The 144,179-nt window shown below is 40.1% G+C and overlaps 1 protein-coding gene and 2 non-coding genes across 3 annotated transcripts; all 3 read left to right on the top strand.

Annotated features, from left to right (window-relative positions):
• Window positions 1-25,422: 25,422 nt before the first annotated feature.
• Window positions 25,423-25,529, top strand: LOC131234181 (small nucleolar RNA R71). Its single transcript, XR_009165589.1, has one exon. It is a non-coding gene; the product is annotated as a small nucleolar RNA R71 (small nucleolar RNA).
• Window positions 25,530-37,037: 11,508 nt separating this feature from the next.
• On the top strand, window positions 37,038-101,205 carry LOC131232349 (magnesium transporter MRS2-I-like). Its single transcript, XM_058228582.1, has 11 exons — window positions 37,038-37,408; window positions 37,516-37,545; window positions 62,531-62,684; window positions 63,319-63,440; window positions 73,997-74,071; window positions 77,069-77,296; window positions 77,626-77,670; window positions 78,609-78,653; window positions 78,804-78,833; window positions 100,675-100,794; window positions 100,898-101,205. The coding sequence occupies exons 1-11, from the start codon at window positions 37,145-37,147 to the stop codon at window positions 100,982-100,984; spliced, it is 1,200 nt and encodes a 399-aa protein (XP_058084565.1). The 5' UTR covers window positions 37,038-37,144; the 3' UTR covers window positions 100,985-101,205.
• On the top strand, window positions 54,058-54,164 carry LOC131234257 (small nucleolar RNA R71). Its single transcript, XR_009165660.1, has one exon. It is a non-coding gene; the product is annotated as a small nucleolar RNA R71 (small nucleolar RNA).
• Window positions 101,206-144,179: the final 42,974 nt, after the last annotated feature.

Raw genomic sequence — 144,179 nt, 5'->3', positions numbered from 1 at the left:
CGACGAAATCTGTCATCGGAAAGATTGTCGCAATAAGACTTTGGCTAAAGGCTCGACCAAAATTGTTGGCAAAATATGTTACTTTTGATAGAAAAAAACAATATATTTCGTCGGTAAACACGGCTTATACCGACGAATATCTTTGTCGGTAAAATTGTGGATTAATGACATTACCAACGAGTACGTTCGACGGTAAAATAATAATACCGACGAGTACATTCATCGTTATATCTCATATAGATCATTGGTATAAATTTTTGTATTAATTTTTACCTATGAAAGATTTCGTCGGTATAAGTTTTGGACCTATGAAAGATTTCGTCAGTAATAGTCTTTTTCTTCCCGGTTTCATTTATTTTCAAAATTTAGGAAAAAATTCCTGATATATACATGTAAATACACCTGTTACAATACATTTTCATCATATTCACATCTACATCCATCCAAACACAAACTACATCCATCCAAACACAAACCACATCCATTCATACACAAACAATCCTATCCACATCCACATACAACCTACATTCATCTACGCACAAATACATATAAGTTTAACATTCGTATAGAAAATAAATCATAAATAAAATAAACAAAATCACGAATATGAAAGCGGAGGTGGTGGGACATCAGTGACAAAGCGTGCAGTGAGAGCCTGAAACATCTCCTACATCCGTCGCTCATGCTCCACCCGCATCTCCTCGATCCTCCTCTCCTGCTCCTCCGGTCGTCTCTCCTCCTCTCTTCGCCTCTGCTCCTCCTCCTCCCTACGCCTCTGCTCCTCCTCCCTCTGCCTCTCCAGCTGCTCTTTGATCTCATCGACGATGACCCGGAGCTGCTGAACCTCTCTCTACGATATCAGCTCGATATAGAGTGCTCTCCCCAACAACGGATCGGCTGGAGGCAGCTCTAGCGGGTGCCATAAGCTTGGCACCATGGCCAAGCCCATGCACATATCCAGAACGGGTGCCAAGTACCTCGCTCAGGATATCTGGCTTACTCTGTTGACTGCCATCGGCAATGGGCTGACTGCGTATGGTGTCCATCCCCGCATGTAATGAAAACATATAAATTTTCATAACGAATGATATTATTATAATTTAATGTAATTAAATTTTACAACGTAAGAATTTTATCCAATTCTCGCTGGCTCTAAGATGAACCCAAGATCCCATCGCTTATCGACAGTGAGTCCCTCTGTAGAGGTTTACTGGTTTAGGCTCCTGGCCGATGATGGAATCTTATTGTGCAATTGAAAGGATAGTAGAGTTAATATAAATGCATGAAAAGAATATATTAACTTAATAATCACCAGTAATTTCTTACCATGTTATAATGATGTCATACAAATGACTTTGAACCAGCTACGTGGTTCACTTGTAACTTTTTCCTGTTCGTAGAATTTATTCTGCTCCTTTTCTGAACACATTATTCATAATACATTGTTATTAATTATGAATTTAATTGTTACCTTAAGATATCGTAAATTTGTAAATATTACCTGAAAAGCCTCAGACGAAAATCTCTCGCAGAGTATCCGTCAGTCGTCTATAGTCATGTGCGGCGATGCGAACAGTACGGCCTCATCGTGGGTCCTGCACCGCTTGTACCGCTGGTGTAACTCTTCGCGGTACTCCTTGAACCACTCCCTAACAATGTCGTCGACAGCATGTGAAATGTAAGGAACACTCAGATCTAAGACAAATCTATCCTGCAGTTTTGTAAATAATAGATTAAGTCAATAAACTTATTAAGAAAATAACTTAACTGTAAATGAACTTTCACAAAAGAAAATTTAATTTACTAAAATTTACCTGAAGGCGTTGATGGATGAGCTGCCACACATCATCTGTCATGTTTGCCCAACAGGGGTGGTGGCAGGGATCAGAGATTGACATATGACACTGACTTCCAACGTAAACAACCTGACATTGTCCTGAACAAGTCTAAGGCAGTCTTGTGGGAACTTTACCATCACCCTACCCTCACGTGTAAGTCGCTTTAAAACTAACCCACGCGTGGGTCCACGTCCTCGTCGGCTGATCGACGATGCTATCGTAAAAGAAATATGTGAGTCTAAAAATAAACAGAAGTCACTAAATAAATATATGTCTAGACTTACATGCAGTGTCCGGTGTATACTCAACCGAGGGCTCAGACACCTGTGATACAACATGCGACGTCGATGCTGTCTCCGTTGCATCACGGGTGGAAGGGGTAGATCCAATGCACGAACGACCTGATTTCCCACCTGGTGCCATGACTGAATATGTGCAAACTACGAACTTATAAATTTAAACAATGTCAGTACAAGTGTATGAACATCAATATAATAAATACATTAAACTTTACAATGCAAGTGGAATATACTAAAACATTATACAAGCAGTGTTGATGGTAGGATGAATTTGTGTTTATGATTAGAGAGATGATTAAAATATGATTAGACCATTACACTATAATGCAATCAAAATGTAATAAAACTATAAACATTTTAGTAAAATTTAAAAATTTCATTACACATTGTCATTCTATATTAAATATATATATTTCATTGTAATATGAAACAACTTCAGATCAACTAACAGAAATACTCCCTTCGCAAGTTATTGTACACTGCAGAAGTATATGTCAAGCTGTGTGAAACACTCGACATTGTTACATCCAACATGTCAGTCACAATAGGAGAAATATAGTCTCTCAGGACTCCATTCAGATGTGTAAGTGACAAAATCGCATCTTGCATACGAAGTTTCCCTCGGTTATATTCCTTCATCAGGTCCAAAATTTCTTTGAGATCTTATAATTTTTCTTCTGAGTCATCATCGATATATTCCTCCTTACACTCATTGACCAGACCAAGTATCGCTTTGGCCCTACCAGAAGAAGATAGGGCCGGAAAGTCCATCCGTAACAGCTGATGAAGTATGCTACGTTTTCCGCTACGCTCCGATTTGAGGAGGACATGATCAGAAATTGACTCAACTGAAAATGTGGATTATAAACAAGTCAATTAAAAGAATAAATCATGACTTGTAAAGCAAGTATACATGTAATAATCAAATTATTTGAATTGAAAAGTGACACGTAAATCATGTGTACATTTAATAATCGTCGTCTGTATCTCACTTCGGACTATTTCTTCTTCACCATCACTATCGCTGATCAATATTTCCTCTTCATCGTCTGTAACATTGTCATCAATAAAACCGCTATCATTTCTAACAATGTCATGTATTATTGAGGCATCAACATGATCAGGTGACACATCATCTCTGTCCAATTGCACCACATCAATATCAATAATTGGATCAATCCCTCTATTCCCAGATGACATGTCTTCTTGATATGCTAGTTCAACCCTAGACTTTTCATTTCTCCCGTCATCGCTATCTTCAACGTCTGGTTCGGGAATGTCAAATACGTTCCTGGGTTTTATTTTCTGCACCACGTGCTAAGAGCCGTCTAACTTGGTGTCAGCGAGGTAAAATACTTGTTCGGCTTGGCTGGCGATGACAAATGGGTCATCCTTAAACCACTTTCGAGATAAATTTACGCTCGTAAAGTAGTCATCAATCTGTATTCCCAACTTCTTATTTTCAATATCCCACCAATCACATTTAAATAAGTACACCCGCTTTATTATACAATAACTCAGCTCAATAATATCCGTCAAAACGCCATAAAAGTCAATTTCTACCTCCTCATGCGTTCCTTTCACAATCACCCTAATTTTTGTGTGGTCTTATACTTCTCATGCTCTTCAGTGTGGAACTGAATCCCGTTTACAATACAACTTGTATATCTAGGTACACGTTTATCAAGGCTACACGCCAGTGAGTAAAATGCATCAGACGCATCCTAGAGTTGCTAGCGCATAACGTCTTCATCTATTATCATGTACAGAATGTAATTGTTTAGAAATTTATTAGGTTCAAATATTATGCAAAATAAAAAAAATTTAAGTGTAGTGAGATACAAGGTGAAATCTTACATGTTTTACGAACCATTCTGGAAACTGATCCTAATGCATTCGATCATTTTGTTGGGTATTGGGACTTCATCTCCTCGATGTGTTCGCTACACGTAATTGACACGTCATCAGCAAGAAACATTAAGATCATCATATACAAAGATACAATTATCGAGGGAAGACTTACTCTAAGTACAACTCTATTTCTTCACAATTATGCAATACATACCACCGCGCCTTTGCTTGATCCCCAAGGTCCATATCCTGAAATATCAGAGATCCTAAAGGACGGACATTATGTGCGAATACAGATATGAGTCCTTATTCATGCTCATGCCCTTCGTCAGCATTCCGATCTTCTCGGTTGAATCTAGTCTTTATGCCACGAAGATACATAGAGCAAAATGTCAGGCACTCATTATCAATGTACGCTTCAACAATGGATCCCTCTGGACGTGCTTTATTCATCACAAATCATTTTAGTGTGTGAATGTATCTGTACACAAAACTACTATGTTATACGTATGAAAACATGGATATATATAGTTTATAGAATGAATAAATATTTTAATAGGTTCTACTATCTTTCAATCGGATACATCCAACGATATTGTACTGGGCCTGCAAGTTTCGCTTCGTGTGGTAAGTGAATCGCTAAGTGTCCCATGACATCGAAAAATGCAGGTGGAAATATTCTTTTAAGTTTGCAAAGGATTACGATAATATCCTTCTCCAATCGTTTAATAACCTCTACATTAAATGATTTCGAACACAAATCCTTAAAGAACATCCCCAACTCAATCAACACCGCACTGATATCCTTGCTCAGGAATCCACGAATCGTAATTGGTAGTAGACGTTGCAAAAGGACGTGATAATCATGACTTTTTATTCATGTTACCTTACAGTCCGTAATGTTTATGCACCGAGATATATTTGATGCATACCCATCGGAAAACTTCACTAATCTCCCATTCACATAAATCTTTTTCTCTAGTTTTAATAATATATAACAGGCTGCTGGTATAGTATATGAATTTCTATGTGGTTGCAAGTGCAACTCTTTCCTTAAACCTATTGCTTGAAGATCTAATCAAGCCTTAAAACTGTCTTTTATTTTTTTCTATATGTTCATCAATGTTTCGAAGACATTATCACATATATTCTTCTCAATATGCATAACATCCAAGTTGTGTTGCAATTTCAGATCACTCTAATAGGACAACTAAAAAAATGCTCTTCTTCCTCCAGTTATACTCCAATACTGTACCTTTCCTCTTCTTCAAGTGTGATGTCTTACTAAATCTAACTTCTCTAATGTTACTCAGTTGTTGTATCACATCTTCTCCAGATAGCACTTTCGGTGGTAGCCTATGATCTTATTTGCCATCAAAGATCATCGTCTTCCTGCGTCAACTATGATCGCTCGGAAGGAAGCGACAATGGCCTATATAACAAGTTTTTTTTACCATACTTCAATGACAATGAACACGTCTCAATACTACATGTAGGACAAGCCAACTTTCCCTTCGTGCTCCACTCAGACAAATTTTCATACGCGGGGAAGTTATTTATTGTCCACAAGACCGTTGTATGAAATCGAAATATCTGTCCTGCAAATGTGTCATACGTCTGTACACCTTGACTCCATAACTCGTTTAACTCATTTACTAATGGTCGCAAATACACATCAATGTCATTCCCGGGTGACCTGGGTTCAGGAATAAGCAATGACATCATGAAAAATGACTCATTCATACACAACTAAGGAGGTAAATTGTAGGGCATAAGTACCACTGGCCACATACTGTACGAGTTACTCATATTACCAAATGGATTAAAACCATCACTTATAAGACCTAGTTGAACATTGCAAGAATCCTCTGCAAACTAGTCACATTGCTTGTCCAAATTTTGCCAGACTTCAGAGTCCAAAGGGTGCTTCAGTGTACTATCATCGTGAATATGTTTCTCCTTATGCTACCTCATATCTTCAGCCGTCTTGCGAAACGTAAACAATCTTTGCAATCTGGGTTTCAATGGAAAGTACCTTAACACCTTTTGTGGAATTTTCTTACGCTTGGCTTTGTCATACTTGCACCATACTCTCCACATTATGGACACTATTCAACATTTTCATGCTCTTTCCAATACAATACACAATAATTTATATACGCATGTATGGGGATGTAACTAAGACCCAATTCTCGCATTAAGGATTTTACCTCATAAGAAGACTTAGGTAATGTCTCACCGTCCGGTAATGCTTCTTTCAATAAGTTAAGCAACATATCGAACGATTTTTTATTCCAATGATTTATTGTCTTCAAATAAAGTAACCTTGTAAGAAAATTCAACTTGGAGAAGTTTTCACACCTCAGATAAAGTGGACATTGTGCATCCCTTAACAACCTACTAAACTTTTCTTATTCGACATCACCCATAGGAGGAATATCTTGGCTACTACTTGTCGCTGCAAAATCAGTATCCACAATTGTTCCCCTGAACACATCCCCTATGATATCTTGCATTTCGTCAACGTCTTCATCCTCGTCATCCGACACAATTGGGTCAGTAAGGACTTCAGTGGCCTCAACTCTTTGGTGGAACCCTTCACCATGATGGATCCACCAAGTGTAACCCTGGTCAATCCCAACTATGAACAAATCGTCTTCTACTTTGTCTAAAGTCTTATGAACCATGTTCTTGCATTTTCGACATGGACACCTAATCCTATTGACAGAATTTGCCCGATATCGCGTAAATTTCATGAACTCTTGAACCCTTTATTTATACTCTGGGCCAAACCTGTTCTTAGCTCACATTCAACTCTTATCCATCTCTACAATGAAAAGATTAGAGTCAGTTTATAGAAATAAGTTTAAAATTAGGTTAGGGTTACAGGTTTAGGATTAGGTGTATGTTTATGTTTAGGTTTAAGTTTAGGTTTAGGAATTCAAGTTCGGTTTCGAGTTCGGGAGTAGGTTTAGGAATAGGTTAATTTTCAAGTTTAGGTTTAGGTTAGGGTTATAGGTTTAGGATTAGGTGTAGGTTTAGGCTTAGAGATTTGACTTTAGGTTTCAGTTTAAGTTTAAGTTTAGGAATTCGGGTTCGGTTTCGAGTTCGGAATCGAGTTTAGGTTTAGGTTTAGGTTTAGGTTAGGGTTATAGGTTTGGATTTAGGTGTAGGTTTAAGTTAAGTGAATTAAGTTTAGGTTTAGGTTTAGGTGTAGGTTTAGGTTCAGGGATTTAAGAATAGGTTTAGGTTTAGGGTTTAGGGATTTGGATTCGCGTTCGGGTTCGAGATCGGGTTTAGGTTTAGATTTTCGAGTTTAGGTTAGGGTTATAAGTTTAGGTTTAGGTGAAGGGATTTGAGAATAGGTTTAGGTTTAGGTTTAGGCTTAGGGTTTAGGGATTCCGATTCGGGTTCAGGTTCGGGATCGGGTTTAGGTTTAGGTTTAGGTTTAGGAATTCGGGTTCAGGATCGGGTTTAGGTTTAGGTTTTCGAGTTTAGGTTTAGGTTGAGGTTAGGATTATAGGTCTAGGTTAAGGTGTAGGTTTAGGTTTAAGGATTTGAGAATAGGTTTAGGTTTAGGCTTAGGGTTTAGGAATTCGAGTTCAGGTTGGGGTTCAGAATTGGGTTTAGGTTTAGGTTTTTGAGTTTAGATTTAGGAATTCGGGTTCGGGTTCGGGTTCAGGACCGGGTTTAGGTTTAGGTTTTCGAGTTTAGGTTTAGGTTTAGTTTAGGGTTATAGGTTTAGGGATTTGAGAATAGGTTTAGGGTTAGGTTTAGGCTTAGGGTTTAGGGCTTCGGATTCGGGTTTAGGATCGGGTATAGGTTTAGGTTTTCAAGTTTAGGTTTAGTTTAGGTTAGGGTTATAGGTTTAGGTTTAGGTGTAGGTTTAGGTTTAGGGATTAAAGATTAGGTTTAGGTTTAGGTCTAGGTTTAGGAATTTGGGTTCGGGTTTGAGATCGGGTTTAGGTTTAGGTTTTCGAGTTTAGGTTTAGGTTTAGGTTAAGGTGTAGGTTTATGTTTAAGGATTTGAGAATAGGGTTAAAGGTTAAGGTTAAGGTGTAGGTTTAGGGTTAGGTTAAAGTGTAGGTTTAGGGTTAGGTTAAGGTGTAGGTTTAGGGTTAGGTTAAGGTGTAGGTCAGGGTCGCAACTGGTTGTATCCGGACGCAGATTAGCTACTGAAAAGTTGAGTGGGTATTGGCTATTGATGTGACGTCACCAATTAATGCAGGCCCCACCGTGATGTATGTGTTGTATCCACACCATCCATCCATTTGGAGAGATCATTTTAAGGCATGAGCTAAAGAATGAAATAGATCTAAAGCTCAAGTGGACTTCACCAAAGAAAATAGTGAGGATTGATCTCCTACCATTAAACACTTCTTAGGGTCACAAAAGTTTTCGATCAATCAGATATTTGTGTTTTCCCTTCTTAGGTTTAGGATATGTTTGACCTTATCAACATGTTTGATGCCAAATAAACATTATAGTGGGCCTTACGAAGTTTTTAACGTTGGGCATTCAATCACCATTGTTTTCCTGTGGTGTGATCATACTTGATCTTTGGATGTGCCTCAATTTGGGACGTCCTCTAAAATGAGCTGCTGCAAATGCAGATGGAGACATAGATGTACAACACATAGATCGAGTTGGGTCCCACAGTCAAGGCCTAACCCATAAGCTAGTTACGCTTGAAATCGGATTGCGTCCTAAGTTACTCAGTATGTTTAGTTGGGCCCACTGTAAATATATGTAGTTTATCTACACCTTCCATCTGCTTTTCCAGATCATTTTAGGGGTTGAAACCAAAATTGAATCATATCCAAAAATCAGGTGGACCATACCACAAGAAACACTGGGTATAATGATTTCCATCATTGAAGCCTTTCTAGGGCCTATAGTGATGTTTATTTATCATCCAACCTATTCACAAGATCACACAAACATTGATGAAGGGAAAATATAAATATCAGCTTGATCTAAAACTTCCGCGGCCCCCCATGAATTTTTGAACGAAACAAGTTCAATTCACATTCTTTCCTGTACGTATGGTTCATTTAAGATTTATATATATACTTCATTTATTGTCTCAAGGCATAAAATTATCTATTAAAATGGATGAACAGAGTGGATGAAATACATATATCACAATGGACCATTGCTTACTGTATTATGGTCCACCTGAGATTTGGATGCCACTATGATGTATATGTTGTATCCCCATTTGGAGAGATCATTTTAGGGCACAAGCTGAAGAATGAGGTAGATCTAAAGCTCAAGTGGACCTCGAAACTAATTGGGGCCACAAAAGTTTTCGATCAAGCTGATATTTGTGTTATCCCTTCTTCCGATCTAGGTCTGTGTGAACTTACCAACAGGTTGGATCTCAAATAACCATCATGGTGGGTCCCAGGAAGGAATCAACAGTTGGGGGCACTGTCCCCACCATGATGTTTAGTTTTAGGTTTAGGGTTTAGGGTTTAGGGTTTAGGTCTTGGAGACTTAACCAACTCACGGATAGCTCCGACGCATATCCGGGTCTGCTCCACACAAACACGGGCTTGTCTAAATGGCCAGGCCACCCATATTGTTGTCCATAGGAAATGGACAGCTTCATCATGGTCGGGATTGGGTTTAGGTTTAGGTTTAGGGATTTGAGAATAGGTTTAGGTTTACATTAATTAGCATGTAATGGAAGCATTTACATTAATTAGGAAGAAAGTTTTCATTAAATGCACAGCTAGTTGTACGAAAATGTAATGTCCAACTAGTTGCGTGTGAGCATTACTCATATGTGTGTGTGTGTGTGTGTGTGTGTGTGTGTGTGTGTGTCATAGGCCCAAAATCTAGTCCGTGTGATGTGGCACCCATGAAAACCTTGAGACCCAACTTTCAACTTGATTCGAAACTTTAGTAGGCCATTGTAGAAAGAGAGGCAAATTAAGGGAGAAAATTGCTTCCTTTAGCCATTCATCCACGCACAAATGCATATAGGTTTAGGTTAGGGTTATCGGTTTGGGTTTAGGTGTAGGTTTAAGTTAAGTGAATTAAGTTTAGGTTTAGGTTAAGGTTAAGGTTAGAATAGGTTTAGGTTTAGGGTTTAGGGATTCGAATTCAGGTTCGGGTTCGGGATCAGGTTTCGGCTTAGGTTTTCGAGTTTAGGTTTAGGTTTAGGTTTAGGTGTAGGTTTAGGTTTAGGGATTTGAGAATAGGTTTAGGTGTAGGTTTAGGTTTTGGGTTATACTAGGGTCTGCTCCATTAATTTCGAGCTAATACATAAACACGGGCCTGTCCAAATGGCCAGGCCACCCATATTGTTGTCCATAGGAAATGGACAGCTTCATCATGGTCATAACAACAGTTCCCACCTTCCAGGGACCCCCGCTTAACATCTGGATAGCTCCGACGCACATCCGGGTCTGCTCCATCAATTCTAAGCTAAAACATAAACACGGGCCTATCCAAATGGCCTGACCACCCATATTGTTGTTCATAGAAAATGGACAGCTTCATCATGGTCATAACAGTGGTTCCCACCTTCCAGGGACTCCCGCTCAACATCTGGATAGCTCCGACGCATATCCCGGTCTGCTCTAACAATTCCAAATACACAAGCACATGAAAATGGAAGAATCAGCAAGATCATGAATCAAGTCTAATCACTTACCTAATTAGATGTTTGCAAACTTGAGAGACTATATTGTAAACAATTAATTGTCGGGCCCACCATGATGTATTTTCCTTAAATCCACGCCCGTTTCAATAGCTCATTGTTTGTCATGGTCTTTAAAAAAATGAAGCATATCTAAATCTTAGGTGGGCCACACCACAGGAACTAGTGGTGATTGAAAACTCACCATTAAAAACTCCTTGGGGTCCACAGGAATGTTTATTTACCATTTAACCTGTTGATACCTAGATGAAGGGACCAAACAAATATCATCTTGATCCAAAACTTTGGTGGCCCACAAGAAGTTTTTAATGGTCAATAACCTCTATTTTTTGTGGTATGGTACACTACCTAAGATGTGGATCTACTTAAGTTTTGGGACCATGACCTAAAATGATCTGTCAAAATGGATGGACAAATTCGGGTTGTTTTGTGCACCCCATCATGGCTCATGCCCTGTAATGAGATGGTAAAGTGGATGGAAGGTGTACAACACATACATACATCATTGTACGACCCACAAATTAACTAAAATTGGGGGCCCCACCAAACAGTGGACATCGACGGTGGACCCCACAAGCAGTGAACATCGGTGGGCCCCACATGCAGTGGACAGTGACGATGGCCTCACAATTAGTGATTTTAATTGAAAATCTGAAATTAGGGAATTTAATTTCAAAAAATTGGAAACCATTAATTAGGGATTTTCAAAACAATGGGCCCTACTAAACATTAGACAGTGATGGGAGGCCTCACAAGCAGTGTACATCAACGGTGGGCCCTGCAATTAAAGATTTTATGGATTTTAATTGAAAATCCCAAATTACGGATTTTAATTTCTAAAAATTTGAAACCCCTAATTAGGGATTTACAAAATAGTGGGCCCCACCAAACAGTGGACAGCGACGGTAGGCCCCACAAGTAGTGGACATCAACAGTGGGCCCCATAGGCAGTGGACAGTGATGGTGGGCCTCATAATTAGGTATTTTAGCCCTTTAAACTAAAAATCTCAAATTAGGGATTTCAAAATTAAAATCCCTAATTAAGGATTTTAATTTCAAAATCTCTAATTAGTGATTTACTAAATCAGTGGGCCCCACCAAACAGTGGATAGCTACGGTAGGTCCCACTAGCACTGTGTATCGACAGTGGGCCCCACAAGCACTAGACATCGACAGTGGGCCCCACAAGCAATGGACAACGACGGTGGGACACACAAGTAATGGATTTCGGCGGTGGGCCCCACAAGCAATGGACAACGAGAGAGAGAGAGAGAGAAGGAAGGAGAGAGAAAAGGGGGTTACCGGAGGTGATGACAGCCGGATGTGCGGTGTACGGTGTTCAGCATAAGGCAGTGATGGTTGGATTTGACTTAGGTGGCGGCCGAATGGCGTAAGGCAATGACGGCAGGAGAGAGAGAGAGAGTGACAATGAGAGAGATGGATGGGCGCTGGAGTCATTTTAACTTAAAACATAACGTTATTACCGATGAAAATTTTCGTCGGTGATAGTTCTAACAACTCATCGGTAAAACGATTCAAAAATATTTGGACCCACCCGTGCTCTATCAGCCCCATCTGCTTCGTACATATGTTTTTAAATATACTTATTAGCTACACCAAAAATAAAAATTACAAATCAACATCCATGATCAACCACACAAAGTGAGATAATATATTCACCATTTATTTTGTCCGACGATGTGTCTATTTCGTCGGTAAAAAGTTCCTTTACTGACAATATTTTATGACGTCAGTAAAAATAGCCTCTCTGTCATCGGAAAGGATACCGAGGGATCTTTTGTCGACGAACTATTTGGTTCGTTGGGAAAAATTACATTTACCGACAACATAATCATCGGGAAAATAGTTTTCACTGATGATACATAATGTCATCAAGAAAAGTTCTCAGGCCGTCGTTGTAAATGGTGGCGGGAATATATTTGGTCGTGGTAGAAATCTTTTGCCGACGAAATATGATTTTGTTAGGAAAATTCATGTGTATTGACGAAATTTATTTTGTAGGCAATAGTTCATCGGCAAAAGGCCAATTTCTTGTGGTGGTCTAAGTAGTGTGGGTAGGTTTTAGGTGAAAAATTTTACGTACCTTCCAATGTAGATGAGACTTTTATTTATAGTGAAGATAGGACAGCGTGGTTCATAATTCTAGGCACAATTTCAGCCATTACATGAGATGTTAGGGAGTGATGGATGCCAACAGTTATGTAAGAATCACGTCGTGGGCGATTACTCCTATCGTGTGTTACTGAGAAAGAATCTCGTACTTAACTGATCTGGTCGAGTCTTCATGGTCGAGAAAAGACGTCCAGAGCCGAGCTTATCTCAGTCGAGTTCATCTCAATCAAGCTCTGTCAAACGATCGAGGACTACTTGGACTGGGCTCACCATAACTGAGCTTTATTACTCGGTCATGGACGACTCTAATTGACCCAAGCACAACTAAATCGCTCTGAGCTATGGCTTATTGAAGCCAATCTGAGCTGTCGAGGCTGAGCTAACCTGTTGAGGCCGAGCTGAGCTGCCGAGGTCAAGCTAACCTGTCGAGGCCGAAGCCAATCAGACCTGTTAAGGCCAAGCTGAGCTGTTAAGGCTGACTTAAGCTGCTAAGGCCAAGCGAGCCTATTGAGGCCGAGTTAACCTTTTGACGTCAAGATGCTCTGCCGAGGCCGAGCGGGCCTATTGAGGCCAAGCTGACCTGCCGAGGTCGAGTTGACTTGTTGAGGCTGAGCTAACCTGCTGAGGCCGAGCTGAGCTGTCGAGGCCGGGCGGACCTGTTGAGGCCAAGTTGAGCTGTCGAGGCCTAGTTAAGCTATCGATGCCAAGCGGGCCTATTGAGGCCGAGCTGACTTGCCGAGGTCGAGTGGGCCTGTCGAGGCAGAGTTGAGTTGCTGAGGTCGAGCTGACCTGTTGAGGCTAAGCTGCTCTACCGTGGCTGAGGTGTTTTGGCCGACATCTCTTCCTTGGCCATTGAGAAGCTAACTGGTCATGACCGGTGTTGGCCGACCTCATGTCTCGCTGAGATGTATGAGCAGACCTCTTCTCTTTAGTTAGTCCATTTTTACCTATAACAGTAAGCCCCCTACTTTCGAGCTCGTGTAACAGGCTTGGAAAGTAAGTTGGTTTTGTTGAGTTTGGACATTTTAGCCGAGTAGGAGCGTTGGAGTGAGTTCTTCCTTTTATTAGGGGAACTTTTGCTTTTATCAAATAGATGGGTTGGCTGCAATGACCCCTTCATGAGGAGTCAAGTAGTTTACTTAGGAGGATTATTTTCCCTTGCACTAAGAGATCCTCATTGTAGATCACGCGATTCGAGTAGCGTTACCAATTAGTGGTCCGACCTCTTCTTTAAGGGTCGGACGATTGGTGAGGACTGTTTTTGCCTTTCACTAAGAGATGTCCTCAGTAGTTCGTGTAGATTGGATTGTAGAAAAAGAAATTTTCTTCCTGATGTGGGGAAACTCTTTTATGGTAGAATTCATGGTATAAGACTTTTTTTCCCTCGCACTAATGGAAGTCCTTATAGTCGATTTTTCAGCTCGAATAGTCGAAATTTTAAAAGAAGTTCTATTACCCTGAATTAGGGAAGTTCTTTTATTGTAGAAATCGTCGAACAGTAGAAAGCACAGCGGTAGTGTCAGAAGCTGACCTGACAAGACCAAGCTGACCTATCGAGGTCGAGCTGACCTAATGAGGGCAAGCTGACCTGCCGAGGTCGAGCTGACCTGGGGGTAGTAGATCTTCAAGCGTTCAGCATCCCATGAGCGAGGTAAGAGCCCCCCATGTCTTCTAGTTGATACGTCCCGTAGTATTTGATGTCGAGGTCAAAGTTGGCCGATAAGCCTTATTGCCGAGCTGCCAAGGCTGAGCTAACTGCCGAGGCCAAGCAGTACTTGGGGTTACCCCCACTGCTGTCGAAGCCGATAGAAGGAGAATCATTACTGCTCTACTTGATAGTATCCACTTCAGTTGTGAGCTCGGCTCTAGTCCGAGAATCCAAAGGAAAGCAGTACCTTGTGTATTATGTAAGCAAAGCGCTGGTCCCGCCGAAACTTACTATCCGAGCTGAGCTGTCAAGGTCGAGCGGGCCTACCGAGGCCTAGCTGAGGTGTCGAGGCTGAGTAGACCTGTTGAGGACGAGTTGACTACTGAGGCCGAGCAGTAGTTAGGGTTGCCCCCGCTATTGTTGAAGCTGAGGGAACCATTACTGCTCTACTCGATGGTATCCACCTCAGCCGTGAGCTCAACTCTAGTCCGAGAATCTGAATGAAAGCAGTACCCTATGTACTAGTCAACAAAGTGCTGGTCCCCACTGAAACCCACTATTCGAATTGAACTGTCGAGGCCGAGCAGGCCTGTGGAGGCTGAGCGGACCTGTTTAGGATGAGCTGACTGCTGAGGCCAAGCAGTACTTAGGGTTACCCCCTGTAAAGGCCAACCCCAATAGTATAATATTGTCCGCTTTGCCAGAGGGTATATAGCTTTGTTCTCGTGGTTGCCCTCAAAACGCGTTATACTATTGAAGGCTAAATCCCCACATATAACCACCATTACTTCAGACAGCGCTTCCGATGTGGGACAAGGCTCTGCCTCTCACTGGGTACACAGTAGTTTGCCAGCCACTAGTAGCTCGCCCAGGAACCAGGCCCCGCCCACATTAGCGCCTGCCCACATGTGACCACAGTGATGGGGCATCAAACCCCCGTTGTTGTTAAAACCAATAGAAAGGGAACCATTATTACTCTACTTGGCGGTATCCACCTCAGTCATGAGCTCGACTCTAGTTCGAGAATCTGAAGGAAAGCAGTATCCTGTGTACTACGTCACCAAAGCGCTAGTCCTTGTTGAAACCCGCTATCCGAGCTGAGTTACCGAGGTGGAAGCTGAGCAGACCTATTGAGGTTAAGCTAAGCTGTTGAGGCCGAGCTGAGTTGTCGAGGCCAAGATGACCTTTTGAAGCCGAGCTAACCTTTTGAGGCCAAGCTGACTACCGAAGAAGAGCTAACCTGTTTCTTTATGCTGCTCTGCAGTTTATGCAAAGGGACTGCCCGAACTCTCCCCCTTCCTCCGAGCCCAAGTCGATAAGGCTAGAGTATTGAAGGAGTTTCGCCTTTGGTACAAGCTCATCACTACGGATCTTCTTCATCGATCCGGGTTCTGCAAATTCATTCCTTCCCTTTCTTCTCTTGATAAATGCTTGTTTACCGCCTTGAACTTTAATGCTGGAGCCTCCCTAATCTAATCGTATTACATAGGTATGGCCCAGGTCGAGCTGACCTGTTGAGGCCAAGCTGCTCTACTAAAGCCGAGGTGGTTTTGGCTGACATCTCTTCCTTGGCCATTGAGGAGCTCATTGGTCATGACCGGCGTTGGCCGACTTCATGTCCCGCCGAGATGTCCGAGCCAACCTCTTCTCTTTTGCCAGTGTAGTTTTTTAGTAAAGCAGGAATGACTTTCAAGTCGGTTCCCACGGATGATGCCAAAATATTGATGCAAAAATCTGATTCACTCTCGCTGAGTTCCGAGCACTCATTTCGAGCTCTATAAGCCTGCACAGGAGAAGGACAAAGGAGACCCTAGCTAGAGCAGGGGACCCTCCAATGCTAAAGTCAGGCTAGGAATCTGGGTCTAAGTAGTGTGGGTAGGTTTTGGGTGAGAGATTTTGTGTACCTTCTAATGTAGATGAGACTCTTATTTATAGTAAAGATAGGACATGTGGTCTGTAATTCTAGGCACAATTTCAACTATTATACGAGATGTTAGGGAGTGATAGATGTCGAAAATTATGTAAGAATCACGTCGTGAGAGGTTACTCCTATCGTGTGTGACTGAGAGAGAATCTCGTACCTAATTGATCTGGATGAGCCTTCATGGTTGAGCAAAGATGTCCAGAGCCGAACTTATCTCAGTCGAGCTCATCTCAGACGAGCTCTGTCAAATGACCGATGACTACTTGGACCGGGTTCACCATAATTGAGCTCTATTACTCGATCATGAATGACTCAAATTGACCGAAGCACGACTAAATCGCTCCGACCTATGGCCTATTGAGGCCGAGCTGACCTGCCAAGGCCGAGCTAACCTGTTGAGGCCGATCTGAGCTACTGAGGCTAAGCTAACCTGTCGAGGCTGATCTGAGCTATTAAGGCTAAGCTAACCTACCGAGGCCAAGCTGGCCTGCCGAGGCAGAAGCCAAGTAGACCTGTTGAGGCCGAGCGAGCCTATTGAGGCCGAGCTAACCTTTTGAAGCCGAGCAGGCCTGTTGTGGCTGAGTTGACCTGTCGAAACTGAGTTGACTGTTCACTCCCCAAGTATAGGGTTGTGATGTAGTAATAAACTCGGTAAGACCGAGGTCCAATCCCAAGGGACTGATACCTGTACGTTATCTGAAACCAAGTAGAACTAGAACTAGACTAAGATGAAATCTAAATAGAATGACCTTTTAGGGAATAATTGTGAAATAATTATTTAAAACTTAAGAAAATCAGAATTAAGAAACTAGGGATTCAGAGGATCCACTTGTAGAGATCAGGGAGATCTTATGCCTGCATCAAGAATTATTGAAATTAAACTGAACTTACTTGATCTAGTTTTCATGAGATCAGACGGGTGTAAATTAGAGTGGATTCCATCACAAAACCATGCCCATGAGACAAAGCAAACAACAAAATCAAACCAATTCACAACCAATCTGAGTGATGTATGAATGTTAGGAAGAGTACCATCATCCTACCATGCCCAGGAGACGATGGTGAACAATAGGGCTTCCTGACGTCATAACATCAAAAGGGGAAAGAAGTACTCAAAGCCATTGCAGATCTATTGTAATTCAGTCACAACAAACCATTAAAGACTAAAAACATTCCTTCCATAATCAACTAAAAATAAATTCAGTTCATGAATTTACATTAAAAGCATAAAATAGAATCTCCCCTCTCGCTACAGGCTTCACCTCTTAGCCCTAACTAAGAGGTTTAGCCAATCACGGGCATGATTAGGAAATTCACAATAGACAAAAGAAGAAGAAAAGAAAGAGGAAAACCAGGTCTAGCCCAAGCCAGCACACCTTCTCTGGCTCTGCTCACATTCATCGCCTTCGTCAAGCCAAACCGTCCTCTCCCCCTTGGATTCCCTGGCCTCCTCACGTGCTTCTCCTCTTATACTCTGCTGTAGGTCGGCTCGAGTCCAAGAACTTCATGCGAAAGTTCCCTTACGCAGCCCAGCAATGTGCGAAAGAGCCATGCGAAACTACTCACCTTCTAGAGAAGAATTCCGGCACGAAATCAATTCATCTCTTGATTCTGATATCTTGGCTAGGGTTATGGCCACCTGTTGTAACATGTGTATGGTCCAGATCATAGATCCGACCATCAATACGATCGCACAACGGCCCACGAAAGTCGTTTGCGTCTAGACGTGCGTAATGCGTAAACCTTACGCTGTTGAAGTCAGTGGGCCCAGGATTGATGTCAGTCGAGAAATCCGACCTGTCCATTGAATTCCTCTCTGAATTTCAGTCGAGAAGGAGTATTTTTTTCTCAGGTTTAGTGCAGCCCATCAAATGAAACAGTTCCTCCGTCTATCTTCCGTTCGGACGATCAAAAACTGATCTTCGATGTATTCTGAAATCTATCCACCTAGGCCTGAGTGAGAGGAGCGGTTTGAGTCTCATAAACGGTTCGGATCTGACCGTTGATGCACGGTGTTGGCCCAAAGAGATCCGCCGCAAGTCCCTGTTCAAGCTTCCGCAGCAGAGACCGAAACGGAAGGCTCTGTTGAGAGTTGGTGGGGTCCACGTACTTGGTATTTTCGAAATCCACTGCGTCCATTAGTTTCTCCTCAGAAAACCGTTTTGAGATGGTCGGTTTTGGATTGGGTTGAGTGTGGCTCATTGAGTTTTTAAACCGGCCGTCCGTCCTGCATTTGGACTGTCAAAATTTGATCCACTCTTTTTCCAAGAAAAACTCCACCTAGGTGAGGGTCACGCCCTCCCTCTGAACTCAATGGTCGGTTCAGATGGACGATCTGGATGAAAGGTGGACCCCACTACGTGAGATCAGCGGACGCTGGTGCGTCCGCTGGTTGTGCATGCTCGAGAAGGAGAAGGAGACGGGTCTCCCTTGTTGACCGGGAGACCCTGGTCCAGTGTATAACAGGCGCACGTATGCTGTGTACACACACCACTTAAGGTGGGTCCCACCTTGAGGTATATGAAATATCCGCTTCGACCATCTGTTATGCCATCTAATTTAAACGGTTGAGACCAGAATTGAAGCATGTCCAGATATCAGGTGGGTCCCAGATCGATGTTTTATAGGCTGATTTGACCGTTGGGACGTTTCCACAAGGATCCAATGGCTGAATTTCGATGTGTATGGTTAATTTATGGTCCTCAGTCCATGTATGAATTTTCGAGCCGAACGGATGGTGGAAACCTTGTGATCTTGCATTCGGGCTGTCTTTCGGGCCACTTGAGCTTCGGTTTCTCGAATTTCTTGCATCCCTGGCGTGCACATCCGTCGCTCTTGGTCTCCTAGGGTCCGTCGCTTGCCTTGGTGACTTCAGACCGTTAAATCCATGCTCTTAGTACCTTTTCCCAGTCCAGGCTCGTAAATACGCCCTGCAACACAAACACGATTTAAATTGGGCTGTTTAAACAGTATCATGTTTGAAAAACCAGGCAATAACAGGGTTTAATATGCAATATTTGACCCTCAACACAACCCCCAACCAGCATCTTGCTAGTCCCGAGCAAGGTATGCGAAAAATAAATTAAGAATTACAGGACAATTTCTACAAACTCAAGAGATTTATGAAAAACAATTCAGATACTCGAATTCTAAGATTCATGAATGTTGGCATTACTTTCTCCTGAAATCAAGCTCACGGTAAACTTCATAATCAAGCTCAAATATTAATCCAATAATTAGAACGATTCTAAATATTGAGTTCCATGGGTGTATCGTGTAATCTCGGCTTATCATTAAGGTTCACTTCTTAATTTCATGATATTATCGGTAAACACAAAGATAATTCATAATAACTAAAATTTTCCTCACGAATCATCTCTTCATTAATCGACCTTTGATATATATATATATATATATTATTCTTTTAAATACCGCCAAGGGGAGGAATCAAATCTTCACTATAGGGAGCAAACCTATGATGAAGACCATTGCCCACCCCTTTCCGCCGGCTACTTTGGGAAATTGAACCTTCACCTATAGGGAGCAAACCTATGGTGAAGATTATTCACCCAATCCTTTCAATTTTCTCAGGCCGGTTCCTTTCATGCTTAGTGAGTACCAAGTAAATCCTTCAATATCAAACTGAAACCTTAATGTGAAGGCGAGATGTGACATGTGAGATCATAACTCAATCAATGTTTACAACTTCTAATTCTGGATTAACAATTCAATCTTAATTATGCAATCCAATAGATACTGAATCCAAGCGTCTTAAATTTCCAACATCATGTATCTTGAAATTCCAAGTGCCCTAGATGGCTGTCAAAGTCCCTTCGAATTCACAAGAAAGTCCAGAAAAATTAAAAATTTTCATAATTTTTGTTCAAGACCAAGAAAATGCTGATTAGGTCACCTAATCTCCCACCCCCAACCTAAAATCTACATTATCCTCAATGTAAAAGATATGAGCGTGCAATGCACATGAGACAACGAAAATATAAGAGGAGTGATGGAAAGATAGTACCTAGACGAAAGAATCAAGAGGCTTTCCAAAGATATCTACGTAAGAGCGGGTCAGCACAAGAGAGAAACCAACATAAGTAAAATAAAATAACAAAAATAAAATCCTACCTACACCACTTTCACAGGTGCTCTCGATTGCATTTAGCGTATGCAACAAGCCTTTAAACCCCTAGGTTGCCCCTAGTGGACGAGTTGTAGTCTCGTGAGGGTTTGCAGTAATGTTACCCACAAACATTAAACTAACTAATGATAAAAACGAAATGAAATGAAGAGCTGGGTTGCCTCCCAGGAGCGCTAAGTTTACCGTCTTCAGCCAGACAAATAAAGCAACTACCCTAGTCCTAAGAAAACAGGAACCTACCTATACCTCCATCAGACTAGGAGATTAATCCTAGTAAACAGGATCAGTCAGAGGCATGGACATGTCCTCTGAATCAAATTTCTCGACAAATGGTTTCAATCGATGTCCATTGACTTTAAACTCCTTGCCATTGTTGGGATCTCTTATCTCAACGGCCCCATAAGGAAAAACAGTAATAACAATACAAGGGCCGGTCCAACGAGATCGAAGCTTACTCGGAAAGAGATGTAATCGAGAATTGTACAAAAGGACCTTTTGACCTGGTGTGAATGATTTTCATAAAATTTGTTGGTCATGAAATGCTTTCATCTTGTCCTTGTAAATTCTCGAATTATCATACGCGTCATTCCGGATTTCCTCAAGTTCATTCAATTAAAGTTTGCGTAGCGAGCCAGCGTTGTCCAGATTGAAATTAAGATTTTTGATCGCCCAGTATGCTTTATGTTCTAGCTCCACAGGCAAGTGACAAGCTTTCCCATAGACAAGTCTAAAGAGAGACATTCTAATAGGGGTTTTAAAGGCAGTACGGTATGCCCATAAGGCATCGGTCAATCGGATTGACCAATCCTTACGATCAGGGTTAACCGTTTTCTCCAAAATGTGTTTAATTTTCCTATTAGAAATCTCAGCTTGCCCACTTGTCTGTGGGTGGTATGGGGTGCCACCCTATGAGAGATACCATATTTCTTCATTAAGCTCTCTAATGGTTTATTACAAAAATGTGAGCCCCCATCACTAATGATGGCTCGAGGCGTTCCGAATCGAGAAAGAATATTTTCTTTTAGGAATTTAATGACTGTGCGATGGTCATTAGTTCGACACGGAATCGCTTCGACCCATTTAGTGACACAATCCACGGCGAGCAAAATATACAGATTTCCAAACGATTGGGGGAATGGTCCCATGAAATCGATGCCCCAGCAATCAAATGCTTCAATGATAAGGATGAGATTCAAAGGCATCATATTTCGATGGGACAATGCTCCCAATTTCTGACAACGCTCACAAGCTTTGCAAAACTCATGAGTGTCCCTAAACATAGTGGGCCAGTAAAAGCCACACTACAGAATCTTGGCCGTGGTCTTTTTAGCAGAAAAGTGACCACTGCAGGCCTGTGAGTGACAGAAGGAGATGACGCTCTGATGCTCATCATCTGGTATACATCTCCTTAGGATTTGGTCTGGGCAATATTTAAATAAATAAGGATCATCCCAGAAAAAGTTACGCACCTCGGTGAAAAATTTCTTCTTATCTTGCGCAGTCCACTGTGTCAGTATGGCTCCTGTAGCAAGATAATTAGCAATATCAGCAAACCAAGGTGAATGGGAGACTCTGAACAATTGTTCATCAGGGAACATGTCGTTGATATGGGTCGTCTCAAGGGAATTAGAGGTATTAAGGCGAGAAAGGTGATCGGCCACAACGTTTTCTACTCCCTTTTTATCTTTAATTTCTAAATCAAATTCTTGGAGTAGAAGGATCCATCGTATCAAACGGGGCTTAGAATCATTCTTAGAAAGAAGATACTTAAGTGCCGCATGATCTGTGTAGATAATAATCTTGGATTCGATCAAGTAGGACCTGGGTAGAATTTAAAGTTTTACTTGCGTAATGAATGACGTAGGGCCTCTTATCTTTTCTCTGGCCTAGGACCGCCCCAAGAGCATAATCAGAAGCGTCGCACATAAACTAAAAAAGAAGGCTCCAGTCGGGTGGCTGCATGATAGGTGCAGTGGTTAACGTGCCCTTAAGCTTAGTGAAAGCTTCTTGGCATTGCTCAGTCCACTCGTACGGAGCATCCTTTTGAAGAAGATTACATAAAGGACGAGAGAGGAGACTAAAGTCCTTTATGAATCGCCTGTAAAATCCTGCGTGTCCTAAGAAGGATTGCATGTCTCTGATGTTCTTGGGTGGAGGTAGGTTAGAGATAAGATCGATTTTTGCATTATCTACCTCGATTCCCTTGGACGAGATGATATGCCCAAGGACAATTCCCTTCTGAACCATAAAATGACACTTCTCTCAATTAAGTACCAAGTTCTTTTCTTCACATCTTTTTAGCACACATTTAAGACTTTCCAAGCACTTGCTGAAAGATGGACCGTAAACTGAGAAATCATCCATAAAGACCTCTAGATATTGCCCCACCATATCAGAAAAGATACTCAGCATACATCGCTGAAAGGTGGCAGGGGCATTACATAGTCCGAATGGCATTCTTCGGTAGGCAAAGGTGCTGTAGGGACATGTAAGTGTGGTCTTTTCCTGGTCTTCAGGGGCTATCTCTATCTGGTTGTAGCCCGAATACCCGTCAAGGAAACTGTAATAGGAATGACCAGCTAACCTTTCCAGGATCTGATCAATGAATGGTAAAGGAAAGTGGTCTTTCCTCGTGACGGTATTCAACTTCCTGTAGTCAATGCACATTCTCCAACCAATAGTGACTCTAATTGGCACGAGTTCATTATTGGCATTGACTACGATGGTGATTCCGGACTTCTTAGGGACCACTTGAGTTGGACTCACCCACTGACTATCAGATATAGGGTATATGATACCCACGTCCAATAGTTTAAGAACCTCGGCCTTAACCACTTCCTTCATGTTTGGATTTAATCTACGTTGTGGTTGCCGAGTGGTTTTTGCATTATCCTCAAGATATATGCGGTGAGTACAAATCGAGGGATCGATTCCCTTGAGGTCCGCTATCGTCCATCCCAGGACTCCTTTATGCTCCATGAGAGTAGATATGAGTATACTTTCCTGTTCTTTCTCCAGGTGGGCAGAGATCACTACCGGGTATGTCTCATCTTGACCTAAATAGGCATATTTCAAATCAAAGGGCAAAGGTTTTAGGTCAAGCTTCGGCGGCTTGAGGTTAGACGGTAGAGGCACTACATCGGTTTGTGGCAATTCTTCAAATTGTGGCCTCCACCGGTTAACTTCAAGTACCGGCGCAGTATCAAGCAAGGCGCACGTCTCCCTAATCATGTCATCATCAAAATCATGGGAGTGGGCCAGGCACGTCTCTAGATAGTCAGAAGATAAGGTTAGAGGTGTCGTATCTTCCACTAAAGAGTCAATCATGTTAATGTCGTGAAAATCGTCATCCTCCTCTAAGTTTCTGCCGTTATTGAAAAAGATGTTTGACTCCAATGTCATATTCTCAAAAGATATAGTCATGACACCATTCCTGCAATTGATAATTGCATTTGAAGTGGCAAGGAATGGGCGGCCAAGAATGACGGGGATCTGAGTGCTTATGTTATTGATGGGTTCGGTGTCCAGGATGATAAAATCTACAGGGTAGTAAAATCTATCAACTTGGACCAACACATCCTCAATTATCCCTCTTGGTACACGAACAGAGCGATCAGCAAGTTGTAGTGTGGTTAGGGTGGGTTTTAATTCACCCAAACCTAACTGTTTGTATACCGCGTAGGGAATCAGATTGACGCTCGCTCCTAAGTCAAGAAGTGCATGATCAATTCGATGGTCCCCGATTACACATGATATGGTTAGGCTACTGGGATCCTTGAATTTCTGTGGCACGTCTTGCTTTAGGATGGCACTCACTTTCTCGGTCAAGAAGATCTTCTTTTGAATACTCTGCCGTCGTTTGGTTGTGCATAAGTCTTTTAGGAATTTGGCATATGAAGGTATCTGTTTCACGACATCAAGTAGAGGAATGTTGACTTTCACTTGTTTCAACACCTCTAGGATATCCTGAGAGTTAGAGAGCGGTTTTGGTGAAACCAACTGTTGGGGGAACGGAGCAACTGGCTTCTCTAGAAGTTCCGGTTCTAATTTTTGTGGGGCATCACTAGCTCCATCATTGTTGTCATCTTCTGGTTCTTGAGGTTTTTCGGGTTTAACCGGAAGAGTTTTATCAATGATCTTCCCACTCCTAAGAGTGGTGATGGATTTAGCGTGCCCCATCTGATTTGAAGAGCTGGGATCATTAATCTCGTACTGCGGTTTAGGATTGGGGAGAGGTTGTGCAGGAAGCATCCCCTTTTCTATAACCGTCATACGAGAATGTATCTTTTGCATAAAATTTGTAATTCCCCGCATTGCCTGAGCCAGCTCTTGTATGGAATTTTGAACCGGTTCCTCTTGAGGTTTCACTTGATTTGGATTTTGATTGAAGAAACCTTGAGGAGTAGCCGTTTGTCCATTCCTCCAACTAAAGTTTGGATGATTTTTCCAACTAGGATTGTACGTATTGGAGTTAGGTCCAGTAAAAGGACTTTAATAGTTGTTTACGGCATTGGCTTGTTCATTCAACACTCCTCGAAAGGCGGGTATTGTAGGACAATTTTCAGTTGTATGAATATTGCAATCACAGATGCCGTAAACAATTTCATTAACCTTATCCTTCTTTTCTTCCATGGCCTCAACTTTCCTTATGAGCGTAGTCACTTTACACTTGAGATCATCCTCTTCTTTCAAGAGATATAATCCACCTTTCTCCTTTAATTGAGTCGGCCTAGACGTGGTGTTCGACTTTGGGTAATAGTCCCATGATTGTGTTTTTTCAGCAAGACTATCGAGGTAATCCCATACCTCGTCAACATCTTTATTAATGAACTCTCCATTACACATTGTCTCGACCATTTGGCGCATAGAAGATGTCAGTCCATCATAGAAAAAATTTGTAATGCGCCACGTTTCAAATCCATGTTGTGGGCATGAACTGACTAAATCTTTGAACCTTTCCCAACATTGGAAGAATGTTTCATCTTCCTTTTGGGCAAAGTTCATAATTGCTTTTCTGAGGGTAATCGTTTTATGATGTGGGAAGATTTTTTTTAATGAATTCCCTCTGCATGTCGTTCCATGTGCCAATGGATCTAGGACGCAGTGAATAAAACCACGTCTTAGCCTTCTCTTTTAAGGAAAAAGGAAAGAGTTTCAGCCTGATTGTATCCTCAGATACATTAGGAAAACATAATGTAGCTATAATCTCAACGAACTCTTTCAAATGTAAATATGGACTTTCTGATTCAAGTCTATGGAATTTGGGAAGGAGTTGGATAACTCCTGGCTTGATGTCCATTGGTCCTGTGTTTTTAGGAAAAATCATGCATGGGGGCGTACTCACTCCCACCGGTTGTAGATAATCTCGTAAAGTACGAGGCGGGGTGCCTGATGCACCTCATTCTCATCTTGAGTATCCTCCACCCTGGGTGGAAGTAGAGGAGGTTGGTCTTCAGCCATAACTCCAGTTAACTCAGGGGATTTCAAGCGGTGTCTAGTCCTGCGATGGATAGTCAACCCCTCAACCAATCCTCCTTTAGTCAAGAGACGTCGAGTGTTGTCACGGGCCCACTTGGGCATGAAACACTCACAGCCCTCAATCAAATTCAAAGCCTAATCCTAAGAAAGGGAAAGAAAATCTAGAAAGAGAGAGAGAGAGTTGGAGAGAAATTACCAAATTGGAGTCCCTAAGTTAAAAACCTGCAAAATAAAATAAAATAAGTTAGAAAAAAAAAGAAGAAGAACACTCCTTTAAAAGAAAGATAGCAGTAAACTGATTTCTAAAAGAAGGAATTCCTAAAAGAAAGTGGAAATTTCTAAAATAAATTAGGAAAGTCCTAAATTAGAAAGTAAATTACTAAAAGAGAACTGAAAAACAGAAAGTAGGGAAGGAGCTTACCGAATTAGAAATTTCTATCTTAAAGGCCTACAAAATAGGAAGGTTAGTTTCTAAACAAAAATTCTAAAAATAAATTAGGAAACAAAATTAGGTTCTAAAAGAGTTAAAGTTAGAAAGATACTAAAAATAAAATAGAAAGTTAATTTCTAAAAAGGGAAATAACTAACCTAAGTTCTAAAAACAAAAGAGGAAAGTTCTAAAAATAAACTATTTCCTACAAATAGGAGGATACGAGAATTAGAAAATTTCTAAAATTTAAGCCCTAATTTTAAGAGTAAAAAAAGTAGAGAAATTAGGAAGGAATTACCAATTTAAAAACTCATGCTAGGGACCTACAAAATCAAGAAAATAGGTTAGTTTCTAAAAACAAAATAATAGTTCCTAAAAATAAAATAAAAACCTTTAACCTAAAGGTAGTAAAATCCTAATCCTAACCTAATTCTAAAACTAATTAATTTCAGAAAAACGTAACCGTCAGTCCCCGGCAACGGCGCCAAAAACTTGTTCACTCCCCAAGTATAGGGTTGTGATATAGTAATAAACTCGGTAAGACCGAGGTCGAATCCCAAGGGACTGATACCTGTACGTTATCTGAAACCAAGTAGAACTAGAACTAGACTAAGATGAAATCTAAATAGAATGACCTTTTAGGGAATAATTGTGAAATAATTATTTAAAACATAAGAAAATCAGAATTAAGAAACTAGGGATTCAGAGGATCCACTTGTAGAGATCAAGGAGATCTTATGCCTGCATCAAGAATTATTGAAATTAAACTGAACTTACTTGATCTAGTTTTCATGAGATCAGACGGGTGTAAATTAGAGTGGATTCCATCAAAAAACCATGCCCATGAGACAAAGCAAACAACAAAATCAAACCAATTCACAACCAATCTGAGTGATGTATGAATGTCAGGAAGAGTACCATCATCCTACCATGCCTAGGAGACGATGGTGAACAACAGGGCTTCCTAACGTCATAACATCAAAAGGGGAAAGAAGTACTCAAAGCCATTGCAAATCTATTGTAATTCAGTCACAACAAACCATTAAAGACTAAAAACATTCCTTCCATAATCAACTAAAAACAAATTCAGTTCATGAATTTACATTAAAAGCATAAAATAGAATCTCCCCTCTCGCTACAGGCTTCACCTCTTAGCCCTAGCTAAGAGGTTTAGCTAATCACGGGCATGATTAGGAAATTCACAATAGACAAAAGAAGAAGAAAAGAAAGAGGAAAACCAGGTCTAGCCCAAGCCAACCCACCTTCTCTGCCTCTGCTCACGTTCACCGCCTTCATCAAGCCAAACCGTCCTCTCCCCCTTCGATTCCCTGGCCTCCTCACGTGCTTCTCCTCTTATACTCTGCTGTAGGTTGGCTCGAGTCCAAGAACTTCATGCGAAAGTTCCCTTATGCACCCTAGCAATGTGCGAAAGAGCCATGCGAAACTACTCACCTTCTGGAGAAGAATTCCGGCACGAAATCAATTCATCTCTTGATTCTGATATCTTGGCTAGGGTTATGGCCACCTGTTGTAACATGTGTATGGTCCAGATCATAGATCCGACCATCAATACGATCGCACAACGGCCCACGAAAGTCGTTTGCGTCTGGACGTGCGTAATGCGTAAACCTTACGCTGTTGAAGTCAGTGGGCCCAGGATTGATGTCAGACGAGAAATCCGACCCGTCCATTGAATTCCTCTCAGAATTTCAATCGAGAAGGAGTATTTTTTCTCAGGTTTAGTGCAGCCCATCAAATGAAACAGTTCCTCCGTCTATCTTCCGTTCGGACGATCAAGAATCGATCTCCGATGTATTCTGAAATCTATCCACCTAGGCCTAAGTGAGAGGAGCGGTTTGAGTCTCATAAACGGTTCGGATCTGACCGTTGATGCACGGTGTTGGCCCAAAGAGATCCGCCGCAAGTCCCTATTCAAGCTTCCGCAGCAGAGATCGAAACGGAAGGCTCTGTTGAGAGTTGGTGGGGTCCACGTACTTGGTATCTTCGAAATCCACTGCGTCCATTAGTTTCTCCTCAGAAAACCGTTTTGAGATGGTCGGTTTTGGATTGGGTTGAGTGTGGCCCATTGAGTTTTTAAACCGGCCGTTCGTCCTGCGTTTGGACTGTCAAAATTCGATCCACGCTTTTTCCAGGAAAAACTCCACCTAGGTGAGGGTCACGCCCTCCCTCTGGACTCAATGGTCAGTTCAGATGGACGATCTGGATGAAAGGTGGACCCCACTACGTGAGATCAGCGGACGCTGGTGCGTCCGCTGGTTGCCTGTGCTCGAGAAGGAGAAGGAGACGGGTCTCCTTTGTTGACCGGGAGACCCTGGTTCAGTGCGCAGCGGGCGCACGTATGCTGTGTACACACACCACTTAAGGTGGGTCCCACCTTGAGGTATATGAAATATCTGCTCCGACCATCTGTTATGCCATCTAATTTAAACGGTTGAGACCAGAATTGAAGCATGTCCAGATATCAGGTGGGTCCCAGATCAATGTTTTGTGGGCTGATTTGACCGTTGGGACGTTTCCACAAGGATCCAATGGCTAAATTTTGATGTGTACGGTTAATTTATGGTCCTCAGTCCATGTATGAATTTTCGAGCCAAACAGATGGTGAAAACCTTGTGATCTTGCATTTGGGCTGTCTTTCGGGCCACTTGAGCTTCAATTTCTCGAATTTCTTGCATCCCTGGCTTGCACATCCATCGCTCTTGGTCTCCTAGGGTCCGTCGCTTGCCTTGGTGACTTCAGACCATTAAATCCATGCTCTTAGTACCTTTTCCCAGTCCAGGCTCGTTAATACGCCCTGCAACACAAACACGATTTAAATCGGGCTGTTTAAACAGTATCATGTTTGAAAAACCAGGCAATAACAGGGTCTAATATGCGATATTTAACCCTCAACATTGACCTGTTAAGGACGAGCTAACTTGCCAAGGCCGAACTAACCTGTCGAGGCTGAGATGAGCTGTTGAGGCGGGGCAAACCTGTTGAGACCAAGCTGATCTGTCGACGCCGAGCTAAGCTGCTGACGCTAAGCGGGCCTGTTGAGGCCGAACTGAGCTGTCGAGGCCGAGCTGAGCTGTTGAGGCCGAGTTGCTCTACTAAGGCCGAGGCGGTTTTGGCCGATAGCTCTTCCTTGGCCATTGAGGAGCTCATTGGTCATGACCGGCACTGGCCAACCTTATGTCCTGCTGAGATGTCCGAGCCGACCTTTTCTCTTTAGTTAGTCCATTTTTACCCATAACAACCATTATTGCATAAGATTGCATGTTTAGAAATAAAACAATATTTGAAAAAAAAAAATTCTTGTTATTGGAAAAACACTAGATTAAATAAAATTTCATTTGGTGGACCTTAGAATTGTAATCAATGAAACAAATTTATAACAGATGCCAGTCACTTGTACACATGTATGGCTAGAATGTCTCGTGTCAAGGACACATGGATGAACAACATGGATAAAACACATGCATCAATGTGGAGCCCAAATGTGCAGTGGATTTTAAAAACCATCGAAAATCCAGCATGAGACCAAATGTAATTCCATCTCACCTAATTCCAACCCTTCCCGTTCTCTCCAACTCTCCAACGCCTAATGAAATTTGCACGGGACTAAATGAAATTCTATGCCACTTAATCCCATCAAAACCCATTAAAATATCTGAAAGGCTATAATAGTTTTGGATCTAAGATGATATTTGTATTTATGCTGTGTGAACATATGAATGCGTTGGATGAAAAATAAGCATCATTGTGGGCTATAGGAAAGTTTCATTGTCATTATCTCCACCGTTTCTCGTAAAGTAGTGCACTTGAACTTTGATATGCTTTAATTCCATGCTCACACCGATGGTGTAGATAAGACAGATACAACACAGTGGGCCCCACGGAGTTTATTCAGTTTGCTACTCAATTCATGCTTGCAACTAGCCTCTTTACGAGACCGATTCCTCTCTCATTTGTCGATTTCTATCTCCTCGATTGTGAAAATGCTTGCATGACTTTTACATGAACAGTAGACATTATTTCAACCAATGGGTGCAGATTCAGCTAGGTTGAGAGCTGCTAGTCCCATCATGTCTTGACTGTAGAGCCCACCTTGACGTATATGTTGCATATTTATGTTGTTAATCTATTTTTTCAGCTCATTTCAAGGCATATGCCTAAAAAATGAAGTAGATCCAAAAATCAGGTAGACCGCACCATAGGAAACAGTGGTGATTGATCATTTAAAACTTATCTTAGCCACAAAAACTTTTGATCAAGCTAATATTTGTGTTTTCCTTTCATTCAGGTATGTGTGACCTCATCAGGTGAATAAACATTACAGCGGACCTTAAAAAGGTTTTAACGGTGAGCCCTCCATGATCCTTGTTTCCTGTGGTGTGGTCCACCCAAGATGTGGATCTACTTCATTTTTGAGCCAAGTTCATGAGGTGGGCCCCACAGTCAAGACCTGACTAAATCCACACCCTTAACTAATCATAGACAGACTTCACCTGGATGAGATCCAATCCATAGGTTTGCCACCTTTTGTTTAGATTGGGGCAAAAAATTTGAGCCTATTCAACGTAAGGTAAGGTGGGCTATAATATGGGAAGCATTTGAGATGGGAGATTAAAATTATTTAAGTTGTAGGATTTTAAAAATATCAGGATATTTCGTGGATCATGTCAGCCAAACCATGTAAATTTAAAGGTTCTATATATATATATATATATATATATATATGTTTGTTGTTCCTATCTAGGTCTTGGACTTTAAGGATTTTAGGTGAAAATGTGACCGTCCATGTGGACAAAGTGGATGTAAAGCATGCAGGTCCCACGTACGTCAGAGTACCAACGCCTTGTTTTCTTTATTCCTTCCTCTCTCATCCATCTACGCTGTTGCAAGTGGCACATCTCGTGATCTACGTAATTCTCTTCTCTCCTGTTAAGGTATCCAACGGCTAGAAAATGCTGTGTACCACACCGAGGGTGAGGCGTGCACGTACTATAGCTGGAATCATGCAAAGCTCTTTCATCGCGTTACACTGCAATAATCACCGGCTGACAGTCTGGATTCAAAGTTCAAGTCTGGCCCACATGATGAGTGGACCAAGATAATTCTCACTGCAGGGTTACTTTCCGACCCCGATTCCCTCCAGCACTGACATGGCATTGGTTGGTGCCCTATGGCCTCACTATGATGTATGTCTTTTGTCCACGCAGTCTCTCTAAATTTTCAGCTCATTTAAGGTATGAGCAAGATGAGAAAGATCCAAATCTCAAGTGGATCACGCCACAGGAAACCTATTGAACGCCTGGTGTGAGAGTGAGTTGGGTACCACGGTGATGTTTGTGAGAAATCTACCCGGTCCATCCGTTTTGTGTGCTCATTGTAAGACATGAGGCCAAAAATGAGCCGGATCCGAGTGGGTTGAAAACGTGAGAATTGAACGTACACAGTTGAAATATTCGTGGGGCCACAGAACTTTTAAATCAAGCTAATAACTGTGTTTTCAGTTCATCCCAGTAAAAATGACGTTATGAACAGTATGGATGGCATTTAAATATCACTGTTCACCCCAGGGAGGTTTCAACGGTAGGAATTTCCTTGTCCACCTTTTCCTTTAGTGCGGCCCACTTGTGCCTCGTATACTCCTCACTTTTGGTCTTAGGTACTAAAATGAGGTAAAAACGGATGGACGGAGTGGATTTCTCACAAACATCACGGTGGGCCCCACCTAGGCGCTTTCAAAGGTATATGGAGCTGTTCAGTTAGGTGAATGTAGATATGGATTTGCAAATAACAATCCTTATGATGGGGGCTCACCATTCAGTGGTTTAAGCCATCAAAAATATCTGTCCCACTGTAGGTGGCCCATACACCAAAAATAAGTGGAAACTTTTCCAGCTCCCTCAATAGGTGGCCACCAACTAAACAACTAAGGAAAGAAAACATAGCCAGGTTCATACTCAACCATAAAAGGCTAAAATTTCTGCAGCCCAAATCCAATGATATGGTGGATCTGTGAAGCCCATTATATGAATGGTCGACCCGTTTACACAAATTGAAGACTCCAAAATATCCATGACTATTTAAGCAAGTTTGGACAACTTGTGCGCACTACCTGAAATATAGTAGGTGGGGCAGTGAAATTCAACAATCATTTATGGCTCTTAGTTGAACATCAATCAGAGGGAACATCCTTACCATCAATTCTTCCTATTGAATATTGAGCCTAAACCAATTTAGTTCATGGTTTGATTCAGTTTATGTGCTGACAAGGCAATCAATGGGCTAGGCCGACATGGGCCAACTAAAACCAAAACTTGTAAATTTATCAGGGTAAACACGCCCTAGTAACAACTCAAAATCAAGGCTTAGACCCTGACAACCTATATGCATGTTTTGATGGTGTTAGCCTTTCCCATATCCTAAGAATGGATATAAATACCATTTTGAACAAAGGGTAGCAACAGGTTGGGCAGCAAACCCTGGTAACAACTCAAAATCAAAGGCACTAAGTCTCTTTCTAATGCAGCGCTGACATTCCCCACTCTGATTTTACCGATAGAAAGGAAATATCAGCATTATGAAGATGTGTGACATCAACACCGCTGTGATGATAGAAAATCAGAAAGCAAGAATGCTCCGTTAGACGTTAATCCTCTGTGCTACTTCACATAGTTGTGATTCAAACCGTTAAAATAATGTTAGAAACTGTGGATGGTCCATATACCTAAAATAGCACCAAACAAATAATTCTAACCATTATATCAATGTCTAAAATATGTTCATCCTTATAAATTGGGGCAGTCTAGATCGTGTGCATGCATTTGTTCTACAAAGAGTAAAGGACCTACATTCAACGAACAAATGTCCATCATACATCATACAGAGCCCTGATAGGTCCAACGGATCTGATTTTAGGATGAATGAGATCCAAAATCAAGTGGTCGCGCCAAAATAAATAGAGTGGATTAAACACCCACTGTCAAAATCATCTTAGAGGCTACAACAGTTTTGGATTAGGCCAAAATACTGGATCAAATGATGAATCTTATCCACCCATTAGGGATTCAGCATAGTAAATCCCTAATTAGGGTTTCAACATTGTAAATCCCTAATTAGGAATTCACCATTGTAAATCCTAATTAGGGTTTCAACATTGAAGATACTTGATCTCAAGAGAGAGATTTAGCGCGACATTGACATAGAGAGATAGAGAGAGAACTGAGAGAGGAAAATCGAGAGTGATTGTGCCACGTATGGAGGTTGTTTCGCTGCCCGATTGAGAGAAAGCTCATGCTTGGCAAAAGGGAGGGGAGAGAGAGAGAGAGAGAGAGAGAGAGAGAGAGAGAGAGAGAGAGAGAGTGTGTGTGTGTGTGTGTGTGTCGCGGTGGGAAAAAAGGAACATAATGAAAATACACAGCTTGCAGACAGAGAGAGAGAGAGAGAGAGAGAGAGAGAGAGAGAGAGAGAGAGAGAGAGAGAGAGAGAGAGTCGCGGGTGGGGAGAGGGAGAGAGTCAGGGGCTGGGATCGTAACAAGGAGTAGCTTCTTCTTCTTTTTTTTGTATTTATAGATACATTTTACCATCTCCCGGTTTTACTTAGCGCTGGCAAAAGACCCCACGAAAGTGCAGGGTAAGCCCCTTTTTGTTGTAGTGGAAATCTGCGTTCGAAACGGATTGTGTACTAAGTAACTCAGTACGCTAAGTGTATTGAATAAATTTTGTGTGGTTAACATTATTTATTTATTTTATCCACTCCGTCCTTCCATTTTAACAGATAATTTTAGGGCTTTAGCCTAAAAATGAAGCATATATGACGCCCGAGTTAACCACACCACAGGAAGCCCATGTGCGCCCAAAATCTATTCCATCGTAACTTTGTTGTTGATATGAATGGAATCTTTTTTTTGCCAAAAAAAAAAAAATAACCACACCACGGGAACAGTATGAACTGAACCTCTACCATTGAAAATTTCTTGGGCCCCGTAGAGGTTTCAACGGTGGAAATTATTATTCCCACTGTTTGGAGTGGCATGGTTCAATTGAGCTTTGGATTTGCTTTTATTTTAGGCTAAACCCATAAAAGTAGTGGCAAAAACGGATGGGCGGTGTGGATAAGTGGGCCCAACAGAGTTTACTCAGTACGATAAAAGGGTACTAACTCAGTACGCAGTCCGATTTGGCTTCCACGAAGTCAGCATCTATTAGTACGGAAGGGGTCGTCACGGCCAAATCCAAGTCCGTTATTTGACAACACATCGTCCGTGCCACCTTTGGCCTAAGCTGTTGATCCCATGAAAATACAATGCTGAAGGTGGAAGCATTAAAATTCTTAAAGATCGGTAAATCTATTACTTTAAAATCAATGGCCCAAAAAGCAACGCAACGGTCCATGTTACTTAGGAAAATACAATGTTAATTAAGTATTCTAATCCAGAAGTTCTTTTAGTAGGTATCCTCCATCTGCATTGACGCCAATCCTATAAACGGCTTAGACAAGTGAATACGACGCCGGATCTAACGCATATAGGCTCGACGTATTGTATTATAACACGTGGGATGTTTTCAAGCAACCTCCGTGCGTATTTATTATGTCATCATTCACGTTGACTTATTCCTGATCTTAGACCCTACCAGTAGCTATTCGCTACTGTAGGCCCACATGATGTACATGTCTTATCGACGCCGTCCGTATGCTTTTCCAAGCCAATTTTATGGCATGAGCCCTAAAATAAGTTGGATACAAATCCCAGGTGGATTCCATCACAGAAACAGCGGTGATTGAACGTCCACCGTTTTATAGATGAATCTGATATATGTGTTTTCCCTTTTGTAACCTGATTAACACGTTAGATAGCAAATAAACATTACAGCGGGCCATGCAAAGTTTTTAATAATAGTCATTCAATTACTAGTGTTTCCTATGGTATGGTCCACCTCTGTTTTGCATCTACGTCATTTTTGAGCTCTTGGCTTAAAATAATGACTTAAACTAGATAATCTCAAATAAAACGCATACATCGTTGTGTCCAACAGAGAACCATTCAGCAAGGACTTCGGCTACTGATACGGTGAGTACGCCATCCCGTACATAGCCAGAGGGGAGGTACTCACCATCCCGTACAGGTCTTGCCCGGTGAGTACGCTATCCCCGTACGTAGCCAGAGGGGAGGTCTTGTCCGGATTTCTGCGGCCCACGTTGACCTTTATATTTTATAACGCTTCCGCGTACTTTGGCAAATAATTTTAAGGCATGACCCAAAAAGTAGGCGATCAGGCTCAATCGACTGCACGGCTTCAAGCAGTGGTGGTTGAACTCTTGTCATTCTTGACGCCCACCATGATGTTTAATTGCCTCCAGCCCGTTTATAATTTCGTATCAACAATTCCATATTAACGTGGATGAGGGGAAAGCATGTATATTAGCTTGATCCAAAATTTTTGTAGCCCTGAGAGGCTTCCAACAGTAATATTTTAATATCCAATGCTTCCCATGGTGGGGTTCACTTGAGTCTTCAATCTGACTTTTTTTGGAATTCACGCCTCAAAATAAACTGTCAAAATTATGAACGGCATGGATAAAACATGTACATAACGGTGGGCCCGACAGTGTCCTTAGCGGGACCGTCCGTCTCTAGCCAGGGCCTGGTGGGGGTGGTACCCAATCCGGGTCCCTCTGGCGGGGGCAGTAACAGGACCCGGATTACCGGCAAAAGGCTTTCTCAGCCCATCCGCGTCAGGTAGTAACCAATCGACATCATACGGCAGCAAGGACACGTCAAGGTCGCGATGAATTAATGGAGATCCTCGACCGAAGGCGCTTCCAGGATATACTCGGGTTTTGACTACTGATAAGTGAGGCCGTGTTCCAGAAAGCTCAGACCATCGATCTAGTGGGATCCAGCGTCGACAAAATGCCTACACCTAAAAGAGAGAACTGCAAAAATCAGGCAGCTAAAATTCTTCGATCGGGGCAGTTTCACGCAGGCGTAAACCACCAAAGCTTGGTGGGCCCCACCATTTTTCATCTGTAAATCCACTCCGTCCATTAGGTGAGAACCCTCATTTCAACAGTAAATATAAAAGATCAGCCTAATAAAAAGAAACTCCTATGCTCTACACCAACGCAAACTGTGTAAATTGCTCCTAAAACCTCTAATTTCACACCGTATTTCCTGCCCGAGTTTTGCATTATGCTGACTTTTGTCTCTTCATTCATCTTCTGATGATTTACATCTGATTAACGGGTTTTATGAAATATATAAACCATAGTGGCCCTATGCACAAACTAAGATTGGCATCTCATCCCATTTTCCCCCATGGTGTGGCCCACCAGTACTTTTTATTGGTCTGGGGATCTAGAATCTAGGATTAGTACCTGATGGACGGAGTGGATTTTACATATTCAACATGGTGCGACCCACAGAGGTGGATGTTTTACGCGCTGCGCAAAAAAAGCTGCAGTGGACTCAACTCCCACCTGCCACCACATAGAAGGTTCGTATGCATCATGCAACGCAATCACGTGTGCATACGAACCAAAGAGATGTTCATCGCGACGAACCCAGAATCTCGACAGCTCTCAAGCCGTTTTTTTACGCCCCTCCATGCAGGGATTCCTCTCGCTCTGACATTGGCTATATAAGCTGCCCGGACGTTCCAGAAAACCCAAATTCCAAAGTCCTATTCCTTCCGTTCGTTTCCTTTCTCGTCGTGGATGTGGAATCCAACGGTCCAAATGGCTCGAGATGGATACGTCGTCCCGGCAGACCCTCAGGCCTCTCTAAAGAAGAAAACGGCCGTGTCGAGGAGCTGGATACTGCTAGATTGCACCGGCGAGGACACGATCCTGGACGTCGACAAGTACGCTATCATGAACCGGGTTCAGATTCACGCTCGCGATCTTCGGATCCTCGACCCGCTTCTATCTTATCCGTCGACGATTTTTGGCCGAGAGCAGGCCATTGTTCTAAATCTCGAGGTGAAGTTCCGGTCCTTGTTGTAATTTTGATGATTCTTAGGTGATATTACTACTATTTTTTGTAAATTTTTTTCGTTTATTTTTTTTTTGCCTTTCTCCAAAAGCAGCATATCAAGGCCATAATCACTGCAGAAGAGGTACGCAATCATTGAAATTTCTAATCTGTATTTTCTTTTTCAAAATTTGTATTGTCAATGCTGTGTTATTTTATAACCGTGCAATTTATAATTTTTCATCTAAGAGTAGAGAATTATTGTTCACAGACCCAAGTGTAGGGATGCGATGTAGTAATACTCTTGGTGAGACCGAGGTCGAATCCATAGGAACTAATCTCGTGTGTTTTCTGAAAGTAACTAGAAGAAGAACTAGAAAAAGATAAAAATCTAAATCTAAAATATTAGAGAGTAATTGTGAGAGATTTAATAAAAAACTTAAAAATTTTAAAAGTGAGAAACTAGGGTTTTCAAGGACCCACTTATAGAGATCAGAGAGATCTATGCTTGATTCAGGTCACACAATTGGAATTGGAGTCTCATCCTATCCAATTGGAAGATATCTCAGTAAAATCGAATCTGAACTTCCTTTGACCTAGTTCTCAATAGATGAGAGGTGTGAGAACTAGAAGTGATTTCGTCACAAAATCATGCCTAGGAGACAAGGCAAACAACAGGATTTACCAATTCCAAAACCAATCTGAGAGATTTGTGAAAGTTAGGGAGGATTTCATCATCCGACCATGCCCAAGGGATGATGGTGAACAACAGGATTTCCTAAATTCACAATCTTAATGCATGAAAAGAACATACTCAAAGCTATCGCAGATCCATTGTAATTTGAGTCACAATAAACCATTAAAAACTGAAAGTATTTCTTATAATCAAACTAGAATTCAAGAGAGTTCAATATAAACATTAATCAATGTAATAGAAATATCCCATCACGATACAAGCTTCACCTCTTAGCCCTATCTAAGAGGTTTAGCCAACCATAGACATGATTGAGCTAGAATCTCTCAATAAAAGTATAAAAAACTACTAAGGAAAAGGAAGAAAAACTCTTGGCGACAGCTTCTCCATGCCTTTGCTCCTCTCCACAAACCCTATAAGATGCTTAAGGATACCCTAGGGACCTCTATTTATAGTTTTAGACTTTAGACTTTCACACCAAGTTGAAAAATTTTAGAAACCGCTTCAAATTTCCACACTTTGTGTGTTAACTGCGAACCCAGGACTGGTCGAGGACAACCCTCGACTGGTGGAGGGTTTCCTTCGACTAGTCGAGGATGACCTGATTTTAGCGATTTTAGTTGCTAGAGTTTGAGTCGAGGCAGCTCGACTGGTCGAGCCAGGACTGGTCAAGTAGAGTCCAGGACTGGTTGAGGATTATGCAAATTCACTTCAAAACTCCGATTTTCTTCATTATCGACTTGATTTTCTTGGATATTTAGTATGTGCATTCTTTAAAAAAAAAGTATATGCATTCTTCATTCTTAGTCTTGGTGATTCTTGAGCGTTAAATTCATGCTTTTAACACCCTTTTTAATCTAAGCTCTTGAATTCACCTTGCACCACAAACATGGTTAAAATAGAACATTAAGCATTATCATGTTCATAAAACCAAGGAATAACTGGGGTCCAATATGCAATAGTTGACCCTCAACACAATCCCTAACTAGTATTTTGCTAGTCTCGAGCAACGTATGCGAAAAATGAACTTTAATGCGCAATGTTTAAACCTTTTTCAGAAAACAATCTTTTGTGTAATCAAATATGAATGAGTAGACTCAACATGAGAAATTGAGATTTTGAAAACCTATAGCTAAACAATATAAGCAATCGATCAAGTAGGTTCTTTATCCATTAAGTCAGAGTATAGTTCGCATATCAAGTTTTTCAACGTGCTCAGTGAAAATACTATCTTTTCATTATGTTAGTCATGCTTATCACTTCAAGATTGGTTGAAAACTCAAATACTGATTCTGAACTTATCCCATTTTTCTTCTTTTTCTAGTTTTTAATTTTTTATCGATGATCATTTATATTTATTCCTCTTCTTTGGATATTACATCCCTTTCAAAGACATTTTTCATTCCCTTCAAAGATGTTGTCATTCTTCATTCTTTATGACCTCATTGTCGATCTCCTATTTTTTAACTGGTTCCTTTTCTTCTTTTAAGGTGGATAAAATTCTCCAAACTTGGTTCTCAATATCTTTTATTGATCATCATACTAACAATCAGAAAATCTAGTACTATTCACAGAAAAAAATTTGAATAACATAATATTCAAACATCCTCTTAATCAGTTGAATGTAAGAACCATAAGTGATAGGTCGCTTAGTTGCTCCAACTCCAAAAATTCCAAATTCGATTTCTATCATATCTTCATACTCAAAACAGTCTTAAATACACAAATTAGCGCTTTCGAAATAGATAAACATTGAAAAATTTTCAAAAAATTTACAAATTTTGCTCAAAATTGAGAAAATATTGATTAAGTTACCTAATCTCCCATCCCCAACCTAAAATCTACATTGTCCTCAATGTAAATGAAAGAAGCATGATTTGCAAAAGAGACAACTTAATTGAAAGAGAGGTGATGGAAAGACAATACCTGATGAAGAAATTTTGAGGCTTTTTCCAAAGGATCTCAGCGTGAAGCTGGTTAGCACAACAGTTAATCAACCAAAAAAAACTATCCTAAAACGGCAGAAATAAACTATCCTAAGCAATATAAAGCCGACTATCCTCAAACAGAAGAAAGCATAAACCTAACTATACCTCTGTCAAACTAGGAGATCAATCCTGGTATACAGGATCAATCAGAGGTATGGACATGTCCTCTGAATCAAATTTATCAATAAATGGCTTTAATCGATGTCCATTTACTTTGAATTCTTTGCCATTGTTCAGATCTTTTATCTTAACAGCCCCATGAGGATAGATATTAGTAACAGTGAAAGGACCGGTCCAACGAGATCAGAGTTTTCCCGAAAAGAATGTAACTGAGAATTGTACAAGAGGACCTTCTGACCGGGTGTGAATGGTTTCCGAAGAATGTGTTGGTCATGAAACACCTTCATCCTGTCCTTGTAAATTCTCGCGTTCTTGTACGCATCATTCCGGATTTCTTCGAGTTTATTCAACCAAAGTTTGCGTAGTGAGCCAGCGTTATCCAGATTGAAATTCAAATTTTTAATCGCCCAGTAGGCTCTATGTGCCAACTCCACAGGTAAGTGGTAAGCCCTCCCATAGACAAGTCTAAAAGGAGACATTTCAATAGGGGTCTTAAATGCGGTACGGTAAGCCCATAAGGTATCGGTTAATTGGATTGACCAATCCTTACGGTCAGGGTTAACCGTCTTTTCCAAGATGTGTTTAATTTTCCTAATGAAAATCTCAGCTTACCCACTTGTTTGTGGGTGGTATAGAGTACTCAATTTGTGGGAGATGTCATATTTCTTCATTAGGTTCGCAAATGGCCTATTATAAAAATGTGAGCCCCCATCACTAATGATGGCGAGGCGTTCCAAACTGGGAAAGGATGTTTTCTTTTAAGAATTTAATGACCGTTTGATGGTCATTGTTCCGACATGGAATTGCTTTGACCCATTCAGTGACATAGTCTACGGCGAGTAAAGTATATAAATTTCCAAAAGATTAGGAAAATTGTCCCATGAAATTAATGCCCCAGCAATCAAATGCTTTTACGATAAGAATGGGGTTCAGATGCATCATATTTCGATGGGACAATGCTCCCAACTTCTGAAAATACTCACAAGCTTTGCAAAACTCATGAGTATCCCTGAACATAGTGGGCCAATAAAAGCCACACTACAGAATCTTGGCTATGGTCTTATTAGTAGAAAAGTGACTACCACAGGCCTGAGAGTGACAGAAGGAGATGACATGACGATGTTCATTGTCTTGCACACATCTTCTTAAGATTTAGTCTGGGCAATATTTAAACAAATATGGATCATTCCAGAAAAACTTACGAACCTTGGCGAATTTTTTTTACTTATCTTGCGTGGTCCAATGTGTCGGCGTGAAACTTGTGGCAAGATAATTAGTAATATCAGCAAATCAATGTGAACGAGAGACTTTGAACAATTGTTTGTTAGGGAACATGTCATTTATATGTGTCGTCTCAAATGAATCAGAGAGATCAAGGCGGGAAAGATGGTCAGCCACTACGTTTTTTACTCCATTTTTATCTTTTATTTCCAAATTAAATTCTTGGAGTAGAAGGATCCATCTTATTAGGTGGGGCTTAGCATCATTCTTAGAAAGAAAATACTTAAGTGCTGCATGATCTGTGTAAATGACGATCTTAGATCCGATCAAGTAGGACCTAAATTTGTCCAAAGCGAACACTATGACTAAGAGTTCCTTCTCCGCAGTTGAATAATTCACTTGGGCAAGATTTAGGGTTTTACTTGCATAGTGTATATAGGGTTTCTTGTCTTTTCTCTGGCCTAGGATCGCCCCAAGAGCATAGTTAGATGCGTCACATATAAATTCAAAATGAAGGCTCCAATCGGGTGGCTGCATGATAGGTGCAGTAGTTTTTTTTTTTTTTTTAAAAATAACAAAAAAGGTTTTTCCATTCCAAAAAGAAGCCATGTACATTCGGGCCACCCTTTACATAAAATAGGGGGCCTATCGAAAAAAATAGGAAAAACTACACAACTGTACTAAAAAGGACTCACATGATCCTTATCAATCCCAATCCAACTTTATCTAGAAAAATAATTCGTCTAACCTATTTTGGAAGCTCAGAATGGTTACCAAACCACGAGTTCGCCCGAGACGCACTACCAAGCCTCGCCATAAAATCTGTACCTTCGTTCCCTTCCCTCGGGACATGCTCAAATTGAATTAAACCTTTCCTCTTTAGTCCTTGAAATCCAAACCTTCCATTTCCAACCAGGCTTTACAACCCCCTTTATCATGTCTACCATCAACCTTGAATCAGATTCTATTATGATTCTCGTAATACCCCTTTGAAAGCCAAAAAAGAAGCCCGTCATGTACCGCCCTAAGTTCTGCAACGGTGTTAGAACCGACACCATAACTGGTGGCAAAAGCAAAGATGAACTCCCCCTTCTCACCTCCACAAATACCACCCCCACCTGCTCTCCTTGGGTTTCCTCTGGCCAAACCATCCACATTAATTTTAACCCAACCTGCTGCTACCCTCTCCCATCGAATCACAAAGGCTCGACCAGAATCTCTTCTATTTTGATTGAAGCCACCCACCATAGTTTATCCACCCGACCATACCTCTTCCAAAGAGCCATTGATCTGAGCCACCCACCACTCGATCCTAGCAGTTATTCTAGATCTGGATATGGGCTTACCTTAAAAAATTATTGCATTACGAGCTCTCCAAATTTCCCATATAATAATACATGGAGTAATCATGTGTTTCACTGATTTCTCGTGTTTAGCACTTACCGCCGCCCACCACTGATTTAATCTGGCCTTTACTGACATTGCCGCCATAACATTGATCTCACACCATCTACCAACCGCACACCACACCTACTGCGCTAACCTGCCAGCAACAAGCAAATGATACATCGTTTCTTGGGCATAAACCTGTGAATCCCGAAGAACACAACAAACACATCTTGAAGCTAAGTGAACTCCTCGAGCTTGAACCGCACTATCCACTGGAACAACATTATGTAGGACTTTCTAAACAAAAGAGAGATTTTGGGTGGGAGTTTAGCATGCCATACCCATCTGGACCAACTTCTACTCTCGTTTGGGACCCTGCATAGCTTCCAATTCGACTTAATTGAGAACTCCCCAGATGGTGTATGCAGCCAAAAAGGGGCATCCACCTCCTCACCTATACAATACCCAGCTTGAAACACATGATCAATCACAGACTGCGGCAGGGAACTCCACACTGAGGAGGGGGGAAGGGGACCCAACGGACCAAGAACCTAGCACACCTACATTTCCTTCAAACTCTCTGGCACCTCAATTTCCACCAGGTGGATTAGAGGACCTAACCCCACATCCTTATTCCAAATTTTCAGATCCTGCTTGACTTGCTTGAGTTTGGCGAGCACATTATATACCGGGTGAGAGGATTCCACCTTATTCCAAGCTTCCTTTACCACACCTAATAAGGTATCATGTTTAGTCCACATTCATTGATGTCACGCCCTAAACTCGGAAAACGGGCTCACAAAATTTTCGATCACCGAATCCAGCGCCGACAGCCTTCGTAGTGCCCCATTCTCGGATTTCAGCACTCACATGCCAGATTCCAATCCTGGGATTCTACAAGGAAGATTTTCAGTATGATTTTTTTTTGTAATGGAGCATAACCACAAGCATAACCAAGTCACAAAACGACATCACCACATATCCACTATATCAAAAACTTTAAGTACAAATGCGAAAAGGGAAAAATAAGGTGATTAAAAACTCGAAAATGAACTGATGTGCGCTCCTGCCTTAGCGCTGCTGCGATCCAATGCCACCTGTATGCAACGGTCATATATAAGCTTACAAAAGCTTAGAGGGTGGTGTAAGTGTGTGGGCAAGGCAAGCACCAAGTGTACAATATCAGTGTAATGCGCAAATATGCGGTAAATCCATAAATACAACCAGCCGTACCAAGGCTATGTGATGCAAGGCATGAACGCTATCGGCCATACTAAGGCCATGCGATGCGGGACATGAATACTATCGGCCATACCGATGTAATGCGATGCCTACGTAGCCGAATGTCATATGCGAGATGCAATCCAAGCAAGCCAGTACTCATCAAGTACACATATCAGTATAGTTCCTCTCTGGATATTACTGGGGTCTAATACACCTCACACTGACTGCCTCCTCCCTAGCTACATAGTCAAGAAAGTGGAAGAGACCACACTATCCGCCTGGCTAGTAGTCTGTCAATACCTACCCGGCTCATCAATAGCGGACTCATTTCCGAGCTGGTTAAGCTTATAACCCCCTCACTCGGGCGGATAAGGCCACATCCTCTTCCAACCGACCACGATACAGTAGGAGACGCGGCCTACTGGTATTCGGCATTGGGGCGCTCGTGTATCCACTCGGTATAGACGTTGGAGCATCTCCTAGTACTAAAAAGGTTCTGGGATTTTCACCCAAGGACATCCTAAATGCCCACAATGCTAGAGCCAATATTTTCAGTATCTGATACGACCGTCCACGATGTGTCTATGGAGGCCACGGCCCTGATGTCGCTAGGGCGTGCAGTGATCAAGTCACACATGCGAGATGCATGGGTTACACTGTACAATCATGCAACAATCCTACACATACCACACGATCATGTGGGGCACTCTGTCTCATAAAGAGTCCCGTGAATGTTTCAGCCCAACGGCTTATGCTATGGTCAAACATTCCTTATATCAAGCATACATATGATGTGTATGGGCATGAATCATGGAATTATACTAAGCATGTTATAAAGTTGTGAACTATCCTTACAATGCAGATGGGCCTAGACGGCCTACACACAACAAGTTTGGGCCTATCAATGGGCCTTAAGGAGAGTTATAATGCAGACATTTAACCAACATTGTACTCATAATATGGGCGTCAAACCATCATTGTTCCCTAGGCACACCAAGGTGAATTTACACATTGCAATGGACCTTAGGTACACCCCATTGGGCCTTAAATACATCAAATGGGCCATATCACATGGGCCTTACATTCATCAAGTACACCACATCAACGGGCCGCACCAATGGGCCTTATGTACATTGTAATGGGCCATAACCCATGGGCCTTATAATACATCAAAGTGGGCCTAATCACATGGGCCTTACATTCATAACAAGGTGGGCCTCAACAACAGTCTCATACACATCAATGTGGGCCTCAACAACGGGCCATAAATATGATAAGTGGGCCACATCACATGGGCCATATGTGTATACCAAGGTGGAGACCACTTGAACTATAGATATGTCTTATTTTTAGCCTCAAGCCCTAAAACAAGCTTTCAAAATGGTTGGACAAATTGGATGCAACACATGCATCATGGTGGGGGTCCACATGAAGGCCCACTATCATGTATATATTATATATAATATAATATATAATATATACAATATAATATAATGTACACACACACACACACACACACACACACACACTACAGTCCCATACATAGGGTGGGTCCCACAGTCCAGGTGTGGACGGTGTGGATAGAACACAAACATCATGGGGTCCACGCTGCACGGATGCAGCCGCACACAGGGGCGGCAGCGTGGATAAAACACTTACTTCATGGTGGGGTCCACACATGTGGCCCATCATAATGTTTATCTGCCATCCAAACCGTTGATTAGGTGACATGGTCACTGGATGCAGAGGAAAAATAAATTTCATATTAATCTAAAACTTATGTGACCCATGAAGGGTTCTAATGGTAGACGTTCATCACCATTGTTTCTTGTGATGTGGGCCACCTGAGTAAAGTATATGGCTAATTTTTGGAGGGCTTACTGCCCCAAAGGGGACCCAACAAATGCACGGTGTCGATGTGCAGCGCACATCATGGTGGGGCCCATGGCTGGGATCCACGTCCCAGCCCCTTTTCATGTTCACCGCAGCAAGACGTTGCGCGTCCAGAGGACAGCAGCAGCACCTGCTGCATCCCATATATTTTTTTTTTGAAAATTTCTTCTTCCGCGGTTTTTCATAGGTGAGGCCCGCATTAGTAGAATCCGACCCGTCCACTGACTCCTATGGCTCAAGACAAGCCAAACAAGCCCAATATTCAGTATATTTCGGTGGTGTATAAAGATCAGAGTACATTTTAACGGTGGAAACCACTGTTTTCTAAGTTATGGCCCGCCAGATAGTCGGATTGACTTCATTTTTTGGCTCAACGCCTAAAATGACATGGGGAATGGAATTGACGGCGTGGATTGGATTGATACATCAAGGTGGGGCCTACATGAGCGGCTCATCCAAAAGCTTTAAACCAAGCTGATATTTTTATTTTTCACAGAGGACGTCCAGACATGATGGACCTCCCACGGCTGTTCACACCTCACTAGACATCGTCCAGCATCCCTGGTCGAACGGCTGAACATGTTTCATCAAGGTGGGTCCCACATGGACGTGGCCCACTTGATTAATCTGATATTTGTGTTTTCCCATCGCCAAGGGTAGGGGCTTGGACGACCATGGGGTCCACTTGATGGATGGTTTGGACACTACATACACTCATCATGTGGGCCACAAAATAAATAAAGGAAGGGGAGAGAGAGAGAGAGAGAGAAAGAGAGAGAGAAAGAGAGAGAGAGAGAGGGACATGTGTGATGGAGGGCTCCGCCACAACGAGCCCTCCGTTCCATGCATACAATCATACATCAAGTGGGCCCACCAAATCAAAGATCAACGGTCGAGATCCGTTCTCCACCAAAATAAAAGGTCTAGTGACCCCTTTTTAAACTATAAAGTAAACATCATGATGGGGTCCATGGAGAATGGCCCCACCATAGAGTGATAATGAGCATCAAGGTGGGCCATCGGCCACATCAAGTGTCCAAAGTGAGATCTATACCATCAATCGGTAGGCCTCACTTAGCCCATCTTAAAAAAATAAAAATCTAAACTATAGAAGCACCCACTGTTTGATGTTCTTGGTCCGTTGGAAAGCTGATCTCCTTGTGCTTCACTTTGATGGAGCATGATGAGAGTTGAATGGCTAGGATGAAGGTTTTTGGGATGGGAAAGGTGGGCCACACAAAGTCATTTTTCTCTCTTGGAATGCATGGACATGTGATTTTTGGTTGTTGGGGACGTTTTGAGAAATGAGAGAGAGAGAGGGGATAGGATGATATGGTGGTTGTAAGGAAAGGAGATGGATGGGTATGGTTTGGTTTGAAAATTGGTAAAAGAGGGATGGGTAGGGGAGAGAGTGTTGACTTATGGAAAAGAGAGAGATGGGTTGCATGTACTTGAGGTGTGGAGTGTACTTGATTGATTAATTGATTGATTGATGGGACACATTGTAGAGATTCCCTCGAAATTCGCAACACGCAGTGTTTTCTTTGAATTGAACGTGGGCTCACATCTTCTGACCTGGGCATCGGTTCGGTTCGCAAGTCATGGCGTTAGAACCGTGGCGACAGCGCGGTCACTAAGGTACAAGTTTCAAATCGAGCCAATGTTGGTATGTGGGACTCGGCTTAGGATCGCGCGCAAACGTCGGATATGGGTCGAGGATTGTCGAAATTCGACCGGAAGGACCGCGTAAGACTACGTAACGGTACGGATTAGGATAGGGGTCTTACATAGGTTTCGGCCCACCATACAACTGATCTAGAGAGCTGAGAAGAAGCAGAGCATGATTCGATTAGATGCGCGGTAAGTGGATGACACTAACCCGCAAGAACCTCGACGCCTAACTAGCATTAATAAGAGCCCAATGAAACCTTACCCATACTCTAGAAGATCCCACCTGATTATTACTCCAAGTAAACCTGTTTTCAGAAAAACCTGCGTCTTGGAGGCCTGTTGAATTAATAGCATCTACAAATTCAATAGACGAAGCCCTATCCCCATCCCTTCTACTCCTCTTTGATTCGTCAACAATTGCAATGAAATTCCCACATACAGCCCAAGGGCCATTCATCGAAGCTGATAAAAAAGCCAAGTCCACCCATAACACTCTCCTCAAAGCCCTAGTACACCTAGCATAAACAAAAGTTATATGGAGGAGCCTCTCTGCACGATTGCCTCGACCGATAAACATTGGTCAGTTTTAAACACCATGGAACAAGAGGTAAGAGCCTTGTAGAAGACTCAAAATTTGCCTCCCTCATCACAATTCAAATAGGATGCATGAAAACCCATCGATAGCCCAGTACTAACTCTCTTTTCATTAGCAATTATTGGTTCGAGCAACACCACTATCAAAGGATCATACTTCCTGATAATCCTCTTTGCTGTCCTAATGGCCCGCTTATAGCCAATTCCACGAACATTCCACACTATGACCTTATCCATCCGTCACACATCCGGTATTCACGGCCCTTCTCTATAACCTTCGAAGTCTTGATCCCCAGTCCCCTTTGGCATATAGAATTCTTTGTCTTCTTATATACTTCACGGGTCTCTTCTTTTCTGTCATCATCAGCCCTTCCTTAGTCCCTTGTATAGTCTTGTCCTGATTCCATTTGCTCCACTCTGAACCTTCACCCTGAACATCATCCTGGCTCCGCTCCTGATCTTCTCCCTGGTTAGCTATCGGGTTGCTATCATCACTATCTAGATTATCCTCAGTGTCATATTCCTTTCTACTGACTGATGTAAAGTAAGGTGAGAGATCGACCTCCAGGTTTGCTCTCTCCATCCCATAGAATCCACCGTCAGCTAACATACTCTGGGCTAAGTTCATTCCACACCTATGCTCTATACTTATATCATCCTTGCAAAATAGCTGAGTTCTGGAATTGCTAAATACATCAACATCAGCCAGATTGGTTTCCTCTCTGTTTCCATCCTCCCCAAACACATCAGATCTTCTATTTCCATTCCTTGTATCTACTTCCCAGTAATGATCATTTCTATGGACATCAGTCCTATTTTGAATAGAACCTGACTAGAACGCAGGGTATCGGTTCTCCTTCCCAGTAATATCCCTCACTTCCCTGTGAAATACACTGTTAAACCTCTCCCTCCCAGATCCCATCTGCTCATTTCCAAGAGAAACAGATCGCACACTACGCACCTGTTGACGAGCCGATCCCTCAGAGTTTGTTTCCTCAAAGTAAGTGTGAAACATATCTCCTTGAATCTCCTTTAACTGCATATTCTAATAGGACTGGGTGTATGGAAGCATCCCATCTAACAGCTCTGCCTCGCCATTGTTCAGACCAAGTTGACCTGTACTCAACACAACTTGAAGAGGCTTCACACTAATGGTGTACAAATAGTTCATGTTAGGACTCAAAACTTCACCTCGCATCTGCTGACTACTCCATGTCTGATCCTCACATTGGTCCTCAGAGACCTATCTATTTTCCTAGGGGATTAGCACCAAACACCCCTGATAGCCCTCCTTAAAACTACCTGATTGCGTCTAACCTTGAACACCTCCTGAAGAACTATCACCTGAGGATGCCAATATAAGATGATCTGCTGCCCTCTCCACCTCAAATCTACGAATTGCATTCATGCATTGAGCGTCCCCAACTACCCTAATCTCCATTTTGCATTGACTACCCCCATCCACAATACGTTGCTGATCCCCACATCTAATTGCCCCCATATCTTCTTTAACACTATCCCTATCTTTATCCCCTAAAGAATCATTGAGAATATCTGCCACTCCTTTAGAGACCTTACCAAAAGCATCTACCGGGACCCCTGAAGGGCCATGAAAATGCCTGGTAACCCACTCCCTAATGCTCTCTTTAGTAGACTTAGAAATGGATGGAGAGCATCCATAGTTGAATAAAGGTTCCAACTCTGCTATTTTAAGATAACTCTTCCCCAAAACCGACAATCCCAACACTTGGTTGAAGCTAACACCTAGACGAGGAAGAACCTTTATTCTTGCAAAAGCCTGGAAATATCCAAATCTAGAAATGGAATCAATCTGAATAATCTTACTGAAAAAGCTAGCTAGATCAATAAGGACCGATTCAATCCAGGCCTGCGCCGGAATCTCGAATAGCCATATCCAAACTCCAACTCCCCCAATAACCTCTTCTTTCGTCCACTGCTCCACCTACTACAGCCCCATCTCCCTGTGTGGATCATCATTACCACAAAAATCCTCCATTTTCCCTTTATTTTTAAATGTTAACAAAATTTCATAGAAGACATCCTCACAACCTCCACTGCTCCTGCTCTAAATGAAGACGACCTCAATCCGTCTTGAATCTTACTTATCCCGACAACCTGGTCTGTTGCCATCCCCACCAAGGCAAACCTCAACAATTGCAGTCTATTTTCAATAGCCCTTAGGTCCACGATGGTGAACTCCCTAAAGCTTCCGAACATAGTAGGGCTAGGCCCCTTCAGTGGCTTAGAAATCACCTCCACATATGCAAGATCTGGAACTCCCTCCTCTGATTGATTCTGAGAAGGAGGATGGGATGCCTCAGCTTCTTTCATCCTAGATTGCTTTCTCGCCTAATCTATGTGCACCGAAGGAGGATGGGATGCCTCATTCATCCCAGATTACTTTCTCACCCAATCTATGTGCACCACCCTTCCATCTATTCTTCTCTCATGAAGACAGTGAATAGCATTCAAGGCATCTTGTTCATAGCAAAATCATATGAATGCAAAGCCATGAGATCGATTAAGGGTTCGATTCCATGGGATAAACACATCAGCAAGCTTGACAAAACGCCTAAATATACGATGAAGATCGTCTAATGTTGTGTCCAAAGTTAGGTTAGCCGCAAAGACAGAGAACTTGGATCTGGAAGAACACGATTTCCTAGGAGACACCCTCTCCCACCGACTCTTCCTTTCCCTTTCCTCCATAACAATTGCCTTTGCTCTTCAATGGCCTGACTTCACACATGCACTACTACACCAGTTGAAGATGCGGATTGGAAGCCGTGGAGATATCCTTATTATCCCAGTTAGCGGAAGTAGAGATGTTCATCTGTCAATTGATTACAATGGAAGACTTACCATCAGTAGTCCTGGAGGATTAAAAAATCAAGGAGATATAACAAACTATCAGTGGTTAACATGCCCTTGAGCTTAATAAATGCTTCCTGACATTGCTCAATCCACTCGTATGGTGCATCCTTTTGAAGTAGATTACATAGAGGATGAGAAAGATGAATAAAGTCCTTTATGAATCTCCTGTAAAACTCGACGTATCCTAAGAAGGATCGCATGTCTCGTATGTTCTTGGGTGGAGGTAGGTTAGAGATAAGATCAATTTTAGCCTTATCTACCTCAATTCCCTTGGAGGAAATGATATGTCCAAGGACAATTCCCTTATGAACTATGAAATGGTACTTCTCCAAATTGAGTACCAAATTCTTTTCTTCACATCTTTTCAACATACATCTAAGATTCTCTAAGCAATCGTCGAAAGATGGACCAAAGACAGAGAAGTCATCCATGAAGACCTCTAGATATTGCCCCACCATATCAGAAAAAATACTCATCATACATCGCTGAAAAGTGGCGGGGGTATTACACAGTCCGAATGGCATCCTTTGGTAAGCAAAGGTGCCAAAGGGACATGTGAATGTGGTCTTTTCCTATCTTCATGGGCTATCTCTATCTAGTTGTAGCCCGAATACTCGTCAAGGAAACAGTAATAGGAATGAGCAGCTAACCTTTCCAAAATTTGATCAATGAGGTCACTCCTCGTGACGGTATTCAACTTCCTTTAGTCAATACACATTCTTTAACTAGTAGTAACTCTAGTTGGCATGAGTTCATTGTTGGCATTGGCTACGATGGTGATTCCGGACTTCTTAAGAACCACCTGAGTTGGACTCACCCATTGACTATCAGATATATGGTATATGACACCCAAATCCAATAGTTTAAGAACCTCGTCTTTAACCACTTCCTTCATGTTTGGATTTAGTTTACATTGTGGTTGTCATGAGGTCTTCGCATTATCCTCAAGATAAATGCGGTGAACACAAATTGAAGGGTTAATTCCCTTAAGATCCGCAATCGACCATCCAAGGGCTCCTTTTTGCTCAATGAGAGTAGAGATTAACACTCTCCTGTTCTTGCTCAAGGTGGGAAGAAATCACCATCGGGTATGTCTTATCTTGACATAAGTAGACATACTTTAAATCAGAGGGCAAATGTTTTAGATTAAGCTTCAGTGCCTTGAGGTTAGACGGTAGAGGCACCACATCAGTTTGGGACAATTCTTCAAATTGTGGCCTCCACTGGTTAACTTCAAATACCAGCACAGTATCAAGCATGACGCCCATCTCCCTAATCATGTCATCATCAAAATCATGGGACTGGGCTAGACATGTCTCTAGAGGGTTAGAGGATAATGTTATCAAAGTTCTAGCTTCCATGAAAGAGTCAATCATGTTAATGTTGTGGAAATTGTTATCATCTTCTAACAGTTTGCCTGTATTGAAAAAGATATTCAACTCCAATGTTATATTCCCGAAAGACATACTCATGACCCCATTACTGTAATTAATGATTGCGTTTGAAGTGGCAAGGAATGGGCAACCAAGAATGATGGAAATTTGAGTGCTCATGTTACTAATGGATTCTGTATCCAGGACGAGAAAATCTACTGTCAACCTGGACCAACACATTCTCAATTACCCCTCTCGGTACACGAACTAAGCGGTCAGCAAATTGTAATATAGTTGAGGTGGGTTTCAATTAACCCAAACCTAGTTGTTTGTAAATCGAGTAAGGAATCAGATTTACACTTGCTCCTAAGTCAAAAAGTGCATGCTCAATCCTGTAGTTCCTAATTACACAAGGTATGGTTGGGATACTAGGATCTTTGAATTTTTGTAGCATATCTTGCTTTAGGATGACACTCACTTTTTCAGTTAAAAAGATTTTCTTGTGAATATTTTGCCGTCTTTTGGTCGTACACAAGTCTTTCAGAAATTTGACATATGATGGCATTTGTTTTACGACATCAAGTAGAGGAATATTGACCTTTACTTATTTTAACACCTCTAAAATCTCCTGAGAGTTAGAGAGAGGTTTTAATTCAACTAATCATTGGGGGAATGGGGCAATTGGTTTGCCTTGAAGTTCCAGTTCCAATTCTCGTGGAGCAGTGCTAGGTCTATTATCATTATCCTCTTCCAGGTCCTTAGACTTTTCAGCCCTTACCGAAATAGATTTGTTAATTATTTTCCCACTCCTAAGAGTAGTGATAGATTTAGCTTGCTCCATCTGATTTGAAGAGCTTAGATCACTTATCTCATATTATGGTTTGAGATTGGGGAAGGGTTGGGCTAGAAGAATCCCTTTTTCCCTAATTGAATTTTTTGTTTCACGCCCTTATATGGCCTTTGAAATGTCTTGAAGGCTTTGCCATATACCCTAAGTAATAAGCTCTTGGTTTTAAATATGTTTTAGAACCAGATCCTCTTAAGATTTCACTTGATTTGGAATTTGATTGAAGAAACCTTAAGTAGTAGTTTATCTATTCCTCCAACTAAAGTTCGGATGATTTCTCCAACTAGGATTGTATGTATTAGAGATAGGTCCATTGAAAGGTCTTTGGTAATTATTCACGGCATTATATTGCTCATTTAGCACCTCTTGAAAGGCAGGTATTGTTGGACAATTTTCAGTTGTGTGAATGTTGTAAGCACAAATACCGTAAACAGTTTCCTTAACCTTATCCTTCTTTAATTCTATGGCCTCGAATTTCCTTATGAGATTAGACATTTTAGCATTGATATCATCATCCTCTTTTAGAAGGTATAATCCGCCCTTCTCCTTTGATTGAGTGGGCCTAGAAGTGGTGCTTAATTTTGGGTAAGTGTCTCATGATTCTGCATTTTCAGTAAGTCTGTCTATGTAGTCCCACACATCATAGACATTTTTATTCATGAATTCCCCATTACACATTGTCTCAACCAATTGGCGCATGGAAGATGTCAGTCCATCATAGAAAAAGTGTGTAATGCACCACGTTTCAAAACCGTGTTGTGGGCATGAACTGACAAGATCCTTGAACCGCTCCCAAGATTGGAAGAATGTTTCATCCTCTTTTTGGGCAAAGTTTATGATTGACTTTCTAAGGGTGTTTGTTTTATGATGTGGAAAAAATTTCTTTATGAACTCCCTTATCATGTCATTCCATGTGCCAATAGATCTAGGATGTAGTGAATGCAACCACGTCTTAGCTTTCTCTTTCAAAGAAAAGGGAAAGAGTTTCAGTCTGACCGTGTCCTCAGGCACGTTTGGAAAATATAAAGTGGCTATGATCTCATCAAACTCTCTCAGGTGCAAATATTGACTTTCAGATTCAAGTCCATGGAATTTTGGAAGGAGTTGGATCACTCCTGGCTTGATATCCATGTGTCCCGTATTTTCTGAAAAAACCATGCATGAGGGTGTGCTCACCCCCGCCGGTTGTAAATAATCTCACAAAGTATGAGGCGGCGTTGCTTAATGCACCTCATTCTCATCATGGACTTCCTCAACTATAGGTTGAGGTTGTCTTCCCAGTTTGCTGACCGGTTGATTTGCAGCTATAACCTCAATTAACTCTGAGGATCTCGAGTGGTGTCTAATCGTGTGATGGATAGAGAACCCCTCAACCAATCCTCCCTCACTCAAAAGACGTCAAGTGTTATCACAGACCCACTTGGGCATGAAACACTCTCAGCCCTCAATTTCAGATTCTAACCTAAACCTAAAAGAGAGAAAAGAAATAGAACTCTAGAAATAGAAAGAGAGAGAAAATTGGAAAGAAGTTACCAAATTAGAAGTTCCTAATTAAAATCCTGCAAAACAAAACAGAACAAGTCAGTTTCTAAAAACAAAAATTCTAAAATTAGAAAGTTTCTAAAAATAAAAATTGAAAGTAAGTTTTTAAAAATGAAAAAGGAAAGTTTCTAAAAAACAGAAAATAGAAACTTTCTAAAAAAGTTAGATTCTAAAATCACTTTAGAAAAGTTTCTAAACCTAGAATTAAAAAGTAAGTTAGTTTCTAAAAATAAAAGAAATCCTAGAATTAGAAAGTTTATAAAAACAGAAAACAAACCCTAATCTTAACCTAATTCTAAAACTAATTAATCTCAGAAAAATGCAACCGTTAGTCCTCGGCAACGGCGCTAAAAACTTGTTCACAACCCCAAGTGTAGGATTGTGATGTAGTAATAATCTTGGTGAGACCGAGGTCGAATCCATAAGGACTAATCTCGTGTATTTTCTGAAAGCAACTAGAAGAAGAACTAGAAAAAGATGAAAACCTAAATCTGGAATATTTGAGAGTAATTGTGAGAAATTTAATGAAAAACTTAAGAACTTCAAAAGTGGGAAATTAGGGTTTCCAAGGATCTACTTGTAGAGATCAAGGAGATCTATGCTTGATTCAAATCACACGATTGGAATCGGAGTCCCATCCTATCCAATTGGAAGATATCTCAGTAAAATCAAATATGAACTTCCTTTGACCTATTTCTCAATAGATGAGAGGTGTGAGAACTAGAAGTGATTCTATCATAAAATCATGCCAAGGAGACAAGGCAAACAACAGGATTTACCAATTCGCAAAACCAATCTGAGAGATTTGTGAAAGTTAGGGAGGATTTCATCATCTGACCATGCCCAAGGGACAATAGTGAACAACAGGATTTTCTAAATTCACAATCTCAATACATGAAAAGAACATACTCAAAGTTATCGTAGATCCATTGTAATTCGAGTCATAACAAACCATTAAAAACTGAAACCATTCCTTATAATCAAACTACAATCAAAGAGAGTTTAATATAAACATGAATCAAGGTAACAGAAACGTCCCATAATGCTACAAGCTTCACCTCTTAGTCCTAGCTAAGAAGTTTAGCCAACCATAGACATGACTGAAGTAGAATCTCTTAATAAAAACATAAAAACTATTAAGGAAAATGAAGAAAAACTCTTGGCGATGGCTTTTCCATGCCTTTACTCCGCTCCACAAACCGTAGAAGATGCTTAGGGATGCCCTAGGGACCCCTATTTATAGTTTTAGGCCTTAGACTTTCACATTGAGTTGAAAATTTTTGGAAACCGCTTCAAATTTCTGCACTTTGTGTTCTAGCTGCGAACCCCGGACTGGTCGAGGACAACCCTCGACTGGTCGAGGATGACCTGATTTTAGCAATTTTAGTTGCGGGAGTTTGAGTCAAGGCAGCTCGACTGGTTAAGCCAGGACTGGTCGAGCAGAGTCCAAGACTAGTCGAGGATCACGCAAATTCACTTCAAAACTCCGATTTTCTTCATTCTCGACTTGATTTTCTTGGATATTTAGTATGTTCATTCTTCATTCTTAGTCTTGGTGATTCTTGAGCATTAAATCCATGCTTTTAACATCCTTTTCAATCCAAGCTCTTGAATTCACCTTGCATCACAAACATGATTAAAATAAAACATTAAGCATTATCATGTTCATAAAACCAAGGAATAACTGGGGTCCAATATGCAATATTTGACCCTCAACAATTGTGCCGTGTTTGAATGTTTGATTAAACTCAATTGTGATAATTCAGTTCAGTAATCGTATGGAAAAAATTTAGGCTACTGACATACCATTCATAATAGGAATCGGCCCAAATTGGATCTACCCTCTCATTGTATTCAAAATTAGAAGTAACTCTTAAGTTGCAATTACATTCCTTTCAAGTCCAACTTGAATATAGGGTAATTATAGTTCGGTCATAGGCCTTCAATAGAGCATGACACGAACCGAGCTATCTCGATTAACTCATTTGAGTCGGTTCGGCTTGAAACCTGGGTTCGGGCCGAGCCAAGCTGTTTAATTTAAGTCACTAGCTTTCAATTGAACAAAAAACAAAAGGAGAGGAAAAAAGAAAGATAAAGAAACTCCTGTCTGTTGGCTCCACAAGCCAAAGTCATTTGCTTCAAGAGGATAGAATAATTGGCTTTACAAAGCCTTAAAACAACTCGAAAAATTTGATTATGTAAAAGGAAGGAAGAGAGAGAAAAAAAAACAAAGGGAAACTTTTTCTTTAACTGTGTTTTTACTACTTTTTCACCTCTTGCTATATCCCGATACACAACACCCTTTATATAAATATTTGTATGTGATGTGAAAATATTACAATACCCCTACTAGGAGCTTCCAACGTTTTATATTTCTAGAGACCTACACAACCTTTGCATCTTCCAAAACACCTTGAGAACTGGTACTGTTGCATTGGAAGTTCAACAGACACCAACTATTACTGGAAATGGGTTTTGGTTTGCAACTCCAATACTCCCCTTCAAACCAAAAACGATTTCATTCCGAGTTTCCCCCTTAGTCGTTGAAATGCTTCTGTCGGCAATGCCTTGGTGAAAATATCCATCACTTGTTCAGTAGTATGAAAATACTCTAGCTTTGCTGTTTTCTGCTTTACATGATCTATTAGAAAATAATATATAGTATTGATGCGTGTTGCTCCTTCCATGTTGCACTGGATTTTTGGCTAGGTCGATTGTAGACTTGTTATCCACGTATATGACCGTGGATTCTTCTTGAGGATGCTTTAACTTGTTTAGCAAGTTCTTCAATCAGATTGTTTCACAAATGGTGGACGATGTTGCTACATATTCAACTTCACATGTGGATAAAGTGACCACACTTTGCTTTTTTGATTTTCATGTGAAAGCCATTGATCCGAGATAGAACACATAGCCAGTGGTACCTTTCCTTTCATCGTGGTCACCTCCTTAATCACTGTCTGAGTATCCACGCAATTTTGCTTTATCATTATATAGATAGAATAGGCCAAATTCCATGGTTCCTTTGACATATCTAAGGATTCTTTTTGCAGAGATCCAGTGTGATTCTTTTGGTGCTTCCATGTACTTTCTTAGAAGCCCAAAACTGTAAACGAAATCCGTCCTTGTGATTGTGAGGTATTTAAGGCTTCCAATTAGACTTTTGAACATAGTCGAGTTCACATTTCTTCCTTCACCTTCTCTTGTCAATTTCAAGCCCATTGCTACAGGTGTATTCATGACATTGCAGTCAATCATATTGAACTTTTCAAGAAGTTCTTTTGCATATCTTTTTTGTGATATAAAGATGTCGTCGGATTGTTGTTTCATCTCGATCCCCAAGAAGAAGGTCATAAGTCTGCCATCAATCTTCTCAAATTGCTTAAACATAGACTGCTTGAATTCTTGGAACATCTACTGATTGTTCCATGTGAATAATAAGTCATCAATATATGGGCAGGCTATGAGCATATTTCCATGAGCATCCTTCTTAATATAGACCACATGCTCATATGGACATTTGGTGAAGCCATTTCTTTGAAGATAGTTGTCAATACATGCATTCCAAGCACGTGGGGCCTACTTTAATCCATACAAGGCTTTCTTCAAATGATACACCTTGTGCTCTTCTCCTTTTACAATGAAGCCATCAGGTTGGTCAACATAGACCTCTTCTTCAAGTATTTCATTCAGGAATGCGGACTTCACATCCATTTGGTAGATTTTCCAACTGTGATCAGCAATAAGAGAGATTATCATCCTTATGGTGTCAAGTCCAACAACTGGAGCAAAAACTTCTTCATAATCCCCGCCATACTTTTGTTTGTAGCTTTAGCCATGAGTTTTTCTTTATAGCGATCAATATTTTCATCGGTTGTACGTTTGATCTTGTACGCCCATTTGACACCAATAGTTCTTTGGCCTTGAGGTAATGAAGTCAGCTCCCAAGTGTCATTTTTCTCATTGGCATGAATTTCTTCTTTCATGGCAATTCTCTAGCATTGTTCTTTTACAGCTTCATGGAATGTAAGGGGCTCATGATCTACATACAATCAGAAAAGATTAACTTCTTCTGTTTGTTCATAGATTTCTTCTAAACTCCTCATTTTGATAGGAGTCATGGATGAGGAGCTGGCAGAACTTCGGGCTGATGAAGTACTTTTTGGAGAGATGAGTTGTCCTTCTGAACTTTTATTTAATGATGATGTGGCTGAAGAGGGAGTCGCAGCTGTCTGCTCTTGACTTTCAGGCTTTTCTTCTTGTTCTTCTGCCTCGAACTGATTTTCTTTAAAAGTTTCTTCTTCATTCCATTTCCATTTATCTTCCTCACTGAAGACCACATCTCTATTCACCACTACTTTGTTGGTTAGTGGATTGTAGAGCTTGTAAGCTTTGGATACATCACTATATGCAATGAAGATGCACTTCTCGCCATGATCATCGAGCTTCTTTCTTATCACCTCTGGAACTTGAGCATATGCAACACACCCAAATATTCTTAGGTGCTCCATGGTTGGTTTGTAGCCGCCTATGCCTCATATGGTGTCATGTTCCTGACACATTTTGTAGGGCACTGATTGAGCAGATAGGTAGTACAAGCAACTACTTCTGCTCAGAAATTCTTTGATAGTCCTTTTTCTTTCAACATGGTCCTTGTCATGTCGAGTATGGTGCGGTTCTTCCGTTTCTCTATGTCATTCTGTTGTGACGTGTAGGCTGCCATGAACTGCTGCTTGATGCCTTGTTCCCTACAATAGTCTTCAAAAGCATTTGAGGTGTACTCTCCACCCCTATCAGATTTGAGAACTTTGATTTTAAGTCCACTTTCAGTTTCAACATGAGCTTTGAAATTCTTAAAGATAGTGAAAGCAACAACTTTTTCTTTGTTACAGTACACCCATAGTTTTCTACTAAAATCACTCTTGCTCTGGCGGCCAGCGTGTCCCAAGTTCGGCTCTATACTTCCTGTAGGGCGGATCTACCTCAGCAGGTGAGGGGCATCCTTTTCCTGGACAAGGTTGGTCGAGGAGCGTTAAGGGGGAGGAAGACTTAAAACTTGTCTTCTCCTTGCGGATTTTTTCTTTTTGGTGTTTTCTTTCGGCTTACATGTCCCTTTTTTTTTTCCCTTATGATAGGTCTTCCTTAGTTCCTTTTTTCCTAGGAAGACCCGAAGCATTGTAATTTTGTTCAAAATGAATATATCACTTATCACTCTCGTTTTGATTTTTAAAAAAGAAAAAGAAAAAGAAAAAAAAGGTAATAAAGTATTTATTACCTCCAAGAGTGGGTGTTTTAAATGGTCCACAAATGTCTGTGTGAACCATCTGCAATGACTCTTTTGCTCTTTGTGACAGTTCAATTGGGAATGAGTTTCTTTGTTGCTTGCCAAGTGTGTATGCCTCACACACATGTTCTAGATCTTTAATGGCTAGCAAGCCAACCATGATTGACAAAGACAAAAGCTTCAGGCCATTAAAATGAATATGCCTAAAACGAAGATGCCATCCCTATGATTCATTAATTACAAGATCATAGAGACACTTCTCAAGTCTTGTGTTAATATGGAGCGGGAACATGCGATTCTTTGCCATTTGGACTTGAGCAAAAAGTCTCTCATATGCATATTTTAAGGAAAGAGAGAAGTTCTCCATGTGTATGGCATACCCTTTTTAAAGGAGTTGGCTGATACTAAGTATGTTACTTTTCGTGTTTTGTATGTAATACACATTGGAGATGTAATTTGACACGCCATTCTTTTAATAAAATTTGATTTTTCCTTTTCCTTTCACGGGCACCTTTGATAGATCACTGAAACTCACATTGCCACGAACATCTTCTGTGAGTTCTATAAAGAGTTCTTTGTAGCCACTTATATGATTGCTCGCACCAGTGTCGAGATACCACACGTCCGGCCGATTACATGCCTGTTTTTGTGCAAGAAGTGTGGAGTTTTCAATTTCATGGTGAGATGTGTCGGCATAGTTGGATCATTCATCATGATGCACTTTACTTCAACAGTCAGAGGCATAGTGGCCAATCTTGCTGCAATTGTTGCAATGTACATTTCTTGTGTTTCGATGACCACGCATGAATCTTCCTCAACCAATTCCTCTTCCATGGACATTGGTAAATTTTTGTTGATTTTGAGCATTCCCTTAATGATATTAAAGCCCTCTGCCTCTTGCACGATTTCTATTGGCACGACCACCTCAAAAATGGGAGCTTCCACGACCACAATCGGTCTTTTGTTCATTTAAAGTTAATCTTCACTCCAATGCTTGCTCCAAACTTGTGGAACTAGCATTCTTTTATATTCTTTGTTCATAAACTTGCAGCAATCCCAATAGTTCATCAATGGAGAGATTTTCAAGATCTTTTAATTCTTCAATGGGCACAACCACATGTTTAAACTTGGTTGTGAGGGATTGAAGCACCTGTTCAACTACATGAATATCTTCGATCTTCTCACCATTTCTTTTCAAGTTATTCACAGCTACAAGTAATCTTGAAAAATGGTCATAAATGTTCTCGCCTTCATGTGTGTGGCTTCAAACTTAGCTCTAAGAGAATGTAGGCAAACTCATTTCACACGATCAACGCCTTTGAAGATGGTGCTAAGGATCTTCCAAGCTTGCTTACTTGATGTTGTTTCAACAATCTTTTCAAAGATTGATTCATCCAACCCTTGATAGAGGAGGAACAAAGTCTTCTCGTCTTTTTTCCTTTGATCTTTGAGTGTGGTCTTTTCCTCGTTGTGTAAGTAGATTCTTCCTCTGTAGTAAGTTATATATACCCATCAGTGACGATCTCCCATAAATCTTATGACCCGAACATCACTTTTATTTGGATGCACCAATTTTCATAGTTGTCATTTGACAACTTAGGAATCTATAATTGGATTGTGGTGACCATCTTTACACAAACAAGCTTTATGGGATAGATGAATTGGCTTTACTAAGCCTTAAGACGACCCAAACAATTTGATTTTTTTGAAGAATGGCTAATTTTTTAAGAAGGAAGGGAGAGAGGGATGGAATAGATTTTTGATTTTATTTTATTTTTTTAACTTCTTAAACAGGTTTTCCTGAAAAAATAAATTATATTCTTGGCTGAAAAACTGCTAGCAACTTCAACCAAGGAACTCTTGAAAAAACAAACTCGGCTCTGATACCAATTTGTTGGCTGTACAAGCCAGATTTTATTTGCTTCAAGAGGATAAAATTATTGGCTTTATAAAGCCTCAATACAACTTATAAAATCTTATTCTGTAAAAGGAAGGACGAGAGAAAAAACAAACAGAGGGAAACTTTTTTCTTTTGTCTGTTTTTACTGCTCCTTCACCTCTTGTTATATCCCGATACACAACACCCTTTATATAGATATTTACATGAGATGTGAAAAGACTACTATACCCCTACTAGGAGCTTCCAACATTTAATATTTCCAGAGACCAATACAACCATTGCATCTTCCAAAACACCTCCTTGAGAACAGCTACTGCTGCATTTGAAGTTCAACAGACACCGGCTGTTGTTGGAAATGGGTTTTGGCTTGCAACTCCAATATGCTCGTACTGGTATAGTTTGCAGCTTTCTATTATTATTATTATTATTATTATTATTATTATTATTATTTTTAATAAATAATGAATTTATTAAAAAGGAGTTTCTTTTGAGTAGGTGTTGCTTCGAGATCCCACGGATGATAATGTTATTCCCATTGTCGAGGAGCTTCGTAGGCGTTTGCCACCTGCAAATATCGTTCACCAGGCAGAGGGAGATGGGAGAGACCACCCAAGCCTGCAAAATAATGCTGAAGCTGGCGAAGGAGATGGTATGTCAATATACTAATGTTTTTCCGGTGTTTGTCTGTGGTATCAACTTTTCCTCCTGATGTTTGAACTAACTTCACCTTTCTTTCTTTCTTTCTTTCTTTTGTTTTGGAAAATCTGTGATTGCTTTTGATGCAAGTGGATAGTGGATCCCCACGAGTGGACACCACTTGATCACTTGCGTGAGACCCGCATGGTCACATGTGTGATCTCACAATAGGCTCATGTGAGAGGACGTACCGTGGTTGTTGCTTTTTGGATTATTATTTAAAAATAAAGGTAAAAGACCAAATTATTCTCTCTTATGGGCTACTAGTGAAAGGCATTGTAAGTGTGGACATTCTCATCTTTTCACCTAGCATTATAGGTTTTTTTTTTTTTTTTTTTTTTTTTTTTTTTTTTTATCAAATTTGAAATTATGTAAGTCCCTTATAATTATGGGATTTGTGGCTCTTCTCGGCATGATTGCTAGTTTCTTACATTTAAGCAAACTCCGATGCTTCCAGTTGCATAAGCTTTTTAGTATGATAAGCTCTCTCTCTCTCTCTCTTTCTTTTAATTAGAATTTATTTTGCTTTCTTTCATCTAGATGTGCTATTGTTTGACGTCCTGACGAGGCTGATTCATGCAATGTAGAGTCTCCATTTGAATTCTGGGCCCTGGAGGTATTCTTGGAAGCCATTTGCAGTTTTCTTGATGCACGTACCACAGAACTAGAGACTGCTGCTTACCCAGCTTTAGATGAGCTGACCTCCAAGGTAACTGGATTCCTTTTTCAATCTGTTTATGACCTTCTAATTTGGCTGAGAGAATAAAAGTGAGGGGTGATTTGTTAGAATTTTTACGAAAGATCTTTTTTATGTTACAAATGTGACTTGGATGAATGTCTCATTTGGGTTGGGAGAAAATATGTAGGTTGAATTTGAAGGAATTTTAGGTTCAGAGTAAATTGGAGTACGTTACATGCTTACATACATAACCCAGATAATTTCAATCCTACCACACCTCAATGAGTAGTTTTATTATTATTACTATTATTATTATTATTATTTTTTATAAATCTTGATGGACTATGTGTCTAGCCTATTTCCACCACCTTAGTCGATGAAACCTTATAAGACTTGCTTTGTTATGATATTTTCATATTCTTGAATCATGATTGACATGTTCCAAATTCATCTAAAACGATGATACAAACTCAGTAGCTAGCTATTCTTTTTATTTATTTATTTATTTATTTTTTGGGCATTATAATCATCACTAAGATGCATCAAGAATCAGCAAGCAATATCCGAGATGATTCGAACGGTCATTGTAATTTATGAGTAGACAATCTCAGCCTTCTATGTATTTTATAACGAGCCAGACTGCACTCACCTCCACGCAATACAAAATCCCCATCAGGACGGAAGATCATCATTTTCCCGTGTTCATCATCAGCGTTATGTTGTCCCTTTTCAAAAGAATCCTCCCGAATGGCTTTCTAGTGTTTTTCTTGACATAGACTTCATCGGCATCATCGAGAACCAAATTGAACCCACATATACATGTGCATAATCCCTTGTTTTTTCTTTTCTTTTTTTTCTTTTTTTTTTTCAATCTGTTCTATTAAGTTAGGACCGTATCGAACCCAAACTTTTCATTATCTGAATTTTGGTGTTTTGATGAAGAGCGGGTCGTGGACACTTTCATGGTCAAGATGGACCAGAGAAGGCCTGATCAGAGGCGGAAATGATCAGGACCATCAGAACCCTAAAACAGGCATATCTCGCAAACTGGAATGAGTTATTCGACGTACCGTATGTGATTTTGGGGTAGGATAAACTACTTTAGCCAACCAACCCCGCTATTATGCGGGGTTGGCCATACCGGATTTGCAAGAATCCATCAGATCGACGGTTGAAAGTCAATATTATTTTTGTTTTTACTATTTATAGTAAGTTTTAGTTCGATCATAACTCTTGATCCTTTGAGTTTTAGGAGTTGTGCCCAACATAAAAAGAGCTAGGAAAAATTAGGAGAATAGCATGGTTAGGCCAAATTGTATACTTACTATTTTTGCCAAAAACCATAAGTCTATTAGAAATCATGACCATCTATAAATAGTAAGTTTAGTATTTATAGTAAGTCATGTTTTGTAGGGAGTTTGAGTTGAAGTTTTATTACGAAACTTCTTATTAGGTTTGATATCACTATTTAAAGGGTTGTAAATTCATTTTTATTATCAATTAATTTATTTTTGAATTTATTAGAATTTATTTCTATTTTCTATTTTTCCTCACGGATTCGAGGAATCTCTGTGAGGAGTCCAGAGAAGTTCTATGGATTCGAAGTAATTATACCTTGAGGAAGACAGTGATCAACCGCTTATCAAGTTCATCCCTGCGTCAATTGGTATCAAAGCATGGACTCCCCTTGGAACGATGGCAAATAATGAAGGAATAAACCAAAATCACGTGGATGGTGATCCCGGTATTCGTTATCTTTTGAAAAGAATGAAAGCTTTCTACTGAGAGAGTCAGTTGACCATGTAAGGGGTGCAGACAACCATCGACATTCTTACAGATATGCTAATTCTGTCCCGAGCCTAAGGCAATGCTTAGCCGCTCGTGGTTGCTGTACAACAGAACCCCGATTTCCATAGGGCACTTCCGGAGGTGAATTGTAGGGTTACCCCAGATGAGTTGAGCTCCAATGACAAGAACATCGATATGGAAGCTTTGCCCGACGTCCAATCCATGGAGGTGATTGACGATATCATGTTAAAAGAGACTATCAAGGTAAAGTCGAACTTCCCTGTTTTAATGGCTTATTACGTATATAAGATTTCCTTGACTGGTTAGCCGAAGTAAAACGATATTTTAATTACATGTACGTGCCAGAACATAAAAAGGTAAAATTAGTAAATTTCAAATTAAAATCTAGCGCTTCTGCATGGTGGAAGCAATTACAACTCTCATGTGCCTGACAGAACAAGGCGCCCATCCGATCATGGTCATGAATGAAACAGCTTCTTCGATCAAAATTCCTTCTTAATGATTACAAGCAGGTTTTATTCCAACAATACCAAAATTACTAACAGGGCAATCGAACTATCACATATTACATTGAAGAATTCCAGTGGTTGATAACACAGAATGACTTGTTGGAAACTAAATTGCAAAAGAGAGCAAGATTTATAGGTGGGTTACGATCAACAATTCGGGATTGAGTTCAGATGCACCCGGTTGGGACCGTGGATGAAGCGGTTTAGTTGGCAAGTAGGGCAGAAACACAGCTTGCAAGAGTCCCTACTTGACCCTATCCTTCGACTCAGCCCCCCATGATGGGTCCCATGTAGGATTTAGCGCTAGCATGTGGAAAGGAACTAGTAGGAGGATGTCCTCAACCTCTCGCAACCGCAAACTGTGACATGAGGAGCAGTCCATCTAGGCCTCAATGTGTGACACCCACTATAGTGGGTCCGAGTAGGATTCTAAATCCTTATGGTTAGCCAAGGCTGAACAATTGTTACCGTTGTGACAAACCAGGCCACTTATCAAACACCTGCCCTCAATGCCTTGCAGTCCACTTGACCATCAACGCAGGGGGCACTGTAGGTGATGCAGTGGAAGAAGACCCTAGATTTGATGAAGATGAATAACCCACTAAAGAAGGAACTAGTGACAAAGATTAGTTGGCTGAGGATAATGATGAATCCTTGGTCGTGAGGCGATTATTGTACAGTTCACAGTAAGAGTTACATCCACAATGGCACAATATATTCCATACGCGGTGTACCATCAATGGCAAGGTTTATGATGTAAACATGGATAGTAGCAGTGGTGAAAACATCGTCCCGTAAGTGATAATGGACAAGTTGTGGTTACCTACGACAACGCATCTTTCCCTTTACTCGATCGGCTGGATAAATAAGGTAAACAAGACCAAGGTAACCAAACAATGCACTTTCTCATTTTCAATTGATAAAACTTATAAGGATCAAGTAGTGTGTGATGTGGTCAACATGGAAGCATGCCATATGTTGCTCGGTTAACCATGGTAGTTGGACCGTGATGTGATCCACCAAGGACGAGATAACGTTTATGTCTTCATCAAGGATGATCAAAAGACGGTCCTTGTCCCTATGGTACCAGAGAACCAGCCTGAATCTTCTAAAGTGGAGGGGAGTTCCCTCCTGACAATCCGAGATTTCATGGAGGAATCTAAGGAAACCGACGAGGTGTACGCCGTATTGGTAAAGGGCGATGAATCGGAGCCCTTGAACATTCTTTTAAGTTTAAGGCCATTGCTGAACGAATTCAAGGAAATCTGGCCTGAAGAGTTACTCAATGGATTGCCCCTTATATGGGATATCCAACAACACATAGACTTTGTCCCTGGGGCTAGCTTGCCTAACCGCCCTCACTATCGGATGAGTTCGAAAGAGTGCGAGATAATTCAGAGGCAGGTGGAGGAATTGATCCTTAAGAGCCTTTTAAGAGAGAGCATGAGCCCATGTGTCATGCTAGCATTGTTAACGCCTAAGAAAGATGGGAGCTGGTGCCTATGTGTCGACAGCTGAGCAATTAACAAGATTACCATCAAATATCGGTTCCCAATATCATAGTTGGATGACATGCTCAATATGCTAAAAGGTACTAAAGTGTTGTTTAAACAGATCTAAGAAGTGGGTACCATTAGATTCGTATTCAACCTAGGATGAGTGGAAAATGACATTCAAGACTAAGGAAGGGTTGTATAAGTGGTTGGTCATGCCCTTCGGTCTATCAAATGCACCAAGCACTTTTATACGTCTTATTATAGGTAAAACTGGACTAACCGATTGGATTGACCAAATGAATCTAATAAGATGAAAGTGATAAAGGCAAACAACTCGGATGGGAGATCGGGAAAGAGCTCATCCTCAAATGTTGACCACGACCTCCGCGACTAATCCAGGCGCTAGCTATGAGTAGTGGCCTTGGTCGCCTAGTTGACATTTCATTATTCGACCAAGGGACAACTATGGAGCTGACATGATCACATAAATCGACCCTGACCCCAATCATCAACTAAGCTCTGTCTGCAGGACCTTGACCAAGTAACTTAGAGGCCGGCCTCGACTATTGACCACGACCTCCTCAAATGTCGGCCACTAGGAGATATCTCCTTCATTTATGGAAATGATTACCTCTCGGAGATCTTCACCAAGAATCACACTGAGATAAACGCCATATATTTAGGGGAAGATCCCTTATGTGATACGTATCTACATGTTAAACTCATCACCATTCATGGTAGAGGTCTCGAAAGGTTATAAATAAGAACCCTACCTCATAAGAGAGGGTAAGCACCACAACCCTAATTCGACTAGGCATTGGAGGGTGCCCAGCTAGAACCTGGGCCCCCATTGTCAGTTGATTTTTCAAGTACACGACGAGCTAGTAGGGACGACTAAATCTTAGCATCAATAGTCAGTTGTCGAGGTATCAGGGCGAACCTCTAGCTAAAAATACCGAGCAGAAGATCACCGACTTCGTTTGGAAGTACATCATTTGCAGGCACGGCATCGCCTATACGATTGTTACTAACAATGGCAAGCAATTCGATTATGCATGCTTCCGAGGACTCTGCGAGAGACTTGGTATTCGCAATGCCTACTCATCACCTCGACATCCCCAGGCCAATGGACAAGTAGAGGCAGTTAACAAGATCATAAAAAACCATCTCAAAACCAAGCTCGAGAAGTCGCTACTACATGTCCTCTAGGCATACTGGACAAATGTTCAGACCTCGACTGAAGGGACTCCTTTTTCCTTATCTTTTGGTGTAGAAGTTGTGGTAGCGGTTGAAATAGGCATCTCAACTGCACGTATTAAATCATTTGACGAAAGCCAAAATGCTGAGCAGATGGCCCTAAGTCTGGACCTCCTTGAGGAAGAAAGGGAACGAGCACAATTGAAAAACACTACATATCAATAGTGGGCCGCCCAATACTACAACTCCAGAGTCAAGGCACCCAGATTTTGAGTAGGGGACCTAGTCCTTCGAGAAACCTTCTAGAGCACAAGGAGCTCAGCTCTAGAACATTTGGTACAGGTTGGAAAGGACCTTATAAAGTAACAGGAATGACACGATTAGGCGTATATTGACTTATGGACATGAATGGACAACCTTTGCCTCATCTATGGAACGCCAAGCACCTCAAGATCTACTATTCCTGAAAAGGAATCTGAAAGTTCTAGATATGTCGACCATGTTAATCAACTCGATGAGTGTTTGATCAACTAAGAGCGACCTCCCTTTTCAAAGGGAGAAAGGTGCTCATGATACTACTATTGTTCTCTTTCTATTATGAATTCTATAAAAAAAAAAACTTCTCCAAGTCAGGGGAAGAAATTTTCTTTTAACATTATTATCCCTACTACCCGAGCTACATGACCGACCAAGGGACTTCTCCTATTTTAAAGGGAGAGTGTCCTTCCAAGTGCTCGGCCTACTAATATGTGGTCGGCCTATCGATTGTATCGTGCACGACTTATTAGCTTATCAACCCTACATTGCTTAACTTACAAACTCTACTTCATCTGACCTACTAATTCTATTAACTTAATAAGAACATACACACAACATTCTTGGCCAATCATTGTAAAAACCTGTATTTTCATTAACAAGAGAAATGGCAGTACAATGCAAAAAATAAAAAGTTTTAGAAGTATTGGAAGGGGGAGAGGCCTAGTCCACTCTTTGGGGGGCTGCTCGGCTTCGGCCGCAACAGGGGCAGGATCTTCGAGAGACTCATCGACCAAGCAATCTAAGTCGAGCTCCAAATACTTTTGCCTGACATGCTCCTGACACTGCCCATAGCTGAGGTTGAAGTATTCCTCCAGCTAGTCAGCCCGCTCCATGGAGGCCTTATACGCCTTCACCAATGCTACCTGCACAGCTGGGATAGAGGCCTCAACCTCTGCCAAATTAGCCTCCACCCTCACAGATTTGGCTTCCGCCTCTGCCCGCTCAGCCTTGAAAATGGATAGGCGCGGCTTTAATTCCTTTGACTCGGCCCATAATGTGGCCCTCTCCCGCCACACTTCACCCAGTTGAGTCCCAAGAGCTACCCGCTCCTCCACAACAATCCCCAAGGCCTCCTGAAGTGACTCGGTCAAGGCGACAACAGCATCCCTAGTTGAGACAAAGGCCTCAAGCTTGGCAGCCTTTGTGTAGAGACATGCCCTCACCTCCTCGAGCTTGCACCCCAGCTCTTGAAAAGCTCGACGAGTAACTAAGAGCCCAGGGGTGGTCTGAAAAAAAGGATTGTTTCAGTGGACCGATGAGGCTGACAAGAGCTTTGCTGAAATCAAACATCGATTGTCCACAACACCAGTCTTGGTTTTTCCTAGTTTTGACAAACTATTTGAGGTTGAGTATGATGCCTCATATGTTGGAATCGAAGGAGTCTTATCATAGGAAGGTAGGCTAATTGCCTTCTATAGTGAAAAGCCTAGGGAAGCCCGAAAGAATTGGTCGACATATATGAGCTTGAGCTGTACGTAGTTGTCTAAGCACTGTGACATTGGCAGCATTATCTAATCCAGAGAGAGTTTGTTCTTTATACTGACTATCAAACCTTAAAGTTTATTAATAGTTAAGCTAATGTGAATTGTGTAGATGCTAGATGGGTTACATTTTTGTACGACTTCGTGTTCATTTTGAAGCATAAGTCAGGGCGGTAGAACAAGGTGGCTGATGCACGTAGTTGACGTGCATCACTACTGGTTATAGTGAGCAATGAGGTGGTTGGCTTTAACTGTCTCAAGGAGTTGTATGCCAAGGATAAAGACTTCATGGATGCATAGATGAGGTGCCAAGAGCATCATCCCAATGATATACATATGCAAGGCAGTTTCCTCTTCAAAGGGAATCAACTGTACATTCTCCAAAGTTCTCTGAAGGAGCAGATTATTCAAGAAGCATATGAAAGTGGCCTTGGTGGACACCTTGGGCGAGACAAGACATGGGCTCTTATGGAGGAGGGTTATTACTAGCCACAATTGGTATGTGACGTGGGTAAAGTAGTGTAGTGATGTCATATTTGTCAGACCTCTAAGGGACAGTCTCAAAATATGAGCCTTTACACCCCGTTACCTATGCCCGATATCCATTAGGAGGACTTATTTATGGACATCGTGCTTGGTCTCCTGGGAACACAACTCATCATGAATTTGGTGCTCGTGGTGGCAGATTATTTCTCAAAGATGACGCACTTTATCTTATGTAAGAAGACCTTCGATACAACATACATGACGATTCTATTATTCAAAGAAGTTATGCGACTACACGAAATTCCCAAGACTATTACTTTTGACCATGACACGAAGTTCATTAGATACTTCTGGCAAACTTTGTGGAAACAATGCTTACTACCCACACACCAATGGGCACATTGAGATTGTGAATCACACATTGGGAAACCTCATTTGATGTATTTCAGTTGATAAACTAAAGCAGTGGAATTTGACCTTGTCTAAAGCGGAATTTGCATTCAACAATATGGTGAACCGCTCGACAGGGAATTCCCCATTCCAGATTGTTTATGGTCGAATGCCTCGCCACACGCTTGAATTGGACCCTTTACCTAAGCTCCCGGGCAAGAGTAATGTAACAAAACATATGGAGGACTGAATCGTGGGCATTCATACGGATGTGCAAGCCAAGTTGCATGCCTCGAATGACGAGTATAAGGAGCAAGCCGACAAGCATCAGCGACAAAAGGCTTTCGAGGTGGGTGACCATGTTATGGTCCATCTACGAAAGGAGAGATTTCTGACTGGGAGCTACAACAAGTTGAAAAATAAGAAGATTAGACCGGTATTGATCCTCTGAAAGATCAAAATGCTTATGTTGTTGATCTTCTGGATGACATGGAGATCTCACATACTTTCAACGTCCCGGACCTGACCGAGTATCATGAACCCAAGCGGGACGAGAACTTGAGAATGAATTCTTTTGAAGTGGAGGGGACTGATATAGAGTGGGTCGCGGACACTTTCATTGCCAAGATGGACCAGAGAAGGCCGGATTGGAGGCAGAAGTGATCAGGATTGTCAGAACCCTAAAACAGACATATCTTATGAACCAAAATAAGTTATTCGACGTACCATATGATTTTGGGGTTGGAGAAGCTGCTTTAAGCAACTAACCCTACTAAGCCGTGTTTTCCATGCCGGATTTTCCATATTCCATCAGATTTATGGTCAAAAGTCCATTTTATTTTCATTTTTACTATTTATAGTAAGTTTTAGTTCGATCATAACTCTGTATCCTTTGAGTTTTAAGAGTCATGCCAAACACGAAAAGGGCTTAGAAAATTAGGAGAATAGTATGATTAGGACAAATTGGACACTTACCATTTTTGGCTGAAAATCATGAAGTCTAGTAGAAATCATGACCGTTTATAAATAGTAAGTTTAATATTTATAGCAAGTCACGTTTTGTAGGGAGTTTGATTCTGAAACTTCTTCCTAGGTTTGATATCATTATTTAAGTGGTCATAAATTCATTTTTATCATCAATCAATTTATTTTTGAATTTATTAGAATTTTTTTGTCTATTTTTCCTCATGGATTTGATGAATCTCTTTGAGGAGTCCAGAGAAGTTCCATGAATTTGGAGTAATTATCCCCGAGGAAGATGGTGATCAACCTCATCACGTCCATCCCACGTCATGTTTTCACTTCTTGACCAAATTTTCATAGTCTTCTTAATGATTGAGACCAAATTAAAAAAGAACTTTGTGGAATTAGTTTGGTACACAACTTCAATTTAGCAGTGCCTACCACCCACATACCAATAAGCACATTGAGATTGTGAATTGCACATTAGGAAACCTCATTTGATGTATTTCGGCTGATAAACTGAAGCGTGGGATTTGGCCTTGTCTCAAGCTTAATTTGCATTCAACAACATAGTGAACTGCTTGACAGAGAATTCCCATTCCAAATTGTTTATGGTCGAGTGCCTCGCCACACACTTGACTTGGTCCCTTTGCCCAAGCTCCCGAACATGAGTAATGCTACAAAATATATGAAGAACCAAATCATGGGCATTCATGCGGACATGCAAACCAAGTTACATGTCGACAAGTACAAGGAGCAAGCCGACAAGCATCGGCGACAAAAGATGTTCGACGTAGGCGACCATGCTATGATCCATCTACGCAAGGAGAGATTTCCGACCGGGACCTACAATAAGTTAAAAAAATAAGAAAATTAGACTGATACCGATCCTCTGAAAGATCAATGACAACGCTTATGTTGTTGATCTTCCAGATGACATGGAGATCTGACGTACTTTCAACGTCCCGAACCTGACCGAGTATCATGAGCCAAAGCGGGACAAGAACTCAAGGATGAATTCTTTTAAAGTGGAGGGGACTGATATAGAGTGGGTCGCGAACACTTTCATGGCCAAGATGGATCAGAGAAGGCCCGATTGGAGGCGGAAGTGATTAGGACCGTCAGAACCCTAAAACAGGCATATCTCCTAAACAGAATAAGTTATTCGACATACCATATATGATTTTGGGGTAGGAGAAGCTACTTTAGCCAACCAACCCTACTAAACCATGTTGCCCATGTCGGATTTGCCGGATTCCATCAGATCTATGGTCGAAAGTCCATTTTATTTTCATTTTTACTATTTATAGTAAGTTTTAGCTGGATCATAACTCTTGATCCTTTAAGTTTTAGGAGTCATGCCGAACATAAAAAGGGCTTAGAAAAATTAGGAGAATTATATGGTTAGGCCAAATTGGACACTTACTATTTTTTACTAAAAATCATGAAGTCTCGTAGAAATCATGGCCATCTATAAATAATAAATTTACTATTTATAATAAGTCACATTTTGTAGGGAGTTTGATTTTGAAACTTTTTCCTAGGCTTTATATCACTATTTAAAGGGTTGTAAATTCGTTTTTATCAGCTATCAATTTATTTTCGAATTTATTAGATTATATTTTCATTTTCTATTTTTCCTCATGGATTCGAGGAATCTCTTTGAGGAGTCCAGAGAAGCTCAATGGATTTAGAGTAATTATCCCCTAAGGTGGACGGTGATCAACCTCATCACGTCCATCCCTACGTCATGTTTCCACTTCTTGACCAAATTTTCATGGTCTTCTTAATGATTGAGACCAACCTAAACATGAATATCTCCCGAACGATTTTTTTTTTTTCCATATAACTATGTGCTCTACCAATGTTGTTTCTTTTAGTTGTTTTTGCGAGCTAAATTTCTATTCTTCTTCTGTTAAATTTGTTTGCTGATGCAGATTAGCAGTCGTAACTTGGATCGAGTGCGCAAGTTGAAGAGTACAATGACAAGTTTGAATGCTCGAGTTCAAAAGGTAAGACTTTCTCCCCGCTTCCTTAGTGCCATGTCCCGAACGGTAACGGTAAAATTCCTCGCTAATTCGGATTTTACCAAATAATGCATCCATGATTGAAAATTATTGAGCAGTACTTTTAGAGGTGTTAAATTACCGAACTGTCTCATTTATTATTATTATTATTATTATTTCTTTGGAAAGTGTTGAAGTCGAGAAGTGTGGGCCCAATTGGCATGTGTATGACTTCCAAGGCATCCAACAGATGCAGCCCACCATAATGATCGGATGATCAGAAATTATGGAGAATCCAATCATTGGGTGGGCCACACCATAAAAAATAAATTACTCCATCCAAATTCATTTGTGACCCATCAAATGATTTGATATGCTTTGGGTGATCATCATGGTCGGGTGCATTTGTTAAGGGGTTGGATATCATACACAGACCATGCAGGCCCTACAATTCTTGACTTTATTGCTTAAAAAAAACCTAAATGAGAGTCACTTCTACAGATAAAATAAACTAAAAAAAAAAACACTAATTGAGGGCATTTTGGTAATTCTCTCCCTCAAAAAGCACCTGCTAGGCAATTTGACTCGAGATTATTTCCTGAAAACGGAACTTTTGACTAATTTTTCCATAACAATCCAAAAAACAAAAACAAAAGAAAAAACATAATAATAACATTGGAAAATGGTTGGTCATGTTATGTCTATCTGTATCTTTGCAAAACAATTTTTTTTTTTTTTCTTTAGTTATCAATAAAAATAGCACCTGCCCTATTACGGTTTCTATTCACATGACATTCGCTATAGGCAGCAGTAGATTAATTACTGGCATAAATCAATTATTTACTGTTGGAACTTGATACATTAGAACTTCCATTAGCTAACATGATATAGCTATTAAGCGCTGCTTTTTTTTTTTTTTTTTTTTGAAACACTTGATTTCGTTGATGTGTAAAAGGATTACAAAAGGCCTGAATTCAGGGTTCCCAAGTAGAAAAGATCTGAGGAAGCCTATCATATCAAGAAAACAAAAAAGCCAACAAAACCCAGCCACTATTTAACCTCTCTAATTGCCCCCAGCCCCAATTTATCAAGAAAAAGAAGGCCTCGGAGATGTGGAAGAAGCTCCGAAAGTGAAATAGAAAAGGATGAGAGTTGGGAATCGCTCCCTTGACGGGCCAAGGCATCGGCGGAAGCATTCCCTTCCCTGTAGATATGCCTCTCTCCTTCAAGCGATTAATCCGTCTAAACCAGTAGCTCCATTTCCAACCAGGTCGGCCTAGCCCGTTTAGAGCTTTCACTAATTGCAGAGAGTCAGATTCAATGATAACTTGTTTGAAACCATTAGACAAACACATGGCATATAGCTATTGAGCTCTGTTAGCTGTTTCAAGGCCAGTCCGGATGTTGGGCTTCTGGGATTATAGCTGGTATCCTCACTTGCAACTTTTGATAGGTCCTAAGTATTTAACTACCCAAACATCACTCTAGGTATCTAATTAATTGAGAGGTAAATTGCTTTCCAATATTCCTATTATCTCATTCTTCAGTTACTTTCTTTAAACTTCCAAAGCACATGATATTCGTCAACCATTCATCCTCCTACTGAAACATCCAAAAGGTTCTTCAAAGAGTGCAACACTTCACTTGCATTAACTTTGCCTGTCTAATGGGTCTCATAGGGGATAGAATGGATTTGGATTTGCTATTTGAATTTTATAGCTTTTAAGCCTGCATTAGGAGAATCAGTTTTGTAGATTTCACCTATTATGTGCTCTGGTTTTGACTTAGTTCTATCTCCCACAATTGTATAAATAATACGAATAATTTTCCAGTGAGTAATCAAAAGAATATGTGCTTCTTGGCATCCAAATGTACCTTCTTAAACCTTACTCTGCCCAATGTTTTAAATAGTGACGATATCGGCTGATATATCCCACAATATATCTTGTATCCCACTTGTGTGATATGAAATCCATAGGTAGTGCCAATATATCCCACATGTTCGATCCGGTGAGCATTTTCAATTTTTGATCTTTTTTTTTATTGAAATTATTTAAATAAGTGTCAAATTGCTATAAATCTATTGGTTATTTTCTCACTCTTTACGAGTTTCTCAATAAAATGTTTGTAATCTCTAAAAAAATCTATAAGTTTTCATGTTTTGCATTAAAAATCATGGAGTTGGAACTTTGATTTTGATATCCATTGGTTCTTCATGTTCTCCATGTTCTTTTTGAAAATTTCCTTCAACCAGCCGTCAGTTGAGACTAATTTTGAAGTATTTAGGAGTATTTGATGAAATGATCATCTCATATGCTCTAATTTTGAAATTTGATTGTAAGTAGTCCGATTTGAGAAAAATTGAAAAAATTCAAAATTTCTCAAAATTTTCCTAAATTGCTTACAATGTTACACTCCAAACATGAAATCAAGCATATATGAGAATCAATCTATTGATTTGTTAAGTCATTGTCTATTTTTGAAAAAAAATTAATTAAAAATTTATTAAAATATTTTTTTCAAAATTTCCCTTTAACTAGCTATTAATTGAGACTAATTTTGAAGTATTTATGAGTGTTTGATGAAATGATGATCATATACACTCTAAATGTTATGCATTCAATTTTAATATAGTTGCTTTAGTTCAGTCAGACAACACATAGCTTAGGACCCTACACCTATGCACTTCTCTTTTGAGATCTTATGATTTAAAAGTGTGTATTAATGTCTTTTTTAATAATTTCTGAAGTTTCATTGAAAAATTCAATGAAATAGAGATTGAAACTTCAGTAGTGCTGCCTGATCTAACCGTAGATGTATCTTCTAAGATGACTCTAAGACAGGTTTGTCTTCCATCCGATCTAATTTCTTGATTTATTTTCTCAATTTTGTGGATGTTGCAGCTCATATTGGCATCATTGCATGTTTAAATCCTGACTACAGCGACATTCTGATTCTGTCATTGTGTGATTTTTCTATGAGTAAATTCATTGCATTTTCCAGGTAAGGGATGAGCTCGAACAACTTCTGAATGACGATGATGATATGGCAAACCTTTACTTGTCAAGAAAATTGTCTGGCCCATCATCACCTGTTAGTGGCTCTGGCGTATCGGATTGGTTCCCTGCCTCTCCAACCATAGGCTCAAAGATATCTAGAGCAAGTAGGGCAAGCGCAGTAATGGTTTACGGAAATGAGAATGACGTTGAGGAACTTGAGATGTTACTAGAGGTTATAAAACCTACTCGTGAATAATCATTGGTCAAGACACTTGCAGCTTTTTCAGAATGGATATTCACTCTTCTGCACCGCTCATGCATGGGACATTTCTAAGGCAATCGGAACTATTTTTCTGGTGGCCTGCCCCAGCTATTTGGGGTCTATGGCCTTTCTATGTTGTGAATTGTCACATACCTGATTGGCAATTCCATTGTCCTATAGATGTCTGCTGCATGTACAATGAACATGTTGGAGACAAGACAACCTCCATCGCCAATGTCTCTAGCAAACCACTTTCCTCAAATTCAAAATCTAAGAAGAGCTTTTGTTCAATTTCGCAGGCATACTTCAGTGAAATTGATGGCACGCTGAACAAACTGATCACGGTATGCACTGATTAAGCTTTGGTAGTCATCACTAATGATTTTTTAAATAATGGTTTACGAAGAAATTACAATTTGAAAACGAGTTGCTATCCACATATGTTATTGCTTTTACATTTCCATTATAAAAAAAAAAGTTCTTGTTGGGCCTACAAATCCTTCCAGTATTTTATACTGTAGAAAAACTGATTGTATCCTGGAAATTAAATGCATTCTTTTTTATGTTTTCCTGATTCTCCTCGTGTAAGAGTGACACCATGTCTTGAATAGATTGCTTAAATCGGTATCTTATGGTTATTGTTGTCAATGCGGTTCTAAAAAACTACTAAATATAATTATCTACAAATTATTGCGTGTCAAGCACTATATATATATATATATGATTTGCATGTATTTATGTCTAGTAGCAATTGTGCTATCCGGTTTGCAAGCCTGTTAAAGGAAGGTGTATGTCACGTGGGAAGCTAGTCATTGAAGCCTGCCAAGCAATCATAAGAATTCCTGTTTAAACAGGACTTGTAAAGCAGACCCCAAATAGCTGGGACAAGGTAATGATGATGATGATTATTATCTTTAGCTAATGGCTACTTTGCTGAGTTCTTAAATAGAGGATTCAGTGCACATGCTTGACCATAACAATTATATTTTGCTTCATTTGCTATCACATTGACGGCTCTATCATATCTGATGATATAAGAAAGTGAATCCTATTGGCATTTAGAATTCTAAGTGGCAGCTTTAAATCTTTTAGTAACCCTCAAAATTCATAAAACAGGTCTATAGGCCTTGAATTTCATGTTGTTCTGACTACTTGTTGTATGTTGTAAACCATCTTCTTTCTTGTTTTTTTTGTTTTCTATTTTACCTTTTTATTCTGGAATTATACTAAATTAAAATCTATTTTTATTCTGGAATTTTACTAAATTAAAATATCTTTCCAGCTACGTGAATATATTGACGACACAGAGGATTACATTAATATTCAGGTAATTGTTTGTACATGAAGAATTCTATCTTTTGCATCCATGTGGTTTTATTTGGATGGAAATAGAATGTTACTTTCTTTTTTCTCTAAATAAATCAAAAAAATAAAGCCATATCCTATAGTCATGGTTTTTTCCCCCCCTTTGTTGCAGCTTGATAATCATCGAAATCGACTGATTCAGGTGAGATTTTATAAGGACATTGGTAATCTCATGCATTGGATTCTTTCTTCATTTTTGATCTCCAAGTTCTTGCATTTTACTGCCGGTGTTCAATCCCCGTATCATCATTCCCTATGATAGCCAATCAGGGAGACTTATGTGTGATCTGTACGGATCCGCATGGTGTACGGAGAAGACTTCTTGGTAATCATGACTGGAGCGTATCAGATGGTGCAATGTATTTCTTAAGTGGTCGATAACGAAGAAGTCATGCGTGAATTATTATAGGATTGGTGGTAAGAGGGGAAGCAGATATGGTTAAAACGTTAGAAACAACCAGAGTTCCAAGCAGTGGAGAACAGTTATAGCAACTATTTGAACGTGGGAAAGATCTAGATGGCTAGATCGAAGATATAAATAGAAAAGGAATGCCAGAAGTAAAATCGTCTCATACTAACCCAAACAAACCAATCTATCTTTCAATTATCCTATCAATTTACATTCCATAGTGTAATCCTTTACTTCCCTTGTTAAGCAAATTACATTTCTTAGTATAATCTTTACTTTTCAAGCTTGTTATTTTATCTTTTGTAGTGTAATTCATAGCAGTAACCAAGTAGCAGGTAATTTCTAGTTGTAATTCGAGTCTAAGCTCCCAAGCTAGATTTTTTTCTAGTCTGGTAGCCAATCAATGGCTCCTAAATTCCATCTTTTTTGTTTTTGTTTTTGATTTTTTTTGATTTTTTTTTTTGTTTTGTTTTTTTTTTTTGTTTTGTTTTGTTTTGTTTTGTTTTTTTTTTTTTTTTTTATACCTATAGAATATTTTTCATTAATAGGAGACATCTATACATACTAAATTTCGGGCGGACCCATAAACAAAAAGGGGAATAGGTTTACCTATCATGAAAACCAAGACAACAAATCTAGCCCTCCCTCAAACTTCCCAAACCTACTCAATCCAGGAATAGAAGACCTCTAATAATTTATTTTTATTTTTTTTAAGGGGGGGGGGGGGGGGCGGGCTACTTTGATGATCAAAAAAGCCTATGCGTCTGGTCGTCACTCCTCTAGCGTGCTAGTTTGTCCGCCACAGAGTTAGCCTCCCTAGGGTTGTGGGAGAAGCTAACCTCCATGCTACACATGAGCGCCTCAATCTTGGCCTGCCAGTACCACATGGCTCACGAGGGAGAAGATTTCTTGGAGAGGATTCCCACCATGGACTTAGAGTCATTGGCCACCTCCACCTTGGAAAAACCCAAATTCGTACACCGAGAAAGGCCCTCCCAGATTGCCCTTATATCCCCCCCGAGTATTGGATCAAAAGCCATAAAAGGATGAGAAAGCAAAAAGGAAGTCACCCATGTTATTTTTGCATACTCCACTGCCCCTCTCCCCCCGGAAGGGTTCCTAACGTTGATCCATCTATGTTGATCTTAACCCAGCCATGTTGCAGTCTAGCCCACTTGACCACATGGGCTTTCCTCGAGTTAGTCGTCGGCCCTTCAATCCCCAAAGCACTTAGCATTGTGACATGGAACCTCTTCACCACCTTGAAGGGGGAGAGTTAGGCCGAGTAGACTGATCCAGTGGTGGACCCTGACGATCACCTTAGTTGCATAGATCACGGATTCTTTGAAGCAGGAGTCGTTCCTAGCCATCCAGATTTCCCAAAAGATGAATGTGGGTGTGAGACCCCTTAAGAGTAGCAAACGGTTAGATGTTACAGCTACTGCCCACTATCTAGCTGCCCTACCAAAAGCCAGGGCGTGTAGCTAGATGCGTGGATATTAAACAACAACTCAAAGTTTTTCCACACCCTTCTTTCTGTATCGCTCCAAGAGAATAAGTGATTAATTGTCTCAACGTGGGACGTTTGAGTTGAAGGGTAGCAGTCACATTTAGAAGCAACAAAGACTCCTCTGGCTTGAATTCTGGCATCCACAGGAACAACATTGTGGATGATCTTCCATGTAAGGAGCAAAAGTTTTGGCGGTAGCTTTGGGTGCCACAATTGTTTTGACCAATCTTTCTTCTCCCCCGTCGATCTGATAATTTGCCAAGCCGAGACAATGTCAAATTCACCTGAAGCAGAATCTATCCAAATCTGTTTGTCCTCCACTGAAGAGGTACAAATCCCCTCATCTTAAATGTGATCTAGCACCACTTGTGGGAGGACATGTTCCACACCTAGTTGTGAACGCCAACCATTAAGCCTAACAAGCTCATGAACTAATTGAAACTAAGGGGGCAACGTTTGCAGTCTCCAGGTGCTGGGGGGCCATAATCCCGACTAGTCATCCTCCCAAAAGCTACACCGTCATGTCCGATTAACCAATGGGCTTGGGCAACAACAATTAGGATTATCTTGCAGATTTGCTTCCACAAGGGCAAAGCGAAGTGGCGAGATTCACATTGCCTGCTGATTGGAAGTCACGGGAATACTTCACCTTCATGAATGTTGCCCAACCGCTATACCTCCCCCTGTATATGACAATTCACGCCATCTTCATCCGAAAGGCATTCATCACAATTTTTAGGACTTTCACCCCCAACCCACCCTCAAATTTTGAAAGCATAATTTTCTTCCAATTCAACTAATGGCATCACTTCCTATTCCCTTCCCAGCCCCAGAAGAAATTCGAGAAAGCTTTTTCCAAGTCTCCGAGTAGACTAGAAGGGACCTCCATAGCTGCAAGAGTGTGAACTGGGACGTTGCACAGCACGTGGTTGATCAACGTAAGTCTTCTTGCTTGGGATAAAATTATGCTCTTCCATCTTAATATTATGTTGTGTATCTTCTCTAGCATCGGTTGGAAGTAAGCCTTCTGAGGTCTCCCTTTGAAATAGGGATCCCTAGGTAGTTGAATGGAGGTACCCCCTTCTTTAATCCAAGGATCCTTTGGGTTGACCTTACACGCACTTCAGGCTGATTAGCAGCGAGGATGAAGAAGCTCTTTTAGCCATTGATTTTCTACCCTGACAATCTTTGGTACTGGTTGAGAAAGCTGAAAATCCTTTTTAGTGATTCACAACTGTCGTTTGCAAATAGGACCATGTTGTCTGCAAAGAGGAGATGTGAGACCAACGGGAAATCCCTACGGTTCTTGAAGGGTCGATAGAAACCCTTCTCAACAATTACTTAAAGCCTCTTCTGAGAACCTCTACCACTAAGATGAAGAGACACGGCGAGATAGGGTCCCATTGGTGAAGACCTCTTAAGGACTTGAAGAAACCACACGGCTCACCATTAATCAGGACGGAGAACCAGTAGTTGCCCCAACATTTTTTGACCATCTCGATCCATCTCGCGCCAAACCCAAACTTAACGAGGACTGGCTTTAGGAAGGCCCAATCGAGCCTATCATAAGCTTTTTCCATGTCCAGTTTGATGAGAGTGTTTCCCCCTTTGACTTTTCGGTTAATGTCTTGAAAAATTTCTTGAGCAAGAGCACAACTTTTTGTTATGGATCTCCCTTGTACGAAAGCCCCTTGTTTCGTGAAGATGATTATGGGAAGAATCCCTCTCAATCTGTTAGCAATAATTTTAGAGAAAATCTTATAGACACAATTACATAAGCTGATAGGGCGAAAATCAAAAAATTTATCTGGAGAGGGTGACTTTGGAATAAGGCATATAAGTGTTGATGTGTAGGCCCTGGGGAGAGCCCCACTTTTGCAGAAAGAATGCATTGCATCGAGGATGTCCTGACCCACTGTCTCCCATCATCCTTGAAAGAAAGCCCTGAAAAAGCCATCCAGGCCTAATGCCCCATCATATGGCAGCGCCTTAACTGCTTTGAGCACCTCTTCCATTGATAGCTCAACCAGCAGCGCCTCATTTTCGTCCACTGTGATGCATGGCAGAATGACCTCCAAGAGCTCCCCCCCTCCCCCTCTGCGTTGAAGGCTTTGCTTGCATGAGCGTCGAGTAGAAATCAGTTGCAACTTGGTTAATCGATTCCCAGTCAGCCACCACCGTCCTACATTCTAATTTAATCTCCTTGATTATTGATCTTCTCGATCGCCCAAAAGCCATGCTGTGGAAGAATTTAGTGTTCCGCTCACCCTCCTCGAGCCACTGGTTCCTAGACTTCTATTTATAGAAGACCTCCTCGCAGAGTGTTCATAACCCCAAGTGTAGGGCTGTGATGTAGTAATAATCTCAGTGAGACCGAGGTCGAATCCATAGGGACTGAACCTTGTTCGTATTCTGAAAGTAACTCGAACTAGAACCAGAATAAGATGTAACCTACATCAGGTGAATATGAGTGAACAATGGTGAAATAGTAACCTAAACTTGTAAAATTCAAAGGTGGGAAACTAGGGATTAAGAGGATCCACTTGAAGAGATCAGGGATTCATGAACTCAACTGGACTTCGAGTCCCATCTTCATCCAGTTGGAAGATATATTACTAAAGCTCAATCTGAACTTCCTTCAATCTAGTTTTCAAAGAGGTGAAAGGTATAAGAATTAAAGATAATTCCATCACAAAACCATGCCCATGAGACAAAGCAAACAACAGAATTAAACCAATCCACAACCAATCAGAAGATGTATGAATGTTAGGAAGGATTCCATCATCCAACCATGTCCAAGGGGTAATGATGAACAACATAACTTCTTATTTTTTCGATCGGGAAAAAACCTATATCAGCAAAAACAAGGCTGCATATATACAACTACAATGTACACAGGAAAAAAAAACCAACAATGAGAAAAGAACAGTTAATAGAAATGTTACCAGCTCGATTGTTATGGTCATCAAGACCGTCAATCAAATCTGATTGTTCCTTGTTTTACCATGGCTTCTCGCGTCGTCTCTCTTCTGTGGTGAAAACAACTGCCCTAGTCCAAACGCAGATCCCTTGAGCGAACAGACAGGGACGTTCAGAACTGATGTGACGACCCTCACATTCGAAGAATATGATCTCTCCATCCCCCTATGCTTTGTATTCCTCGAGCCCCCATTGAAGCTACTTGGGTTGCTTGAGCTCCTCTCCAAGCTCTGGAACACAATCTTCCTCAAAGAGTTCATCAAAGGGCTGTCGACTGAGACGCCTCGGACAGGGGCCACGTTGGAGTCTTAGGGTCGACGCAACGGGCTCCGTTCGATCCTCGTTGTGTGATCGGACACAACCCTTTGCCTCGAAACCCTAACTTTAGGATGATTCTTAGGGTTGGATTTGTTGGAGTAAAGGGAGAGGCAGGGAAGATCGTCCTGGTTAGGGACAAATGATGAAAGAGAAAGCGAAAGGTGGGATGAGATTGAGACAGACTCCGTTGATGAGTTGGAATCCCACAGCAAAGGAATGGTAAGATTTGAATCGATCGGAGGACATTTCAAGCTTCTGTGAAGAAAATGATTTAGGGATCTAGTGTTAGAGTTTTTAGATGGCATGGAGGTAGATTTCTTAAGATCTGGCTTCTGATTAGGGTTTCTCGACGGAACTAAAGCCGATTTTTGGAGATCTGGCTTAGGGTTAGGGTTAGGGTCAGGGGTTTGGAGCTTATTCAAGTCGAGGAGCTCTTTCCATCGACTCGAGCACCTAGGCGCCTTTGGAGAAAAAAACGTATGGATCGGTCCGTGAGATCCAGGCCCTACGTCCACATACCATACTTTCCGGCGATCAGAAGTCATCGGACGACGCGGAATCGGTGGCAAGGCGGACGGAGGCGAGCTACAACGGGACGAGCTTTCCGTCGAAGAAGAGCTTGTCGGCAGGAAGCATTGTGACAGGAACGTCGAGCCAGAACTCAAAATCGACTAGATCCTTGCCAGAAGGCTGGATATCTGGCTTTTCCTGCGGATTTACTAACGATCTAGATGGAATGGAGGCTTTTCTGTAGCAATCTTCGACCCATCATTGACAAGATCGTGACTCAAGGAGATTCGAGGACTCAGCCAGCCGTAGGAAGGGTAGGTCGGGAAACCATCCGGTGACATTCCGATGTTTTTCACACAGGCGGATGCCATCGGAATCCGACCAAAGATGTGCCCGACTCTTTGGATCGGAAACGACTAACAGGGAGAAAATAGGTCAGAAAACTAGATTTCCAGCAGTATCACATCGCCGCAAAAAGGAAATCTGGCAAGATCGCCAGGGTAGAGAGAGAGAGCGAGAGGGAAATTCACTCCTCTTTCAGTTGCTAACAAATGAATTTCCTAACTTCACAATCAAATAATGTAAAGGAAATACTTAAAGCTATCGCAGACTTATTGTAATCTCAATCACAAGAAACCATTAAAAACTAGAAATATTCCTATAATCAAACTGAATCAAAATCTATTCAATCTAACATGAATCAAAGCCGTAGGATCATTCCCATCACGCCACAAGCTTCACCTCTTAACCCTAGCTAAGTGGTTTAACCAACAATGATTGGGCTAACCTCAAAAATCATAAAAAAGGAAAACAATGAATAAGGAAACAGCAACTTGAACTTCTCTCTCTCCTTCTCTCTCTCCCTCCAAAACGTCTCAGCCGTGGGATTGAATGATGCTTTCTTTCTTCTCTCGTCTCTTTATAGGCATGAAAGGGCGGTCGGTGAGAGCTTTCGCACAAAGAGGCAGTGCGTAGGGGTGCTGGAGTCGGTTAAAGTGGTCGGCTGCGTAGCCCTTCGCAACCAAAAAATCAGAAATCATCTTGCGCAGCAAAACGCAGCCAATCTGCGTTTGGAAGGAAATTTCCGGCTACAAGGGCTCCAAGTGCATGATCTAAGAGTTTAGTCATCTTGGCTCTAGTCGGTCCCACCTTGGGATGGGCCGACCATTGCCATGGTCGTACAACGACCGAAAAGAATGGCCAGCATCCGGCGCAAAGGGCCTGCGAAAGTGGTCCACGCTGATGCTTGGTGGGGTCCATAATCGGATTTATCAAATAAATCCACGCCGTACATTGGATTTGTGAAGATGATTTAGAATATCATTCCAAATCTGAAGAGGATCTGAGCTTTTAGTGGCCACCGCGTTGATCAATGTGCGGTGAAAGATCTAGTCTTTACACTCTTGTTCTTGTGAATGGTTGAAAAGGACTATGAGGTTTTGGTAGAATTTCCCTCCCGGGCACATTGGATGGCTTAGATCATCCTTCTGGATGATGAAGGTGGGACGCTGATGGAGCAACAGACGGACTGTGCAAAAGAAACAGAGAGGTTCCGTCTCTGTTTCGGAAACTCAGCTGGTGTGGTCAAACATTGTTTGACTGCTTGTTATAGTTTAGTGCACTACAAGTGCACTTGCTGCAGTGCACGTGTAGCACTCGTGTGGCCCCACAATGATGGTTCTGATAAATCCACACCGTCCATCTACCTTCCCATCTCGTTCAAAGGGTTGAGACCAAAATTGAAGCATATCCTGATGTTAGGTGGGCCCCAGATTAGAGATTCATAGGATGATCTGACTGTTGGCCCACTTTCACAAGGATCCAATGGCTAAAATTTTATGTGTACAGTTAATTTATGGTCCTCAGGCCAGATCTAAAGTTTCGAGACGAATGGATGGTGGGAACCATGTGATTTTGCATTCTGGACAACTTCCAGTCCTCTTTAGTATGACACACGTGATTTTCTTGAATCACGGCCGTGTAGAATCATTGATCTTGGTCCCCTGGAGTCCGTCCCTTGCCTTGGTGACTTCAGAGTATCAAGTCCAAGCTTTTAGTACCCTTTTGCAGTCCACGCTCGTAAATACACCTTGTATCACAAACATGATTAAAATAGGGTGTTAAACGGTATCATGCTTGTGAAATCAGGTAATAAATGGGGTCTAATATGCAATATTTGACCCTCAACACAAATCCCAACTAGCATTTTGCTAGTCCCGAGCAAAGTATACGACAATTTCTATAAACTCGAGTGATTTTTGAAAACAATCCAGATACTAGAAGTCTGAGATTCATGAATGTTGAACATTAATTTCTCCTGGACGTAAGCGCATGGTAAACTTCATAGTCAAGTTCAAAGTATTAATCCATCGATTAGAAAAATCCTAAACATTGAGTTCCATGGGTGTAAAGTGTAATCTCGGCTTAACAACATTAAGAGTCACTTCTCTATTTCATGATATCATTGGTAACCATCAAGAGAATTCATGACAACCAAAACCAAAACCAAAACCAAAACTTGCCTCATTGATCATTCTGTCATTCTTCCAGTTTTTTATTTTTTCATTAAAAGTAACGCCAAGGAGGGAAATCAAATCTTCACCTATAGGGAGCAAACCTATGGTGAAGACCATTCGCCTAGCCCTTTCCGAATGTCAATCTTAGGGAATTAAACCTTCACCTATAGAGAGAAAACCTATGGTGAAGACCATTCGCCCAATCCTTTCAATTTTCTTACGTTGGTTCCTTTCATGCTTAGTGCTTACCAAGTTAATCCTTCAATATCGAACTGAAACCTCAATGTGTAAGCGAGATGTGACATGTGAAATCATGGCTCAATCAATGTTTAAAACTTTTAATCATGGATTAATAATTCGAACTTACCTGTGAGATCTAACAGATGGCTAAATCCAAAAGACGTAAATCCCAAACACTCCATATCTTATAATGTTAAATCAACGATGGCCGTCAAAATTACTTCGAATTCACAAGAATTTCAAGAAAATTTTTTAAAAATTTTCACAAATTTTGCTCAAGACCAAGAAAATACTGATTAGGTGACCTAATCTCCCACTCCCAACCTAAAATGTACATTATCCTCAATGTAAAAGAAATAAACAAGCAATGCACATGAGACAATGAAAGTAAAAGAGGAGTGCTAGAAAGATAGTACCTGGACGAAAGAATCAAGAGGCTTTTCCACAAAGATCTCAGCAGCACAAGAGAGAAACCAACAAAAGCAAACTATCTTAAAACAATATAGAAAACAAACTAACATAATGACATAAAACCAACTAACCTAGAACAACATAAAGCAAACTACTCTAGACCTATGAAAGCAGGAAACCTACCTATACTTCCATCAGACTAGGAGATCAATCCTGGTAAACAGGATCAGTTAGAGACATTGACATGTCCTCTGCATCAAATTTCTAGACAAATGGATTTAGTCAATGTCCATTCACTTTAAACTCATTGTCATTGTTTAGATTCTGAATCTCGATAGCCCCATAAGGATAAATATTGATAATAGTAAAAAGGTCAGTCCAACGAGATCGAAGCTTACCCGGAAAGAGATGTAATCGAGAATTATATGAAATGACTTTCTGACCAGGCATGAATGATTTTTGCAAAATATGTTGGTCATAAAACGCCTTCATTATGTCTTTGTAAATTCTCGAGTTTTCGTATGCGTCATTCCAGATTTCTTTGAGTTCATTCAACTGAAGTTTGCGTAGAGAGCCAGCGTTGTCCAGATTGAAATTCATATTTTTGATCGCTTAGTAGGCTCTATGTTCCAACTCCATAGGCAAGTGGCAAGCCTTCCCGTAGACAAGTCTAAAGGAAGACATTCAAATAGGGGTTTTAAAAGCAGTACGGTAAGCCCATAAGGTATCGGTTAATCAGATTGACCAATTCTTATGGTCAGGGTTAATCGTTTTCGCCAAAATGTGTTTAATCTCCCTATTGAAAATCTCAGCTTGCCCACTTATCTGTGAGTGGTATGCGGTGCTCACCTTATGAGAGATACCGTATTTCTTCATTAAACTCTCAAATGGTCAATTACAAAAGTGTGAGCCCCCATCACTAATGATGGCTCGAGGCATTCCGAATCGGGAAAAGATGTTCTCTTTTAGGAATTTAATGACCGTGCGATGGTCATTATTCCGGCATGGAATCGCTTCGACCCATTTAGTGACATAGTCTGCAGCAAGCAAAATATATAGATTCCCAAAGGATTCGGGGAATGGTCGCATGAAATCGATGTCCCATTAATCAAATGCCTTTATAATAAGAATGAGATTCAAGGGCATCATATTTCGACGGGACAACGCTCCCAATTTCTAACAACGCTCACAAGCTTTGCAAAACTCACGAGTGTCCCTAAACATAGTGGGCCAGTAAAAGGCACACTGCAGAATCTTAGTCGTGGTCTTTTTAGTAGAAAAGTGACCACCACAGGCCTGTGAGTAACAGAAGGAGATGAATCTCTGATGCTCATCATCTGACACACATCTTCTTAAGATTTGGTCTGGGCAATATTTAAACAAATATGGATCATCCCAGAAAAAGTTGCGCACCTTGGTGAAAATTTTCTTCTTATCTTGCGCAGTCCAATGTGTCAGTATGAAACCTGTGGCAAAATAATTAGCAATATCAGTGAACCAAGGTGAATGGGAGACCCTGAACAAGTGTTCATCAGGGAACATGTCATTGATATGTGTCGTCTCAAGGGAATCACAGGGATTCAAGTGAGAAAGATAGTCAGCCACTATGTTCTTTACTCCCTTTTTATCTTTTATTTCTAGGACAAATTCCTGGAGTAGAATGATCCATCTTATCATGTGAGGCTTAACATCATTCTTAGACAGAAGATACTTGAGCGCCGCGTGATCTGTGTAAATAATGATCTTGGATCCGATCAAGTACCTAAATTTGTCCAAAGCGAACGCTATGGCCAAGAGTTCCTTTTCTGTAGTCGAGCAGTTCACTTGGGCAAGATTTAGAGTCTTACTCACATAATGAATAACATAGGGTTTCTTATCTTTTCTCTAGCCTAGAACTGCCCCAAGATCATAATCAGACGCGTCGCACATAAGTTCAAAAGGAATGCTCCAGTCGGGTGGTTGTATGATAGGTGCACTAGTCAATATGCCCTTTAAGCTTAGTGAAAGTTTCTTGACATGGCTCAGTCCACTCGTATGGTGCATCCTTTTGAAGTAGATTACATAGAGGACGAGAGATGAGACTAAAGTCCTTTATGAATCTTTTGTAAAACCCAGCGTGTCCTAAGAAGGATCTCACGTCCCGTATGTTCTTGGGTGGAGGTAGGTTAGAGATAAGATCGATTTTTTCCTTATCCACCTTAATTCCTTTGCATGATATAATATGTCTAAGGACAATTCTCTTATGAACCATGAAATGACACTTCTCCCAATTAAGTATCAAGTTTTTTTCTTCACATCTTTTTAGTACACATTTAAGACTTTCTAAGCACTCGCTGAAAGATGGACCGAAGATAGAGAAATCATCGATGAAGACCTCTAGATATTGCCCCACCATGTTAGAAAAGATGCTCATCATACATCGTTGAAAGGTGGGAGGGGAATTACATAGTCCGCATGGCATCCTTCAGTAAGTAAAGGTACTATAGGGACATGTAAATGTGGTCTTTTCCTGATCTTCATGGGCTATCTCTATCTGATTGTAGCTTGAATAGCCGTCAAGAAAACAGTAATAGGAATGACCAACTAACATTTCCAAGATCTAATCAATGAAGGGTAAAGGAAAGTGGTCCTTCATCGTGATGGTATTTAACTTTCTGTAGTTAATGCACGTTCTCCAACTAGTAGTAACTCTAGTTGGCACGAGTTCATTATTGGCATTGGCTACGATGGTGATCCCGACTTCTTAGGAACCACTTGAATTGGACTCACCCATTGACTATCGGATATAGGGTATATGATCCCCACATCCAATAGTTTAAGAACCTCGGCCTTAACCACTTCCTTCATGTTTGGATTTAGTCTATGTTGTGATTGTCGAGCGGTCTTCGCATTATCTTCAAGATAAATGCGATGAGTACAAATCGATGGGTCAATACCCATAGGTCCGCAATCGTCCTTCCAAGGGCTCCCTTATGCTCAATGAGAGTAGATATGAGCATACGCTCTTATTCTTTCTTAAGGTGGGCAGAAATCACCATCAGGTATGTCTCTGTCTTTTTATTTAATAAAGTGGGCTCTTGCCACAGTTTCATTAATCACAGAAAAATATATAGCCCTTTCGATGGGCCCCAACAAAAAGCAAAAGGGCCTCACCTATCATGTAACTCCTTATAGAGCTAAATACACTGAACAAAAACAAAACGGAGGAGAAGCGACCTGAAGCTTCTCAGAGGGACTAAAGAAGGGGGCGAACCGCCCTTGAGGATTTCTAAAAGATCCTACCCCAACATTATTAAGAACTAACAAACCCCTGACTAACCTCGGAAGGATAGAGTAGGAATTGAAAATTCTATCAGGGCACCCTTCACTCGCTAGCCTTGCCAGAGCATCTGCCACTGAATTCCCTTCACAGAAAATGTGGTTGAAAATTAGATTTAGACTTCGCCTTTTTTGCTGAATTTCTCCCATGATGTACTAAAGATTCCAGGGAATGGGGGCTGAAGAATCCTCTGCCGCTTTCGCTATGAGCTTGGAATCTGATTCAACCGATATATTGACTAAGCCAAGGTTAGAACAGATGATCGGCCCGTCTAGCATCGCCTGAGCTTCCTCTACTGAATTGGATGTTATCCCATAGCTTCTTTGGAATGTAAAAATGAATTGGCCTTGGTTATCCCTACAGACTCCCCCGCCACCACTTTGGCCCGGATTACCTCTCGACAATCCATCAATATTAAGCTTTAGCCAGGCTTTAGATGGCTTGGCCCACCTGACGAGAATGGGCATCCCTCCAACAGATGGAGAAGGGTTGGTTAATTTAAGCAACTGGAGGGTGATGGATTCATAGAAGAAATTCTTATCAAGGACTGGAATGGATGAGTTGATCTCTCTCAGCCAATTCAATACTTTGAGGATGATCGTTCTAGCTAACATGGCATGGCCCTCAAATCGGGCTGAATTTTTGCTGAGCCAGGTTTCCCAGATGATGAAGGAAGGGGCGATGCCTATTAGAATCTTGAATCTTGATTTGGTACTTGCCTTTTAGTCCATTGCTGAAACCTGAGGGAGAGAGATTGGTTTTGGATGAAGGGTATATCAAATAGATTGCAGAAGAAGCTCCAAACAGTCCTCGTTATACACCCTTGACAAAACAGGTGGTCAGCATCCTCCACAGCGGGAGAGGGCTGGTCTGAAACAGAGCAAGGTTGATGTCCCCTGGGTGTCCTGATTGTAAGGGGGCTAGCTTCATAGTTGACTAGGATAGGGGTCAGGAACCGAGAAGCCCAGTTGGAGAGAGCTGAGAAAGTTGCACTTGCGGGGGGGGCACATTGGAACTCCAACGTTCTGCACCACCACATCAACAGGGACAACACTATGCATGGCTTTCCAGGTAAAAATTGCCACTTTCGGGGGGAGGAATTTGTTCCAAAGCCACTTAGCCCATTATTTGATCGAGTGGTGATGTTTAGACCCGTTCCACATAGATTTGAGCGAGAATTTCCCTGAAGATGAGAGATCCAATATCAGCCTATCTGGTCTTCCTGATAGAGTAATTGCGCTAGCTGTTATGGACTGGAACGTTGAATCTTGGATAAATGGGTGAACATCAGAAAGGCACCATCGCCCGGCAGGGGAGAAGAAATCGCGGAGTGGGGCATGAAGGAGTTGATGAGGAATAGGCCCATCTGCTGTTGCAGCCAGGAACCCCCGACCTGATCAATTCGTGAACTAGAAACTGATGTCTCCTTCACTAACGAGCCATCTTGAGTGAAGCAATGTGAATGACAATGATTTGATTATTTCCTTCTAGCCTAGGGAGGTGACTGAGCCTATAAATCCTTTATCAGTGATGAGCTTCTTGAAATATTTAGCTGAGAAAAAGTTTGCCCAAAGCGACTTTCCTTGCAACATATTCCAGCCCATCTTAGCTTTGAATGCTCGCATTACCTTATCAGAGCTCCTGATTCCCAATCCTCCCTCTTACAAAGGAATACATAACTTAGACCACCTGATCCAATGTCTTTTATTGCTACCTTCCGAACTTCCCCCAAAAAAAAATTGCAAGGGCCCTGTCAAGAGATTTACTCACTGATTTCGGAATATTGATGGCTGACATGAGGTGGATTGGGATGCTAGTTAAATGGATTGCTTGACATTTAGAAATAAGATGGCATCATCAGTAAAAAAAAGGTGTGAGATATTGGGACAGCTTCTGGGGAGTTTATAAGGCTGACAGCTCCCTAAATAGAAGAGGTTGGAAATGCCCCTGCTTAGGACTTCAGATGCTAGGATGAAGATTGAAGGTGACACTGGGTCACCCTGTCTTAACCCTCTACTGGATTTAAAAAAACCAAAACTTCTTCCGTTGATAAGAATGGAAAACTAGACGTCGGTCCAACACCGCTGCAGGGAAGAGATCCAATGGGGATGAAAACCGAATTTATGGAGCACCTGAGATATGAAGGCTCATTCCATCCGGTCATAAGCCTTTTCCATGTCTATTTTGATGATCAAATTATCCCCATAGACCCTACGATCAATCTCATAGGCCATCTCTCTGGCTAACGAGATATTTTCTGAGATTGATCTTCCCTTCACGAAAGCACCTTGCTGATTTGAGATGATAACTAGAAGGATGTGAGCCAGCCTAGATGCAATGATTTTGGAGAATATCTTCATTATACAGTTGTAGAGACTGATCAGCTTGAAGTCTGAAATGGATACCAGGGTGATTTTCTTCGGGATAAGGCATATTATAGTACATTAGAATGCTCTAGGGATCGGCCCTCCTTCAAGAAAGTCTTTGGCTGCTGCAAACAGATCTTCCTTGATTACTTCCTAGCATGCTGAGTAGAAGGTTCCCACAAGGCCATCCGGGCCTGGAGCACTATCAACCAGAATAGAAGACATGGCTTGTTTTACTTCTTCTATCGAAAGAGGTTGCATGAGTCCAACATTCATCTATTCAGTAACCAACAGAGGAATGCATTGCAGGATTTCTTCATTTGAGTTGCTTCCATCTGAGGAGAACAACACTTTAAAGTAGCTCTCAGCTTCAGCCCCTATTTCTTCTATCTTTTTTGTGATTTCGCTCGTGGCTCTCTTGAGCTTCTTGATCGCTAACCTCTTTTGATTATCAAGGACAGAGTCATGGAAAAACCTCGTGTTTCTATCTCCTTCAGCTGGCAAGGAGTTCCTCGATTTTGTTTCCAGAAGATTTTCTCTTGGAGATAGGCTTTTTTGAGCTTCGCCTGTGCTCAGTTGAGGGTGGTACTATCTGAAACTGACTGAGATGTAAGTAGGTTGAACTCTGTCCTATTTACTTTGTCCTCTGCCTCTTGGATGTTCTTATGAATGTCACTAAAAACCTCTTTGTTCCAAACTCTAAGCATTGCCTTCAGATTCTTCAGCTTGATGAAAAATTTATACATGGGAGTTGCTGCAATATTGTTGTCCCAACTGGTCTTGATCGCCCTCATAAAGTCATCGTGGTCCGTCCACATTCTCTGGAATCTGAATGGATGGGGAAATTTCTCAGCTTCTTGGAGGAAGGAGAGTAGGATGGGGGAATAATCTGAGAAGGATCTAGTAAGGTGATCGACCTTAAAGGTTGAGAGATATCTCATCCAGTCTGCGTTGATAAGCATCCTATCCAACCTTGCCCATCTTCGGCTTGTACCTGCCCTATTGTTGCACCAAGTAAATATGGATCTTGAATAGCCTACATCCATGAGGCCTGTGTCATTGATCAGGTCCTGAAAATCTAACATAGCTGCTGACAATTGCTGGTTTCCTCCAAGCCTCTCACCCAGGCTTATTGTGGAGTTGAAGTCTCCACAAACAAGCCATGGGCCCTTGATGGCACTAAAAATCCTCCTCGTTTCTTCCCAAAGGTGCTTCCTCTGCTCTCTGCAGCAACTGGTATACACTGCAGTAATATAGGCTGGCTGGGGAAGAGAATTTGCTGTGATGCTGAAGGTGATGCTCTGACTAGATGCTTGAATTGATTGGATTTGGAAATGGTCTTTTTCCAAGATCCAAATTCTACCATTTACAATGTCTTCTGCTACCTGCTGCTGAAATCCCAGCTTCACTGCCAGATCAAGTCTCTTGGAATCCTAAATCATCGGCTCCTGGATGATTAGGATCGCAATGTTGTGTTTTCTGACCAATCGTTTCAAGTGGCGGGTGGTTTGAAAATTACCTACCCCTCTCGCATTCCATGAAAGGATGATAGTCATCCGTAACCCATCCTCTCTTCTCAACCCTCCTCTTTAAGCTCTTAAGTCTCTGGCTTTTCCTGCTATTGAGATTTCACTATGGGAGCTTTTTCCTGTTATTCTTAGCTCCTGTTCTATCTGATCTTTCTTCCTGGGAGCTGATGCTAAGCCCTTTTATGCTTGTCTGCCCTTGAATGTCCACCCATAGGGCCAGTGCTTCATTTTGTTTCTTTTTTGCTCTCTTCTTAGTAGCCTGGGATCCCTAAATGGCTATTGTTGTGACCTCTGTATCTGGAGGAATTCCTCTTGCCTCAGCTTCCTTTGCTGAGTCTTCGTTGGAAGATTGATGCCCCCTACCTGTGGACATTGCTGGAGAAAATTGGAGATTACCTGCATGGAATTCTACAAGAGGATGAGCCTAAGTTAAAAGGGGGTTGGTCTGCATTCTGCTGGAGCTATCTTTGAATAGCTCTTTCATACCTGAGAGCCATCTGTCCCAGTCCACCATAACCATAGGCGCTAGGACATGGCACTCACTAGGAGCGTGGACGTGAATTGAAGGAGTGGTGATCTGATGGCTGTTCTGATGGATAGGACGGGGTTCATCCATGTGACAGTTTTGTTAAGGTGGAGTGATTTCCTACAAGAATCCTGGAACTGAACTAGCTAGGTGGGTAGCAATGGAGGGCTGAGGTTGCTCCCATCTTAGGAAAGTAGCTGAAGGATTAGGCATATCCAGGGTCTGATGGTCCAATGAACAAGTTGTTTCTGCATGGGGAAGAATCTGAGGAGGTAGGGTGGGGGAGGGTTGGAGAGTCTGTTCAGGCACATCACTCTGCGCGGTCTGTTGGGGTTTTTGTCAAACAGGTTGACTGCTGCTTATTTGAGTATGTCTCATGTCGCTTGTTTCTGGATGAAGTGTACCATTACCATCTACCTTATCTCCCTGATGGTTTGCAAAAGATCTTTTCACCCATTGCTTGGTCCCTTCTATATTTTTGGGTGTTGGGTGATCATTGAGATGTTTGTCCACTCCTGACTGAGAGCTGGTTTCGAATAATGTTAATATATGGTATGATCTCCCTTCCACCAGTAGGTTGAACGTTGTTGGAGGAGGGAACTTTAAATTTGGGATGATTATTGCTCTGGCATACCACCGGTTTAGCCCGGCCAATGACCGCCTGTCTATCTCCAAGACTGAGCCCATTTGTTCTGCTATCTGCCCTATAGTATGTTCATTCCAAGCGTGGACGAGTATTCCTTCTATCCGGATCCAAGTTCCCCTTCCTGGCATCGACATTGCTGGACCCCATGCTCTGGCATTCTTCATAGCTATTCTTTGTTGGAGAATTTTGTCCCTTGAGAAAGCTAAGACTGCCTCCCTAGATGAGAACTTTAGAATATATGCTGTTTCAGAGGCTTTTAGAATTTCTACTTGGTTATGTTGGTAATTGGAGGACCTGATGGCTTCATAGATATCGTCTGTAACATCCGTTTCCCCTGAGACTTCTCCAACTAAAGCATAAAGAAGGGACGCCCTGCCCTGATCTGAAATCTATTTTGGGACGATGATGGTATTGGAAGATTTAGGTGGTGAGTGGGGGTGGAGTGCTTCCGCATAGATGGGGCGGGTGTGGGTTGGCTGGTGTTGGAGGGATGGGGACCGGTTAGATTGGGGCACTTTTTTTGGAGGGGCTTGGGGGATCCGATCTTCCTGGTTGGACCTTAACCTATCCTTCTGGGGCTTGGTTTTGGAAGGCTTCATTCATCATCATTCTTCACCGGCCCATGAACCGCTCGTTGAGGTTTTTTTTCGCATCTTGGGCCTCCTCCTTTCTCTCCTCTCTTGTCTCTTTATAGCCATGAAAGGGTGGTCGGTGAGAGCTTCCACACAAAGAGGCTGTGCGTAGGGGTTCTGGAGTCGGTTAGAGTGGTCGGCTGCATAGCCCTTCACAGCAACAAAATCGGAAATCATCTTGCACAGCAAAACGCAGCCAATCTGCGTTTGGAATGAAATTTCTGGCTACAGGGGCTCCAAGTGCACGATCTAAGACGTTCAGTCATCTTGGCTCTGGTCGGTCCCACCTTGGGACGATTTTTGACGGTCCAGATGGCCGGGCCGACCACTTCCATGATCGTACAACAACCAAAAAGAATGGCCAGCATCCGGCGTAAAAACAGTGCCTGCGAAAGTGGTCCGCGCTGATGCTTGGTGGGGTCCATAATCGGATTTATAAAAGAAATCCACGCTGTCCATTGACTCTTTGAGGCTTATTTAGAATGTCATTGCAAATTTTAAGAGGATCTGAGCTTTTTGTGGGCCACCACGTTGATCAATGTGCTGCGAAAGATCCAGTCTTTACACTCTTGTTCTTGTGAACGGTTGCAAAGGAATATTAGGTTTTGGTCGAACTTCCTTCCCGAGAACATTGAATGGCTTGGATCATCCGTCCGGATGATGAAGGTGGGTCGCTGATGGAGCAGTGGACGGACTGTGTGCAAAAGAAATAGAGAGGTTCCGTCTCTGTTTAGGAAACTCAGCTGGTGCGGTCAAACGTCATTTGACCGCTTGTTATTATTTAGTGCACTGCAAGTGCACTTGCGGTAGTGCATGTGCAACACTCTTGTTGCCCCAAAATGATGGTTCTGATAAATCCACACCGCCCATCTGCCTTCCCATCTCGTTCAAAGGGTTGAGACCAAAATTGAAGCATATCATGATGTTAGGTGGGCCCCAAATTAGAGATCATGGGCTGATATGTATTTTGGCATACTTCCACAAGGATCCAATGCCTGAAATCTAACATGTACATTTAATTTATGGTTCCAAGAGCATATTTAAATTTTTGAGCTGAATGTACGGTGAGAACCCTGTGATTTTTCATTCTTGATGACTTTCAGGCCTCTTTAGTGTGACACACGTGATTTTCTTGAATTACGGCCGTGAAAAATCATCGATCTTGTCCCCTGGAATTCGTCCCTTTCCTTGGTGACTTCAGAGTATCAAGTCCATGCTTTTAGTACCCTTTTGCAGTCCACGCTTGTAAATACACCTTGTATCACAAACACGATTAAAATAGGGTGTTAAATGGTATCATGCTCGTAAAATCAGGTAATAAATGGGGTCTAATATGCAATATTTGACCCTCAATACAGATCTCTAAGTGGGCCATCTTTTCCTTTGCTTGTTGCAGCATCTGTTGCAGGTAAGAATCCATGGATCCATGGGCTACAATCTTGGCCCCGCGAAGATCCCCTTCTGCCATCCTTAAATTCTGGAAAATATTCTCGAAGGTGTCCTTGTTCCAACTCCTCAATGCATGCTTAACACTCTTGAGCTTTCTCAGGAGGACTAGCATCGACTCCCCCACAATATCAGAAACCCATGCCCTTTGAACCAGCTCCTCGAAAGATTCATGTAACAGCCACATGCGTTGGAATCTGAATGGATTCGAGAAGGACTTCGGTTGAGCTGGAAATGATAGGAGAAGAGGGGCGTGGGCCGAGTTCAGTTTAGGCAAGTGCTTCACCTGAAATGACGGGAATGCGTTCATCCACAAGTTGTTGCAGCACACTCTATCTAACCTAGCCCATACCCTCGCTTGGCCAGCATGGTTATTGCACCACATGAACCTGCTCCCTACGAAGCCTACAATGATCAGCCCTGCCCTGTTTAGCCCTTTAGAAAAGTTAGAGAAACCGCGAGAGACGAAAGAGCTAGTCCCTCTCCTCTCCGAAGAGTTAAAGACTGCATTGAAATCACCTGAAACAACACAAGGAACCGAACATCCCATCGCCAAAAAAGATAGTTGGTCCCACAATTGCCTTCTTAAGATCCTTGAGCATTTCTCATAAACAAATGTAGCTAGAGCTATGCCTGTTATTCCTTGAATCCCCATCTCAATAGAAAGCATCTGGTTTGAAGCTGCAACCAGGTCAATGGACAAGAAGGTTGTGTAGAAAATCCACACCTTTCCTCCTTGGGAGGCATTGAAGGAAGAAAAGTGGTAGCCTAACTTCAGACCTATTGTTCACAACCCCAAGTGCAAGGTCGCAATGTAGTAATAACTCGGTGAGGACAAGGTCGAATCCGCAAGGAATAGGGAACACAGTCTAAAACTAATTTAAGTCTAACCTGGTTGATCTGGGTTTTTAATCCAGCGATTTAGAAAAAAGGTTTTGACATAAAAAAGATAAAAGACCAAGGATCCAGGAATCTACTTATAGTAATCTCAATATTAATATACCTGATTCAATGATAACTCGATTGCAATCGAAGCCCTATCCTATCCAATCGGATGATAGAGAAGTTCAAACAGAATATGAACTTTCGTTGCATTAATTCACTTATGAGGTATCAATGTGATGATCGCAGGGAATTCAAACATCTATGATGCCCAGGAGACAATGATAAATCATGAATTTTACAGATCACACAATTGTAGAATAGAAAAACAAGATATCAAAAGCTTTCCAAGCATCTACTGTAATTGGAGTCACAATAAACTATAGAAAACTAGAAATATTCCTTCATTCAAATTAGAAATCAATGAACGTTCAACCATAAACTTGAATCAAAGTAAGATAAACATTGAAATAAATTATAAGTTTCATCCCTTAGACTTACCTAAGAGATTAGCCTAACAAGACTAACATCCTAGAAGAAACTAAAAAGCTTAACTAAGAGATTTTGCAAAGCGACTTTGGATTTATGCACTTTTATTACGCTTCGAACGAATCAAAGTTGCCTTCAATCGGACCGAAGTTGCATATGAAAAAGCTATGCATAATCTATCAAATTTAGGTGGGACCGAAGTTGGCTTCGGTCGGACCAAAGTAAGGTTGAAATTTTCACTTTTTCAATGGATTGTTTTGCTCGATTTCGGTGGGACCAAAATTGAACTTCGGTGAGACCGAAGTTTGTTTCTGGAATTATTTTAGGACTTCTCTTTTTAGACCTGAAATTTCAGAATATAATTTTTCTGGCCAATTTTCAGGATTCATTTTCTTTATTTTAAATCTTCGATTCTATTCATTCCTCACTTGACATGTGAACTATTCATTAATGACTTTCAAATATCCAATTTTTATTATCTTCTTTTAAGCCCTAAATCCCTTTTTTTAAGCACATGTTCATCTTTAGGTCCAAAACTACCTCGCATGACAAAAATGTATATAATTAAATCTAATTAATACATAGAAAAGGAATGCAAGACGGAAAATCGTCTCAAACCAACCCAAACAAACCAATCTATCTTTCAATTATCCTGCCAATTTACATTTCATAGCGTAATCCTTTACTTCTCTCATTAAACAAATAACATTTCTTAGTATAATTTTTATTTTTCAAGCCTGTTGTTTTACCTTCTGTAGTGTAATCCATAGTAGTAACCAAGTAGCTGATAATTTCTAGCAGTAATTTGAGTCTAAGCTCCCGCGCTGAATTCAGTTTTTCTATCTGAAAGGTGTTCGACAACTATCCTTTGTGACCGACTATAAGAACCTCTTTTCTCATTCCATTTTGTCTGTATTGAAAAGTCCTTTTGCACAGAAGGCAAAGGTGCAACCCATCATTAGAGGACGAATCCCACCCTCTGAATATCGCCTGATCCGATTTTACACGTTAAGCGAGTAGCTGAATAGGCAACCGATCTCCTCGGATCTCAAATATACACTATGTGTCTACCTATTTTGGCGCTTAGCGTCATTGTTGTTCGGTTTGAATTGAAGCCGCAATTTCAATTCTGGCACCCTCGTGCACCCAATGTCGAAAACAACAGCAATAACCGGCAGTAATTGTTTCAATTACAATACACTATTTGGATATCTATTTATCGATTTTTATTTTTTTTTTTTCTATTCCATTGCAGGCAAATCTCTTGCTTACCAGTACAGTTCTTTGCCTCTCTATGTTTTCGTTGGTTGCTGGATACTTCGGCATGAGTGTCCCATATGGATGGAATCACAACCATGGATATCTATTTAAATGGGTACATTTTCTCTTCCTTTTTTCTTTCAAATAAACAATATCTTCTTGACCAAACACCTGTTGTTTTCATATATAAATCAAGTTACTTGTGTGCAACCAAACAGGTGCTCATCATCACCGGAGTAACTTGTGTCACTATTTTCACCGCCATCGTATTTTATGCGCGCCACAAAGGTCTAATTGGGTCTTGATGTCTTAATACACTAAATTCCTCCCTTCAGGAATTGACTCTGCTTCCCAACTGCTACATTGAGGGTAAGATGTGGATACTGAAATTCTACATCAAGGTTAGAGAAAGCCCAGTTAGCCTAGGGCTGTCAGTGAGCTCGTCGCAGCACCCAGCCAGTTCAAAATCTGGGCTTAAACCAACTCAGACGAGACCATTTACAGACCTAGCCCCACTGAAAAATCAAAGACCATTTTCTTAGCCTTTGAAATGGTTTCTTTTTCTAGATTAAAAATAAAAATCAGATTGGTGACCATCAGATACAGCGGTCAATGCATGAACATGTGGTGATCATATGGTCGTTGGAGGGATTGATCTGATTTCAGGTGGAAGTACTAATAAATGATGTAGAATCAACGTCAGTGTCCTGTTCTTGTACTTTTAATGTCGATAATCAATGATTATTCCTTTTCTTTGTGACCCATTTCAGAAATTGATTAAAGAGTGCTTGATTTTCCCAACTTCTTGTATTTATATATGATGCCGAATTATTGGTCCGGATCATCCGGAGATGAATTGTAATTTAATGCAGCCATATGTATGAGTGGATACATGGTTTGGTGATCCAGACAGTTGATCTGATAGGGATGCCCCAGAGGTCTCCGAGGGATCAATGGCTTGCAAATGGATGGTCAAGAAGAAAGATAACAACCCAAAGATTTCCTTCCCATAGCGGGCCTTATCAGATCAACCGCTTGATGACCGAGCTATGGGCCCCACTTTCTCCGGACGGTTGTGTTAGGGCCTGATAGTTTCTCAATAGTAATTCTGTTATACATTACATGAGACAAGAACATTGTCATGCTAATCTTTACATTTGCAATTTAGTAGATTCAAAGTGCATGAGAGGGTCTGCATTTGTTGTTATACCACTATCGATTTCATTACTGTCCTATGGTGGCTGCATTCTGCAGTGCTGATCATCCAGAACATGCCTCAAGTGTACGGTGGAGATGCTAACTGGGCTCGCATCCACCGTGCATCAGATCGTTTTGTATGGTTATGTTTCCCCAGTCGATGAATCACGATCTCCTTCTAAGCTTCACCGGGCACATGTAAAATGGAGATGATCCGAGCCATATACACCTCGCACCCCTACCTCAAATGGCCCACCGTACAAAAATTGTTGCTTTCAAACGATCCTAATAGTTTGATTAGGGCTGTCAACAGGCCAGGCCTGGGTTGGTCAGGGTCCGGGTTTTGAATTGTTTCGGGCTGGACCATCGGGTCCGCTTTATTCAAAATTCTGATTTTGAAGGCCCGAGTCCAGCCTTTTGACAGCTCTAAGCTTGATTGGTGACCTTCAAACAATAATTAAATAAGAAAAGTTAGCCAATTACATTTGCATGGACCTTTCTTTGGGAAATTAATTAAAATAAACCTTGATTCTAATATAATAAAAGCGCTCATGTCAAATTTTAAATCCATATATTTTTTAGTCTCTCGGACACTTTTTGATTTTATTTTATTTTTGTCTTTTTCTTTTTCTTTTTTTGAGATGAAAACCACCCCCTACTAGCCATTCTTTCATACAACGGTAATTTTTTGCGGAAGTCAAGATAGCCTTTTGAAAATGAAGTGTGAGTCCCGCTAAATCAATGATAGAGGCCACCCCTCGGTTAATTTGATTCGTTCTCTTTAATCTGTTAACTTTATAATTGAGAATTATTTTAATTAATGGCTAATATGCATGCTTCTTCATTTGGTACCTCCGCCTAATAGTCAGGGTCATCCATCGTCTTGGTTTTTATTTTGGATTTTGATTGACCCATGTGTTCCTTTTATTGCGGTTGATCTTTTGCACTCTAAGAAAACACAAGCAAATATACACCCTACTGTGATGGACTATTCATCAGACGGTGGAATTTTACTGATCTTGCTATTTGGTCCCGATCTGTCAATGTAGATGCTCGAGGCTTGGATCATTTGATCAACGGCCATAGAACTCGTAACCTTCCTCTTGATATGAAGGGTTTGGATCACTAACTTGTTTCCAACTCAAACAAACTGATAGCCCAAGGTTATTTACATAATCTCGACCTACCATCAAATAAGAGGCCCCATTGTGGATGATTAATGCTGCAAAACTCTCCCAAATGCCTGATATTTACCTTTAAACTGGATGGCCAGTAAATAGATGATTGAGAAAGGAAATACGGTCCCGATCGACATGACCCATCTATGGTGTGTCCATTGCTGCATAGTCTGGATCTGCGTACCACCCAGCCACGTGACTACTCAAGAGAGGATACCATAAAAATCCGAGAGAAACGATACATGGTACAGACATCTCTCCATAGTACACGTGGAAGAATGATGTGAAAATCAGTGGGCCCATATGCACGTACAGCCCTATCAATCTGATCCATCAATCCTGGTTCCTGCTGTATCATATATCTCTCCCAAATGGAGGAATGCAGGTTTGGAAACATACCAGATTTCATAATTGATGAGGCCGTAAACAGATGCATCAACACATGCAACTCAAATACCATAGATAAATAATATGGATAAAACACATGCATCAACATGAGGCCGTAAACATGAACTTCAAAATCCCTGATAGATCCTGGAGTCTCTACTATTGGCAAGGGATGATATTATGATGGGATTAATCCAATCCTTGTCAATTTCAAGCGCTGGATGATCAAATGCAATTCGGTGCCACGTAATCCCAGGTGAAACCTTGTAATTTTTACTCTCACGAAATTAAAAATATCTCCATTTTGTCTAGATCTAAGCTGATTTAAATGGGCCCAAATGCGGTCCCATGCTCCATATTATTTAATAATGCGTCATCCATGACATTTGATCTAAATCATTCAAATACTAAATTAATTCTAAACTAAAATTGATTAAATATAATAGATAATATTTTATATTTGCAAAACAGGTAAATGAAAATATCTCTCGTAAAACAAAATGAAAGGAAAAGGTGTCATTTCATGTGGTTGAGGTAAAATTTAATTATTTGAGTGTTTTATGACCGTATATGAAAAATAAAAAGAGCTATATGATAATGCTTTAAAAAAATGTTGTGCATAACAAATAGGAAAAATGGTATATGTCAAAAAGTAAACCAGCCACACGCCCAAGCATGCCTTGGTGGGATTTCACCACCTATGGGTTTTGAACCCAAGACCTCGTGTTGAAACTCCTCTGAGTCTACCACTCAAGCAAGGACTAGAACCCTCTAAACTCTTACACCTATTTGGATAGTAGTATTAAATGATATGGAATTGCATTAGAAGAAATTAACACAATTATTGCATAATTATTACTTGTCTGGAAATATCAAAGCGTTTTCATTGTCCAATCTCACGTTTGAGATTAAATTCTTCCATTTAAAAATACACTATATTAAGTGAAGCTTGCTTGTGGTGTACCATGAAATCATAATCAACACATTTCATGGTTGTTGTCGGTCACCTGTACACATGCAACTTGAATATCACATATAAATGGCACATATGCACGGATGGCATAGATAAAACACACGCATCAATATAAGGCCCATGGATATAGTGGATTTCAAAATCAATAAAAAAATCCTTTAATATCCCTCATTTGCTCTTGAATATGTAATACCGGGATTAATTCAATCCATCCTATTGTTTTCAAACACTAGATGGAATTTGCATGAGACCAAATGCAATTTAGTGCCACCTAATCCCATCTAATACCATGCACCAAACGGCCATTCAAAAGAGAAGAGTCAATTTACCAAATCGTTGAGATCTTTCAAATAAGAACTCATTGTTTATCCCCAATCTAACACCCCTCTATCCTTATTGGTGTGAAATAGCTTTCTTGCCCTTTTCCTTAAAAGGTAGAGAGTCACATTAAGGACTCATTTGGCATATTTAATTTAATCTAATGAGGGCTTTTCAAATAAGAACTATTCTAATAAGATCTTTTTATTCTTGCACTTGTTTTAAATAAGATCATTGGTAAATTTAGGTTTTCAAAACCTAAAAAAGTTCTTATATAAAATAAGAACGTTCTACAGGTAAAAGATTTTTTAGGAGTAGTTGGTGTCATTTTTAGAGATTACAATAACTTCATTGTGAGAGCAATTAAAACAATTGTTTTAGTGGATATTGCCAGAGATTGACCGTGCCCCAAACGACAAAAGAATGGATAGCTACAACCTTGGCGTTTTAAGACATTGGGTTGTCTATTATGTTGGATATTAAATTTGGATCCTCCATCGTTGGAGCCCACCTTTGATGTCGATCATCCATCATCTAAGCCAAACCTCCAAAGTACGTCGTCCATCATGCAAGGCTTGTCTTGGATGTGGACCATTCATCATTGGACGTGGGCCATCCATCATGTGGGGCCTACCTTGATTTAGGTCATCCATCATGGGGGCCCACCATTAATGTTAATTGTCCTTTATGTGGGGCCCCTCAATGTCCACTACCCATCACGTGGAATTCATATTTGATGTGTCCATCGTGTGAGCCCCACTTTCGAAGTGGGTTATGTTAGTACACTGATTTTTGCACCATATTTGTCAGTCATGTGAGTCATTGTGTCAAGTAGTCGGTTGAGCTTTTAAAAAGTGAAGACCGAAGACACAAGAAAAGACGAAGCATCAATGAATAAGAACAGGTAAATGGGGTACCTTGGTGACCCTAATCCTTGACATAAAATAACTTAATTACCTTTAGATGATCTTGACCTAATAGGAATACCTAATTCATAATCTCTTAGCCTTAGGAGACTAAGAAAAATATGATAAATAAGCCTAGAAGAGGTGCAAAGCTGCTGTGTAAAAGTATGCCTAAAACAACAGCTTTTGATGAGTTTTCGATGGTATCGAGTTGTAATCAAAGCGCCTTCGATGACATTGAAGGATTGCTCGATGACATCGATCGAGCGTCAGAATTGTCTAGCAACATGTTTCATTTGGTTCTGATTTTCTCGATGGCATCGAGGTACCTTCGATGACATGAAAGGGTAAGTTCAATGACAATGAAGGCCTGCTTGATGGCATCGATATTGAGTCAGAACTATCCAACAACCAATTGGATTTTTTCTTAACTTTCTCAATGTCATCGAAGTCACTTCAAGTTTCGATGACATCGAAGGGTGATCGATGACACTGATTGAGAGTCATAATTGTCCAGTAGGAAATTATAATTTTTCCTGACTTTCTTGATGGCATCGAGGATACCTTCGATGACATCGAAGGATAATTTCGATGACATCAAAAATTGTCCAGATATGTCCAGCAAGAAAACATCATATTTTATCTAAAATGTTCGATGGCATTAAGGCAACATTCGATGACATCGAGACAGCTGTTTTCTGTCCGTCGTTTGACCATTGGAGCTCGAACTTTTTATAAAGGGCATTCGGTTCTTCGGCATTTAGATGAATTTTTGGAGCAATAAAAGGTAGGGTGATTCCATATTCATATCCCTCATCCCAAACCTCTATTCCAAGTTGTTCAAAGAAATCATCCTTGAGATTTACACTCATATGAGAAATCCGACCTTTACATTGATGATGTGCTTGAACCCTTCCATTTTCTAGAGATTGGACTCAAGCAATCTTGGTACACAATTGTCTAAATTGTCTAGAAGACCAATCGAGGTGAATCCCATAGGAAAAATAACTTCTCACTAGTTGTAAGAGATTCAACCAACCTCCCATCACCTTGGTCACTTTGGAGGAGCATCACATGCAAGGTAGTTGATCTTGGAGCTAAAGCCTTGGCAAAGTTGTGGCATCATGTTGAGGGCCAAATATTGCATATTAAACCCTAGTAATTATATGATTTTATGAACATGGTATTGTTTAATGTCTTATTTTAATCGTGTTTTTGTTGCAAGGTGAATCTACGAGCGTGGACTAAAAAAGGGTACTAAAAGCATGGATTTAACGCTCAAGATGCACCAAGGCAAGGGACAGACCCCAAGGGACCAAGATCGATGGATTTACACACCAGAGATCCAAGAAAATCGATAAACTGAAGCTTAAGTGGCCTGAAAATCGTCCAGAATGCGAGATCACAAGGTTTCCACCATCCGTTTGGCTCGAAACTACATATATAGTCTGAGAACCATAAATTAACCGTACATATCAAATTTCAACCATTGAATCGCTGAGGAAGTAGCCCAACGGACAAATCAGCCCTTAAACTGAGGATTTCATGCCCACCTGGTATCTGGATCTGAATCTTGTTTGTGTGCAGCCATGGAGGCATTCAAGGGATCGAAGCAGTTTGAGTTTCTCTGTTCTTAATTTTTATTATTTTTGTTTTATTTAGGGATTGGTTAATCATGATCATGATTTGTTAAACCTCTTAGCTAGGGCTAAGAGGTGAAGCTTGTAGCGTGATGAGAGAACCTTTGCTTGTGCCTTTTATTTAGATTGAACTGATGTTGATTTTGCTTTAATTAAGGGAATGTTTTTAGTTTTTAATGGTCCGTTATGACTAAAATTACAATGGGTCTGCGATAGCTTTGTGCATGTTCCTTTCCTTTTTAGGTTTATGACGTCAAGAAGCCCTATTATTCACCATCGTCTCCTGGGCATGATCAGATGACAGTACCCTTCCTAACCTTCATACATTGTTGATTGGTTGGTAATTAGTTTAATTCTACTGTTTACTTTGTCTCCTGGGCATGGTTTGGTGATGGAATCCATTCTAATTCATATACCCTTCATCTTTTGAAAATTATATCAAAGAAAGTTCAGTCTTGATTTCCATGGTTACACGCTTCAACTGGATGAAGATGGGACTCTAAGTCCAGTTGAGTTCTTGAAACAGGCATAAGATCTTCTCGATCTCTACAAGTGGATCCTCTAAATCCCTAGTTTCCTACCCCTGAATTCCTTAAATTTTAGATTAATATTTCACTATTATTCCCTCAAATTCATTCGATTTAGATTTCATCTTCTTCTAGTTCTAGTTCTACTTAGTTTCAAACTACGTACAGGTTTTAGTCCCTTGGGATTCGACCTCCGTCTTACCAAGTTTATTACTACATCACAACCCTATACTTGGGGAGTGAACACATTATGATCGGGGGAGCACCGAGGAACTGTTTGAAGCACGGGAGAGTGGAGATCAAGCTACCTACAAAGGCGCTACAAAAGGGGCTTAATCCAATAAGTAAGTTGTCAATTTTAAGAGTCCAAGTTTACTCACTTTCCTTGTGTAGGATTATGGGTAAGAGTTTGTAAATCCAAACTCAAACTAGGTTCTTATGTAGGACCTTGGCCTTTGTGTAGTGCCTAAATCGTAGGTTCTTGTGTATGAACTTGACTCTAGTTTAGAGTCTAAATCCCCTGGTTCTTGCGTAGGACCTTAGCTCTTGTGTGGTGCCTAAACCTTTGGGTTCTTGCATAAGACCTTGGCTCTTTTGTATGGCCTAAACCTCCGGGTTCTTATGTATGACATTGGCTCTTGTGTAGAGCCTAAATTTCTGAGTTCTTGTGTAGAACCTTAGCCTTTGCATAGGGCCTAAAACCCTGGGTTCTTGTGTAGGACCTTGGCTCTTATGTAGAGCCAAAATCTTAGAGTCCTTGTATAGGGCTGTAAAAGTTTGACGTGAACATGATTTAAAACCTCCGATAGTGAAATCCGATACACTCATGGGTTGAGTGCATCCACTGGGAGTAGAGTAGGCAAGTAGCCGAACCATTATATATGATTGTATTTGGGATTATCGTTTGCGCAATTATTTAATTATACTTGTGAGTTTGAGTGTTTACATTATACATGCTTGAATGCTTAGTGATTGATAAGTAGCACATCCCACACACACATATACACTATCTTGATATAGACTAGTTGCTTATTTGCATATCATTTGTAGTCTATGTGATTGGATCCTCTATTGGCTTGAAAGCCTTAGAGTTATATTATCTTACTTAGTTTACTTGTTACTTAGTTTAAATTAGGCAATTAGTTTTAAAATCATAATTTTTTAATAGGCCCTAATCACCTCCCCTCTACGACATAGCCTTCGTTCCTTAAATATATCAAGTTTCCGTAAGCGCAACCATGATAATCACATTACGCCACAGGCTAACATTTTCAATAGTCCATCATGTGCGGCCCACTTTTGATGTCCATCATCCATCATGTGTGGCACACCTTCTATGTGGATCATCAATCATATTAGGCCACTCTGGATATGTCATCCATCATACAACACCTTAGATATGGACCGTCCATTAAGTGGGGCCCACTTGATATGGACTATCCATCAAAATTTCATCAATCAAGTCATAGGTATCTGACATATTCATACATAACAATTTTCCACAAAGTGGTGGCGAAATGTATAACTTGTACAAATCTTTCCATTTTCCAATTCGATCTGATCCATTCGTTCGTAGAGCTATTTACTCGATCGCAAACATTTCTAGAACACCTCTAACAGAGGAACAAATAGTTAATTTTGAAAGAACTTTGATGTGAGTTATTCATCATGTAAGTCCCACTCCATGCATTATGTGGGCCACCTTGATGTGGACCATTCATTATGTGGGACCCCACCTTCAATATGAGTTGTTTACCATGTGGGCCCACTGTAACGTCTTCGATTTTTGCTATTTTGGATTTCCAAAAGCCCTTGAAGTTTTCACTATAATTAGCTTATGTTGTCACTTATTAACCCTTAACGCTTGAGGTAAGCCTATACGAGGGTGATACTAGTAAAGAACTGCACAAATCCCATTAATCAATCGTGGGAAAACAACAAATCTGTCCGATCACTTAAACCTCTAGTCTAGCCTCATGATTTGTTCATTTAGGGCCCAAATATATCCATCCTATAACTGAATAATCAAGACAACGACAATTTAATAAAGACTTACTAAAAGCCGAGACAAGTAGGGGTCAGATCTTAATTAACAAACCATACTGATCCAGTTACTCCTTTATCCTAGGAACCAATGGTTTATGGTGATTAGGATCGAATCATCATTTTCATTAATTGCGAATAAGCCACATTATAAACTTAGTTAATCCAAGCCTTAATTATCAAGCACAAAAAATCTTGCTACCCAATTCATTCAAAAAATGCCTTGATTATCCAAACAATCTCTAGATTACTCATTATTAGGCCACTAAACCTGAGACTATAGAAATATGTTTATCTTAGCGGGCTTGATGTCCATCGTAATACATTGAGCCGATATCGCATCTCGAATCGCTCAACTTAGACTTGCAAGGTCAATGCATGATATGTATGAATATTCCTAAAATTAATCAAGAACTTAAGTTAATTATCTGTATCCTGTCTTTGTCAAAGTTGTCATCTCATGGATAAACAGTTAAGTGACCATGATTTTCAAATAACAGACTTTATGACCTGGCAAAGTACCTTATGACCTAGCATGAATGATTTTTAGAAGAATGTTCTGGTCATGAAACACATTCATTATGTCCTTGTAAATTCTTGAGTTCTCATATGCATCATTCCGAATTTCCTCGAGTTCATTCGAATGAAGTTTGCATAACGAGCCGGTGTTGTCCAATTTGAAGTTTAAAATTTTGATTTCCTAGTAGGCTTTATGTTCCACCTCCACAAGCAAGTGGAAAGCCTTTCCATAGACAAGTCTAAAGGGAGACATTCCAACAGGGGTCTTGTAAGCTATAAGGTAAGCCCATAAAGAATCGGTCATTTTGATGGACCAATCTTTGCATCAAGGTTAATTATTTTTTTTCCAAAATTTATTTGATTTCCCTGTTAAAAATTTTAGCTTGACTGCTTGTCTGCGGGTGATAAGGTATATCGACTTTGTGAGACATGCCATATTTCTTCATTAAGTTCTTGAATGACCTATTGCAAAAGTGTGAACCTCTATCACTTATGATGGTTCGAGGTGTTCCGAACCGAGAAAGGATGTTTTCTTTTAAGAATCGAATAACCATTTGAAGATCATTGTTCCAGCATAGGATCGCCTCGACACACTTGATAACATAGTTTACTGCTAACAAGATGCAAATATTTCCAAAGGATTGGGGGAATAGTCCCATGAAATCAATGCCCCAACAATCAAATGCTTCAATAATTAGAATAGGGTTAAATTACATCATGTTTCAATGAGACAATCCTTCCAATTTTTTACAACACTCACAAGCTTTGCAAAACTCATGAGTATCTTTAAACATAGTGGGCCAATAAAAGCTGCACTGCAGAATTTTGGCCATAGTCTTTTTAGTAGAAAAGTGACCACCACAAACCTGGAAGAGAAAAGGAGATTACAGCTTTGGTATTCATCATATGGTACACATCTCGTCAGAATTTAGTCTGTGGAATATTTGAACAAATAAGGGTCATCCCTAAAAAACTTACGTACCTCGGTGTAGAATTTTTTTTTATCTTGCGCAATCCAATGTATCGGCGTGAAACCTGTGGCAAGAAAATTCGCAATGTCAACAAACTAAGGTAATTGGGAAAGTTTAAATAATCTTTTATCATGGAACATGTCGTTTATCGGTGTCGGCTCAAGGGAATTAATGAGTTCAAGTCTTGAGAGATGGTCAACCACTAAATTCTCTACTCATTTTTTATCTCGTATTTCAATGTCAAATTCTTAGAGTAAGAGGATCCATCTTATAAAATGAGGCTTGGAATCTTTCTTAGAAAGAAGGTACTTCAGCGATGCATGATCAGTGTAGATAATGATTTTAGATCCTATCAAGTAGGACCTAAATTTATTCAAAGTGAACACTATGGCTAAGAGGTCCTTCTCTGTGGTGAAATAGTTCACTGGGGCAGAAGTTAGAGATCTACTCACATGGTGAATCACATAGGGCTTCTTCTCTTTTCCTTGGCCTAACATCACCCCAATAGCATAGTCAGACGTACCGCACATAATCTCAAAAGGTATGCTCCAGCTGGGTGGCTGCATGATATGAGCGGTTATCAAAATAGCCTTGAGCTTACTGAATGCTTCTTAGCATTGTTCAGTCCACTCGTATGGTACATCATTTTAAAGGAGATTACATAAAGGATGAGAGAGATGACTAAAGTCCTTTATGAATTGTTTATAAAATCTATCATGTACTAAGAAGGATCGTACATCACGTATGCTCTTGGGTGGAGGTAACTTAGAGATAAGATCGATTTTTGCCTTGTATACATCAATTCCCTTGGATGAAATTATGCATCCAAGAACAATTCCCTTAGGAACCATAAAATGACATTTCTACCAATTCAGAACCAAATTCTTCTCCTCACATTACTTTAGCACACATTTAAGATTTTTCAAACACTCGCTGGAGGATGGACCAAAAATAAAGAAGTCATCCATAAAAACCTCCAAATATTGACCCATGATGTTAGAAAATATGCTCAACATGCATCGCCGAAAGTTGGCGAGGGCATTACATAGTTCAAATAACATTCTTCGGTAAGCAAAAGTGCCAAAGGGACATGTGAATGTTGTCTTCTTTTGATCTTCAAGGGCTATCTCTATCTAGTTGTAGCTCAAATATTTGTCAAGAAAACAGTAAAAGTGACCAGCTAGCCTTTCTAAAATTTGATCAATGAATGGCAATGGAAAGTGGTCCTTGTGACGATATTTGACTTTCTGTAGTCAATGCACATTCTCCAATTAGTAGTTACTCAAGTTGGCATGAGTTCATTATCAACATTAACTACGATGGTGATGCTAGACTTCTTAGGAACCACCTGAGTTGGACTCACCCATTGACTATTGGATATAGGGTATATGATACTCACATTCAACAACTTAAGTACCTCACTTTTAGCCACTTCCTTAATATTTAGATTTAACCGACATTGTGGTTATTGGGAGGTCTTCACACTTTCTTCTAAGTGAATGTGGTGAGTACAAATGAAAGGGTTAATTCCCTTAAGGTCAGTAATCGACTATCCAAGGGCTCCTTTATACTCTTTGAGAGTAGCAATGAGCATACTCTCTTTTTTCCCATCAAGGTGAGAAGAAATCACCACCAAGTATGTTTCTTCTTAACCTAAATAAACATATTTAAGATCGAAGGGCAAAGGTTTTGGTCAAGCTTCGGTGACTTGAGACTAGATGGTAGAGGCACTATATCACAGTTCGGGATAAAGTTTCAAATTGTGGCCTCCACCAGTTAATTTCAAGTACTAGTGTCGCATTAAGCAAGGCATCCATCTCCCTAACATGTCATCATGTAAATCAGGGGAGTAGGCCAAGCACGTCTCCAAAGGGTCAGAGTATAGAGTCAAAAGTGCTTTATCTTCCATGAATGAATTGATCATGTTAATGTCATGAGTATCGTCAACATCCTCTGATTGTTTGCTCATATTGAAAAAAATATTGAGCTCTAGTGTCATGTTCCCAAAAGATAAATTCATCACTCCAGTCCTACAATTAATGATAACATTCGATATGGCTAGGAATGGACGACCCAGAATGACAAAAATTGGAGTACTCACTTTTGAGTGTCAAATATTACATATTTTCCCCTATTTATACCTTGGTTTTATGAACATGATACTATTTAATGGTATATTTTATGCATATTTGTGTTGCAAGGTGAATCTGAGAGGTTGGATTGAAAAGAATATTAAAAGCATGAATTTAATGTGCAAGAATCACCAATACATAAGATGAATCTTAGGAGACAAAGAATGATGAATTCAAATGCCAAAGATCTAAGGAAACCAAGTACGAAAGCTGAAAAAAGGACTTGAAAGATTATAGAATCTGAAGCAGAAAACAGACAGGTTCGGTCCGATCGAACCCATGTTCGATTCGACTGAATTAGTAGAAAATAGTCCAGCGACAAATGATGGAATTCAGAAACTATTTCGATTCAACTAATGGACAATTTGGTCCCACCGAAGGAAGGATTCGGTGCGATCGAAAGTGCACAAAAAGCTCTAGCGAAGAACGATAAATTTTGGAGTTAATTCGTTTTGACCGAAGATTAATTCGATTCAACCGATGACTCACTACGTGAAAAATGTAAAAAAATGACGGATTTAGAGACGATTCTAGACCGTCTCTAAAATTGCTTGGTTTAAAGACGCTTTAGAGACAGCCATAAACTGTCTTTAAAATTTTAGACGGCCCCTGACCGTCCTTAATATTGTCTTAAAAATTTGAATGTCCACAAATCTTTTAAGACGGTCATTGACCGTCTTATATGGGTCATCTGAGATGGTCATTGGCCGTCTGCATTAGAGACGGTCCTTGACCGTCTTATATGTGGTCATCTGAGACGGTCGTTGGCTGTCTGCATTAGAGACGGTCATTGGCCGTCTTTTACTTGTAATCTGAGACTGTCAAAGACCGTCTCTAATAGAGACGATCCTTAGCCGTCATACAACCCTGTCAAAGACCATCTCTAAGAGACCGTCAAAGACCGTCTTTATTAGAGACGGTCAAGGACCGTCTCTATTAGAGACGGCCCTAGACCATCTCTATTAGAGACTGTCAAGGACCGTCTCTATTAGAAACGGTCCTAAACCGTCTCTAATGCTCAATTAACCTACTCAAAATATTTGTGAATTTCGAAAAAGAAAATAGTTAAGAAGCTTAGAAAATTAATTAACAATGTTTAAGAAAATTTTAAATTTTGAAAAAAAAAAAGATTTCGATAAAAAAATAATATTTTGAAAAAGGAAATTTTAAAAATTAAACAAAATTGTGAAAATTTTAACAAATTGAAAAAATATATATTTTTTAAAAAAGAAAACTAGATTTTGTATTTTGACAAGAAAAATTGAAAAGTTATATATAACAAAAGTGAGATTTAAAAAAATGATATTTTAAAAAAGAAAATTTAAGAAATTAAACAAAATTGTGAAAAAATTGACAAATTGTAAAAAATGTATATATTTTAAAAAAGAAAACTAGATTTTGTATTTTGACAAAAAAATTGAAAAGTTAGATAACAAAAGTGAGATTTCGATTAAAAAAATGATATTTTAAAAAAGAAAATTTAAAAAAATAAACAAAATTGTGAAAAAATTATCAAATTGTAAAAAAATATATTTTTAAAAAAAGAAAACTAAATTTTATATTTTGACAAGAAAAATTGAAAAGTTAGATAACAAAAGTGAGATTTTGATGATGTGTTGTATATCCTTGCCGCCCATACATTTCTCCAACCCATTTTGGGCCGGGTATAAAAAATTGTGTAGATTTAAATCTTAAGTGGACCACACCACTAGAAAGAATGATAATATAGTACCTCGCCATTAAAAATTATAAAGAGCCCATCGTAAGGTTTTAATAATGTTTATTTGCAATCCAACTTGTTGATAATGTAAAGAAAATTTAGATGAAGGTAAACTACAAAGATTAAATTGATCCAAAACTTTTGTGGCCTTCAAAAGGTTTTTAATAGTTATTCGTCATATTGTTTTGATTAGTATGGCCCACTTAAGATTATTTAGTTCTTATGATTTGAAATCACTTCCTAAAATATGATGGAAAAATATATGGACGGTGTCGATATACATAAAATATATCAAGGTGGGCCTTACACGGCTAGTGTAACACCCATAAAGGAGTTACCTAAAATAGTGAAATGGTACTATAAGGTCACCTCATGGGAACTTCCCATGAGGTTAATCTGTGTGCGCCCCACCATGATGTGTGTAGAACATCAACATCATGCATTTGATGTGTCCCCTTTAAGTCCAAAAATCAGTCATATTTGAAACTTGGGTGGGCCATAGCATCTAAAACTATGTGAAGACATCCCTAGAATATATATATATAAGCATTTGGTGGGGCCCACATGAGTTTTGGATGTGTATGAAACTTAGTCTGACTCCTCATCCAAGTGGGACACACATAATGAATGGGCTGGATCTATGAACCACATCTAGATGGGCCCAATAAATGATTATGAATGTTTTAATGGGAGGGTAACCCTCTCAACTATAGTATGTGGTGTGGCCCACCCAAGTCATGGATTGACTTTATTTTTGAGCTCGTGGCTCACCATGGAATGGTGCATCTAACTGACAGGGCAAATCCAAAGTTCAAGTGGACCGACCATAGAAAAGAGTGGGATAGTGACACCCACTATTGAAACCTTTTTAGGGCCCGTCGCGATGTTTATTTGAGATCCAATTTGTTTATAAGTTAATACAGACATGGAATAAGGGAAAACATATATATTAGCTTGGTTGAAAACTTTTACGACCCAAAGTAAGGTTTTAATGGTAGGCATTCAATCCCCACTGTTTTTGTGATGGGGTCCACTCGAACTTTGAATCTGCCTCATACTTTGGCTCAATCACAAGAAGTTTTTAATGTTGGATATTCAATCAACACCATTTCATGTGGTGTGGACCAAATACTTGGATGAACAGGAAAAACAAATTTCATATTGATCTGAAACTTTTATGACCCTCGAAAGGGTTTCAACGCACATTGCATCCTACCCTGCCGTATCTAGTTAGCAATAACATAATGAATGTATTTGGTTTATCCACACTGTCAATCCATTTTTCCAGATCATTTTAGTGGTTGAGCCCAAAATTAAAGCATATCCAAAGCTCAAGTGGACCATACCACAGGAAACAGTGGGAATAATGATTTCCATCTTTGAAATCTTCCTATGACCTATAGTGATTTTTATTTGTCATCCAACCTGTTCAATAGATCACAAATACATGGATGAAGGGAAAACTAAAATATCAACTTGATCCAAAACTTCAGTGGCCTCCCAAAAATTTTCAATGGTAGACGTTCTGTTCATACTATTTCCTATGATGTGGTCCACTTTAGATTTTTATAGGCTTCATTTTTTAGCTTATGTAATAAAATTATATGTTAAAATGGATGGATGGAGTGGATAAAATGAATAAATCATGGTGGGCCCCATAAGATTTACTCAGTACGCTTGAGAACGGATTGGCTACTCCCCTGACACCAACCAATGGCCCATGGATAGTGCTCTGTGGCCCCCACCATGATGTATGTATTTCATCCATGCTGTCTATATATTTTTACAGATAATTTTATAATATGAGACCAAAAATGAGATATATCCAAATCTCAAGTGGACCACATTACAGGAAACAGTGTTGAATGAGCGTCGACCATTAAAAACATTTTGGTAGCCATAAAAGTTTTGGATTAAGCTGATTTTTGTTTTTTCCCTTCATCTGGTCCTGTATGACCAAATCAACAGATTGGATGTCAAATAAATAGTACAGTGGGCCTTAGGAAGACTTTAATGGTGGATATCCAATCACTATTGTTCTCATATGGTGTGGACCACCTAAGATTTATATCCCTCTAATTTTTGGTATGAAGCTCTAAAATGATCTTTAAAAATGGATGAACGGAATGGATGAAACACATACATCATGGTAGGACCCACAGAGCACCGTCCATGGCCTGCCCAAAATTGGGCGAGCGCTCAAAACAGAGCCGCGCCCAATCTTCCCCCATTTCTTTTACTCGCCGCGCGCCCTCCCTCTGCCCTCTCTCTCTCTCTCTCACCCCTGCCGTCTGCCCTCTCTCGCCGCCCTCCCTCAGCCCTCTCTCTCTCTCTCTCTCCCTCTCTCTCTCTCTCTCTCTTGCCTCGGACATGGCTGCCGGACATGGTTGCCAGAGGTTGAGTGGAGGATTTCCATAGGTGACAAACGTGGATGATGGCGAGGAGTTCCACATCCGTCATGAGATCGAGCGAAGTTCACTCTAGGTATGACAATGGAATCCCCAATCTGATTCCAGATTGAAATCTCCAATTTGGTAACTGGATTTGGGGTTCGAATTCAAAATCCCTAATTGACTGATTCGAATCCAAAACTAAAAAATAAAAATCCCTAATTTCAACTGGATTATGGGGTAATATGACTGGAATCCCCAATATGGGACTTGGGATTCGAAATCCCTAATTTCTGATTTGGGGATTCAAATCAGAAAACCCTAATTGCTGGATTTGGGATTCTAAAAGTCTAATTTCTGATTTGGGGATTCAAATCAGAAAACCCTAATTGTTGGATTTGGGATTCGAAATCCCTAATTAGCCTGTATGGGATTCGAAAATCCCTAATTAACTGATTTGAGGATTCCGAATTGAAAATCCCTGATTTTGTGATTTGGGGATTCACATCTGAGAAACTTAATTTCTAGATTTGGGAATTCAAAAACTTAGTCTCTCTCTCTCTCTCTCTCTCTCTCTCTCTCTGTTTCTAAAATTTATTGTGTTTGCATGTTCCATCCTTCAATCCCTATGAATGGAAACTCATTTTCATTGACCAGTAAAGTTGCTCTGATGGACCCCAACATGGATGACAGATGCCTTTGAAGTGTCTTTTTTTTTTCTTTTAAAAATCAATTTTAGCATGGATTTATCTTCGGATTCCTTTTCTGAGGTGGGTATTTGTTTTTGGACTGTTTTTAGCATTAGATTTTGATGGTAGTTTTAGCTGAGAGCTTTGAATTTACTGCTGTTATCAACTGGGACAACTTTCTTGCATTTTTTCTGATTTTTTATTATTTCTGTATGAATTGGGAGCTTTGAATTTTACTGCTTCTGTAATGGAGAGAGAGAGAGAGAGAGAGAGAGTTTTCTATTTTTGGGTTTGTGGTGGAAACTGAGAAATTGGTTTGTTTTTCTGTCACTGATTCTTCTGAGGTGTCGTTTTTTTTTTAAAGTTTTTTTCCTGGGTTTAGCTTTGAAGCTGAAAGCTTTCAAGTTACTGTTTTTTGAAGTTGGGTGATGCCATTAATTTTTTATTTTTGAATTTTTTTGTTGGGTATTTTTTTCCCTGAGGTTGATTTTTGAATTTACTGTTTTTCCTCATTTAACAATGTTTTCAATCTATTTTCAAGATAGATTTCGATGGTTGGATGAGTTGGGAAATCTGAATTCTGTTTTACAGCCATTACTGGTATTGTCTTTTTCATGTAAAGTGAGATTTACTCCTTTTTTGCTGCTTTAAATGAGGTTAGGTTTGTTATTTCCGTAGTTTTCTAGATTGCGAAGGTAGCATCTCGGTCGAAAGCTTCAAAATTTAGTGTTTTCTCAGCATTTCAAGAGTTTATGAGGAGTTTCTTCCTCAAGTAGAAAGTGGTTAGTTCTTGTTTGTTTAGCTGAAAAGTCAAAAATTTGCCTGTTTTTCTCCTTGTTTCATGGGTTTGCTGATTGAGAATCGCTGTATTTTTTTTTTTGAAGACAGGGTGTCCCCACCTCTTTTTTGAAGTGAGACTAATCCCGACGAATACACGCAATCACCCACAACCACTTGTATCGGGTAAAGGCAAGGAAGGGAATCGAACCCTCAACTATAGGGATCAAACATATAGTGAAGACCATTCGCCCAAACCTCATTGGGTTGAGAGTTGCTGTATTTTTGTGGGCTACTAATAGAAAAGCTGAACTTTTCTGTTTTTTTTTTTCATCAGTCTGAAGCATTTTTGGTATGTTTTCGTCGTGGAGAGTTGATAGATTCCTTTCTGGGCTTGGGGTTTCAGTGATCTGCTATTGATGTTAGGATTTGCTTCGATTCAGGACGTGGTTGAGTGGCGAGTTATTGGTGTTAATTATCGAATGTTCAGTCAAATGTCTAAATGGACCTGAGATATCTTTGCTTTTCAGAGGCATTGGGTAGATTTTGGTATAAAACAGTCACCAAACTCATCAGTGTACATGCTCATTTAATGTGGACTGGGCAATTTTTGACACCATCAATCGCTTTATCACTCTACCTGATGATTTGACCCACCTAATCACCAAACATCAGGCACCCCTGATGGTTTTCTCAGATGAGCCAGACATGTGACTGTGCGTTGCCTTCGCAAAGCTCTGTAAATACAAGAAAAATTGCATGGCTATCTACATTCTTACAAAGTGCTCTGTAAATACAAGAAAAAAAATTGCATGGTTGTCCTGTTCAAGATGTTATTTTCTGGATACATACAAATGTGATGCAATCAGCAGTTGCAGGATTTTTCTTAACATCACAGTGTGACTTTTTCTTCCTTCATCAAACTGATCTGAATCCGATTGGTTCATGGAGATCCTGGTCAAGTGTTTTTATTTTCAAGTTCTTTAGCTTTGCTGTACATTTTGTCTGGAACACTGTTAGGACGTGAAAAAAAAAAGGCCCTCGTTTGCTTTAAATGAAATGTTTAACCCGGTTTGGATCCCAAGAAAAATAACTGGAAAGTTATGGGGATCTTTGAGAGCTACTGTGCTTGCATGTTGTACATGTAAAGCTGCAATTCTCTTGATCCTTTGATGTTTGATTTTTTGGGGATTCCTAAGGTACTAGATAGTCTTCTACTTGCAGTACTGGCATTAAAAGACACCAAAGTATACAAACAAGGTAAGAAAACAGGGCAATACTTGAACAGAAATAGGTAGTTTTGTTAATACAGATGAGTAAATAGAAAGTACGTATAGTGAGTAAGGGGCTTGGAATTGTTAGGCAGGAATGGTCCAATAGGTAAGAGTGTCACTTAGTGAGCACACCTCTCCATGTATCAACATGGGTATATGCATCAGATTAGATGTGTTGATGCATTGAAATGGATGATCAATCTTGATGGGACAATCATTCTCCTTATTAGTGTCTCAAGATTTACCGGCAAGCTTTGTAGGCCATGCAGTTGCACAAATTGCCTAACTTGGTAGACATGATTAATGTGTCAGTTATGCATTGATGTGTATTGTGTTTATGTTGTAAGTTAAAGTTATAACAAACTTATGGTATGTAAGCCATGCAGTTACAACTTTTTTCTCCTTTGAATTGTAACAAACTGTATCGGTTGCATTTTCTCTGTCATACAGGTTGTGGCTATCAAAGATACAATATCCCCTCCTTATAGGGAAACATTTAATGATGTGTACAGGTAAATTCATTTTTTCTTATTCCTTATATTGTTTTCCAGTTATATTCCAAATGTATCGATTGCATTTTTCTCTGTTATATAGGTTGTGGCTATCAAAGATATAATATCATCTCCTCATAGGGAAACATTTAATGATGTGTAAAGGTAAATTCATTTTTTCTTATTCCTTATATTGTTTTCCAGTTATATTTGTGTTGGTTTCAGAGTACAGGTAGCAATAGAAAGTGTTGGTCGATTGTGGCTTATAGACAAAGGGATGAGTAACCAACAATACGAATATGGGAGGCCTTCCCCAGGTATCCAGATGCTTTTAGATATAATTATGTTGTTTTTAAATGTATTAGCTCGAAATTGATGGAGTAGACCCGGATGTGCGTCGGAGCTATCCGGATGTTGAGTGGGAGTCCCTAGAAGGTGGGAACCGCTGTTATGACCATGATGAAGCCGTCCATTTCCTATGGATAGCATTGGAGTGGCCTGACCATTTGGACAGGCCATGTTTATGTATTAACTCGAAATTGATGGAGCAGACCCGGATGTGCGTCGGAGCTATCCGGAAGAGCGGGGTTCCCTGGAAAGAGGGAACCGCTATTATGACCATGATGAAGCTGTCCATTTTTTATGGACAACATTGGAAGGGCCTGGCAATTTATGTTGGATGACCGTGTTTATATCTGTATTTACAGGGACCATACCTTTAACCTAAACCAAAACCTATGACCTAAAACCTTAACCTATAACTTAAACCTCAACCTTAACCTAGACCTAAACCTATAGCCTAAACTCAAATCCCTAAACCTTAACCTATAACCTAACCTAAACCTATACTTATAACCTAAAACTATTCCCAAATCCCAAAACCTATAACCTAAACCTAAGCTTTCCCTAAACCTATAAGCTAAACTCAATTCCCTAAAGCTAAACCTACACCTAATCCTAATCTCAACTCCCTAACCTAAACCTAAACATAAACTTGAAAACTCAAACTTAAACCCAATCCCGAACCTGAACCCGATTTCCTAAACCTAAACCATAACCCATTCTCAAATCCAAAAACCTATAACCCAAACCTAAACCAAAACCAAAACTTATAACTTAAACCCGAACTTATTCTGAAATCCCAAAACCTATAACCTAAACCAAAACCAAAACCTATAACCTAAACCCGAACCCATTCTCAAATTCCAAAACCTATAACCTAAACATAAACCTTAACCTAAACCTATAACCTATAACCAAAACCTATAACCTAAACCCGAACCCATTCTTAAATCCCAAAACCTATAACCTAAACCTAAACGGTAATCTAAACCTATAACCTATAACATAAATCAAAACCTAAACCTAAACCTATAACTTATAACCTAAATCAAAACCACCTTTCCCTAAACCTTAACCTAAACCTATAACCTATAACCTAAATCAAACCAAAACCAAACCTAAACCTAAACCTAAACCTATAACCTATAACCTAAACCTAAACCTAAAACCTAATGTATTCTCAAATCCCTAAACCTAAACTTACACCTAATCCTAATCTCAACTCCCTAACCTAAACCTAAACCTAAACTTGATAATCCAAACCTAAACCCGATCCTGAACCCAAACCCGATTTCCTAAACTTAAACCTTAACCTATTCTCAATTCCCTAAACCTATTGCTTATAACCTAAGCCGAAACCAAAACCTATACCTTAACCTAAACCTAAACCTAAACTTATAACCTATAACCTAAACATAAACCTAAAACCTAAATGTATTCTTAAATCCTTAAACCTAAATCTAAACCTTAACCTAAACCTTAACCTAAACCTATAACTTATAGCCTTAATCTAAACCTGTAACCTATAGCCTTAGCCTTAACCTAAACCTAAAACCTAAATGTATTCTCAAATCCCTAAACCTAAACCTACACCTAATCCTAATCTCAACTCCCTAATCTAAACCTAAACCTAAACTTGAAAACTTAAACCTAAACCTGATCCCGAACCTAAACCCGATTTCCTAAACCTAAACCTTAACCTATTCTCAATTCCCTAAATCAATTGCTTATAACCTAAACTGAAAGCTAAACTTATACCTTAACCTAAACCTATAACCTATAACCTAAATCAAAACCACCTTTCCCTAAACCTTAACCTAAACCTATAACCTATAACCTAAATCAAAACCAAAACCAAACCTAAACATAAACCTAAACCTAAACCTATAACCTAAACATAAACCTAAAACCTAATGTATTCTCAAATCCCCAAACCTAAACCTACACTTAATCCTAATCTAAACTCCCTAACTTAAACCTAAACGTAAACTTGATAACCCAAACCTAAACCCGATCCTGAACCCAAACCCAATTTCCTAAACCTAAACCTTAACCTATTCTCAATTCTCTAAACCTATAGCTTATAACCTAAACCGAAACCAAAACATATACCTTAACCTAAACCTATAACCTACAACCTAAACATAAACCTAAAACCTAAATGTATTCTCAAATCCTTAAACCTAAATCTAAACCTTAACCTAAACCTATAACCTATAGCCTTAACCTAAACCTGTAACCTATAGCCTTAGCCTTAACCTAAACCTAAAATCTAAATGTATTCTCAAATCCCTAAACCTAAACCTACACCTAATCCTAATCTTAACTCCCTCACCTAAACCTAAACCTAAACTTGAAAACTAAAACCTAAACCCGATCCCGAACCCGAACCCGATTTCCTAAACCTAAACCTTAACCTATTCTCAATTCCCTAAACCAATTGCTTATGACCTAAACCGAAAGCTAAACTTATACCTTAACCTAAATCTATAACCTATAACCTAAATCAAAATTACCTTTCCCTAAACCTTAACCTAAACCTATAACCTATAACCTAAATCAAAACCAAAACCAAACCTAAACCTGTAACCTATAACCTAAACATAAACTTAAAACCTAAATGTATTCTGAAATCCCTAAACCTAAACCTACACCTATTCCTAATCTCAACTCCCTCACCTAAACCTAAACCTAAACTTGAAAACCAAAACCTAAACCCGATCCCGAACCCGAACCCGATTTCCTAAACCTAAACCTTAACCTATTCTCAATTCCCTAAACATATTGCTTATAACCTAAACCGAAACCAAAACCTATACCTTAACCTAAACCTATAACTTATAACCTAAACATAAATCTAAAACTTAAATGTATTTTCAAATCCTTAAACCTAAATCTAAACCTTAACCTAAACCTTAACCTAAACCTATAACCTATAGCCTTAACCTAAACCTGTAACCTATAGCCTTAACCTTAACCTAAACCTAAAACCTAAATGTATTCTCAAATCCCTAAACCTAAACCTACACCTAATCCTAATCTCAAATCCCTCACCTAAACCTAAACCTAAACTTGAAAACTAAAGCCTAAACCCGATCCCGATCCCGAACCCGAACCCGATTTCCTAAACCTAAACCTTAACCTATTCTCAATTCCCTAAACCAATTGCTTATAACCTAAACCGAAAGCTAAACTTATACCTTAACCTAAACCTATAACCTATAAACCTAAACATAACCTAAAACCTAAATGTATTCTCAAATCCCTAAACCTAAACATACATCTAATCCTAATCTCGACTCCCTAACCTAAACCTAAACCTAAACTTGAAAACTCAAACCTAAACCCAATCCCAAACCTGAACCCGAACCCGATTTCCTAAACCTAAACCTTAACCTATTCTCAATTCCCTAAACCTATAGCTTATAACCTAAACTTAAACCTAAACCTAAACCTTAACCTAAACCTATAACCTATAGCATAAACCTAAACCTAAACCTAAACCTGTAACCTATAACCTAGACCTAAACCTAAAACCTAAATGTATTCTCAAATCCTTAAACCTAAATCTAAACCTTAACCTAAACCTATAACCTATAGCCTTAACCTAAACCTATAACCTATAACCTAAACATAAACCTAAAACCTAAATGTATTCTCAAATCCCTAAACCTAAACCTACACCTAATCTTAATCTCAACTCCCTAACCTAAACCTAAACCTAAACTCGATCCCGAACCCGAACCCAATTTCCTAAACCTAAACCTTAACCTATTCTCAATTCCCTAAACCTATAGCTTATAACCTAAACTTAAACCTAAACCTTAACCTAAACCTTAACCTAAACCTATAACCTATAGCATAAACCTAAACCTAAACCTAAACCTAAACCTGTAACCTATAACCTAAACCTAAACCTAAAACCTAAATGTATTCTCAAATTCTTAAACCTAAACCTAGACCTTAACTTAAACCTATAACCTATAGCCTTAACTTAAACCTATAACATATAACCTAAACATAAACCTAAAACCTAAATGTATTCTCAAATCTCTAAACCTAAACCTACACCTAATCCTAATCTCAACTCCCTAACCTAAACCAAAACCTAAACTTGAAAACCAAAACCTAAACCCGATCCCGAACCCGAACCCGATTTCCTAAACCTAAACCTTAACCTATTCCCAATTCCTTAAACCAATTGCTTATAACAGAAACCAAAACCCAAACTTATACCTTAACCTAAACCTATAACCTATAACCTAAACATAAACCTAAAACCTAAATGTATTCTCAAATCCCTAAACCTAAACCTACACCTAATCCTAATCTCAACTTCCTAACCTAAACCTAAACCTAAACTTGAAAACTCAAACCTAAACCCGAACCCGAACCCGAACCTGAACCCAATTTCCTACACCTAAACCTTAACCTATTCTCAATTCCCTAAACCTATAGCTTATAACCTAAACTTAAACCTAAACCTTAACCTAAACCTATAACCTATAACATAAACCTAAACATAAACCTAAACCTGTAACTTATAACCTAAACCTAAACCCAAAACCTAAATGTATTCTCAAATCCTTAAACCTAAATCTAAACCTTAACCTAAACCTTAATCTAAACCTATAACCTATAGCTTTAACCTAAACCTGTAACCTATAACCTAAATATAAACCTAAAACCTAAATGTATTCTCAAATCCCTAAACCTAAACCTACACCTAATCCTAATCTCAACTCCCTAACCTAAACCTAAACTAAAACTTGAAAACTCAAACCTAACTCGAACCCGAACCCGATTTCCTCAACCTAAGCCTTAACCTATTATCAATTCCCTAAACCCATTGCTTATAACCTAAACCGAAACCTAAACCTATAACCTTAACCTAAACCTATAACCTATAACCTAAACATAAACCTATAACCTAAATGTATTCTCAAATCCCTAAACCTAAACCTATACCTAATCCTAATCTCAACTCCCTAACATAAACCTAAACCTAAACTTGAAAACTCAAACCTAAACCCGATCTCGAACCTGAACCCGATTTCTTAAACCTAAACCTTAATGTATTCTCAAATCCCTAAACCTAAACCTACACCTAATCCTAATCTCAACTCCCTAATCTAAACCTAAACTTAAACTTGAAAACTAAAACCTATACCCGATCTCGAACCCAAACCCGATTTCCTAAACCTAAACCTTAACCTATCCTCAATTTCCTAAACCTATAGCTTATAACCTAAACCTAAACCTAAACCTAAACCTTAACCTAAACCTAAAACCTAAATGTATTCTCGAATCCCTAAACCTAAACCTACACCTGATCCTAATCTCAACTCCCTAACCTAAACCTAAACCTAAACTTGAAAACCCAAACCTAAACCCGATCTCTAACCCGAACCCGATTTCCTAAACCTAAACCTTAACCTATTCTCAATTCCCTAAACCTTTATCTTGTAACCTAAACCTAAGCCTAAAGCTATACCTAAACCTGTAACCTATAACTTAAACCTAAACCTAAAACCTATTGCTTATAAGTTAAACCTAAATCTAAACCTAAACCTAAACCTTAACCTAAACCTGCACCTAATCTTAATCTCAACTCCCTAATCCAAACCTAAACCCGATCCCGAACCCGAACCCGATTTCCTAAACCTAAACGTTAACCTATAACCTAACATAAACCTAAATCTATTACCTGCACTTATAACCTAAATCTATAACCTAAACATAAGCCTAAAACCTAAACCTAAACCTAAAATCGAAATGTATTTTCAAATCCTTGAACCTAAACCTACACCTAATCCTAATCTCAACTCCCTAACATAAACTTAAACCTAAACTTGATAACCCAAATCTAAACCCGATCCCGAACTCGGACCCGATTTCCTAAACCTAAACCTTAATCTTAACCTATTCTCAATTCCCTAAAGCTATAACCTATATACTATAACCTATAACTAAAACCTAAACCTTAACCTAAACCTATAACCTAAGCCTAAACCAAAACCAAAACCTATAACCTATAACCTAAACTTATAACCTATAACCTAAAACCTAATCCTAAACCTAAACCTAAAACCTAACACCTAAAACCTAAAACATAAACTTAAACCTATTTTAATGATCAGTTTTATTTTTAAAAAGTGCTCACTTTTTTGGAAAAAGTTTGTGCAATTCTTCATGATTCTAAATTATAATGTTTTGTTGGTTTAATATTTCTTTTTTCAAGTGAATGACAAAAAGAAAATTGTTGCTGATTTTTTTTCTTTTTTTATTTATGATGTTAAACTTATGTGTATTTGTGTAGATGAATGTAATGTGGATAAGATTGCTTGTGTTTGGATGGATGTAGTTTATGTTTGGATGAATGTAGTTTATGTTGGATTTACGTAGTTTGGGTTTAGATGGATGTAATTTATGTTTGGATGAATGTAGTTTATGTTGGATTTACGTAGTTTAGGTAGATGAATGTGAATGTGAATATGATGAAATATATTATATAACAGGTGTATATCAGGAAGAATATGATGATGTAACAGGTGTATATTGACCCTCTTATAAGGGACAGTCCATGACAGTCCTTTTTAAGGACGGTCCATGATCGTCCTTTTAAAAGACGGTCTGTGGCCGTCCTTTTCAAGGACGGTTTGTGGCTACCCGAAGGCCCATAAGAGAAGGACCATGACAGTCTTTTTTAAGGACGGTCTATGGCCGTCCTTTAAAGGCTCATCAGAGACGGACTACGATGGTCTTTTTTAAGAACGGTCCATGACCGTCCTTTTAAAGGACGGTCGATGGCCGTCCTTTAAAGGCTCATAAGAGACTGTTCGAGACCGTCCTTTTTAAGGACGGTTCACGACCGTCCTTTTTTAGTCAATAAAAATAACGGTTTTCGACCGTCCTTTAAGTAATACGACACGTCAAAATTTGACGGCCCTTGCAACGGTCCATGACCGTCCTTTTTGGTCATTTGAGACGGTTTTGGACCGTCCTTTTTTCACAGTTTTGGCGTAGTGACTTAAGTTTGGTCCGACCGAAGACAGCTCGGTCCGATTGAAATCGGGCAACTGCTAAAATAGAATCCTTTTCAAATTCATAATCGACTTTAGATTTGACTTCGGTCTGATCGATGCGTAACGCGACTGCGTAAATTGAGATGGTTTCATGATCGGTTTGCAAAAATTTCAAGTCGATGTGTAAGGTGGAGCTTCACAACTATCAATATGAGTCCCTAGGACACTCCTAAGGATCATTTAGGGTTTAAGGAGTGGAGCAAAAGGGTGGAGAGCCACCGCCAAGAGTCTTTCTTCTTCTTCCTTAGTTATTTTTATGATTTGTTTAAGAGTTCTTAGTTCAATCATGTCTATGGTTGGTTAAACCTCTTAGCTAGGGCTATGAGGGGAAGCTTATAACGTGATTGGGATGTTTACTTTACTTTGATTCATGTTTTTTTTATTAAACTCCATTGATTTCTAGTTGATTTTAAGGAATACTTTCAGTTTTCAATGGGTTATTGTGACTCAAATTATAGTAGATGCCGCGATAGCTTTGAGTTTCTTCTTTTCTTAATTGAGATTATTGGATTGGTAAATCCTGTTGTTTTCCATCGTCCCCTGGGCACGGTTGGGTGACGGAATCCCTTCCAATCTTCACAATTCTCCTCCATTGAGGCTGGATCAATAAGAAGTTCAGAGATTTGATCATCTCTTCCTCCAACTGGATAAGAGAGGACTCTGATTCCAATTGAATTTCCTGAATCAAGTAAGGTTGCATCCCAATAGCTACAAGTGGATCCTTAGCACCCTAGTTCCTACATTTAAATTTACAAGTTTTCATTACATCCTTCACAATTAATATTCCAATTATTCAGATTTAGATTTACATCTTCTTCTAGTTATACTTCTAGTTACTTTCAAAAATGTACAAGTTTAGTCCCTGTGGATTCGACCTCGGCCTCACTGAGATTATTACTACATCGTGACCCTATACTTGCGGTTGTGAACAAGTTTTTGGCATCATTGTCGGGGACTATGGTTGCGCTTTTCTGAATTTAATTAGTCTTGGAATTAGGTTAAGATTAGGATTAACTTTTTGTTTTATTCTTAGGTTAGGAATTTTTCTGCTTTGTTTTTAGAAACTAAATTTATTCTCTGTTTTGTAGGATCTTAACCTAACATCTTTTATCTGGTAACTTCGTTCTAACTCTCTCTCTCTCTCTCTCTCTCTCTCTCTCTCTCTCTCTTACTTCTGATTTGTTGTAATTTTTAATTCTTAGATTCTACGTTAAATTCTGAACTTGAAGGCTAAAAGTGTTTCATGCCCAAGTGGGTTTGTGATAGCACTCTGCGTCTCTTAAGTGAAGGAGGATTATTTGAAGGGTTGCCTATCTGTCACAGGACTAGACACCACTTGAGATCCTTAGAGTTAATAAAAGTGATGGCTGCTAATCAACCTGCAATTTAACCTCAACCTCCAGTTGAGGAGGCCCAGGATGAGAATGAGGTGCATCATGCACCCCACCTCATACTTTACGAGACTATTTAAAACCGGTGGGGGTGAGCATACCTTCCTAAATGATTTTTCCACGAAATACAGGAAATATAGACATCAAGCCAGAAGTGATTTAACTCCTTCTAAAGTTCCACGGACTTGAATTTGAAAGTCAATATCTACACTTGAAAGAGTTTGATGAGATAATAGCCACTTTATATTTTCCTAATGTGTTTGAGGACATGATCAGACTGAAATTCTTTCCATTCTCTTTAAAAGAAAAGGCTAAGACATGATTACATTCACTACATCCACGATCTATTGGCAGATAGAATGATATGACAAGGGAGTTCATAAAGAAATTCTTCCCATATCATAAAACGAACACCATCAGAAAGTCCATCATGAACTTCACCCAAACGGAAGATGAAACATTCTTCCGATGTTAGGAGCAGTTCAAGGATCTTATTAGTTCATGCCCACATAATGATTTTGAAATGTGGTGCATAACAAATTTCTTCCATGAAGGACTGACATCTTCCATGCGCCAATTCGTTGAGACGATGTGCAGTGGAGAATTCATGAACAAAAATGTCAATGATGTGTGGGATTACTTTGACAAACTTGCTGAAACCGCACAATAATGGATCATCTCCCCAAGACCTAAAACCACTTAAGCCAACTCAATCAAAGGAGAAGGGCGAAATATACTTGTTGAAAGAGGAAGACGATCTAAATGTTATAATGGCCTGTCTCACAAGGAAACTTAAGGCTATAGAACTTAAGAAGGATAAGGCTAAGGAAGTTGTCTGTGGCATTTGTGCTTATAATGTTCATACAACTGAGAATTGTCCAACAATATTTGATTTTCAAGAAATAATGAACAAGCAATCGAATGCCGTAAACAACTACCAAAGGCCTTTTAAAGGACTCACTTTAAACACATATAATTCAAGTTGGAGAAATCATCCAAACTTCAGTTGGAGGAATGGATAAACTGCTACTCCTTAAGGAATCCCTAACCAATTCTTGAATTAAGGGAAACCTCAAGAGGAATTGGTTCAAAATCCTTAAGAGCTCATCCAGCAAAGTACTCTCCAAGCCTTACAAGAACTTATTAGGGCTATACAAAACATAGACTCACGTATTACGGTTATGGAGAAAGGGATTCTTCCAGCTCAACCTATCCCTAATCCTAAACCACAATATGGTGTTAGTGAACCAAGCTCTTCAAACCAAATGGAGCAAGCCAAGTCTATCACCACTCTTAAGAGTGAAAAAAAATTGACAAATCGATTCTGGTAAGGGTTGAAAAGTCTAAGGACCTGAAAGAAGATACAAATGATAGACCCAGTACTACTCCACATAGATTAGAACCGAAACCTCTGAGCAAGCCGATTGCTCCATTCCCTTGCAGTTGATTGCACCAAAACCTCTAACCAACTCACAAGATATTCTAGAGGTGTTGAAATAAGTGAAGGTTAACATCCCTCTTTGTTGAGTGTAAATATTGCATATTTTTCACTATTAATATCTTGGTTTTATGAACATGATAAGGTTTAATGGTATGTTTTATACATGTTTGTGTTGCAAAGTTAATCTGAGAGCTTGGATTGAAAAGAATGTTAAAAGCATGGATTAAATGCTCAAGAATCACCAAGGTAAAAGATGGATCTTAGGAGACCAAGAATGAAGAATTCACATGCCAAAGATCCAAGGAAACCAAGTACAAAGGATGAAGAAAGGACTTAAAAGAATGTAGAATCCGCAGCAGAAAATAGGACATTTCGGTTCGACCTGAGCCAACTTTGGTCTGACTGAAATTGTAGAAAACCGTCTAGGAAGAAATAAGGATAATTTGGTCCAACCTGAGCCAACTTCGGTTGGAGACTTCGGTTGGAGTCGGTTCGACCTAAAGTTGACAGATTTTTTGCACAAGAATTTTTCCCATCAACTTTGGTCCGACCGAAATCTCACAAAATTGTCTAGAGAGAAAGTGCGATTTTAATCTTAATTCGGTCTGACCGAACCCAACTTTGGTCCAACCTAAGCGTAACGCAGAAAAGCTGCAGATTTCGTAAATTGAGGCGGTTTTGCAACGAATTATAGAAATTCTAAGTCGGTGCGTAAGTGGAGCTTTACAACTATAAATAGGAGTCCCTAGGATGTTTCTAGGCATCATCTAGGGTTTGAGGAGTGGAGCAAAAGGGTGGAGAGCAGCCGCCAAAAGTTTTTCTTCTTCTTCTTTAGTTATTTTTATGCTTTGTTTAAGAGTTCTTAGTTCAATCATGTTTATGGTTGGTTAAATCTCTTAGCTAGGGCTAAGAGGTGAAGCTTGTAGTGTGATTGGGATGTTTACTTTGCTTTGATTCATGTTTATGTTGAACTACATTGATTTCTAGTTGATTTTAAGAAATATTTTCATTTTTCAATAGTTTGTTATGACTCAAATTATAATAGATCTACGATAACTTTAGATATCTTTTTTTCTTAATTGAGATCGTGGGATTGGTAAATCTTGTTGTTTGCCATCGTCTCCGAGGCATGGTTGGGTGGCGGTATCTCTTCCAAATCCTCACAATTCTTCTCCTTTGAGATTGGATCAATGAGAAGTTCAGAGATTCAATCATCTCTTTCTTCAATTGGATAAGATAGGACTCTGATTCCAGTTGGATCTCTCGAATCAAGCAAGGTAGCATCTCAATTGCTACAAGTGGATCCTCTACACCCTAGTTCCCAACTTTAAATTGATAGTTTAATCACAATATTCACAATTCCTTCCTTATTTCAAATAGTTTATATCTTTCTCTAGTTTTAGTTCTAGTTACTTTCAAAAATGTACAAGATTAGTCCCTATGGATTCAACCTCGGTCTCACCGAGATTATTACTACATTGCGACCCTACACTTGGGGTTATGAACAAGTTTTTTATGCCGTTGCCGGGGACTACGACAACGCTTTTCTGAAATTAATTAGTATTAGAATTAGGTTAAGATTAGGGCTTTTAGGATTCTTCTGTTTTTTAGATTTTTTTAAGGATTTATCTTTTATTATTTTTTATTTTTTTATTTTTCTTTTCTCTTTCTTCTTCTAACATTACTAATATAGTTTGATTGTTTTGATGTTGTATGATTTTCGATTCTGGTTCTTCTCTTCTGGTAACTTCTTCCCTCTACTTACTTTCCATATTGCTGTAGAATTTATTTTTTTAAGAATTAAATTCAAAATTAGGATTTCACCATGTATATGCAAGAGTGAGAACATCAGTATGTTGAGCTACTTCTAGAAAATGAGAGATATTGTGAAGGGCTGTCAAATGATTATGTTAGAAAACAATCTATGTCGCAAAAAAATTCTGAAACCATGATTCAGAATCAACTGGAATATAATGCTCCACCGATTAAGAAGTCTATACGTGATCATATGTGAGAGAATAATTACACCCCACCGATTAAGAGAACAGTACGTGATTATTGGGGTGAGAACTATTATCACCCATCGGACAAAAAGAAAATAATGCGAGATTATATTATAGGTGATAATGTGTATCATCAACCATCAAACTCTCCCACATATGACCTGTATGACTATAATTAGTGGAAACATCAATATTGGAGAGATGAACCAATAAGAGATTATAGTGACTATTCTCTTGGATCCCCTACCTTTGAGATCTAACCAAAAACGATCAAAGAGGAATCACTTCAAAATTTTCTTCTTCACATAGAAGCTTAAGAACAATTCATCCAATTTATCACACAATCATTCGCAGACATTAGAAAATCATTAGAAGTGATTGAATCCTCCGTTTAAAGAGCTAAATCATACCTCAATGATGCGGAAGAGGATAGTCTTTCCCAGCCTCAACACAATGCGAGGAAAGTGATCCTAACTTGCTTATGGAGGGTACTAAAATTGAGAATGAAGAGTTGGAATGTGTTAATGAGCATATGGTTCAATTCCTCAAAGAGTCGATCTTGATGACTATACAAAGGGATGATCAAGAAACACTGATATTTGTCAAAATATAATGATGCTGACACACATCACTCATATGACACACTTGACCTCGATAGGGAGGAAGAGGCTAGTTTGTTCGACCCTTAACCCAACCTAGAAATACAATATGAGGAAAGTGATTTCAACTCACTTGTGAATTGTACTGAATTAGACAATGATAAGGAGTGGGATGACAACCATGAGTTTACAGCCCAAATTTTCCAGGAATTAATCTCAATTATGGTCTAGGTAAATGATCAAGAAGTACAAGGAATTGTCGACCATAATGATCTACTCCACCCATTTGACACGTTTGATTTAAATGTGTAGGATGAGTTCATTCCTAGTGAACCGCATGACCCTTTCGAGGTGTGCTTGGCCCACTCACCTGATTTAAATGATGATTTGATTAGGGAGATGGGTGACTTGCTAGACATGACCCTAGTATTTGAAACAACCCAGTGGAGGCCACCATTGGAACAGTCATCCCTTGATGATACAATACCTCTACTGACTAGTATTAATAAACCGAGTCTTCACATTAAATCTTCACCTTCTGATTTTCAATTTGTCTATGCAGGGCAAGGCAAGATGTATCTGGTAATGATCGACTCTCACTAAGATGAAGAGAAAGAGAGCATGCTTCACTCTATTCTCAAAGATAATGAAGGAATCTTTGGGCATATCATCACAAACCTCAATGTGGAAAATGAACCCCTCTCAACTAAATCTCTCAACTCTTTGGAAGATTTCTTGATACACTTTAAAGATCTTAAAGATAACATGATAAAAGAAATAGTGGGTGTCTTCCAAGATAATACTTCAGTAATTATTACTGACCGAGAGAACCCTTATTCTGAAGCCGCTCCATCCACAGATTCTAAACATTTTTCATCAAAAGAGGATAAGTTAAAAATTGAACCAAAGTCTAAAACTTCAAAATGTGTTGAGACTACATGTAACACCCCGTACTTTCAGTACTCATGCGTTACCATGAGAATCAAGTTTAGTATAAATATGAGGCCAACTCATCTAAATATTCACTTTCATCCTAACTTAAATTTGACCAGTAAAAGGATCCTCACCCATAAATTGAATCATCCATCTATCGATTTTTAAAAATGGGCCATCACGTTATGCGAAGAACCTATAGGACTTGACTTCCTTGATAAGAGAATCCAATCGTCCACCCTATAGTGATGGATCATCAAATCCATCAATCATCAACCTTAGAAATAGGTTGCAAGTGACACACTACTACAATGTAAGGGTCGGGCCTCCAATCTAGTCCTAAATCACTAGGAGGATAGTCCTTGGATCCCCTAGAACCCTTAGGATTGGTGTTGATCAAGCCTATAAGAAATTAATTGACCCCTTAACTACAAGATCAGTGGTTACATTTCCACTTATACAATCTTTAGGACGTCTAGGACTAGTGTGAGAAGTGAATATCAAACAATTATGTCGTCGAATCTCAGGATTCGACCGTTGAAATTAAGAATCAATGGTTGGATCTAAGTTCGATCATTAGAATAAGACCTCTCATCATTTGTATAGGGTTCTGATCATCCAAAGTGACCATTAGATTTCACCTAGATATTTCAATTGATTCTTTGGACCGTTGATAACCTCTTATGAAACAATAAACGTGTCGAAATTTACAATCGTGAGATCAATCGAGGTTTAGGACCATATAAGTATATAAATAGCTATGTAATTTACCCTAAATCTGATTATAAACCATTAGGTGTGCTGGTGAACAAATTTGGAAGGATCTGACCATCAGATCAATGAGAATCCATGAATTAAGTTCGAGAGTTTAAAGTATGGCCCACCTGAGTTTTGGATCAGCCTGATCTTTGGTCAGGGGTCATATCTGGACCCATGGGATTTTATGGACAGACCAGATTTCACTTAACGTTACTGTGGTTCCCGTAAACCACTAATCGGACAGGAAATCATTGAGTATGGCCCACAAAAGCCTAGGATCCATCCCATCCTTTGGTCTGGACCCTAATTTGAGCTGATAAATCAAATGAACGGAGTGGATCAGTCGAAAACACTTTTGTGGGTCCCACATTTGATGCATGTGCACGATCCATGCCTGCACTCGCTGTGCACTGGTTTGGGGAGCCCGGTCAAACTGGGTTTGACCCGCCAGCGCTCGAAGGAGGGACATTCTCCTCTTTCGGAATTTTCCCGCTCGAGCCAACTCAAACGAACAATGTCCGTTTGGCTTGGATATGGCCCACCATCAAGGGCCCTACTGATGATCTAGACCGTCCATCTTGTACAATACCTAAAGAAGATAAATCCCTACTCAGTTTCACCCATGGATCCCACTCTTGTGACCACAAACAACAGCACAAACCGAGTGTGTGGCGCTGGATTTTTCCAAAAACAGAATTTTTTTTTTTTTTTTTTCGCCTTTCCATGTTGGAAATCTGCGTGAAACTTGCTCCTGAGATCTCAACCATCCAGTTGAGTGAATCTCAGCCCTCCCTTTTAGGGCTCCCTCAGCTTTTGCTGAAGCTTTTCTCACCCGCCGCCGCAAGTAAGCGGAAACCAAATCCTATCACAAGAGCACTAACAACCATCTGTTTGGAGGGTCCCACAGTGATCTTGTGACGTATCAACACCGTCCAAATGCCTAAAATCGCAGGTTCAACCGTCCAATGGCAATCCGCCATTGGCGAGTAGATCATCTTCTCCGTCTGTTCAAAGGACACATCACCCAATGATGGGACCCATTCGTCGATCTGAACTGTTCATTAGGTGGACCAGGGTCCCAGAGATCTACCCCTGGTGTCTGATAAGGGCCATGCAAGCCATTCAATGCAGCCTGAATTAGATTTGCGAGATTTTCATTCGCATTACGTCGGGTCTGAAACTGGCTTAGCTTAAATAATCCAGCGATTAACCAGTCGCAAACTGTCTAGAAGGAGGACAGAGATGCTTATAAAAGCCGCCCTTTTAGGGCAGACATCCAAAGAAAAAGAAAAGAAAGAGAACGAGAGAGAAGGGGAGGTGTGCGGCACTGTTGCGTCGCACCGGCGCCTCGCTAGGTTTTCGAGCACGTCTGCTCGAACTTAGTCTAGAGGAAAGGAGGAGGAAGATAGAGAATAGAGAAGGAGCGGAAGGGAGTGGGGGCGGCAATGAGGGTGCCATTCTTCTCGCTACCAACCCACTGCCGCACCAACTTGACTCGGACCGAGATCGGTCTGGGTTTGGTTGCAAGACCTGTCTGGTCGTAAGAGAAAGAAGAATAAGAGAAGAATAAGAATAGAATAAGAGGGGAGAGAGAGAAAACTAGAGAAAACGAGAGAGAAAGTGGGACCGTGAAGAGGCTGTTATTGTCGAGTTAGGCAGACTCGACTCGCTGGGTTTAGGTTGGGTTGTCCAGACCCACTGTTGGAAGTTTTCAGTGTTAGAACATGAAATTTGGTTAGAGAAACAGTTAAGAGAAAAGCTGAAGGTTGAGGAAGAAGGAAAAAAGAAAAGAGGTGCGAGGTCCATGAGTTGTGCGGCCCATGAGTTGCACGGACCCACGAGTTGTGCCGGGAGCATGAGTTACGCGGAACCACGCAATTCATCATGGTTGCGCCATCCCGCGCTACTCCCTTTAAGGATGGTTGGATAGAAGATGTGAAGTGGGGTCCACAACTCAGGATTCAAGGACCCACACGTGCGAAGGCCTATAAATACCGCCTACCCCCCATTTGGAGGATCGGATTTTTAGAAGACCAGTGTCTCTGACAGGTACTGGAGGGGAGAGAGAGAGAGAAAGAAAGTGAAAGTAGGACCGTGCTACTATTCATGAGTTGTGCGAGCCCACGTAACTCCTCGGCTTCGCAGATGAGTTGCGTGGGTTCTCTATGAAGCAACAACATATTGATTTTTTAAGAGTTTTTCTAAGTCATTGCAAATATTTCAAAGGGTCCTGGCATTTCCTTTATCATATTAATGAGGGAAGAAGTGTAAGGAAGATCCACACAACTTGTCTCAGATGGAGATATGAATGACATGAGCCAGAATGCTGTCGAAATTCATATTTGAATCTATTTCAGTACTTGTATTTTGTAATAAGAGTTCTATCTTATAATCAAAGGATCGAAAAGATGTAATGAACTCAGAATGAATACATTTGATGATCATTCTCTCTATCTGTTCTTTTGTCATTATTAAGTAAAATAATTCCCCCGAATCAAATGCTTTCATTTCTGGTCGAAACAAAATGACAACTCCACTGGGGACTTTTATCTTACTTAGTATTGATTGAGGAATAATATGGAGAATTTCATCATTGTTTGGCATCTTGTAAGATGTCAAAATGGCGACTCTCGACGGGAACATCCTTCCTTTCATCTTCAGGATAGAATGTGTTTGCAAATAATGTTAACTAATGTCGCTTATGTCTTCTGACAGAATCGTAACAAAATGACAATGAGTGCATCAATCATCCAAGAGATCATCTGCAAAGAAATAGGAAAGGGAAGAAGGAAATGGATGACGACCGTTCGCTAAGACGTACAGGCGAAGCTGCAGTAATCACACTGCATTCAGGCAAAAGAGTAAAAAGTCCTAAAAAACATAGCACTGAAACAAAGAGAGGAGAAACGTTTGAAGAATACCATGGCGACAATAGAGGAGAAGAAAAGAATGAGATCGATAAGGTAGCATACGATGTGATAAGTCATCTGAAAGGCATACCGGCTCGACTAAATGTGCATGACGCGCTGCGACTATCAGAAGATTCTTGGCACAGCCTGATCAAAGCTCTATCCGATAATAATATTAGAAAAGTATTGCTCATAGAAATAGAACAAGAAGAGTGAAACAACTACATGTCAATAATTTCCTTCTTTGACAATGATTTAATTTGCGATGAAGAACATAATAGGCCATTGGTGGTGGTAGGCCATGTTCGCGGTAAGCAAATCAAATGAATAATGTTGGACAATAGGTCCGCAGTAAATTTATTACCATTAACGGTGCTGAATAAATTGGGATATCGTCGTGCCCATTTACATCCCAGTGGAATGATGATACAAGCGTTTAATCAAGATGGACAGTGGGCGCTTGGAAAAATCATGCTGACATTGGAGATAGGGGAACTAATGAACGACGTCGTCTGTCATGTCATCAATGCTATAACAACATATAATCTCCTCCTAGGAAGGCCTTGGATGCATCATTCTGGAATTATACCATCGACCCTTCATCAATGTTTCAAGTATTGTAAGAACAAGATGTAGTATAAGGTAATGGCCAATGTAAAACCGTATACGGAAGTAGAATCTTTCTTCGTTGACGCCAATATTATAAAGGATTCGCTGTAGAAAATAAAAGGGGAAACAACGAGAGTACAATAGTAGAAGGAATCGAAATGAAAACAGTGCAGAATGAAGTTGTGAAAATAAAGTTATCAGAGAAGGAAAATATGAAGCAAAAATTTTATTTCGTACCAAGGCATTTAAGACAACCGGGACAGCCCCGTTGATGTTGTTGTCACCCAAACAATTGGAGATTCTACAGTTGAATTACACGATACCGTTACCACATATAGAAAGGAAAAAGCCATTTCTGGTCATGCCAAAAAGGTTTCATGTCAAAGCTAGTACAAAGAACCCGGAACCCATTAAATTTTATGCAGTTTCAGAAGCAGAAATAGGGGAGAAGGCAGACAATAAGGTGAATATCGATAGGTTAACGGCTGAAGACCTCAAACGATATAGTCCCGCCAATAGGAAAATAATGAAAAATATGGGTTTTGATTGCGAAGAGCTGGTCGGATTGAACGATGGAAAAGGCATTTTGATCCCAATTGGAGTCAATGAGGAAAAATGGAAGAAATTCTATAGATTAGGGGAAGAATCTTCAGTAAATATGATCACGATCGCGTCAGTGGAAGAAATAGACTCTGAAGTAATTAAGCACCCTGAGCAGCTCTAAAGCAGATAGAAGACGGAGGGCAACCGACTATTGATAGTTTGCGAGAAATAAATTTGAGAACTGAAGGACCTCGGAATACGTTCATAAGCGCCAGTCTCCCCGAACAAGAAGTTGATCAATATATTAAGCTCTTAAGAGAAAATAACGACGTGTTTACTTTGACATATGCAAAAATGTCGGGCTTGGAACTCTCAGTGGCAATGCATTAGCTAAACATCTCCAAAGATAAGAAGCCAATTAAGTAAGTGCAAAGGCAATTTCACCCAGATTTAGTCCCTTTGATCGAAGAAGAAGTGAATAAGATGATTAAGGTTGGGTTCATCAGAGAAGTCAAGTACCCCAAATGGATATTGAACATTGTTCCGGTAAAGAAGAAAAGCGGACAAATCAGAGTATGCGTTGATTTCAGAGATTTAAATAAGGCATGTCCGAAAGATGATTTCCCATTGTCGATAACTGAGCTATTAAATGATAGTACGATTAGATATGTCGTTATGTCTTTTATGGACAGTTATGCTGGATACAACAAAATAAGAATGGCTTCAGAACAAAAGGAAGCCACGGCCTTCAGAACGTCACTGGGAATTTACTATTATAAGTTCATGTCGTTTGGCCTTAAGAACACTAGCGCAACATACCAGAGAGCAGTTTAGAATATATTTCAGGATATGATGCACAAACATGTCAAATGTTATGTGGATGATCTAGTAGTCAGATCAAATGATCATGAAGAACATCACGAACATTTGGCTTCTGTATTTCACCAACTCAGAAAGAAACAGTTAAAAATGGATCTGTCTAAGTGTGCTTTCAGAGTCTCCTCAGGAAAATTTCTCAGTTTTGTCATCCGACACAGGAATTTGGCATATATTCTCCGTTTTATCTCGAATTTGGTAGGAAGGTTTCAGCCGTTTTCTTATTTCATGAAGAAAGGAATAGAATTTATGTGGGACAAAGCTTGTCAGAATGCGTTTGATTCAATCAAATCTAAATTTTAGATCACCAAGAAAATCACATACCCCGGCTCTATTCGATGACCCTGACACACTAGGTGAATTATATTTAAAGAAATATCACCAAAAAAGGTCAAATTGGAGAAAACCAATCCAAGTGGGAAGTGAAACACCCCCCTCTCACACACCCACTCCTTTATAAAAGGGGTGTGCGTCCCTTTTACACTCACACACCACCTCCCAACAACATCCAAGGAGGGGAGAGAGAGAGAGAAGCGTAGACACCTATCATCCTCTTCCTTCTCCACACGAGTGGTGTCTCCGTGTAGCTCAAGCGATGTTCTGATTCATGTAAAAGCTTTCCTACATCGAGATCTACCTAGGGTTTAGATCTAAGGCTAAGGTGAGGGATTCCTTTAAAGCTTACACTAATTTGAGTCGATATGATTTTTCTTTTTCTTTTTTGCATACTTTTATATAACCATGATTTTCCATGCAATTGATTGATGGACCGTTATCAATTATTTATCCTTTTAAGAAATATGATTAAGGTTTAATTTTAATTATGCATGATTTTTTATGAATTTATATGGGGCAATTGTGTAACACCCTAATCCTCATAACCCGAGGATGATCGCTTGAGTACGAGAACACAAGGGTTACGTCATAAAATGAAACTATTATACATCTACTTATTAACAAACTACATAACATCAAAAGGGTAACTGCTATATAAACTAATGAAAAGAGTTCATCATACATGAGTGGGAGTAAAGAAGTAAAGTGAGATCCCTCAACAGGGGAGTTAGTCACAAAACTCAAAGATAAACAAATATAGAGTCAATAATGTAAGCAGTAAATCCTAAGTCTTTAGTGGAGCTCTAGCGGCTCGACTACGTCATCGTACGGTTCCTCCTCACCATACTCCTCCTCAACTGCACTAAGAGTCCCATCATATGTACCACCTTCCGCCATCATACTTGTGTCTATTTGGTGCAACTGCACGATTGGGTGAGTGAAAACTCAGTGGGACTTTCCCGTAAGGATTCATGCATATTATGTCATTCTAAAACAGTATAAACCAAATATATTCAATCATAATGAGGATAATATGAACTTATATGTAAATGTATGGATGTAGGAATGTATGCTCAAGTCACAGATCTAGGGATACACATCTAGCTGTTAAAATAAAGGGTCACCCAAGGAGAACTAGTCACTCGAAAAAGACCATGCAGGTGAGTGTGCCTAAGGATATCCTATCTTTTGGAAAAATATACGGGGTACGCTCGAGGAGTGTCTAATCCTGGAAAAGCCTCATATAATGAGAGAGTGACCCAAAGTGGTACAAATGCACATGTTCTGTGAGTTTAACTGAAGTGGTAGGACTTTCAGTAAATCAAACAGAGTGTAGCTTACATTGAGCACTTGGAAAAGCTCATATGTCATGCGTGGATGTCATGCACCATGATACCCATGAACACTCCATAAGATTAACAAGATTATTCTCATAAACATTGTCAAAGCTTGAGGTCTTTTAATATGATATCAAACATCCAAGCATGAGCTTAACATAAATCTATTTACTTTCTCTAGGTCCAAATAAGGGCCCATAAATATGACATTTCAAGTATAACTCATTTAGTAACAAATTCATTCTACTTCATAAGAAAGGTGACATTCCCTGCCTAGTATTCATTGCACAACTTATGAGATAGAAGGAATTGAAGCATCATGAATCTTATCATTACTATAAAGAATGTCACGCCCCAAACCCGGAAACTGGACTCACAAAATTTCTGATCACTGAATCCGGTGCCGATAGCCTCCGTAGTACCCCATTCTCGGTTCCCAGCGTTCATACGTCAGATTCCGATCCTGGGATCCTACAAGGAGAATTTTTCAATATACATTTATCTCGTAAGAAGCATAACTACAAGTTTACCCAAATTACAAAGGCAACATCATCATCACATATCCACTAATATAAACATTTGAATGCAATGCTGAAAAGGAAATACATATGTCAAAAATCAAAGCTCCAGAAGACAACTGCATGCTCCAAGCTCAATGCTGCTGCAACCTAACGCCACTTGCATGCATTTATCGCGCAAGCTTATAGAAAGCTTAGAGGGTGGTGTAAGTGTGTGTGCAAGATAAGTGCCAAGCACACAAATACCATGACATAAATCATATAATATTGGAATGAGCAGAAATACTGACCAGATCATAAATCATACAACATCAGAGTAAGCGAAAATATACTGGTAAGAACATGAGTCAAATAATATCAGAGTACGCAATGCAGATTATAATGAGCCAAATATCATATACTGCGGATGCAATGCAATATGCAGATCCTGCCAAGTCCGCTTAAGCCATATAAGAGTAGAAACATAGCAATCCAAAATGTCATATGCCTCGGATGAAATGCAACATGCTATGCAAATGAAATGACTAAGTTGGAGTGAAGTCGAGATAATAATACGTAGTATCGTAGGCTATGGGGTCCATCACAAGGGAATTCTATCCAAACTAGTCCCATACCTAAATTTGGATAGTCAAACACAATGTGGTAAACTCCTGATCTCAGGTTAGTCGCACGCCCCAACCGAAATCCTGGCCATTGCGAAGGTACACGTAACAAATAGTTGCACACCATCAGCTCGAATGGATAGTGGATGAATGAATGAATGAGTCAAGTGCTGAGGACGCAACTCCTGCATAGTAGCCTGCTAACCACTAGTAGCTAGCCCAGGCCTCAGCCCCGCCCACATCAGTGTCCGCCCACATGTGCCCGCCCACATGTGCAACATTGACGGGGTGTCATAATATCATGCCAGTCCTCATATCAAGTCCACTATCAGTACAGTTCCTCTCTGGGAAATCACCGGGGTCTAATACACTTCACACTGACTGCCGCCTCCCTAGCTGCATAGCCCAGCAAGTGGAAGAGACTACACTATCTGCCTGACCAGTAGTCTACCAATACCTACCCGGCTCGTCGATAGCAGACTCATTTGCGAGCTAGTCAAACTCAACTTATCTTACAACCCCCTCACTCGGGCGGATAAGGCCACATCCACTTTCAACCGACCACGACATAGTAGAGACACGACCTCATGGTATAGGCACCGTCGCTCATATTCCACTCGGTCTAGACGTTGGAGCATCTCCTGGTACCAAGAAGGTTTAGGGACTTTCACCCCCAGACATCCCAAGTACTCACAGTGTTAAAACTAAATATTTTCGGTGTTTCATCTGACCATCCACGATGTGCCTGTGGAGGTCATAACCCTGATGTCGCTAGGGAGTGCAATGATCAAGTCACATATATGCGAGATGCATGAGTCACACTATCCAGTCATGCAGCAATCCTACGCGTCCTATGCACTCATGTGGGTAACTCCTATCAATGAGTCTCATAAATAATCTGCACAATGGCATATGCTATGATCAGTCACTCCTCATATCAAGCATACATATAATGCGTATGGGCATGAATCATGAAGTTACACTAAGCATGTTATAAGGTGATGAACTACTCTCACAACGAAGATAGGCCTAGACAGCCTGCACACAACAAGTATGGGCCTATCAATGGGCCCTAGGGAGAGTTAC

The sequence above is a fragment of the Magnolia sinica genome, chromosome 18, assembly GCF_029962835.1.
Source record: "Magnolia sinica isolate HGM2019 chromosome 18, MsV1, whole genome shotgun sequence".
Lineage (NCBI taxonomy): Eukaryota > Viridiplantae > Streptophyta > Magnoliopsida > Magnoliales > Magnoliaceae > Magnolia > Magnolia sinica.
This window is presented reverse-complemented; position numbering and strand designations above follow the sequence as displayed.

Bases quoted from the DNA above. Each gene is read 5' to 3' on its own strand.
- LOC131232349 (XM_058228582.1), top strand. From the start codon at position 37,145: ATGTGGAATCCAACGGTCCAAATGGCTCGAGATGGATACGTCGTCCCG. The intron at 37,546-62,530 runs GTACGCAATCAT...TCTTTTGAGTAG, and splicing joins CCATAATCACTGCAGAAGAG to GTGTTGCTTCGAGATCCCAC. The intron at 77,297-77,625 runs GTTATAAAACCT...TCAATTTCGCAG, and splicing joins AACTTGAGATGTTACTAGAG to GCATACTTCAGTGAAATTGA.